The sequence below is a fragment of the Pogona vitticeps genome, chromosome 2 (assembly GCF_051106095.1).
Source record: "Pogona vitticeps strain Pit_001003342236 chromosome 2, PviZW2.1, whole genome shotgun sequence".
NCBI classification, from domain to species: domain Eukaryota; kingdom Metazoa; phylum Chordata; class Lepidosauria; order Squamata; family Agamidae; genus Pogona; species Pogona vitticeps.
The window spans coordinates 102,249,896-102,377,494 of record NC_135784.1 but is presented as its reverse complement, the minus strand read 5'-3'; the positions used below and the strand labels follow the sequence as shown (position 1 = coordinate 102,377,494).

The 127,599-nt window shown below is 40.7% G+C and overlaps 1 long non-coding RNA gene across 1 annotated transcript; it reads right to left on the bottom strand.

The window, feature by feature from the left end:
• Nucleotides 1-9,389: 9,389 nt before the first annotated feature.
• Nucleotides 9,390-67,630, bottom strand: LOC144586828 (uncharacterized). The gene is made up of 2 exons (XR_013541882.1): nucleotides 57,105-67,630; nucleotides 9,390-15,909 (listed from the first exon to the last, which is right to left on the bottom strand). It is a non-coding gene; the product is annotated as an uncharacterized LOC144586828 (long non-coding RNA).
• Between the last annotated feature and the right edge of the window lie 59,969 nt (nucleotides 67,631-127,599).

Below are 127,599 nucleotides of genomic sequence, written 5' to 3'. Positions count from 1 at the left end.
CAACAGTACTTTACTAATGGTGTAGATTTTCAGTAAATAAAGACTCTTCCCACATTTCCACAGTCCCCTTATTTAGAAGAGAGGGGAGGGTTTAAAATATTATGCCTCATCTGGTGCTGGGTTTTTTAAAGAACACAACTTGCTCCTGTGCTATGAAGACATGTTTAAAACCTCAGAATCTTATTTATTTCAGATCATCACCTGTTTCGGGCATCATTTCTCTCACAGAATTGGATCTAAATGGCTCAGGGAATAAAACTGCTGAGTCACATGTGTTTCAAAAGAATGCTAATGACCCCCCAGTGCCACAGCAATGGAAGAACAGCCCAGCACTCTTGATGACTTTCTCTTCTTTGTGAAGGTAAAAAGTGCCAACAAGACTCTGTTGCCACACAAGCATGGCAGAAAGTGGGTGGGTGGGCGGGCTAAATGCTGGAAACATTTTTCAGATAAAAGGGAGCCAGAACAATAAAATGGGACACCAGCCTCCAGAGAGACACACATTTCTCTGGTTTTTATTAAACACAAGGAAAATGGTTATTATTATTATTCCAGCGAGTGTTTTATAAGGTAAAGGTAAAGGTAAAGGTTCCCCTTGACAATTTTTGTCCAGTCGTGTCCGACTCTAGGGGGCGGCGCTCATCCCGCTCTTCAAGCCATAGAGCCAGCGTTTGTCCGAAGACAATCTTTCCGTGGTCACATGGCCAGTGTGATTTAGACACGGAACGCTGTTTACCTTCCCACCGAGATGGTACCTATTTATCTACTCGCATTTGCATGCTTTCGAACCGCTAGGTTGGCGGGAGCTGGGACAAGCAACGGGCGCTCACTCCGTCGCGTGGATTCGATCTTACGACTGCTTGGTCTTCTGACCCTGCAGCACAGGCTTCTGCGGTTTAGCCCACAGCGCCACCACGTCCCTCCTTTATAAGGAGCAAAGGCCTTTATAGTTCAAATCTCTGATGGTCACAACCCGGCAGGAGATTCCTGTCAAGAAAGACTAGGTCGTGTGTGTGTTTAGTCGTTTAGTCGTGTCCGACTCTTCGTGACCCCATGGACCAGAGCATGCCAGGCCCTCCTGTCTTCTACTGCCTCCTGGAGTTGTGTCAGGTTCATGTTGGTTGCTTCGCAGACACTGTCCAGCCATCTCATCCTCGGTCGTCCCCTTCTCCTCTTGCCGTCACACCTTCCTAACATCAGGGTTTTTTCCAAGGACTCTTTTCTTCTCATGAGATGGCCAAAGTACTGGAGCCTCAGCTTCAGGATCTGTCCTTCCAGTGAGCACTCAGGGTTGATTTCCTTTAGAACTGATAGGTTTGTTCTCCTTGCAGTCCAGGGGATTCTCAAGAGCCTCCTCCAGCACCACAATTCAAAGGCATCAATTCTTCGGCGGTCTGCTTTCTTTATGGTCCAGCTCTCACTTCCATACATCATGACAGGAAAAACCATAGCTTTGACTATTCGGACTTTTGTTGGCAAGGTGATGTCTCTGCTTTTCAAGATGCTGTCAAGATTTGTCATCGCTTTCCTCCCAAGAAGAAGGCGTCTTTTAATTTCAGGGCTGCTGTCTCCATCTGCAGTGATCATGGAGCCCAGGAAGACTAGGTCACCTACTTTCAAAGAAAAAGACAAAGGCTGTGATTCTGTTCTATTCTAATTTTTTTTGCCCCCGCAATACCATCTGTCTCCTAGGGTTGCCAGGCCACTGTCTCCCATTCCCCAATAATTCAGAGCTAAAAACTGAAGTGGTGAGTCCTTATGATGTCACAAAGGTTTGGGACCTGGCAAGCTTATTTGTTAAAAATATAGCAGAAGAAAGTTGGAGTGTATCTTCAGATGGAAAGTGCAGGTTATTGGAAAGTATGAATAGGAGGGTGTTATTATCCTCACATTCTATTTGTGGGTTTTCCAAGGATATCTGAATGACCACTGTTGGAACAGGATGCTACATAAGACAAATGTTTGATTTGATTTGAGCATTATTTTTCTTTTATGTTCAGCATAAAAAGGGAGGCTCTTTATGCTGCATTTGCCCCAACTTTTCCATCCCTGTTAGCTCTGCCCACCCAAGTTGGAAAGGTGAGCCTACTCATGTTCAGACAAAATGAAGAATATGCAATAAAGCTGAAGGTTTAGGGGGCCAAGGAGGCCTGCACTGCCTTCCTGGATCAGCCAAATGGTAGCTGCATCAGCCCATGGGGTTTTCCAGGTAGTGTACCAATGGGGGGGGGGGGAATCTGGCCTATGGCATCTCCTTTGGCAGATACAATACCAAGGTGGCAAAGAAACTCTTTGGATCCAGGAGGATCCAGAAATGAAATAGAAAAAAGAAATTAGATAATAAGCGAAAACACAAAGTAAGTAATTCCTGAATCAGTACCACTCCCACCAAGATACCATTTAAAAAAATAATGTTTGTAGCAAGGGGTACAAAATGCAGGCAAGCACACATTTGCACTGCATACTTTCGTCACCTGCAGTAAATTTTTACACACTAGCAGGAGTGCTCCACTTCCTTTTTCCTTCCCTTTCCTCCTTCCAACCCATGTTCAACAATAGAGATGGGCATGAACCAGCAAAATGGCTGTTTTCTTATGGTTTGTGGTTCATTGAAGTCTACAAACCACGAACTTCCTGAACCTTTGAAAAAATGAATCATGAATCATTTCATTTTGGTTTGGAAGTTCAGGAGCCCTAGAACAGCCCGCCTCCCCTGCCCGCCCCCCGGCCACCTAGAGACACCAAAATCACCAAGAAGCTAACCTTGACTCTCATCTACACCTTCTCCAACCATGGGGTATCGTGACCACAAACAAAGGGACCGAAAACGATTGCGGCATGGAAGAGGAGAAAAGCGGTGCAGAGGAAGGTGGACTTGCGTGTGCGCCCATGTGCAGCTGCACGTTTTATAGGGAACCTTAGTTTTGACAAACCCAAACCAACCTGAACCAACAGACCAACCTGACAAACTTGTTCCTGGTTTGGTTTTTTTTTTGGTTCGTGCCCATCTCTACTCCACAGTGCCTGGGAGGCAGAATTGCTCCATTTCTTTCACCTTTTAAAAAAAATTGCTTTAAAGCGGAAAGTGGCAGTTGAAGCTGCATCCCAAAATATAAGGACATTTGTAACATACATCAAATGCCCATACGCTAATCCAGACTTCCCTTCAGTACCTTAACTTCTACCTCAAAACACAAAAGCATTATCCCACTATTTTCCTTCCTCCCCGTACAGCACCATCACAGTAGAAGTGTAATGGAGCCGAAGTGATACACACCCTTGACATGGGTTCCTCTGTGCTCACTGCTTGCTTTCAGTGTGTTCTTATTCTCCGTGGCCCCATTTTGGCTGTGTAATCATTGGCACTCACCCTCTGAACTCACTACTGGAGGGAATTATGTGTGACAAGGGTAATATTAGGGACAATACACCTGGGCAGAAATGTAAAATGCAACCTCTACAAATGACAAGTGAGGTTATATGGATGGATGCTAATGTGAAAGCTTTGAATAATTCATACATAGTTCAAGGTAAAAAGAATTTAACAACATACTATTGCACTTGTCCGAAGGAATGTTAGCTCACAGAACAAGAGCTCAACATAAACGTAACATATTAACACTAAGGAAGGAGACCAGAGAGGTAGTGTTACTCAGTTCAAATTACCATCTCCGATTCACAGCAAAATAATATGGGACACTTTGTAATGAAGAGAAGTGCCCTCTTCTTCAGCTTATTTCAACAATATTGACCTTTGGTAACACAAGTTATCATGATAAATTGATCTATAATACAGGTCAGTATAGCCTGTCTATACCTCATCTTGCATGAAAAGTTCGCTATTCCTTATCCTATACTCCATATCCTTTTCTTTTCTTTATTCAAACTGGGATATAATCTACCCTCTTGGGATATTAATGTGAATACATTAGAGCTGGAGTCTTCTGGTATAATCTGTTTCCCAAATAATGCCGCTATCATAAATACTTGCAGGCACTGTTTGTATTTCTAGGCACAAGGAGATACAAATATAAGGAGATGTGTGTGTGTTTAGTCGTTTAGTCGTGTCCGACTCTTCGTGACCCCATGGACCAGAGCACGCCAGGCCCTCCTGTCTTCTACTGCCTCCTGGAGTTGTGTCAGGTTCATGTTGGTTGCTTCGCAGACACTGTCCAGCCATCTCATCCTCGGTCGTCCCCTTCTCCTCTTGCCATCACACCTTCCTAACATCAAGGTTTTTTCCAAGGACTCTTTTCTTCTCATGAGATGGCCAAAGTACTGGAGCCTCAGCTTCAGGATCTGTCCTTCCAGTGAGCACTGAGGGTTGATTTCCTTTAGAACTGATAGGTTTGTTCTCCTTGCAGTCCAGGGGATTCTCAAGAGCCTCCTCCAGCACCACAATTCAAAGGCATCAATTCTTCGGCGGTCTGCTTTCTTTATGGTCCAGCTCTCACTTCCATACATCACGACAGGAAAAACCATAGCTTTGACTATTCGGACTTTTGTTGGCAAGGTGATGTCTCTGCTTTTCAAGATGCTGTCAAGATTTGTCATCGCTTTCATCCCAAGAAGAAGGCGCCTTTTAATTTCAGGGCTGCTGTCTCCATCTGCAGTGATCATGGAGCCCAGGAAGATAAAATTTGACACTGCCTCCATATCTTCCCCTTCTATTTCCCAGGAGGTGATGGGACCAGTGGCCATGATCTTAGTTTTTTTGATGTTGAGTTTCAGACCGTTTTTTGCACTCTCCTCTTTCACTCTCATTACAAGGTTCTTTAATTCCTCCTCACTTTCTGCCATCAGAGTGGTATCATCTGCATATCGGAGGTTGTTGATATTTCTTCCGGCAATCTTAATTCCGGCTTGGGTTTCTTCCAGTCCAGCCTTCCGCATGATGTATTCTGCATATAAATTAAATAAGCTGGGGGACAATATACAGCCTTGCCGTACTCCTTTCCCAATTTTGAACCACTCAGTTGTTCCATGACCAGTTCTAACTGTTGCTTCCTGTCCCACGTATAGGTTTCTCAGGAGACAGATAAAGTGGTCAGGCACTCCCATTTCTTTAAGAACTTGCCACAGTTTGCTGTGGTCCACACAGTCAAAGGCTTTCGCATAGTCAATGAAGCAGAAGTAGATATTTTTCTGGAACTCTCTGGCTTTCTCCATAATCCAGCGCAAGTTAGCAATTTGGTCTCGAGTTCCTCTGCCTCTTCGGAATCCAGCTTGTACTTCTGGGAGTTCTCGGTCCACATACTGCTGAAGCCTACCTTGTAGGATTTTGAGCATAACCTTGCTAGCGTGTGAAATGAGTGCAATTGTACGGTAGTTGGAGCATTCTTTGGCACTGCCTTTCTTTGGGATTGGGATGTAGACTGATCTTTTCCAATCCTCTGGCCACTGTTGAGTTTTCCAAACTTGCTGGCATATTGAATGTAGCACCTTAACAGCATCATCTTTCAAGATTTTAAATAGTTCAACTGGAATGCCATCACCTCCACTGGCCTTGTTGTTAGCCAGGCTTTCTAAGGCCCACTTGACTTCACTCTCCAGGATGTCTGGCTCAAGGTCAGCAACCACACTCTCTGGGTTGTCCGGGATATCCAAATCTTTCCGATATAATTCCTCTGTGTATTCTTGCCACCTCTTCTTGACGTCTTCTGCTTCTGTTAGGTCCCTCCCATTTTTGTCTTTTATCATGTTCATCTTTGCGCAAAATGTTCCTCTAATATCTCCAATGTTCCTGAACAGATCTCTGGTCTTTCCTTTTCTGTTATCTTCCTCTATTTCTTTGCATTGTTCATTTAAGAAGGCCCTCTTGTCTCTCCTTGCTATTCTTTGGAAGTCTGCATTCAATTTTCTGTAGCTTTCCCTATCTCCCTTGCATTTTGCTTCCCTTCTCCTCTCTGCTATTTCTAAGGCCTCGTTGGACAGCCACTTTGCTTTCTTGCATTTCCTTTTCTTTGGGATGGTTTTCGTTGCTGCCTCCTGGACAATGTTACGAGCCTCTATCCAAAGTTCTTCAGGCACTCTGTCCACCAAATCTAGTTCCTTAAATCTGTTCTTTACTTCCACTGTGTATTCATAAGGGATTTGGTTTAGATTATACCTGAGTGGCCCAGTGGTTTTTCCTACTCTCTTCAGTCTAAGCTTGAATTTTGCTATGAGAAGCTGATGATCAGAACCACAGTCAGCTCCAGGTCTTGTTTTTGCTGACTGTATAGAGCTTCTCCATCTTTGGCTGCAGAGAATATAATCAATCTGATTTCGATATTGCCCATCTGGTGATTTCCATGTATACAGTCGCCTCTTGTGTTGTTGGAAAAGAGTGTTTGTGATGACCAGCTTATTCTCTTGACAAAACTCTATTAGCCTTTGTCCTGCTTCGTTCTGAACTCCAAGGCCAAACTTCCCTGTTGTTCCTTTTATCTCTTGGCTCCCTACTTTAGCATTCCAGTCCCCTAGAATGAGAAGAACATCTTTCTTTGGTGTCAGTTCTAGAAGGTGTTGTAAATCTTCATAGAATTGTTCAATTTCAGTCTCCTCAGCAATGCTGGTTGGTGCATAAACTTGGATTATTGTGATGTTGAATGGTCTGCCTTGGATTCGTATTGACATCATTCTATCATTTTTGAGATTGTATCCCATTACAGCTTTTCCCACTCTTTTGTTGACTATGAGGGCTACTCCATTCCTTCTACGGGATTCTTGCCCACAGTAGTAGATATGATAATCATCTGAGCTGAATTCGCCCATTCCTGTCCATTTTAGTTCACTGATGCCCAGGATGTCAATGTTTATTCTTGCCATCTCCTGTTTGACCACCTCCAGCTTCCCAAGGTTCATAGATCTTACATTCCAGGTTCCTATGCAGCATTTTTCTTTACAGCATTGGACTTTCCTTTCACTTCCAGGCACGTCCACAGCTGAGCGTCCTTTCGGCTTTGGCCCAACCACTTCATTAGCTCTGGAGCTACTTGTACTTGTCCTCCACTCTTCCTCAGTAGCATGTTGGACGCCTTCCGACCTGAGGGGCCCATCTTCCAGCGTCATATCTTTTAGCCTTTTGTTTCTGATCATGGGGCGTTCTTGGCAAAGATACTGGAGTGGCTTGCCATTTCCTACTCCAGGTGGATTGCGTTTAGTCGGAACTCTCCACTATGTCCTGTCCGTCTTGGGTGTCCCTGCACGGCATAGCCCATAGCTTCTCTGAGTTACTGAAGCCCCTTCGCCACGACAAGGCAGCAATCCATGAAGGAGATACACACACACATATCCTTCACATATCCTTTCTTATATATATATATCTCCTTCATGTGAACAAGACGTGTGTGTGTGTGTGTGTGTGTGTGTGTGTGTGTGTGTGTGTGTGTGTGTGTGTGTGTGTGTGTGTGTGTGTGTGTGTGTGTGTGTGTGTGTGTGTGTGTGTGTGTGTGTGTGTGTGTTTCACATGAAGGCTAACAGTGGGGAGGGGATTAGATACCCTTGTAGTTTCTGTACTACATGCCTCCATATCCCTGGTCCTCACCCTTCTATACTGAAGGGGGATATCTGAATGGAGCTTATGCTAGTATTCAAGAGGAAGCATGTTGAAGCCTCCTTGCTTTCTAATCAGAGTTTGGAAAACTTAGTTTGATAGAATAGCCTCCACAATCTCCAGCAAGGTAAGGGTGTCAGAGAGTCTTTCCTCTGTCATGGTCTCCATACATCAAAAAGTGGAATTCTGAAAGAATATCTATCCACCCCACCCACACCTCATACACTGAGATGTTGTGAGTAGCAACCCTGAGGGAGGCCCAAAAATCTGCCACTTGAAATCGGGCCTTTTCGGTGGTCACACCATCAACTGAGGTACAATTAGTCCCATCCTTCCTTGGTTTCAGGAGGCAAGTGAACACCTGGCTTTTCGTACAAGCCTTTCATGGCCTTACCCCAGAGTAACCTTGCTGATTGATGGGGCTTCCCAAAACCCCTTGTTTTTGTACCTGCCCTGTTTTTAATATTTTTACTATATTTAATATTTTTAACATTTTATAGTATCTATTTTTATTAGGTATTTTATCTTCGGTTATTATCTTTCAGGTTTATTGAGCATGATTTGTCTGCCACCCTGAGTAATGACTCTACCATTAATTGGGTGGGGAAAATAAATAAATAAATAAATAAATAAATAAATAAATAAATAAATAAATAAATAAATAAATAAATAAATAAATAAATAAATAAATAAATAAATAAATAAATAAATAAATAAATAAATAAATAAATAATGTGGGCTATAGAAAAAGCAGCCATGGAAATATAAATTGTATTTTAAAATGAGGTTTGAACAGCACTTTACTAAAAGAAACTGCAAAGAATCAACCAGGGAATATTGTTAAAAGGAAAATCAATTAAAGCATTGTTAAATAAAGATAAAGCAGATATTAAATTTTTGCAGGAAATGGGTCAACAAAGAGAAGGTGCTAATGAATCAATTTATCTTGGGCACAGATTATGAGAAAGTATATAGCAGAAGATTTTAATATAGTGATGGATAATAAAGTGGATAAATCTAATCCCTCTAAAGAAGAAAGAATGTGGATGTTTTCAACATCTTTGTACAGATTTAGCTAAGGAAATAAATGCTGCCATGTTGATTATTACATGGAAAAAAGAATTTTAAAATCCATGTCTGAGTATAAAAGAAAATGTTTATAAGCTAATTTGGAGATGGCATTTGACACCTGTGAAATTAAATATTATGGATTCGAAATGCTCCAAATTATGTTGGAGATGTAGGTACTTACTTCCATATGTAGTGAGAGTATAAATTATTATTGAAATTTTGGAAATTCACCTTTAAAGAATTGGGAAAAATTGAAAAAATAACATTAGAAGTCTCCCCTAAAATTGTATATATATATATATCTTTGATGAATTTTTTTTTATTTATTGTATGTATTTATTAGAACTCTATCCCGCCCTTTTAGACAAGTCTGCTCCAGCAATGGCACTGTGCTTAAAAAGAGTTAATTATGAATATAGTAATGGCAACCTATATTAGTCTATATGAAAAACTGGAAACTTAAATGCTTCAGTTAAGTGAATGGTAAAATGAAGTCTGGGATATAGCAATCAATGAAAAGTTGACATGTGATAGAAGATTTAAAAAGGAATATAAGTTTGTTGATATAGGGATAAAATTTCTTAAATTTTGCATTTTTACATACATACATACATACATACATACATACATACATACATACATACATACATACATACATACATACATACATACATACATACATACATACATACATACATACATACATACATACATACATACATACATACATACATACATACATACATACATACATACATACATACATACATACATATGTGGATTTTTCTGCTTAGATTCAAACTATCTTGGTTGGATGGTCACTTAGAATAATTTTCCACATGTCATTTGTAACATGGTGGGAGTTGCAGATGGAGATGTTGATGGTCTAAAGATCCGTGCTCTGCTGCCATGTCTTCTTCCTTTGGCCATGGAGACCTTTACCCAAACCTTGGTCTAAGAGTTCAGTACCAGGGAGTATTCCACAACCCCAGAGGCACAGAAGATAGTGTCCAGATCCTCCTCTGCTTCTCCCTACTCTTCTCCCTCCAACTCTGTCATGTTGGAGCTGGTCTAGCTGGCGATAGCAGCCCCTCTTCCTCCTCCTCCCAAGTCCTAATGAGGAGGCATAGGTTGGGCCCATCCCTCCTTCTCCAAGTGGAACCTATCATTCCCCATTTCCCATCTCTCACTCAGAGCCTATCTCTGTCTGTACCTCTCTGGAGCTTGGACACATCAGACTCTCCAAGGCACATAGAGTGAGGGTGGAAGGCCTGCTTGGGGTACCAAGAGCAAACCCCTTACAGGCAGCATGGGGATAATAATTGCCCCCCCCAAAAAACTTTTCCAAGTTGAGTTTCAAGTTTTTACCTTCAACATGGAAACTGGGGCTGTAGGGGTGGAGACAGAGAATGTATATGCATGCCTGCCTTCCATTCTCACTTGTTGGCCTCATGCGAACAAGCAGAATGTCAAGCAGTGAGGTAATATACATATTCATTTGTTACACAGATGAATTTGTTACTTTTTTCAAATATACTGCTACTATAAGGGGCTTGTGACTAGGAGAGAGGGTGAGGAACTCCCCTTGATCAGTCCAAAGAGCAGCAGCTACTTTGTATATCCCTATATCAGGAAATTTAGGACTATTTAAATATTATTATCTCTTCTCTTCATACTATTGTTTGATCAGTGTGCTTTGTAACACTTCTCTGTCTCCCAAAAAGAATGACTAGATTCATTTGGCCATTACAATATTTTATATAACACACTACCCCATTCAGTCATGTAGAAGGCAGTTTTTCCCCATTCATCAAATATCCAAAGGATTCAGCCTATTTCTCTATAAGAAAATTTTCAGAATTCTAAATTTGTGCTAAAAATTTAGGATCAAGAGATTTTAGACAACAAAAAATTGTGCACTTTTACTATGCAGGTAGAACTATTTCTCTGCATTACCTACATGCTAACAGAAAATTATCTTTCATCACCACTTTCTTTCCAAATAGTATTTAAAATTAAGAAAGGCATCTCTTTGTTCAAAATAATGATAATCTTGAGCATGGCTGGGATGAAATGTAGTATTGTACTTTAATACCCGAGTGAAAAATCACCAGTGCAACTGTGCTGGGTAACACAATTGCACAAGAGATTGTGTAGCCTACTATGTCACTTCCTACATAGGTGTGTTTGCAACAAAACCAATATAGGTAACACCTTTTTTCTGTCTCTAAAAATGAATACCCACTAGTGCAGCAGGCCTAGTGCTAGAATGGCATCTATTGAAGCTATGTTCTTAAGTCTGTTTATAGATATTTGTAAATACCTATTGTATCCTATTGTATTTTTTGCAACCACAGAAGGGCGATCATGTAAGCCTCCCCTGCACTCTGGCAGATTCCCTGTTTTGTGCTTAGTCTCACACTGGCTGTGAGACTGGTTCTACATCAGTTGCATGATTGCTCATGCGATATGGGTTCTGATGGAACAGGAGAAAGACCATGGCATTTTCTTTGTGCTTCTCTCACGATTCTAGCCATACCATAAGCTCTCCATGTGACTTACAGCCCTGGTAGTGCAAAGTTCTATACCGCACAGGAAGCCTACAGAAACATTGTTGGGTCCCAAGTTTTACAATGTTTGGAGGGAGGCAATGGAACAGGCAAAGCCAGCTAGTCCATCTGCAATGTGTTCTCATGCAGTTGTAGTCATGTCTGAATTTTATTTGCCTGCATAGGGCTTTTGTTCATTATTCAACTGATTCTTTTTTAAAAAAACACAACTGAATAAATAAAGGCATAACAGCATCAAATAAACCAGTTTTGCCAAATGGGAAGAGGATAACTAACTAACCCAGGGAAACCCTTTTTTGGCAAAGTCTACGTTTTTATGAGGCTGCTGAACAACAGTAGGAATGGCAGTTCTATCCTTATGATCAAAGGCCAGGCATGCTCTTGTTACAGTTCCAGAGGGACATGTGTGCCAGTTTCATCTTCCAGGACAGTGAATGGTTTAAAATTATATTCCTAAAAAATATTAACGATATGCTATCCATTAGGGTTCTTGATGGTGGCTGAAACAGCTCTGCCTTAAGCTTCCTCCCTCGCTCAAAGAAAGAAATAATTTTCCTAAGTGGAATATCGTGCTGCAGTCTAAATTATAAAATCCCATTTTATGCAATACTGCAGAAAAAAGTGGACACTGAAAAATTATCTGACTGGGAGCTCAGCAATAGAAAGCCATAAATCTTCCTGGCAGTTATACAGTTTTATTGTGAGGTGGTGCTTATGGGAACTGCTGTTAACTAACAGATGCAAGCGTCTGGCATGCCAGCTTTGAGATTCTTAAGTCCGTAGGTGTCCTATGATTCTGCAGTATTCCAGACTTCTGTTTACAGTCTCTGGTGTAGTGAAAAGACACAGATTTAAACAACAGCTCTCCCGCTGTCAATCCTGGACTCAATCGATTTAAAAGATGTGGCCCATGTGCTTAAAAAGAAAAAGCAGTAGGAAGCAAGGACACAGTTTTTTAAAAAACTGCTAATTAAAATATGCACTGCAAACCAGTGAGAAGAGTGTAAGAAATTAATTCACCGACATTCAGAAATCTAATGGGTGATCTCTCTCTCTCTCTCTCTCTCTCTCTTTCCCTCTCCTCTCCCTCTCTCTCCCAATTTTATGAAGCAGGAAATGAGAACACATTTCGAGATCCTTTTAAACCCCATTAGGCCACACAATTAAAAATTTTATGTTAAAAGAAATAAAGCAAGTTTTTCTCTACTATGACAGTAAAACTGAGGCATACATCTAAATATTTAATATGAACTATTTATGAATACAGCTTTACAAAAACTCCTGAATCAGAGGCAGAAGATGACAAAACTGAGATACAGTTAGAGTAGCAAGTATGATCTTCTGCTAAACAAATATTCATCTAGTTTGGCCTTATATTCACACAGTGGCTAACCAGCTAGAAGGCCCCAAGCAGAATATGAGTGCAACAACATGTTCAAATTCCCCAGCAAATGTGGGAAATGTGGAAAATTGCCTCTAATATTGGAGCTGATATATGTTGCCATTGTGACTAATTGCCAGAGATGGCCCTTACCTCCATAAATATGTCCAAACCCCCTTTAATGCTATCCACATTAGCTCCATCACTACACCTTAGGTACGGTTACTCTACCCATCACGACATAGTTGAAGTCTGCACTGCAGGAAGAACTGCTTCCTTTCATCTGTTCAGAATTGCCCATTATTAAATTTCAGGGCATGATCATAGATTTTAGCATTATGAGCAAAGGGGGGGACCCAATTTACTCTCTCTCCACCCCATGAAAGCTAAGGTTGTGACACAAATGTAGTGGTGGAAAATGCAGTAATGATGGGACCTCCCTTTCTCTCCCCCCCCCCCCCCATCCTCACATTAGTTTGGTACACCCAACTGTAAAATAGTACCAGGGAATCAGAAATTGTACATCCCCATCAGAGTTAAAAGCCTGTGAGCAAAAGCTAAAAAGGAGACATCTTTAGAATATAAGCATATGCGTTTTGTATTAATAAAATATAGTTCATAGCTGAAGATGATGAAATCTTGGTGTACTCAGTTTTTCTGCTGAGTTTTCATTCTTTGAGTTACAGTGTTTTCTGCCATACATGATTCAAAATATGTATACAGCAAACAAACAACTTAATGATTCCATTCCCTTTCAGATCAAATGCTTCTAGAAGGGAAATTATGGCCCTTTGATCTCTCTCCTATTTTACAAACCCTTAGGCTTTGATTTTTGTGGCATGCCTGACAAGATCCACCCTCATTACTAACAGTGGGTGTAGGCAAAGACAGCAAATTACAGACCACTCATGTTACCTTTGACAAAAGAACAGTGCATTGCTGCAGATAAATGTAGGGCAAACAGATATTCCGTGACCTCTCAAAGAATATGATTAGAATGATGTCTCTCCAAAATGTTCCAACAGATGTATTTGTTCCGAAACAAGGACTTCAACATTTCCTTTTATTTCTTCCAGGTGAAGAATAATGTTTGACACCATATACATTTCACCTTTGTCAATTTTTCCTTCCATTGCACATAGACAAATTCATGCTGGTTTCTTATTCCAAACACATTTGCTCAGTATGGCATATTGCACTGGATGGGTGGGAGGGAATCTTTAAGGAATGTAATTATTAAGACCATCACAAATAAGAAGATAATTTCCAAAGCTTCAGTCATGAAACACTAGTAACATTTAGAGCTAAATTCATGGTCTTCCAACATAGGTAAATGTAAAGGTTCCCCTTGACATTTAGTCCAGTCATGTCCGACTCTAGGGTGCGGTGCTCATCCCCGTCTCCAAGCTGTAGAGCCAGCGTTTGCACATAGACAGTTTCCATTGTCACGTGGCCAGCGTGATTAGGGAACACTGTTTTGCCTTCCCACCGAGGTGGTACCTATTTATCTACTCGTATTTACATGCTTTCGAACTGCTAAGTTGGCAGGAGCTGGGATAAGCGATGGGAGCTTACTCCGTCATGTGGATTCGATCTTGCAACGGCTGGTCTTCTGACCTTGCAGCACAGAGGATTCTGCATTTTAACTCACAGCACCACCATGTCTTCCAACATAGTTGCTTTCTATTTCTTGTAACTCTCATATCTTCTCAAGCTATTGGTGACATTTTCAGGAGCACACACTCTCTTCCTATTAAATATGTCATATTTTCTTTCCATACTCTTTTCACCTCAGTGTTATGAGCCTTCATAAGTTCTAAGCCTGAAGGGAACAATTGGAAAGCACAGCTAGAGAGGCATTACTTACCTCAAACAATTCTAAAAGCTTGAAGTAAATCGTATAAGCTGATCTTTAAATATATATTTAAAGCTTCTGCTGCTGCTGCTTCTGTTAACTCACGAATAAGACTGGAGAGCAATTCCATACTCAAGATGGCCACTGAAGAGGCCCAGTCACAGGAAATGGTGGAAGTGCCACTGCATAGGTGGTCCTGATGTTGTAGATCCAGATGAACCTAAAAGCTGACAGATAACCTGAATTCCTATTTCAAACATAGGAGAGCAGTATAGAAGACTAATCTATATTTTAAAATGATAAACAGCTCTAAATCCAAACATTTGCCATTGGTTGTCAATAGCTGAAGGAAAAGCATAGCTAATATTAAACACATTGAGACACCCAACTGAAAAAAAAAATCCGTTGCTCCAGAACGTATTGCTCCTGTAGCACCATATCTTCCATCAGCAGAATAAGCTGCCTCCACCAAAAGCAAACAAAAAAAAAAAAAATCCCCAAGGTTTTGTGCCCCCCAAAAAGTATGTTTCACAATAACTTGCTGTAACGTTCAGCCCTGCCCTCACCTGTCCGTCACAGCTGGGTAGTGGAACAGCAGCCAATGAGGGGAGGGAAGGTGGTGCAAAAGGGGGAGGAGCCGGGGTATAAAGGGGTGTGTATGGAGTTTGAGAGATTAGAGATGAGAGTTTGTTAGTTATAGTGAGTGAGAGAGCCTGTCAGTGTGAAATGGTCTGTGAGAGCCAGTGATTTATTTACAGTGATTTACTTATTGATTCTTTACCAGTGATTTATCATTTATTTTTCTGTAATCAATAAACCAGTTTTTGTTTTCAAAGTTACACTTGTCCTTTTATGATTTTTTAAGGATAAGTTGGTGGCAGCAGAGTTTTGAAGTAAAGTAGCAACCACTCTGTGAAGTGTGAGAGTGGCTGTTACACTTGCATTTTGCACAAAATATAAAATCTTTGGCTTTTACAAAAAAATCTTTGGTTTTACCAAATTACAAGATTTAATGCAAAATACACTTCTGTGAATTTTTTTTTACCCAAAGGACCCAACATGTAAAAATGGGAGGTGACACAAAACCGTCTTTTAATTTAATTTGCCATGAGTTCTCATTAATGATAAATTTTGAGGTCAGCATCAAGAGGTTAAGGTTTCTCCACATTTTCCATGTCCTATAGTGACCATCTTTCTCTTCAAGGTAAGTTTTGACAAAAGAAAAAAGAAAAAAGAGTGGTTATACAGTCCTGTCTCAGAATAAGAAAGGAAAAAATAATCATGAATCATGAATCTGAGTGGAATTCTTTTCTCCCGACCAGTGTCTGTCAAATCATGAGACCTCATCTTCAGGTGTTCCACACTATGGGACAGAAGGTCTTCTTGAGCAAGTTGAAAGTGTACCAAGCAAGTCTTTCCTATTCATCATGTTCTGGCATGAAGTCTCCTGATAGTTTCTGTTCATTTATCTGTTGCCTCTGAAGATGTGGAGAGTCTGAAAGGCAGAGTGAGAAAGGTTAATTGGTTTTGCTGACCATCTGTTTGTGCTGGGAACGAATGCTGAGAATAATGTGTAATAAATGGCATCTACAAGAATTAAATAAATCAGTTTCACAGACTAGAGAAGCAACCTATGGATTGTTAATGGAGAAAGAGTCTGTGTAACAAAAATCAGTCTTCCTTAGTTGTAAAGGCTTTGACCCTAGGGAGGGATATTGAATCAGACTTCTCTGGGAGCACTGAGGTGAAATGCAATCTTTTCCATTCCTTTTTCTAAAATATGCCTGTCATTTTATATATATTTTATTAATGAGAGAGATGGCATGCCCAGGTAGATGACTAAGGGCAACAGTCTACAGACATGAGCTAGGTCTGCATGTGAAAAGCTTTTTGCACAAATATAGGCACCTGCTTTTCTCTGTCACCCACCATTTGCTGCAACAGGCCACTTCTGTAATTTCAGGCAGCTTCAAAGCAGATTGCTGTGTGTCAAATCAAAGCAGGCTCAAAAAAAAAAGGCAAAAAACAACAACCCATATTTCCCCTACTCTGAGTGCACAAGGTCTTCTATTCACATAAAGTGTGTGTCTACGTATGCATACATGTTTGTAAGCAGCTGCTACATCAAACATTTAAATGCAATGTATTTACTTACTGACTAACTTACTTAGAGGGTGACTGCATTGGCCATTAACCCACAACATAAAGCCCATTGCAGGGAAATCCACTGTGGAATTGCCTTTTTGAGCCTGGAGGGTTTTGTTTGTTTGTTTGTTTGTTTGTTTGTTTTTTTGTTCAGCCAGTAGGATGATTTAAATTTGTTCCAATTGGTTTGACATTGATTTTGTCCATTTTCTTCCAGTGTGATTGCCTGATCTAGTGCAAAGGGACGCACACAGTGATGTCAACTCCACTAAACCAAGCAGCACTTGTCTCCAAACCATGTCTTCAAAAAAAGCTAAAGGTTCTAACTCAGCATGTGAACAGATGTTCAACTTAAAAGAACAATTTGGGGGGGGGTGTTTGTAGAAATTGCTAATTAGCTCTTGTCAGCACCTTAAGGCAGCTTCTTCTGTTTTCAACGAGCTCTTAGTTTCTTCTACTGTCATTTGGATGGTTAAGTTGGGGAAAACCAATTTTCATGGGTGCAAATCGCAGCATATTAAATTGCATTTCCCCCACTGTGTAGTTGAATCCTTACTTTAAAAAGGGGTTAGAGATCAGGTTATTTTCAATATATGTGAATTCTGTATGTCTTCATTTACAAGTCCAGTCCAATTCATTTCAATATTAACCTGCAGGATTGTCCTTTGTTTTGTAATCCTCATGAAAAAAAATATGTGCACCAAATTAACCATTCTATCATAAAATACACTTGTAGTGCAAAATTTGGATATATGCAAATAAGGCATGCTCTGATCTAGTGATACTGAAGGATTGTTTAGGACTAAAAAGACTAAGCTGTGGAACCAGGAGGTGTATTACTTGAAAACTTACTTAACTACAAGCTTCCTAGGCATCCTTGTTCAAGGAACTATTTAGCTTCAGCCACACTTCTAAAACAGGAAGATAATAATATTAGCCCACTGTTTAGAAACAGGAGGAAAACAAGCATTTGCATAAACCAGCAAGGGTAGACGAACTGGGCCATACATGTTCCCTCTGTCCACCCCATTGCAGTGCTCCCTGGCTTTCCTGCTTTGATTGCCGAGCTGTGAAGAGGCATTCTGTTCATATTCACTGGACTGCAGGTAAAACTATTCAGGAGAAACCCCACCTTATTGGAGTCCCTACTACATGGAGCACTGAACACTGCTAATAATAATAATTGTATGCCATCACGTTGACCCCAGCTTATGGAGACACTTTCCAGTGTTTTTCAGATAGAGAACACACAAAAGCGGTTTATCATTTCCTTCTTCTGCAGTGCTCTTGAACTATGCAGCTTGCCCATGACTACACAGGCTAAATATTTTCTCAGGCGGCACAGTGGAGAATTGAATACACAGCATCTGGCTCTTCATCCAGATAACTAAACCACTGAGCTACCCAGTCAGTTACTGAGCACTGCTGCTTCTGAGTCAATATACAGTATATTACCCAAAATCTGTTTGGGTGTGGTCCATCTGCTCAACAGGATTGATATTGACAGCAGCAGTGGGCTGCTGATTAAAGGCTCCCTTTTAAAGGCTTCCTATGATTTTGAAGTGCACACAACCATGTCACATTATGTGCAAGCCATGCAGCCCTAAGAGAAAAGGAAAGGAAAGGAAAGGAAAGGAAAGGAAAGGAAAGAAAAGAAAAGAAAAGAAAAGAAAAGAAAAGAAAAGAAGAAGGAAGGAAGGAAGGAAGGAAGGAAGGAAGGAAGGAAGGAAGGAAGGAAGGAAGGAAGGAAGGAAGGAAGGAAGGAAGGAAGGAAGGAAGGAAGGAAGGAAGGAAGGAAGGAAGGAAGGAGCAGATCCCCCCTCTCCACGTTGCCGAAATGGTCCAATGGAAAGGCAAGAGCCAATACAACTGGTTCCAGCAATGTCGCAGGAGTTGGGAGAACGACATGAACTGCCTTCGGGACTCCAGCTCCAGATTTTGCCTCCTGAAGCCAATCTGCGGCTGCTGATAATGTCATTACTGTTGTGCAGGTGAAGCTGTGCAACAGGATTTGACCCACAGGGTTGTTTTGTCAAGATGATTATAGCACAAACCATGGCAGAGAATTGTTCTCAATTAAAGCCATACCAGGTTCATCAGAAAATACACACAGTTCTTAATTGTATAGATTTGAGGCAATCTTGGCCATTAATGGTGGCAACTTCTAACTAGCAAAACAAATGGCCTCATCTACTCCTGTGACTTTTACAGAAGCTGATATGCAAGAAACATAAGGTGAAGATAAGCCTGCTAATGTTTACACATCAGATGTGGAAACTACATAGAAGCCATTAAAAAACAAACACAGAGAAGCAAAATCTCTTCCCATTTTACAAGTTGGACTCTGAAACTAAACACTAATAGTTTGCGAACTATTTTGTTTACAGCTGGGAGAGCACTGTAGAGCCAGGGCAAATGAAACAGGATTACTGAGGGCATCTTTAAGGACCCCGAGCCAAACCAGTATAAAGACGTTCAGTGCAACCATCATGTATAGTCACTAATAGTATTTGCTTTAGGATTTATCTTCTTGTGAGCAACGGAATACCCCAGATGTAATGGTGGTGGAAATATGCATTTTACACAAGCAGTTCCAACTGTTCTGTTCAAAGCTGGAGAGCCCAGAGTGTATTCCTGTCATGTCCCTAGGATTCTTTTTATAGTGTGTAGAGAAAGAGAGAGCATTTCATAGTGCTTCACTAGTGACCTTTTTCAAGCATCAGTAATAGGTCAGCACTCAAACAATGCTTGAACATCTTCAGAGCACTTCACATCTCAATTGTGCTACCATGAGTTACACAGGTCAATTAAATATAATGAACACACCAGAAGAAAGCAGAAATTGTGAAATCATGTCAGAGAATTAGTATTTACCATCTGCTCCCAACTGTTCCGATAAAAGCACAAGAACTCAGATCTTCCTATTAAATACAGAAATGGGCCACACCCAGCCCCTCACCCCTTTCTGTCACTCTTAGAATCCAGATCCAACTGCAACCCAAACTAGGTACATAAAAATGGAGAATTCTGCTCACTGAGATCTCTTAGAAATGTGATATAGCTCCAAATGAAAACATCTGACCACCACACAAATTTTTCTTCAGTTGGAAAAAAGAGAGTTGAAATCACAGGTGGATTTCTGACCACTTTAATTTTTGGCAAGTGGGCGTGGTGCTATTTTTGGTAGGTCTCAGATGTTCAAAATTGGCACCCAAACCCTCTGAAGCTACTAATTCCAATGTAGAGTGAAGTATGTGTGATTAACAGAGTCATTTTTCATCTGCATGTGGAAATACCTTGCACTGTGAGACACACTACCTTGAGCTGTTTCAAATATTTACGCCAAAGAAATAAAAACACAGATCACATTACACATTTCTTAAAAAGGAAAGATTGTTTGTTTAGTCAGTTAGCATGGTTTGCCATCTTTAATGTCCCTGTTATAGCAAACTTAATCCCCAAGCAGGTGGTGAGTTTTCCAATGATTTTCATGCTAGCAGAAAACAGCTACTCTCTGGCACCTTTTAACACCTTAAACTTAGCCATTATTTCTTAATGTTATTAGGGAAGATATTAGCCTGAAAGGTGAAGCATCCACAAAAAAACTCAGTTGAGTATTTTGGGCTTGCCTCTTCTATTTTGTCCTAGCCAGAACCTTCCTGTCCCAAACTGGTGTCTTTTTATATTCAGGTCTCAGTGAAAGAGTTTTTGTAATTTTTTAAAAATAAGTTTGTTAGTACTGGCAACAAGTAGCTTCACATGATATGGGTGTATTGTTGTCTGCTTAACATCTCCTTAATTACACATAAAATAAATAAAGATAAGAATTTGATTTAAACAAACAAAAATGGGCCAGATATAATTAGTATGAAGGGAAATCAAAAGAACAGTGAAATATAAATGCATTCTGCAATTCAAAATCAAAACAACTTCTTCACAGACTTTGTAACTTTCCGACACACAAACTCTCTATGCTCTTATTTCTTTTAATAAATTCTAATATACACTATGTCTCCTGATTGACTCTAAAACAAAATCTCAGCTTTAATTCCCTCTCCTCTAAAATCTGCCTACGCTAACCAGACTCCTCCATTACATTCCAGTCATGCCAATCAATCAAAATATAAACATTCTACTGTGAGGGCATTCAATTCATTTCGCTTTCAAGACAGGTCACCTGTTGAGTGAAGCAACTTATAAACGGTTCTTCAACAAATTCTTTAGAACTGAAATACACTGTACAGGAAACTAAAAGCCTTCATGTTCCCTGAAGGATCAACATGGCTTCTCATTTGTGAAGGTGAATTATCAACAGAAGGGCAATAATAATTTGTAGGGTGCTCATGTGTCCTGCTTTGCAGTGTCAGGTTTGTCAGAGCATCATTGTATGTTTGATTATATCTTCTCCAGGAAGGGATGTCAAGTCCCAAGACTATTTAAAGAGAAAGAACTGTACAAAAGGACAATGAGGCTATTCACGTTGCCCACACAGGATACAGCCAAGAGATTCTGGAACTTCTATGTTTTTTTAGAGTTCTGAAAACATGGCAGGCTGGCTGGATAGCTCAGAGAGTTGAGGTGCGTCTCAGGAGTTCAGTACTCCCACTGTTCCTCCTGGGAGAAGAACCAAGCTATGTAGGTTCGATGAAGTTGAACTGCATTTCCAGAGCACCCCCAGAAAAAGGAATTGCAAATCACTTCTGATAACTTTATACTAAGGACTCTTTGGAAAAATTGCCACCAGTTGTTGGCATTAACTTGGCAACACATAGTTATTATTATTAAAACCTCAGGGGAAACTCTAAGAATAATGGAGGCTCTTGGCAGCCTTCTCAGTGTGGAGAGTATCAAAAATGGCAAAGGAATATTACCTACATCTCCACTCCTACTCCTCACATATAGAGTATACAGGTGAATGATATATAGAATTTCTAACTCCCCAAGTCTCTAACTTCCATTCTGGTCACTCCTGTCAACAATTCTTCTGTTCTTTCTTTTGCTATACCCAGTTTGTTCATTAGCCTTTGATAACAGTTTGATGGACGGAAATTGGGAGAGGAAGCTTTCCAGGGTATGAAGGTAAGTATGATCCGCTCCTTTTCCTTGCATACACTAGTCTTGTTAAAACACAAGAGCAGAGACTGCCTTTGGAAAGTGTTGATAACAGAAACACTTGGAATTTTCCAATATTGCTTTTCAGCCTTCAGTGCACACTTACACTTTAAGGAATGGTGTTTCCCCCGCTTTAAAAAAATGTCTTAGAGTTGCTGGCATCTTTGGGTTGTTGCCAAGTATTTAACATGAAATCCCACATACCAAATATTCTCAGACATTGTCAAATACTCAGTGTTCTCAGATACTAAATAAGAGCCCATGCTATTAAATAAGGTTAGGTTAAAAATGACTGTACAAAGCACAGACTCAGGGGACTGTTGGGTGTGTTCTAGGATGCATTCTCGATTTATAATGGGGAATGATGAAGATTCAGATCACACCTGATGGGTCCAACTCAAGTCCAAAACAGAACTGGTTCAGTCTGAATTGCTCTGGACAAATGCTGCAATTTAATTCTAAAAGAGAGACTCTTGGTGTATCTCCGAAATGTAGTAAAAGAATATGGAATAAACAAAATGTCAGGGTGATATAACAGAGAGGTGAGAGAAAGAGACGGCCTTTGTGAAATGTATTATGTCAAGTTATTTACTCGCTTTTCTCATGCAGCTCTTCATTTCCGTTTTCTTTAGCTGTAAGTAACAGATCATTGAAAATGCAGCAGAGGGTGGTAGTTGTTTGTCATGATTAGTTGAGTTTCTTTCACCCCACTTCCAAACTTTCGTCATGTCAATTAGAATAGCCTGGTCTAGCTCTCTCTTTGTTTCTCATGTTAATTCATATATTCCAGTAATCTGTCCAATGTTTGTGAACTCTAATGTGTTGGATAGCGACTCTTATTCTTTGCCACCCGACCCCTTGCTTCCTTCCCATCAAGGCTGGAAAAAATAGACTGTGTTGGCTAAGAAACTTACCAGCACTCTCTGATCACAGTTTTTTGAAATAATTCTATTAAGGTTTGGCAGCAGTTTATTTTTCGCTGTAACTAGTATTTCTCCTTTCTTCATCCTATCGGTAGCCAATAAGAGTATCCAACCTTCAGGTTTTTTTCCCTCTGTTTCTTTTCAAATCCATTTCCATCCTTCTTTTTTATATTTTATATTTATTGTTTATTTCATTGAGTCTTTGTGTTGGACTCCGTGGTAGGTGGTCAGGACTTTTATTAGGCATGGGGACTTCCGGTGTCCCCTGGCACCCTCCCTCACAAGAATTTGACCCTGGTTGTTTGTGTCAGTCTGTGCTGCTTCATGTGTTTGTTCTGTCTTTACAGAAATCATTATTTATTTATTTATTTATTTATTTATTTATTTATTTATTTATTTATTTATTTATTTATTTATTCAACTTATATGTCGCCCACTCTACCCAAAGGTCTCTGGGTGGCTTAAAACAATTAAAATACTGAAAGGACTGTAACCACCATAAAGTTAGATACTTAATCCCCAAACCTGATAGCCTGTCCAGAAGTATACCATGGTCAATGGTATCAAAAGCCAGTGAGAGATCCAGGAAGACCAACAAGGTTAAACTCCCCTATTCAAGCTCCATTAACAAGTCATCGAACAGGTTGACCCAAATTGTCTCAGCCCCATGACAAAGCCTAGTATTTTTTTTAAAAAAATCTAGAATATATTTGTACGAAACTTGCTATGAATCATCAGCTTAGAAGAGACTACAGTGCCTCCAATGTTCATATATTTATGTGAAAAACAAAAAGGTTATAGCCATTTAAAGGGAAATTTTGCAACTGGATAGCACAAGAAACTTTGGACCTCTTTGTCTGGAATTTGCCATGATACACTTCTCTGAGGATGCTAACATGCTTCCAAATGCCTCTAAAATCCATGAACACAGAAAAGGAGTTATAGTCATCTTAATTTCTGACGACAAATCAAAGGAAGGTGTGACGTTTTGGATTTCCAATTTTTTATTCAGATTTGGATCCAAACTGGATCAGATCAGATCTGAATCAGTGCAAATCATATCAGACCCAAATCAAAATCACTGAAACAGTTCCCAAATGAAATCAGGGAATACTTGCACAGTCCTAAGTATAGCAATTCCCAGCAAATAAGAAGCATCTCAGAAAAGAAGTGTGGCACCCTAATTTAGCATAAATATGGATAAATACCCAAATATTCAGGACAGATTTTAAGAATGAAGTATTCTATGTCCTGACAATGTCATTTTTCTCCCCAATTTCAGTTTTTAAACTCTCAAATGTCTTCTACTCTCAATGTGAAGAATTTTGCATATACAGTATTGGTAAATTCTAATAAAAATAAATTTTCACTGCATTTTTCAGAGTTAAAAATGAGCATTGCAGTGTGATAAATCCTCAAAGAAATGTTGTTCTAATAACAGGGAAGAGACCCAGTGAGGTTATTAGCATTATACACATTGATTGCACTTGAATTAAAAATATAAATTTCCTTTCTGACCTGGCAGACATCTGACAGCTGTTCATCCAAAGGTTCTCTCGAAGCAAGCTAACAACATAATCATGTTAGTAATCTTTGTTGCTTCCCAATGGAGAGATGCAGCACACTCTAGAAGGTACTGCCTGCCAACTGTGCCCCTAAAACCCAACTGTGCTTCCCTACTTCTAAATGACCTTTGAAATCAGAGCCTGGACAATGTATTGTTTCCTGGAATCCCTCAGCCAGCATGGTAACTACTGGCCCTGTTGGCTGGGAATTACTGGGAAATCTCCATTCAAAAACATTTTCCAAGCATTGTTTGAAAGACTCTGAAGACTTCCAGCGGCCCAGCAGAATTATTGATTGCATTATGCTGAAAATCTTTTTGCAATCCATGGGTGTCTGATTGTACCATTCGCAATAGAAAATTCACAATAACAAATAAAATAGCCAAGTGGTATGTAAGTGAAAAAATAACTACAGAGTTGTGTATTAACCAATTTTGTGTTTTGTTTTGACTGGCTGAATTATGTTATTGTTATACTTGGAGTAGGCTTCTGGATGAACTGATTGGTTAAGGCTTGTTTCAGAAAAGCCCTTTCATCTTGTTTGAAGGTGGGTTGCCATCATCATGTTTGAAACCTCCCCATCTTTTCCTGAAAGGTGAAGAGCTTCCCTGCCCACACCAATTAAACAGGCATAAAGGAAGCTTCCGTTTGTAAAACACTGAGAGCTTTCAGGGTTAACATTCCTTGACAAGTTTAATCCAAAAACAGATGCAACACACTCCAAATACAGTACACATACTCCTCATTTATCTGTACCAGGAGCCTTTGAAAAGTAAAACATCTGTTTAAGAATCTCAGACTGTACATGATGAAAAGTAGGTGGGTTGTTTTTTAAAAAAAATTCTGCACCCCACTAAATTAATTGGATTGCCAACTACACTAGCAAACACATTAACTGTACATGACATTGTAGGCAGGCCTATTGAAAAGAGTTGTCAGGTTAAATCCTGTTGCAGTGAAATAATGAAAGAAAAGTGCATAATCAGAGTTGATGGGATTTTTCGAGTGGCTGACAAAAACAAAAAATTATAGGAAACACCGACCAGCTGTATATGTGGCAAAGCTCATTTTACAAATTAATGTGGTTATTATTCAGAGCAGAAGTAATTTTTGATTTAAAAGCTTCACTAGTTGATTTAAAGTTAACCCAGAATGTTTCTGTTCTTTTTCCCTAGCCCATTTGCTCTTTAGAGTATATGCATGATAATTTCAGCCCTGAAAACTGAGCACTTAGTGATGACACACTTCCATGAATGTAGACATTTGACACTTACTATGTCCAATAATTGGAGGTTTCTTGTTTAGCTAATCCTCATGAAATGCAACAATACCTTCTGACATGATTTGCTAAAGACAATGTCTTACTCAGCATCCTAGGCTCAGTCTCTGGTTTAGGCTGAGATTCAATTTAGGCAACATTTGTTTCTTTCACACGTCTCTGGAGTCCAGCAACTATATGCCTGGCAAGGTTATCTAGCTCTAGCATTAATATATATTTAAAATATTTTTATCCCGAAAAGGACCCAAAGTGGCTCACAACAATGAAAGAACAATATTTAAAGTTGAAAACAATGAGTATACAACAGTGTTTAACATCATTAAAAGACAATATTTAAAACTCCGAACCTCTTACAACATTAACAGGCAATGTTAAGGCAAAATTGCTTACTGAAGGAAGGCTTGCCTGAAGAGAAAGGTCATTGCCTGCTTGCGAAAGGATAACAAAAGAAGTTGTAGGTTGTCTAATCCAAACAACTTTAGAGCAGAAAATGCAAAAAAAAAAAAAAGTGTATTCCTTTCAAATGGTTGTGTTTTTTTTTCTCTGCTTGAAGTATTCCAGTGAGGGAGTCTTGTTTTTCTTTTGATAATGAAGCCCTTGTTTTCCCTCTCTCCAAAAAAACATCTCTCTGGTATATTACTAGTTTCTTAGAAAATGTTAAGTCTTTAGTGTAGTGTATTCTTGATTGGATAATATAATAAGGATCAGGTTATTATAGATCATTCGTTTCAATACATCAGTGAAATCTTTGCTTTTATACAAAGCATAGGAACTTCAGATCCTACCAAATCTCTCTCTGGTTGCTGAGTCATACATCTGTCACAGTGACCCAACTGAATTCTGAAGCCGCCTAGAGTGGTCACAATGACCAGATAGCCAGGATATAAATAAATAAATAAATAAATAAATATGAATCGGCCAATCCACTGTCCTCATGTGGAAAATGATCTGCAACTATTATTAACAGTTGTTAAAAGCAAGAACCTCCCAACTGTCATGGAGTCAATGGATGGCCTCAGATGATCCATTGGGCTGTTTTGGACAGGTTTAGGAAGTCCAGAATAAGCAAACATTCTTTTCCCTTGTTACTTCACTCACCTCTTTCCTTGCACACAAAATTTAGGTACTACAGTCAGGAGTAAATTAAACTACAGCTTCTTACTATGTCAGAAATAAGAAACGATAAGTATTTAATCCAGGATCAAACATAGTTTAAGATGGTGGTTAGTGCTAACTAATATTGGCTACAACATTAAGCCAGTTCTTCATTTTGGTCATAACATGGAACTGTGGTTTAGAGAGATTACAGTGCCAAATAAAATGTGTGAAAGGAGAGAACAGTTTTGGAGCATGAGAATGAACTGTTCATTCCAAAAAATGTTGCATACAGACTGATATGTTCTTGCAACATTACTCCATATTAGCATTAAGGCTTGTTTCAGTGTTTGGATTTTTCTATTAGAGTTGTGAGTGCTATCAGGTATTTTGCATTTTTTCATTTTACAATCTAATCAATGTTCCACATACTAATTTTTATGCCTGTGCATTCATCTATTACAACTTGTGGCTACAACAATAAATTTGCTTAGTTACTAGTCCATATATATAAGGCATGGATAAAAGGATACATCTACTTATAGAGTTGTTTCCCTGTGGGATTAATCTGAAGGGCACATTTCTTCTAGGCATGTTGACTACTTTGTGACAACAAATAATAGATATCTAGAGAACTTGTTGAAAAACAGCCCTGACAATTGCTTTGTATTTGAGTGAGAAGTGTTTAACTGACCAGTTGGGTTTTGGGCTTTTATTCATTTGTTTCTTTGTTCATTTGTTTCTTTGTTTATCACTTGTTATCTTTTGTGAATGGTAGTAAGCAAAAGAGGGTATCCTGTAGACCATCTTGACTGCTGCCATTGGTGTCATCAACACTCAGGCTGCCCTTTGCTATGTAAAAGTATGGCATCCTTTTTTCCTGTTGGTAACATGAACATGATATTGTGCAGCAATAAAGGAAAATTTCATGGCATTTTGAATCATGGGTACAGAAACACGATATCCCACATTCATAAACAAGAGATTTTTTTTTGGAAGAACTTAATTTTAAAAAAATATTTGTTCACTGCCTTTCTTCTCAAGAGGACCAAGGTGGCTAATGACATTAAAAACAATATAAAATTGGAAGGGAAAGAGGAAAACAAAACAAGCAGAAAACAAAATTTAAAAAAAGAAGCAGCCCAATTGTTAGGCAGCCTGTCAACCTTCATTTTCATTTTTTCCCAACCAAGAATCTACTACTCTGAAAGTGTGGTTCAGATGCTAAAATGCTGTAGACATCATACAGAAGAGAGGTTCAACTGTGTGCAAGTCAAAATACATTCAAAACAGAGAGTTACTAAAGTCTGTGGTTTTTTCTAATATTTGCAGCACATTCATAAGACAGAAAGAGCTTTGCTATGGTAATAAGAACTGTAGGTTCTAAAACCCTGTGACAACGATGATGTATTTGCACAGCTCTGAAAATCATAAAACTCAAGAAGTAGTACAATGTGACAGCCATGAGTGGTACATACAGTATGTGGTCAAAGCCTCTAAGTATGAGCAGTCACACAAACCACGATAGAATGTGATGAAAATGAAAACACATGTGTTGAAATATCTGTGTTGAATTTGAAAGCATGTTGGTATAGCTCAGTGGGCTGGAGTGCTCGGCTTCAGATACAGAGGCCAAAAATTCAACTGCCCACTGTGCCTTCTAGAAAAGGAATCAGACAAAATCACCCAGTGTCTGTGTAGCTGATACCTTAGGCATCTGCACAGTCCCAGAGTATCAACAGATCAAGGGATTAGTAAACTTCTTCAGAGTGCTTTACACTAAGAAAATGTTGGGAAAGATTGCCATGAATGGGATTTTTTGTGTAGACATCCTCCAGTCTCGAGAGACTATGGTAACGTGCTCTGTATGGAGGACTTGGAACAGCGTCTAGTGTGGCTGAGAAGGCCAATTCAAGAGTGACAATCCCTTCCACACTGAAGACAAATCCAGTCTGTCCCCTGTCCAGCTCCCTGATTTCGGGACTGCCTCTTTGCCTTGGCCTTGGGAGAGGCTGTGATGCACTGCCTGTCTCCAGGCTAAACTAATTCTCCATACAGGAGATATTTTGGAATCCGACCATCAGCCATTCTCACGACATGCCCAAGCCAACGTAGACGTCACTGTTTCAGTAATGTATACATGATAAAAATTCCAGCTCATTCTAGGACTACTCTATTTGGAACTTTGTCCTGCCAGATGATACCAAAAATGCATAGGAGACAATGCATATGGAAGGTGTTCAGCTTCCTCTCCTGCCGTGCACAGAGGGTCCAGGACTCACTGCAGTACAGGAGTGTACTCAGGACTCAGACTCTATAGACCTGGATCTTGGTATATGCCATCAGCTTCTTATTAGGCCATACTCTCTTTGTGAGTCTAGAGAACATGGCAGCTGCTTTGCCAATGCATTTATCCAGCTCGACATCTCGGGAGTGAGTGTCAGAGATTGTTGAGCCAAGGTACACAAAGTCATGAACAACCTCCAATTCTTGGAGATACTAATAGAGGGAGTCCACACCCTGGCCCATGACTTGTGTTTTCTTCAGGCTGATTGTTAATTCAAAGTCTTGGCAGGTCTTGCTTAAACAATTCATGTATTGTTGGAGGTCTTCAGCAGAGTGGGCAACAATGGCTGCATCATCTGCGAAGAGGAAGTCCCGCATGCATTTCAGTTGGACTCTGGTCTTCTCTCTCAATCTAGAACTGGTCTAGTTATTTATTTATTAAACTTATATACCACTCATCTAGAATGTGTCTATTCTTGGCAGTTTATATAATGCATGAAAAATAAACTACAATCTCAGCTTCAGACTACCTCCAGCATCCCACACCTACATGTCTCCTTACCGGGGCAGCAGGCCTCAGATTGTGCTTATGTGTGGGTGGGATGTTTGCTTGCTTGCCTGCCTACCTGCCTAAATAGGTCTGACAGGAAGGGGCATCCTTCTCTTGCTCCTCAGTTTTGCCTTGCAATTCTCCATAAAATAACCATCTCCGTTTTTCTTAGACAAGGTTCTAGATATACAACAGGGATTGAAAGCATAAGGCTTTTATGTGTAACCCACAGCAGGATCTAGTGGATTTGAAATTGGGCCCCAAACTCACCAAAATTGCCCAGGACCTGTTGTACATCCATATTTTTAAACACAGGTCTATGCTAGAGAAAAAGCAGCTGAGCAACATAGAAAATAGCATTTGCAATGCAATATAGCATGAAGATTCCTTTTCTGATTGCAACCACTTGCCATAATAAAATGGAGGGGGTTCCTCCAAGTTTTGTCCTTCTCTCTGAGAATGCTAACAGCCCTTGATTGTTCCTGGTGGCTGAAAACAATTCATCATCATGGTGGCTAGTGTACTTCAACTCTTTCCCCAGGCTCAGTCCTGAGACACAAAAGCATTGCCATTTTATGAAAATGATTGTGCTGCTCTAGATCTTTTACACCAAATATATCTGAGCTGAAATGCTAAGTGGAGGCCAATCACTGATCACTGTGGCCAATTCCAGATAGATCATGTACTATATGAAAAAGTTCTGCTTATCCGGACTGCTTCGCTTATCCAGACCGCGAAGTAAGCTGTCCTGGCAGCTGTCCTGTTAGACGCAATCTTGGCAAATTTTAAATTATTATCTGCATGAAAGAGGACCATAGCAAACTACTAATCCCAGGATATCATAGGATGGCATTATAAACATTAAAACATTGACATGCTGCTGCAACTCTTTCATGCAGACACACCCATGCACATGTTTATTAAACACACCATTTCTGATTGGGTTTTAAAATGGAGATGAATTGACTTTCACCACCAAAATGAGGGGCAGTAGATGGGAAGAAGAGCATCCCTTATATCTTACCTCCCCATAGTCTGCTGTAAGATTTTTCGCTTTCTTCGCTGTCTCAGCTCTGATAACAGAATTGATTTGGGAAAATAATATGAAAGCAGAGGGATGCTGGGAAGTAAGACAGGGAAGGGGGTGAATTTCACTTCTGTCTCCCACTGACTCCTTTATTGTGGGAATAGAGAGAGAAGGGCAGGAGCCCTGGGCCGTGCCTTGAGCTAATGGGAAGAAAGTTGGGATATTCTTCCCATAAGCACACAAAGCAAGCAAACAAATCTAAAGTCCATTGTTTGTTTATAGCCAAATTGGGGAGCATTATTTAATGCATGCCCTTACATGCATATCCAACTTAAACCAAAGCTACGGTAGCATTGATAGCTTCTAGCATCTTTATTTTCATCTAACTGGCATGGAACTGGCATGGATCTTTTAAACCTGAATGACTCAAATGATAGAACAAAAATATGCTTATGCTCAGGCCCAACCACTAGAAGGTGCAACATTTATGCAACATCTCTGATCCCTGGGTGATGTTGTTGAGCTAGGCAGTTTGGGATAACAATTGTGTTGAGGCAGCTTGTGCCAGCCCCATTTTTTTTAATTAACCCCTGCTGCTCTGCCAAAGGGAGAAGGATGGAGTTCTTTCACTGTTCCCACTTGTGCCTGAAGACTGATTAGTTTTGCTGCTTGACCTCAAGACTACAGCTTTTGCTGCTTGCAATTTGCCACTCACACTTGAGCTCAAGATAGCAGTTTTCGCCACTTGATCTCAAGACTGCAGCTCCTCAGGTAGCTGCAAATGAAAACAAAACAAGTAAGACCAATCTTGGGTCAGTTGAGCTTGTATGAGTGGCAGCCACTTGACCAGAATCACTTGTAGCACCAGGAAAAGACAGGATGTGTTCATACATGGCTTGATCAAACAATCGTTTTTTACAGCAGTAGCTTTGGTAGGAAATGCTTTAATATTACCCACCCTGCCAACTCAGTGGGAGAGGTTTTACCCGTTCAATTCAATTTTGCCATTGTGAGCAGTCAAATGACACACAGGGAGAGATCCTGTCTGCAATTGGTCCCATGAAACCTGGTTCCACAGGAGATACATCTGCCTTAACGGACCCATGTTCAGCATCATTGGCCTTTCAGTGGGCCCTTATAATTATTAATTTTGTTGTTGTTGTTGTTTAGTCGTTTGGTCGTGTCCCCCATGGACCAGAATACACCAGGCCCTCCTGTCTCCCACTGCCTCCCGGAGTTGAGTTAAATTCATGTTGGTTGCTTCGATGATACTGTCCAACCATCTCGTCCTCTGTCGTCCCCTTCTCCTCTTGCCTTCACACTTTCCCAACATCAGGATCTTTTCCAGGGAGTCTTCTCTTTTTGCATTTGACCTGACTCCAGACCGAAAATGTGGGGATCATTATTTCTTGATTAAAACATGGAATCTGAGGATGAAACTGCATTTTGCTAGACCACTATGAACTATTGCAAACATGATTGTGTGAGATATTTTGATAATATGATTGAGATAAATTAAAGGAGAAGTCCTGTTTGACTGTATGTAACATGTACAGATTGCAGATAACCCACATCTTGCCTTCAAAGCTCCATAACTGAAGGATGGTCTGTGGTGTCCATCCCTGTGACATGATACTCAAGGCGTTACTACAAAGACCTATGGGCTTGGTCAACTACATCCACACAAAGTATTGGAGCCACAGCTTCAGGATCTGTCCTTCCAGTGAGCACTCAGGGTTGATTTCCTTTAGAATTGATAGGTTTGTTCTCCTTGCAGTCCAGGGGACTCTCAAGAGCCTCCTCCAGCACCACAATTCAAAGGCATCAATTCTTCGGCGGTCAGCTTTCTTTATGGTCCAGCTCTCATTTCCGTACATCACTACAGGGGAAACCATAGCTTTGACTATTCGGACTTTTGTTGGCAAGGTGATGTCTCTGCTTTTTAAGATGCTTTCTCGGTTTGTCATTTATCACTGCCTTTTTCTAAATAAGGATTTTATAGGTGTGCTGTATATATGATGAGGGGCTTGGCTGTTAATTATTGATATGATTTTACAGTTTCTATTTGGTCTGTGTCTTTTTATTTGGGCTTAAGTTCACTGCAGGCTTTTATTCATTCAAATATTATTACTACCCCATATTATGGTTTTAAAAATTGTTTTTAAGTATTGCAAAGCTGTATATTGGCAGCAATCATACCTTTTCAGTTTTTTCTATAAAAGGAAGACAACAAATATTAGACATAAATACAGGAGAGCAAATAAACCTGATTCAATTGCAGAAATGTATCCTATTACTTGTTTTTCTTAGTTATGATTTCTCCAGTAAAATATATAATAGCTGCAGGGGTAATGCATGATCTACAATATGTTCAAAAATAACTTTTCTCTTTTGCCTTTTTTCTTTGTTGTCTCCTCTCTTGCTCCAGCTACACACACACACAAACACACACACTCAACAGTTGCTGACAAGCTTTCCTTGAGATGTCACATATGATTTAGGTTATCCTAATCAGGACAAGGACTGTTTTAGGACATCAGTAGAGTATCCGGTCCACCTATGGCATTGCATAGATGTAATACATAATTAAAATACAAATGTCATCCTTCATGAGTAGAAACTCTGGATAGAAGCTTTCCATTTATTTGTACAATCATTGTCCATTATGCTCAGTGGATTTTAATCTTCCACAAGTACTCCCTGCTATAATGTACTGAGACAGTAAAATTCCATTTATACATTAGTGGCTCATCCTGAAACATTCACATCCATTAGTCAGTGTAATCCACTGCAAGAATTTTAGAGGTTTAAGTTTCCTTTACTGTTTGATAGTCTTGTATCATCTTGCATTAACAGCATTCCCAGCCACCATTAAGCCAATGTTATCTTTAAAATATATATAGCATTTCTTTTTATGAGAAGGAGAAGAGAAACAGAGTCTTGAACGAGCTGCAGGATTGAAGGTTTATGTTCTGGATGATATTCTATTCTTGGTGACATTAACACAAAATCCAAGATAAAGCTGTTGAAGTTAGGAAATCTGCTGGGTAAACAGAGTAATGAGTTATAAACTATAATCAGAGCAACTGCATCCGAGATCAATCTATTGGGGCATCTTCTTTTGATGAATGGCAGCCAAAGTATACTTTTTAAAAGGGAATCACACTGATAATGCAAGCTAGCATGTCATTTGACTAATTAGATAGGCATAAAGGTGCAACAGGGGAAGTGGGGAGTTTTAAAACAACTGGAAAAATCTGTCCAAATACATGTGATGGCATGTTGTGCATTCCCACATGACTTTTCTGAATGCACAAACAGCTGTTTAAATCCCCCTTACAGGCAATCCATCCTATATTTGTTTTTATTTTTACAAGTTGTCCAGTGACACACACACACCCAGTGTCTCTGCCAAGTTTTTTTTTTTTTCTTATCTATTTCTGACTCTCCAGCCTATCAATAGTTGGGAAGAAGCCGTTAGAAAACTGACTACTTTATTGTCTGTTATTGCTTGGCTGCTTGAATTGGGTGTTGAGCCAAGATGATGAGTCTGTTTCCTGAGCTTTTTCAGTGTGAATGGCCTCTCCCCCTTTGGAGTGATTCTCCCCATGCATTGCAAAGGTGGCATTTCACATGGAAAAGAATATGTGTGATTCTCTTGTTAAAGAAACAGTAATGTGTGGAGGAATGTGCTCTGGGTCACGGCTTCAAAACAGTTCTTATTTGAACTCCAATGTCTGAAATCCCATAGCCAGCTGGGATTTTAGAAGTTGTGCTCCAAAACCTAATTTTTATTCTCCCTGATACAGATTCACTCTCTAATGTGAACGTTCTGTGCATTTAGATGCAAAACTGAATATGCATATTTTATTTCAGCTGGGTATGCATAACTACCCACCACTTGAAATGAGCTGGAATGAACCCTCCTACACAGTGTGGATAGGGAAGGAGATTACTTTGTGAGCAAAGAAGGAAGGATTGCACTGTGATGTGGACAATAGGAATTCTTATTTTATACTTTGCCTTCCTCAAGGGCAATGGGAGAGCTTTGTACACAATGATGTCATCCTGCTTTATGTAATGCTTTAATGTAATCACAATTGCTGTTGAAATTTTTAAAAGGGGAGCCATGTGGTCAATACAAAATACAAATGCAAGAGTAGGCGATAGACGATACATTTATAGACCACTAATTTTTTAAAAAATCATGCCATATGCAAGCTTTCATGGATAAATTCCACCTCTTCAAGGCACTTTACTCCATAATTGAGATGTGACTGGCTAGGATAACGCAGTGGCGTAAGCTCTGTTCAGGTGCTATATCACCCAATGGTGTAAACACACCAAGAAGGGAGTGCCTTGTCTTGTCTCTTTCTGTCATCCAATGGCAAGGGAGGGTGGTAGCTTTCAAAGCAGCTACCATGTTCTCAAGACTCATAAAGAGAGTATGGCTCAATAAGAAGCTGATGGCATATACCAAGATCCAGGTCTATAGAGCCTGTGTTCTGAGCACACTCCTTTACTGCAGTGAGTCCTGGACCCTTTATGCATGGCAGGAGAGGAAGCTGAACACGTTCCATATGCGTTGTCTCCGATGCATTTTTGGTATCACCTGGCAAGACAAAGTTCCAAATAGAGTAGTCCTAGGTCAAGCTGGAATTTTTTAGCATGTATACATTACTGAAACAGCAACGTCTACGTTGGCTTGGGCATGTCATGAGAATGGCTGATGGTCGGATTCCAAAAGATCTCCTGTATGGAGAATTAGTGCATGGAAATTGTCCCAGAGGGAGACCACAGCTGCCATACAAGGATATCTGCAAGCAGGATCTGCAGGTCTTAGGAATGGACAACAGATGGGAAACCTTGACATCTGAGCATTCAGCCTGGAGGCAGGTGGTGCATCATGAGCTCTCCCAATTTGAAGAGACCCTTGTCCAGCAGACTGAGGCAAAGAGGCAGTCCCAAAAGCAGCAAAATCAGGAAGCTGGACAGGGGACAGACTGTATTTGTCTTCAGTGTGGAAGGGATTGTCACTCTCGAATTGGCCTTCTCAGCCACACTAGACGCTGTTCCAAGTCCTGCATAGAGCACATTACCATAGTCTCTCGAGACTGAAGGATGCCTAACCTAACCTAAAAAACAAAAAACAAAAAACCCACAAGCATAAGATAGTTTTCACTTCCATACAGGTCTTCATCTGGTTGAGCACCACAGAGCTATGGATGGTGCCCAAAAAAACCCATAAAAATTCCTAAAACTACAGCCAGATTTACATTCCAGAACTGAAACTGAATAATATAATAATGGAACTGGATGCTACACCTTAAGTGCACTCACCATACCTGGTAGTATAATGCCTTGATGGAGTTATAGGGCTTTCAAGTTTAAAAGAAAACACACCAGGGCAGCAGTAACATCAAAGAAGTACATAAACTATGGAAAATTGGAATGCTGGGGTGCAACAATTGTGGGGATACAGTCTTAGCTAATTGTTCCACTTCACTGGAAACACCCAGGTCCTTGCCTGTTCAAATCACTACCATCACCACCTCCACCATTTCCTTTATCATCAGATCCAAGGCATTGCATTCACCCTTTCTCCGGACCTAATAGGTATGCTTTGGGGCAGTTTTTATGAAATTTAATAAGAGACACACACTTTTGAATTCAACAACCATATAAATGGCTTGGTTTGTTGTCGCCATCAGTGCATTACAAAACCTGTCAAAGACAATATATATACAAAATTGGAGAAATGCATATTTTCATATATTAATGCACCTCAGGATTGTTTGTCAAAGCTCTCATAGAACTGAGGCAAAAAAGGGGGAAAACTTAAATCTTTTTATGATAATGCCAATAAATCTTTGGAATATAAAATTAAGCTGCAGTCTGTGCTCTTTCCAAATAAATCCCACCACATCATTTTAGTTTATTTCAAATCAGATTGAGGAGAGAAATGAGTTGTTTAGAGAAGTAGTAAATAAAGACCTCTTTCTTTTTTTGCCCATCTTTATCCTTAATTCATGCTGCATTTATATTTTGCTTCAGTATGAAAATTAAGGTCCATCCAGCCCTCCTGTTCTGCTTCTGTTACTTTTTCAGTTTCCACTCACTTATGCCACCATTTATCTACCATTTCCATTTTCATTTAAATTCAGCTTATCCTATTATCAGTTATTTATTTAGGGCCTTCAGTAAATTGATTTCTCCCCTTATGTGTACAGTGCCCCAGATAAATAGATTAATAAGAGTGAGCTTCGTACCTCCATTTGTGTGATTTCCTGTTTTTGGTTTAGTTCACCAAACTCTCCTTTCGATAGCGAGCAACTTTTCAAAGAAGGCCTCACTGTATGCAGTAATAGGTTAGATTGGACCTATTAAGCCATGTTATTGAATGTCTGAATCAAAGACCCCAACAAATACAAAGCAATGAATATAACCCTTTTATATTTGTCCCTTCCTTCCCTATCAGATTATATCCCCGTGGGTCAGCTGTTCCTTGGGGGCATGAGCAGAAAGGGATTTTCCGTTCAAGCAGCTTGCTAAAGTCTACCCAAAGGGAATCCCACCACTGAGGCTGGGGGGATGGATTGGTTCCCCTTTCCTTCTCTTCCTATGTCTGCACAGCATAAGAAGAGGAAAGGGATCAAAAGGTTTCCCCAGCCTGTGGCTGCGGGATCACCTTGATCCCTGCTTTCCCTCCTCTTCCTAAGCCCTGTGGGTTGTAGGAAAGCTGAGGGCGCTGGGACTTTTTTTTTCTTGATAGCCCCATGGGATGCCTCTTAAAAAAAAAAAAAGACCAATGAATGGTGAATTGATTCATTGTTCATCAGGTCACGGGGGGGGGCAATTCGTGGTTTGTGGGTTACGTTTGACCACAAACCAAGACAAAGAGCCATTTTGGCACCTCGTCCCCATCTTTAATTAGGATAAATAAGTGAGTGCAAATGAGGGAAGCATAACCCTGTCCACATCCATTGCCTTATCATGCTGCACAGAGTTGTTTCAGACTCAGCCAACTCTATTCTGTAACTGCCAGCCTGGGTCCCTATTCAGCTTTCAGCATGGTCACTTTTATAGATACAGTAGAAGGAAGTGCCCAGCCCTGCTCACTAACACAATAATGGAAGAGTCTGCAGAAGAAGCTCCTGGTCATGCAAAAGCTCTTCATGTGAGCAAGACCCCTGGGAAGGCTGAGTTTTGCTCATGTGTAAAGCTTACATATAAACAGGAACGTCTCCTCTATAAACACAGAATCATTGCAGGATGAAATGAATGACCAAGAGAAGCAAGGTAGGTGTTCTATTCTAATTGTGTTGATGAAATCAGGAATTCTGATGAGTGTGTAGGGCTTAAGAGAGAACTATTCATGGAAGGGGGGAAGATTCAGTAAAGGAGGGGCTAAGTGTCTCTCATTTGTATTGCTTAAAATAAGAAATGAGACCCTACTCCAACTCCACACTTCATATGAGAACAGGACACACCAGTGAAGAACAAATGGGAGTATCTACAATATACAAATTAAACCTAAAATAACAAAGACTGCAGAAGAAAGTATGATGTGTTATTATTGTTTTGAATGTATGCATTTATTTATTGTTTGTTTATTCAATTTCTATCTGCATTTCAACCAAAATTGGCATTCATGATGGCTCATAACAAGATTGGAAAAAACGGATTGGGAAAAACTTCAAGCAAAACCAAAAATTTAGAATATTAAAAGACAAACAAAATATAATATTAAAACAGCATTTGATGGGAAAGAGTTTAAAAGCAAAGCAAGAAAAAAGTAGACCACCCACAAATTTTTTCCACACTGAGTGTCCAACCCACAATAAAACATGACAGAATTGCACAAGGCAACAGTAGCATGACTAGGTAATGCACAATTATATCAAGTACAGATGGACACTGGAAAAATACTTTAACATAATAGAAGGCACTTAAGAACAGAAGATGTGCTATCTGATAACATTCAGTATGAAATGCTGGGTTACACTGGAGGAGGTGCTGCCAGAAGGGGCCAGCAGAGAAACATCATGTATTCCTCAGGGTAGAGACACACCTGAAGATAGTCCAGGAAGAAACAATGCAAGAGAAGAGGCTACATTCTTACAAGGTCAGAATCTGAGTCCAGATTGAAAACAGAAGAAAGGATGCCATCAGATTCCAGACATATCAGAACTGGGAAACTCAGTACAAGACCAGCATGCCAAAAAGAGTGTGTGTAACCTTCCAATCCATCTCCATTCCTTTTAAAGAGGAGGGGTGTGTGTAACAATATGAATAAAGACAATAGATATCTCCTGAATGGGCTGTGCTTGGTGGGAGGAAAGAGGACCTAGGTGGGAGCACAGTGCTGCAATGATGATGGAGCAACAGGGAATTTACCCCAGGGTCATCAACATATAGAGAGTGTTCCCCTTACCCAATGACTGTCTTGGGGCACTGGTTTACACTGGAAAAGATAGGTTAGATGTAGTCTCTGAGCAGGCAGACCATCACAGGTGCAGAAAAATGATTAGGAGACCAGGACTCTGAAGTACCAGGATTACCCAAAGCTTGGTAGACCTAGCTCCTGGCCGAGATGAGAGCAAGGCATCCAGAAGGATTTGTCTACCTGAATCATGGGCAGCCATCCTTGTCAAAGGACTAGTCCAACCAGAGAATAGTAGGCTGGGACCCTTCCCAGTAGGAGGTGGTTAGACACAGGGCTGGTCTACCCGGACTTGAGGTAGGCTGGGTCTCAAGGCAAGTCTTGTTAGAGCAGGCCTTTAGGCTTGATGTATAAGGTACGCTATTTAATACATCATCTACTAACCAATATTTGTGTGTGTGAGAGAGAGGGTGTATGTGTTTTGCTTTTGCTTTTATTGCTCTGACAGTGCCTCTGATCCCCTGTTGAGGAAGGGAGATGCCAGCAAGGAGTTCAGTGCTGTAATTATTTTTTATATTATTTTCACATCACAAATTACAATGATGATTTGAGGGTGCATTTTGTGCTGCTTCCTTGCCCCAGGTGCCAAAATTACTAGTTATGACTCTGTGGGAGTATCATCCATTGCTTCTGGCCTAGGAAATAGGTGCCACATCATGAGAGAGCTCTGTTAAACCTTTCCTTGAAATAACCGCAGCTTGTTTGAAAACAGAGCTTGTGTGATTTTGTAAGGAGGAAGCCAACAATCTTGCAACACAAAGGATTCATATTTTTGCAATAGTCCAAGGATCCAACTAGATTCCCAGTGTGGTGTGAGTGATGGGCTAGGACTCTGAGGAACAGAGTTCGAATCCCCACTTGGCCATGGAAACTCACTGGTGTGTGTGGAACTAGTAAAACTACTCCTTAAATATCTCACTTTAAAAGCCCTATTAGGATCACTCCCACAGAGTGCAGTTCTTCTACATATGTGATTTTAGCGTTTAAAACAATGACAAACTCTTCAGCTCAGTTATGCTGTGACTGAGAGAAACAGGTTATTTTCAGACTATGCTTCTGAGAATCGAATCCCAAACAACACATACTGCCCATTACTAATAAAATTTACCCCCCCCCTCTAATTTTTAAACTTTTGTGTGCACTTATTTATTCAGAGATTTGTGCAGCTCGCCCTCTGGCACACAAAGTGAAATGTTATGGCTGAAAGTCACCAGGGTATAATTCAACCAGTTTTAAATGATCTGTCTTTGGAGATGAGCTTGGAGAACCAATATCCAAAGCTCATTAAATAAATGTACCAGATGATATGATAGATTTCCCAAAGCCATCACTCACCGGACAATCTCTACATGAGTAGAGTAGCCTCCCACTACCACTGTGAAGGTCAACAGAAGATGACCTTAAAAAGGAGAGGGGAAGCAAATATCAGAGCCATTAGGCCCGCACAAAGAATGCCAGTCTTCTGTCACTAGATTCTTTGAAAGTGGAAGGAAAATTCAGATTTTAATTCCTACCAAGGATTTTAAGATCTGCAATGGCAGAGAGAGATAAAGAGGCTCAGAAACATCTGAACTTATATTGAAACTGCTTTAAAGTGTGCCTGTTTGCCCAAAGTTTCCACATGGCTTCTCCCAAAGAATAACGGGAATTCTAGACACACAGAACTAGGAATGTTTTAGCAGGAAATCTGAAGTCCTTTAAGAGTAAAAGGTGAGGTGCACAGAGTGACAGTGCCCTGAAACTGTTTAAGCAGTTTTTCTTTCCCAAGAAAATATTGTCTGTAAAATACACAAAATGTCAATGTATTGCTATTTGACAGTTATACAGTGGTGCCTCGCATAACGATCGCTCCGTTTAGCAATGAAATTGCTTTGCGATGGACTTTTGGCATCGCAAGAGCGATCGCTTTGCGATGGCCCCTATGGGGAAAATTCGCTTTGCGTTGATCGCATGGGAGTGCTCCCCCATGATCATCGCAAAGGCCCCACCGGTCAGCTGTTCCAAAAAACGGGCTTTTTCTGGGATGGATTCCTCGTTTAACAGGCAAGCCAAAATGGCCGTGCTATGGAGGATCTTCACTGAACGGTGAGTTTTTTCCCCATAGGAACGCATTAAATGGGGTTCGATGCATTCCTATGGGGTTTTTTGCCCCACATAGTGAGGAATCCGAATAGCAACGGGTTTTTTTTTTAGAACGGATTAACATCGCTATGCGGGGCACCACTGTATGAGGCTGCTGGGGGAGGTCATTAGGGGTTTTGGAGTCTCTTGTCATCAGTATTCTGATGGCATTCAACTCTATCTCTCCTTCCACCCTTCTGCAGTAGGTGCTGTCCTGTCCTTTGAGTGCTACCTGGATGCTGTGCTGGAGTGGACGAGAGATAAAAGACTGCGACTAAATCTGGACAAGACAGAGGTCCTGTGGGTTGGTGTCCCCAGTATCTGAGGTTTGGGAGCCTCTCCCCATTAAATGAGGTGCACAATTTGGGCATATTACTAGACCCAGCACAATCAGTGGACACCCAGATATCACCTGTGGTCCATTCCACCTATTTCCATCTTAAGCAGATCAACCAGATGATCAACCAGAAGAGCTCAGTCCTTCATTGTGGTGGTTCAAGAGTTGGTAGTCTCAAGAATAGACTACTGCAATGCTCTCTACATGGGGCTACCCATGAAGCTGATACAGAAACTTCAGCAGGTCCTGAACATAGCAGCCAGACTTTTGAGCATTTTCCCCACTCTAGCCGCCTTACATTGGTTACCTGTTTATTTCCATGCCAGTTTCAAGGTGATGACACTAACATACAAGGCTCTAAGCAAAGTAGGTCCAAATAATGTCTGTTGGGGTGTGCGTGTGTTTTTAAAGGAAAACTGTAATATTTTCCTTCTTTCACACATGTGTATATGTATATACACATATACAACTATACAGAGACAGATTAGATTCTTTCTCTTCTTTACAACTTCAAATAGGTATGACTCAGTATTGAATAGCAAGATAATGCAGGGGGGAAAGGAAGATCAGTATGATTGAATCATGGGGAAAGTGGAATTGAATCCACAGCTCTCTTCAGACATTCAAAAAAAGGAAGGATGGATTCTTACTCCAATCTATGTTGCTGGTAAGGGAGGTCTGCAGTGAAATTGTAACCCCATTTGGTTGAACACACTTGCAGTGCTGTGATCAGGAAGCAGGGCCCCATGGCAGAAAGCAGTGCACAAACTCCCCATCTCCACAATGGAAGTCAGCAGTGGAGGCACTAGGACTGCAATGTGCTTTTTGTGTCTCCACGCTGCCATCCTGAATGCATGCAGAAGGCTCAAAATTGCTATTATTTTTTGTTGCTCAAATGCTTGTCCATGACAAGTGCTGCTTTAGAACATTTCCTTTGCAGCATTGCATAGACTCTGCTAGCACTTACATAAACGGTTAAGGATCAACCGTAGTTTCTGTTTTTACTCCCTATTTCCTTGGATGTCCAGTTATGTGGGCTATATATAAGCCAGTAATGTAAGCTAGAGAATGCAAGGCAGCAGAGCCACTCAGCTGCAAGTAATATAGATGGAAGGAAGCACTAATGTAAACAAAGGGCCATCAATTTGTGTGCAGTTAATTACTGGCATGTCAGCCAATCTTCAAAGATGTGTGATTTGTCCCAAGTGAAACCTCATCCACATTTTGCAAGTGTGTGCACTTTTCACATAGAGAAGGCTCTCAACCTGTGTTTAACTTTCAGGTCTAGAACACATTTGGCGCGGCCATGCTGAATGGTCTGCAAATCTGTTACACACACTATGACATTTCAACAGCAATTTTTTCTTTCTTTATGCCAATCGTGGAACAAATGTGCACTTTGCCATTCCAATGAATTCCAGCAGCAATTACAAGAAAGCATTCCGAGAAGTTGTTTTGTCAGATCTTGGATTCCCAAAAACTATTCCAGTTATGACTGCCCCTCTCCATTCAACTCGGGTCCTCAAAAAGAAATCTGCTTAAAATGCCTAAAAGAAAGGTATGAGGAAGACTTCCATATACCTCTTGTCAGGATGCATTGCTTCCATTACGAGGGGGGAAAGCCACAAACTATGTCCCTGTCGAAAGACAAATATTGCATTGTACAGCAGCTGTCAAATGCAGCAAATGGATAACATCGCATCAAAGTATTCCACTAGAGACTATAACTTCTTCCTATATGCAGAGCACAGCAGAACATCAAATTCTACAAAAGTGTCCATATAACTGATGCTCTGCTGTTGTTGCAAGGCAGGGAAAGCTATTAGCCAAATGTTCAGCCGTTCTTCTGTGGAAAAACGCACTTCTCTTCACATTCTCCTGGGGAGGCAGAACTCAATTAGCATTTTTTGTTTGCATCTCTGTTGCCATATGTCTAGAAATACAGGGTGTCAGTGTTCAGGTCAGGGATTCTGACACCTGTGCATCCTCCCAAGAGCCGTATAGAACTTTATAGACCTCTAAGGGAAAAATCATAAACTTAGATTAGACTAGAACTAGTGTGCAAAGAGAAGACTCCCTGGAAAAGACCTTGATGTTAGGAAAGTGTGACGGCAAGAGGAGAAGGGGACGACAGAGGATGAGATGGTTGTACAGTGTCACTGAAGCTACCAACATGAATTTGACCCAATTCCAGGAGGCAGTGGAAGACAGGAGGGCCTGGTGTGCTCTGGTCCATGGGGTCACGAAGAGCCGGACACGACTTAACAAAGTGTGCAAAGGCAACAGAATTAGATGCAGGTTCTCAACCTGTGCATAAAATGACATTTCCTTCTGGGAATGATAGCAAAAAATTGACCTTTCCTTCTGGGAATCATTTGTCATATAGCAAAGAAAAATATGAAATCCCAAGTTCTGGATGAGCAGAGCCATCCCATGGTGCAGTCTGAAAGCCAAAACACACAATCAGAGGATGACACATGCTGTTTTATACCAGTTGGTGTCCTCTTCCTTTGCAATGTGAAAGAGGTCACTCAATGCGTTTCCCCTACCTTACTTCATCTCTTCTATTCCATCAAGTATTTGACTGCCAGCTTGTATCTGGGGTGGCATGAGGGCCAGCCAAGGCTGCCAACAAGGAGGCATGCTGCCCTAGTAAGGTGTGGAGCCTCAAGCAGCAAGTATTTCTCTACACATAGAATCCAGGATGAAGAGCATTTTAATATTGGTGCATGGGCTCTCTAGTTGGTTTTTCTTTGTTTCCTGAAGATAAAACTGTAAGTTGGCTGTTTCCTTGGGACAGAACTGGAGGGCTAGGATAACACTATCTTTACCGTAAGTGTGAGTTTGCATTTCTGTGCTTCAGCTAAAGACTGAGCCATAGACGATTCTGTTAAGAAACATCAGTGTGCCTGCCACACCTTTCATTACAATAGGAATGAGGCCTGGTGGTAACTGATAGATCCTGTCCTTGACAAAGAAAGTTTTCTTACTTTTCCATGTGTTAAACTGAGAACTTTCATAACAATAGGAATTACAATTGAGTCTTTAAAAAAAGAGTCTAGTTTATGAATGTGAGCTATTATGCTTCTGTATCCACAATTCTAAACACCAACAACTGACGTAAAATTGTTGCACAATATTGTGCTTGCATTGCCAGCAGGAAACAAGATGCCAAACTTTACATAACAAAGGGAAGTTCGAATGCTGATGTTTTAGAAGAAGTAGCCATGTTACTCCGTGCAAGCATACCGAGCAAAAACAAAATAAAAATAAAATTAAAAAGACAAAAATGTTGTGGCAGTGCACGAGAATTCTAATAATTTCAGATGAAACATCCAAGAAATCTTGCAATGTTTCTCAATGACAAAAAAAAAATCTTTTGTAAAGAAATCTTTTTTTTCAAGGAGAAAAGGGTTCAATTTCTTACTTAGATCGAGGAACTTTGAGATCCATATCCATAGTGCAAAGTAGATGAAAAGACCTAATACCAAACTGAGTCTGTTGTCAGGTCAAGCATTCCTCCTCAGCCCATCTACTTGGAGAAGAATTAACTTCAGCCTCTTTATTCAGTGTTCTTAAGAGACAAAGTTTAATAGTAGCATAGCAAAAACTACACTTTTCATCTATTCAATTATTGATGTACCTTATTTGCACACACATCCCATACACAAGTGCATTAAGTAATTTCAACACAATAAACTCAGTGTATATAAAATAAAATCAGGAACAGAATAAAACAGCCACCACTTGGTCAATGGGGGAAACCAAAATTTCAGACTTTGATATGTGACACACTAGTAGTAGGCATCCTTCAGTCTCGAGAGACTATGGTATCGTGCCCTGTATGGAGGACTTGGAACAGCGTCTAGTGTGGCTGAGAAGGCCAATTCGAGAGTGACAATCTCTTCCACACTGAAGACAAATCCAATCTGTCCCCTGTCCAGCTCCCTGGTTTTGCTGCTTTTGTGACTTCCTCTTTGCCTCAGCCTGCTGGACCTCTTCAAATTGGAAGAGGCCATGATGCAATGCCTGCCTCCAGGCTGAACACTCAGATGTCAGGGTTTCCCATCTGTTGAGGTCTATTCCTAAGGCCTTCAGATCTCGCTTGCAGACGTCCTTGTATCGCAGCTGTGGTCTCCCTCTGGGGCGATTTCCCTGCACTAATTCTCCATACAGGAGATCCTTTGGAATCCGACCATCAGCCATTCTCACGATGTGCCCAAGCCAACGTAGACATCGCTGTTTCAGTTTAATATCTGTTTAAAAAATGTGACACACTACTGTGGCAAAAATAATGAAGTTGATAAGTGAAAAGCTGCCATCCAATGTGCCATGATAATAAAATATATTTTGTGTCTATATTTTCACTGGGAGCGGCACTACTCATTCTGATTTTTTTTACCTACTAAAGAGTTATTGGCCTACAGTTTGAAAAAAAAACTTTCTCATTGACGCAAATATCTAATTCGGGGAATAGAAAAGTGACTTAATGTTTGACTTGTCTACTTCTAAAATAGTGTCCCCTCAGCATATATCCACAGAGAATTCGTATTTTATACAGGAACGATCACTTTGAGCCTTGCTATATTTGTTAATAAACACATTTTCTTAAATTCTTATGTCTTTTAAAAAGCATCTGCATGACCATCTGTAAAATATGCAAACACATGTGATTAATCTTCTCTATAACCTTACTGCAGCCATTTTTCTTCAAGAAAGTATTCGTTTTCTAGAGACATAGTTTATACTGAAAGCACATTTACATTTTATTATCTCTAAATGCTTAACTACCATAACTAATGCTTGATTAATAAATAGCTATCTTGTGCTCTACTTTAAACTTCACGATTTATATGCAATTCTTACTTGATGTTGACTGTGGCTCTTTCTAAAACAGTTGTATGGAATGACAAAAGGTCAAAATAAGTAAAACAGATTTAATTCACAGTGTCCCATAAGCTACAATTTATTGTTCTCCGAAACCTAATTAAATCCTAGGCAAGTCATAAAGTTTATAGACCTTATTAAAAATTGGAATTGGAGGACAAGATCTTAATGTGTTGTGGACAATCATCAGACTTGCAAATCTCTGCCCGGACATGCTTATTTTGTGGACGTCTAACAAAGAAGCAGTAAATTGTTAACATAAAAAGCATGTCTTCAGCCTACTTATGCAACAGGACATCAACAATCACTTAGACAAAATGGTGGCCTTTGGAAGATGCAATCAATTGCAAAATGGCAGCTTTATGTTAAAATGGAAAAAATGCAGATGCAACATTTCACCCTTTTTGTTATGTGATTTTCATCTTGACAAGCTTCTCGTTTCCACATTAAAGTTACTGAGGCATTACATATTTTAAGTTACTCAATGTTAAGAGAAAAAACTTTCATGACAATAGGTAAAGGTTCCCCTTGACATTTAGACCAGTTGTGTCCGACTCTAGGGCACAGTGCTTAACCCCGTTTCCAAGCCATAGACTCAGCATTTGTCTGAAGACAGTTTATGTGGTCACATGGCCAGTGTGACTAGACATGAAATGCCGTTACCTTCCCACCAAGGTGGTAGAGTACCTATTTATCTATTTGTATTTGCATGCTTTCGAACTGCTAGGTTGTCAGGATTCATGACAATAACCACTACCTAAACTTCATAATACAGAGAGAAATGGAAAACTAACAGGCCTTCATAGCTGTTAAAGAACATACTGTTCTACTCTGTTGGTGATGGCAATCACATATTATCACTCTAACAACCTGCATATTTCTAACATGGTAGCTTTGTACCGTAAGGCAGCTGAACTGGTCTGCACATTTGCGGTCGTCCTTATGAAAGCACAATATCTCTAAGACAGAGGGATCTGAATAAGGAAGGGCACAATTGGTATCTGTTTGATCTTTTTGCTTGTGCTCCAGATACCAAAGTTCTATACTGTTCCAGATACAAACCTTTTGTACAAACCCAAGGGAAATAACCAAGGAACTCTTGGGCAATGACTCAAAGGCATTGGCATCACTGGGCTGAGGATATTTTGCTGGTTTCCCTTGCTCTTTTGGCCTCTCCCAATCTTCAACAGCTGTTAATTATGTCTATGAAGAAGCACCGTTTCCACTGCCCAGAAGTCACCAGTCTAGAATGGATGGTTTGCTAGAACAGCTTCAAGAATATATAACTGAATCTGGTCATACATCAAACAGATATAGCTGTTTAAGAGCTGACAATCATCACCAAAGATCAACTACAAGGGTAACAGACAAGCAACATCTTCATGAGGTAAAACAAAGGCAGACCTGCGTTGTGCAATTGCTAAAATGGTGAAAGCAGTTTATTAAAGGTTAGATGTCATGTAGACTTGTCTAGACTCTCTCATAAAAATGTTTTGGTAGAAAGGCAAAAATTCTCTAATATGCATAGTAATTACCCCACAACTGCGTGGCTGTGAAAGCATGTACAATTGGATCAGGTAACAGAACTTCAGTCAGCTGTGTCCCTTTGGTAAACAAAGAGTATTAAATTGTAAGAAACAGGGAGTGAACTGGTTCTACAACCTAATCATTGGCTTACATTATGGGAGGATACCTTTCAGAGATCTCTTCGTACTGAACAAAATCATTTAAGTGTTACTGATTTCATATCAACAGAATACTTAAATCTTAGAACTGCAGAACTGGAAGGCTCCCTATACAGATTTTTACAGTAAACATTAGTTGTGGTTGTTCTAGTAGGCAAATAATTCCCTTCATGATTTTGGGAAATAAATTCTATACCAGGATAATGGCACTGTAAGAGACATGATAAAAAATTTTACTGAAACCCCCAAATGTTAGCAATAACAGAACCAATTTAGAGGGTCTTACCCAATTATGTAACATAGCGCAAGAAAGAGTTAATCTTATGGAGCATCCCTTGGAATGAATGCAGGCTCAGTGGCTTATTCTACCAAAGACACCTTCTTTAGATAAAGTTTATAAATGTGTGCAAAGCATGAATTAAATATATCAAATCATTGAAGGGATGAACAACTGAAGAAAAATTAATTAATTCTAACTCTCTCAAAGACTATATTGAAGATGCCCTATCCGCTGAATGGAAAATTCTCTCTCTCTGTATGTGTGTGTGTGTGTGTGTGTGTGTGTGTGTGTGTGTGTGTGTGTGTGTGTGTGTGCGTGCGTGCGTGCGTGCGTGCGTGCGTGCGTGTGCATGTGCGTGTGCGTGCATAGATGATACCAAGAATAAAACTAACACCTGACAAAAGCAGCTCAATGAAACCACAAGCACCAAAGACCAGGCAGATCATTTGGTAAAATGTATACTGTATTACAGTGTCCCTGAAGAGAAAGAAGAGAAATCACCACAGAAAACTTACCTCGATGGTAAAATAAGCATTAAAATTCCAAATTTGGAATCAAATCATAGGCTGAACAACTTAACATGGGGAAAATAATCTATGACCAGTGTGGCAAAGTTCCCCCTCTACTACTATATCCCCATCCCCAACTAGCTACATGTTTCACAGGTCATGAGGAGGTTTTTCATCCCCTGCCATAACAATGGCAATGGAGGGGCACTGGGTACTCTAGGACAAAAATGGGGAGGGAGAGCAGAAGAAAATGGCTCACTTAAAAGAATAGACAAGTGTAAGTTTTGACGACAGTAGCAAGTGACAAGCAAGTGATTAGTCACAGTGATAGAATATGAAGTCCTATATAGCTTGGTTCCAGGCTATCTGAAGGACCATATCTTCCCATATGAGCCTTCTCACCTCCTAAATTCTTAATGGGAAGACTACCTTCTCAGGCATGTTTTATGGGAATGTGAGAAGGGGCCTCCTCTGTGGATGCTCCCATGTTGTAGAATGCCCTCCTTCAGGAGACTAGGTTAGCCCCCCCCTCTCTTGTTCTTCCAGCAACATGCAAAGGAATTACTTTTCAAACATGCTTTTAATAACTACTCTGGGCGTTAAAGCTAGACTCTCCGTGAAGTCTTGGTTATTTTCTAAGTGTGTTTTTACTGGCTCTTTTAGTGTTTCTTAGATGATTAATTTTTATTCTATTGCGTGCTGAATTGTTTTTAATTGAATAATTTATTGCATTTTTAATCTTACTTATATTTTAATTATAGTCAGCAATCTTGAGTCCCTTTATGGGAGAAATGCAGCATAGAAATTAAATTAAATAAGTAAGCAAGCAAGTAAGTAAATGAATATATAACTATGATGAGGTAGATTCATACCGGGCCTTATGAAACTGCCAAAAGGGGATGAAGTTACAGGAAACCTGTTTAAGTTCTCTGTGATGCAACATTGTCGGTTGAGTCAAGAAACTGCAGAGTAGCTTAGTTTCTCTTTTTAGAAAATGTTAGCAGGGTTGATGTTTTATTATTATGGAGAACACAGAAGTGTAAGAAATGGGAGTCGAATACTCTTGAAGTTTATCTTCCTCTTTTGAATATATTGAAGCTGTGTGATAACTGTTTCTGAAAATATCATTAAATGGTTATGAATCTGACCTCCCTAAGGAATGGGAATATCAAATGTGCAGTCATGAAGCTCTGCTTTCTTCCCCCGCCCCCAATTATATTTCATTTATTCTCCATCAAATTTGGCTTTTCCAGATGAACAGAATCTAACAATAAGACAAAGAGAAACACTGAATTAGGCTTTACGTTCCTGTCACATAGCAGTGAAGAAAAGGCAGCCGCTCACACAGAGTTGGCTGTGATGCTACCATTTACCAACAAAGAACAGAGAGATGTTTTTAAAAGTTAAACATGCCTCATTAAAGTAATTCCCTTTATATTTAAAGGCACCTTTCCAAGGTTAAAGTGGCACCTTGTACCAGCATATGCATCCCACGCAATTTCAATCATCATTGTTGTAGTAATAGGGACCATTCATTTTACACAGACAGGTGTCCAATGCCAAGGTGTCTAGCCACATAATGGAAATTATAGCAGGAATTAATTATATGATTAACAGTTCCGTAAAATGACATGACAGAGCAGTGTCCACAACTGAAGCAGAGGTCCAGTGGCGGAACATAGAGGTCAAAAGGATTGATTAAAATGTGAATTTGGACCAAAAGAATGTAACGGAGGTGTCCTGAATTCAAAAGAAATAAAAGTACATGCGTATACTCGAGGTGAAGAAAAACTGCCCGGGGGGGGGGAATGATAATAGACCCTAGAAGTGGGAGAGGAATGAATAAAATGCGGAAGTGTTAGTATCTTGGAAGTATTTTTATCAGCACATGGTGTTAATCGACCATATTTTTCATCATTTAAGCAGATTGACTAGTCTTATTTGGGGTGAATTATACGGCAGAAACTCCACAAGAATAATTTCTAGCTCTTCTCTGTGCACTCCCTAAAGAATTATCTCACTTCTCTCTCCTCCTCAAGTATATTTTATCTACAGTATTTGCCTAGTGATTTTAATACATTTCTCTAATGCGTACTCCAGGAAAAGAGATTTTCAAATTGTAATCAAGATCATGCCAGTTTCCTTTTTTTTCTTTTCTGCTGCTGCTATGTAAGTGCAAGAGGCACCACTTGGGGCAAGACAATGAACCTATTGGCTTTATAAAACTAATTCAACTTCTTCCTTACAAGAACAATATAAAGTTCTTTTAAGTATGGTCTCATAAAAAAAAAAACAGCTGTGTGAACTTTGGTGGAACTGCTTTGGCTTTTAAAATCAAAATTAGAAAATTATTTTTAATTTTTTAAAAAAATTAGATAAAAATACGAGTACAATTTATTTGTTCCAATCTGCAAATAAAAGCCATGTGTGATGTTCAATAACCAAACAAAGCAAGCTAATTTTCATCCCAGAGGTGGCAGAATCTTGAGCTGTGATATTCAGATGCTCACATTAGTTAAGCACCTGCTGAACATAACCACATTGTTATACTACCAGCTAGGGATAGACCGGAGAGAGAGCAGGAGACACACTCACACCGACGTAGCTAATACTACAAGACAAACTGAGGTGACATAAAGGTGATGTGAAGACTGTTTAATGGAATGGTGAGGTCTGCCTTACCAGCCATGCAGTTCTAGGGTATTCATTGACTCTCAGAGCATCTTCAGAATATAGTGGCGAGGGCACAGTTCCTTGCATTGAAGTTAGAAATGGGACTTATTAAAGATAGCCCATAATTAGAGCTAAATGGTCATTGATGTAACAGAGAGTTAACTGAGGGTGACTTTCCATGATTGTGAAATCAGACCTCAAAGGTAGAGCCATAATCAGGGTGTGGTAACTGGGGTTCTGCTGCAGGACACAAAAATTTAGAGCATAGTGAAAATCAGAAGTGAATCTAGTGATGACTGTTGGGAAAATGAACAGCAACACCTTTTGGGCCAGCTCACTTTCAAAAAATAGAAACTCATTTTTAGAGTGGGGGAAACCACATTCTCATCCTCTTTTTTCATGTCCATACCTCAGGACAGAGTGGATGAGATACAGCGCCAATTGCTCCAGGTATTGAAATTGCTGGTTGTGGTTCTGTTCAAGGAAATCCCGTGTTTAGGTCATGAACTGTGACATTCAGATGCTCACATTAGTTAAGAATTTCCTTCTTCAGTCATAGGCTATCTCTACCATCTGTTTCTGGCCCAAAGACCCACTATTTCAAAGATATCCCTCAGCATTTAAACTAAAGCTGAACTTTTATACCAACATTAAAACTGCTTTGCTCTTCTATGCAGGGACCACCTTTTTGAGCAATGTATCCCTTGGGCAGCAGGGATGGGTCGTTAGCCAATTACAAGAGGGAGAAAATATTTTGATGAATGGGCAGTTTTTGGTGCACTCTGCACTTTTAACTCATAAATTCTACAGAAAACCAGGTAAATGGTGCATGGCTTATTAATGAACAGAGCTCGAAATATCAAATTATCTCATCAGCCGGAAATGCAAAAGACTCGCAACTTATAGTTTTACTTTAATGAGGCAATTTAGGAATAGACAAACTCTTCTGTGCCATGCTGTGTCTCCAGAGATGGACCCATACAATAATATCCTTCTTTTCTTTAAAGGATGGGACAGCTGCAATGAAAAGTTTTCCAGACGTTCCAACTCCGCCCTCCAGTAAGGGTGAACTTACAGACCTCACCTTGCATTGTATGACTGAAAGCACCATTAAGCTCATGATGAATTGCAAGCCGTAAGACAGATATAGGCTAATGAATGAAGAAAAGCCTTAAATCTCACTAAAGCCAGCAGAAATGCAAAAGCTCTTCCTAGCAAAGAATCAAATGGAACCATTAAACTGTGAAAGACTCTTCAAATATGATTCCACTAGTGTACTAAAACTGCAGTGAACCATCTCTCTTTCTCTCTCTCTCTCTCTCTCTCTCTCTCTCACACACACACACACACACACACACACACACACACACACACACATTTCCTACAAAATTCTAGTTCAATCTCTCTTACTTCCTTGTTTTTCTCTCACTTCCTCGTCTTCCCTTATACTCTGAATTGTTTCATTGCATCCTTCCTTGTAGAACTTGTTTAATATCTTCAGCAGTGCAGTTCAATTACACCAGTATTAGGACTAGAAGATCTGTCACAAGATCCCAAAGAACATAAATGAAAAGCAGATTTTAAAAACTGAGTGTGCTGGGATTAAGAGAGGTTGTTGTTGTTGTTTAGTCATTTAGTCGTGTCCGACTCTTTGTGACCCCATGGACCAGAGCATGCCAGGCCCTCCTGTCTTCCACTCCCCCCCGGAGTTGGGTTAAATTCATGTTGGTTGCTTCGATGACACTGTCCAACCATCTCATCCTCTGTCGTCCCCTTCTCCTCCTGCCTTCACACTTTCCCAACATCAGCGTCTTTTCCAGGGAATCTTCTCTTTTTGCATTTGACCGGACTCCAGACCAAAAATGTGGGATCATTATTTCTTGATTAAAACATGGAATCTGAGGATGAAACTGCATTTTGCTAGACCACTACGAACTATTGCAAACATGATTGTGTGAGTTTTTTTGACAACATGATTGAGATAAATCAAAGGAGAAGTCCTGTTTGACTGTATGTAACATGTACAGAGTGCAGATAACCCACATCTTGCCTTCAAAGCTCTATAACTGAAGGATGGTCTATGGTGTCCTTCCCTGTGACATGACACTCAAGGCATTACTACAAAGACCTATGGGCTTGGTCCACAACATCCACATAATGTATGAGGAGAACATTGGTTAGCAATCTATTTGCCAGAGGAAAACACTGGAGAGTTATTTAATTCATTCCAACACTATCCAGACAGTTTCAAATACAAAGTACATCCTTGACACTGTCGTTGCCAAGCCACAGGGACCCTTGGGATCTAAAACTTCTACCCATAGGTCCATTGTGACCTCACAAGCTCTTAGAAAATGGTATATGTTCCCTGCTCACACACGTTTTCCCTTGGGCTGGGACTTCCCCACAGGACCCATGATTCAGGCCACAAATCATCTTTGACAGGAGCTATATGATCCTACTACTTTTACTCTAATTGTTTCATTAGTATTTACAGTCATGGCTAAAAACATTGGCACCTTTGCAATTCTGTCAGAAAATGCAACCCTTCTCTCAGAAAATTGTTGCAGTTGCAAATGTTTTGGTACTCACATGTTCGTTTCTTTGGTTTGCGTTGGAACAACACAAAAACACAGAGAAAAAAAGTCAAATCTGATACAACCTCACACAGAAACCCAAAAATGAACTGGTCAAAATTATTGGCACCCTGTCTAAATTGTAAGAAATCATTGCTATTCAAGCATGTGATGCTCCTTTAATTTGTATTTAAAGACACACATGTCACAAGTAAGAGGTGTGGGCAATATAGTAACCACACTTGCAACCAGTTAAGATGGAGAAGAGTTGACTCAACCTCTGTGCTGTGTGTGACACTGAGCATGGAGAAAAGAATAAAATGTAAAGAGTTGTCTGTGGATTTGAGAGAAAAAAAATGTGGAAAAACATCCACAATCTCAAGGCTACAAGTCCATCTTCAGATATCTTAATGTTCCTGTGGCCACTGTGCACAATATCATCAAGAGGTTTACAGCCCATGGTACTGTAGCTAACCTCCCTGGATGTGGACGGAAGAGCAAAATTACTGAAAAATTACAATGAAGGGTTGTTCGAATCGTGGATACAGAACCCAGATTAACTTCCAAAAAAATTCAAGCTGATCTGCAGACACAGGGTGCAACAGTGTCAGCTCACACTATCCATCACCATCTGAGTGGCAGGAGACTCAAGAGGACACCACTGCTGACACAAAGTCATAAAAAAGCAAGACTGGAATACAGTGGTGCCTTGACTTACGACCATAATCTGTTCCAGAAGATGGATGTAACTCGAAATGGTTGTAAATCATAGCACCATTTCCCATGGGAATGCATTGAAATGCATTTAATCTGTTCTGGCAAAAAAAAATCCCAAAAAGCAAACAAACCCCCCAAGACCCATCACAGCACAGAAACATAACACCCCCCAGGCTCAAAACCATGCTGCAAAAACACCCAGAACAGTTTTTAAAAAGCAGAAAACAGCACCTTACCTTACGAGGCAGCCCAAAGCCTCCTTGCAAACACACAAACACGCTCACTCAGAAACAGAAGGAAACAGTCTCAAGCCTCCAACGACAACACACACTCTCTAACTGCTAGGGTGAAAGAGCTACAAAGAAGCAGCCTTGTCTCCACCTACAGTTAGAAATTTGAATTTCCTGCCTTTTCCCCCTGCCTTTTCCTGTTTGTAAGTGGAAGCTCCAGTCGCAAGTAGAAGCAAAATTTTGCGGCTGGAGCTGGTCGTAACTCGAAATGGTCATAAGTAGGGACGTTTGTAAGTTGAGGCACCACTATATGCCAAAACTTATGTGACAAAACCACAGTCCTTCTGGGAGAATGTACTGTGGACAGATGAGACAAAAGTAGAGCTTTTTGCTCAAGGATATCATGGCACTGTTTACAGAAAAAGAAATGAGGCATTCAAAGAAAAGAACACAGTCTCTACAGTCAAACATGGTGGAACTTCAAAGATGTTTGGGGTTGCTTTTCTGCTTCTGGCACTGGATGCCTTGACATTGTGAACAGTATCATGAAATCTGATGATTACCAAAGAATTTTGGGGCGCAGCATAGTGGCCAGTGTCAGAAAGCTGCCTCTCCACCAGAGGTCATACGTCTTCCAGCAGGACAATGACCCAAAACACACTTCAAAAAGCACTCAGAAATTGTTACAAACAAAGTGCTTGAGAGTTCTGAAATGAACAGCAATGTGTACAGATCTGAGTCCCATAGAACTCAGAGAGAGTTCTATGATACCATTGAACTGAGATTGAACTGAGATCTCTCCCTGTGGAGAGATCTCAAAACAGCAGTTGGGAGAAGGCATCCTTCAAATCTGAAGGCCCTGGAGCAGTTTGCAAAAGAAGAGTGGTCCAAAATTCCAGCAGAGAGGTGCAAGAAGCTCATTCATGATTACAGCAAGTGATGGATTTCAGTTATTTTTCCAAAGGGGGTGCTGCTAAATTTTAAGTTAAGGGCGTCAATAATTTTGGCCACAGCATTTTTGTGTTTTTGTGTGGGATTGTATCAGATGTGACTTTTCTTCTCTTTTTTTTTTTCTGTTGTTCCAATGCAAACCAAAGAAATGAACATGTGAATACCAAAACATTTGCAACTGCAACAATTTTCTGAGGAGGGTTACATTTTCTGACACAACTGCAAGGGTGCCAATATTTTTGACCATGACTGTACTTAATTCATGCCATGAAATTCGTTTTAAGAGATTTGCACCCAGACTGATCCTCTGCCAGTTTCTTGTGGGGTGGGGAATCTACTGGATTAATTTTTTTTTTAGAAAAAGAATTTTGTGTGTATAATTTGGTTACAATCCCGCAAAATACACTAGAACACTATAACTAAATGATGGATATGAATACATATGTGGGTGCATGGCTGTTCATGGCTACACAGAGATATAAAAAATTCACACAGGCATGTGTCTTCAAAATACATGGAAATAGTTTTTTTAATAAAAAGAGGAAGGAAGGAAGGAAGGAAGGAAGGAAGGAAGGAAGGAAGGAAGGAAGGAAGGAAGGAAGGAAGGAACGAACGAACGAACGAACGAACGAACGAAGGAAGGAAGGAAGGAACGAAGGAACGAACGAAGGAACGAAGGAACGAAGGAATGAAGGAACGAAGGAACGAAGGCAGGCAGGCATAGTATTTTGTAAAATCTTATTTACAAAAACATGCATTACAGGCCATCTAAAGACATGCTTTTGACAAATAGGCAAACACTCCAACCACTCCCTTTGGTTCCTTTTCAATAGCTTGTGACCTTTGCCAAGCTCCACATTACTTTCAAAATTAATGCACTGGATAAGTGCAATGAATAAACTTCTTAGAAGGCAAACCAATTTCTTCAGCATCACCCATCAACATGAATATATTTTGTCTTTGTGCTTAGAATAATGACTTTTTTCAAAGCCAAATGGAAAACAGTGTTAATGTAGTTTCATGGGCAAAACCTGGGAACCCTGTAAATTATCCTACTTAATGGACTTTAGAATTTATTTAGGGTAAAATAAATTCTGAAGCTTCAAAGCTCCAAGAGAACAGGCTCAAATTGTTTATTCCTGAGGTAGTCAAAGCACATGCGCTCAATTTTACAGTGGCATACTCACCATTTTGTGAGTGTACTGTAATGAATTTCTGAAGAAAATATATTTCAGAATAAGGTACACATTTTTCAGTGCTTTTGGACTCCTTACTCAATAAGAAAGTTTAAGGACTCACATGAGCACTGGAACTTGCTTTCTCTTCAGATCTCAGTTCACATCTGACTCAGATCCTTAAGGCTGAGAAGAACTGTGAATGTAATTCAACTGTTGTTTTTCACTGCAACATTTCCCACTGCTGAACAAACAAATAGTTGCAACAAAAACACTGAGCATCAGTCAGCCACTTAGGCAAATACCATCTGTTGCTCTGTTGTGCAACTTAGGTAAAAAAAATTGCACGTTTCCTCAAAACAAAATATTGGGAATTGAGTAGAAAGAAAATATACCTCTCCTGTAACAGCAAATATAGTCTCCTGGGAAGAACATCTGGATTTCCCCAACAAGAAATAACCGTTACACAGTTTTGAATTTCAGCTGAAGTTTCTCTAGCTGCACAGCAGAAGTGTAGGGATTTACAGAGCATAATTAGTTTCAAGTTTCCCATTGTAGTCTACCCCTTTTTCTAATCAACTGATACTTACAATCTCAGTAACTCTCTCTGAGACGTTAGTAAGAGAAAGAATAAAAAAGTTTCCATTATTTACAGATCAACTAAAAAGTTTCCATTATTTACAGATCAACAGCAAACTAAGAACCTGACTTGACTGCTTTCAGCAAAAGCCTCAGCAGACTTACTGCAATCCACAGACTACTGAGAGGGAAAAAAGTCAGAGCTCTCCTTGAATTCAGGGGGAGAAAAAGAACGATTAGCTAGAACTAGATAGATGGACAGTCACCCCAGCTCAGAAAGGTCCCTCCCCGCCAAACCCATTAGATCTGGTATGCAAGTTTGCAAAAACTCCAACAAAAAGGAGCAACTGCTTCTTTTGTGAAAAAGGAAAATGAGTTTCTGGAAAGGCCCTTCTGATTAAGAGTTTATATATCTAGTAAAACTCCTTAGCAAGAGGAAGCTGCAAAATTCTGTCCTGTGTACTCTCCTTCATATTTTCTAAGATTTTTTTCAAAGACATACAAATGAAGTTTTTCAACTTCCTGACATAGCAGTTCCATGGATAAGTAGGTCCTTCTGGAAAGGCAAAGTCATACAGACCTGACAGGATCTCACCCAAGCTGCTGAGGCAATTTGCAAAAGATTTAGATTCAAAACAAGCAGGGCCTGTTGTTTATAAAAGTATAGAAGCATTAAAGTATAGCGTACTTTCAGAGGTGCACAGTATTTTTTTTTCTCACAATAATATTTACTATGAACACCTAATTGCCCTATTTAAAAAATGAATGTGTTAAGAATAAAAGGCCACTCCCGTACACAATACATTTTAGGCAGGCTAGTTTTTGCAAACTAATGATCCATTACCCATTTTTTATGAACCATCAAGTCTCTTCTGACCTATGAAGCAGTGACCTCCGAAAGCTCTTACCATAAACAGTTGTGTTCAAGTCTGGCAAAGTAAAGGCCATGACTTCCTTTACTGAGCTCACTTATCCTACTTCAAACCTGTTTTTCCACTGCCTTCCACTTCACCTACCAACATCTGAATGAACCAATTTTCCCTGTCAGCTTCTTTCATTGCCCAGCTTTCACATCCGTTCATAGATATCAGAATACCCCCATCTCAGTAATCTTAATCTTAGTCTCCAGCAACACATCTTTACTCTTAAGTATACTTTCCAACTTTCTGTCCTTTTCCTTTATTTTATTCTTATACTTTTATTAGTTTGGGTTGATGATTGAACTAGGATATAGAAAGACTTTAACAATTGTGATTTCTTCATTGCCAAGATTAAAATGATGTATTTTTCTACAGTCATTATTTTTGTCTTATTAATGTTTAACTGTACACTTCTGCATTTTTCTTTCTTTAACCATCATCAGTAGTCAGTTTTAATCATTCCTGTTTTTCCGCCCAGCTTTCCATGTGATATGTACAGCATATAAATTGGGCAGATAGGGAGATAAAATACACCCCGTCTGACATCTTAACCTATTGGAAACCATTTGGTTTCTCCCTGTTCTAGCCTAACAATAGCCTCTTGTCCAAAATATAGTGATCTAACAATAAAATGTTGCGATGCATTCATTTATTTGACGAAGACCCATAGTTCCATGCAGCCAAATGCTTTACTGCAATGTGCAAAGCACAGACTGATTTTTCTTCTGATATTTTTGATGCACTACAGTGGCCAATGTATATTTTCAATATGGTATTCTGCAACTGGCAAGAGTCCTTCCAGTTGTGGGGGTGGACTTTCCATCTCTTAGATAGCAAGGATTAGATTCCCCACCCACAGTTCACTAGGAAAAGATGGATGATGTTCTCAAGACCACAGGTGTAGCCATGGCAGGACTTCAATTTAAGGAGGAGAGAGAATCAGGGGAGGAGGATTGCTGGAGGCATGGAAGGCCTAGGAGGTATTGTCACTGCTGAAGAGGTCAACAGCTGGATGGGAGACATTCTGCCTCTGTGATTCTGAGACCAGGTGCTGGGTAGAGTTGTTGGTACTGCTGGAGAAGCCGCTAGGCTCCATCAGAATTAGGCCAAGCATTGAGAAGCTTGGAGGCTCGAGAACCAGTGGCAAGCCCACCCCACCACTAGCAAAGGAAGAGCAAGGGCAAGCAGCAGCATCTCAGACACCTCCTGGTCAGCCTGCCTTCAGGTATCTGGAAGGACAGCCTCCACCCCACTCTGTGAGAGAGTGCTGCCAGGTCCAGGTAGAGTTTGGCTGTGCCTCTCAGGAGGATCACTGCACCCCATGGAATGGCAGCTTCAATGGGAGCATAGCAGGAGGAGAAACCTTTGCCACTCACCTCCAGGGACAGTGGATCACCTCATACGTCACCCTTGTTGCATCATCCTGTGCCTGATACATCTGTGAGGTGTCCTAGAACTGGTAGAAGAGGCAGCACTACAGCCTTCCTCGTTAAAAGACCTTTGTGGGGCAGAGCCCCAAAGACTGTAGGAATGAAGCTACAGTGGGGTCTTGACTTAAGAACGGCTTGAGTTAAGAACATTTTGACTTAAGAACCACTCTCATAGGAAAATATTGACTTGACTTACATACTTAGATTTGAGTTAAGAACTGAAAAAACCACGTGGGAGGCAGGGAAAGTGCAAAATGTGAACTTTCAGTTAACTGTTGGCCAGTGAAAAGGGTGCCTGTCTGCTTCCTCACTCCTCCCAGCGTTTAGAGAGTGGATTGGGAGACAGTCTTCAGACTGCCTGGTACTGTACTGCCTGGACTGTATTTTCCCTGCCTTCCCTGAACCTTTCTTGACCTAAGAAAAAAAGAAACAAAATATCCCCTTCTAGTGGTCGAAGGCGGAATAGCAGCTTCCCATTAGTTTCTATGGACGGAAAAGAGCAGATACGGATCAAATGGTTTTCAATGCATTCCTATGGGAAATGCAGATTTGACTTGAGAACTGCCTTCCAATACAGATTAAGTTCTCAAGTCAAGACCCCACTGTAACTCCCTGACAACCTGAGTTGTTAATTTTTAAATTTTTTAACCCTTTAAGAGTTCTATTGCTCAAATAAGGCGCCAGCAACTACTCTCTACATTGCTATGGACAGTACGCTCACAGGTATATACACCATCTTCTTTTCATGATTGCTGCTCAGTCTGCCTGCCTGTCCGCTCACCTGTAGTTCACTTGTCACCTTGCAGCCAGGTCAGAATTTTCAGCCCAGGCTCCCTGATTGGCATATTAATCAAAAGGGGCCGAGGAATTATTTGCCTACCCTCTACCGATTGCCCATGGGACTTATGGGCAGGTCAGCGCTGTATCCAAGCTTAAAGAGGACACAGTCAAGGCAGGTATTGCAGAAGAAAGGATAGATAGTTGGGACTTCCACAAGGCACCAGCTGGTTCTAGGAGGGTCCTTTCTGGATGCTTTTGGATCATGGGATTCAGAGGAGAATCAGCCTTTGAAAATAATCCAGGCCGCAACTGACTTCCAATTGTGGGATTTAGGTCTGAAATGGACCTAGGAAGCCCTCCAAAATCTGAGCTGGCAAATGTTCATTTGTAGCCTACAAAATGACTTGTGGACTTATATACCAGAAGAAAGGAATAAGGAGGTCTCCTGCCTCTCAGCCTAGGACCCTCTGCAGGCTAGGTTTTAATTTTAATAAAATTGTGGTACAGTTTTATATCCCGTCACTGGTATCTTGCCTGTTTATTTCCTGAGTGGGGGTCAATAGAGCCACACTAGTGCTTCTCAGTCTGCCGTTTCCAGTCTGCTTCATTTCATTGATTCCAAGTGTAACAATATGTAAATGTTCCATTTCTTGCTGTATGAGACCCTGTTTTATTTGTGTGGCATTCACCCCTGGTGCCCCTTGCTTGACCATCAAGCCTCAGAGCATACGAAGGCAAACAATCCCCTCTTTTACATTGCTGCCACCAGGTGATCACTAAATCACCGTTACTTCAGAAAGATTCAGGTCCACACTTCAAGGTCTTTTAAATAGAACTTTTGTTTATTGATTAGAGTTATTGACAGTGATTCATGGATGTCTTCTTTAAGTCAATTTATGATTAACAGCAATCCTCTATCTGATAATACACACCTAACTCTAATCATACCTCAGAATTCCCCAAACTCCACACTCTATCCCCTTCCCTCTCTCCCACTCCACTCTTACTGACTCTGTTCCTCTTCCTCTCACTCTGACTCAGGCTCCGCCTCTTATAAGATCTCGCTCGGCTCTGCCTCTCAGCAACATGAATATGCATGACCAATTACATAACAAAACATGAACCATTGACCTAATCAATGGGGAACACTACAATTTGATTCATATATCTCACATTCCATGTTCAAAGTATATGTCATACACATAAAATATTCAGAATTGGCTTGAGAATCACTTCTGTGGTCTCTGGAAAAGGCTCCACCAGTGCCAGTACCAGCTGCCCATCAGGAGTTTCTTTGCCCTGAAACTATAAATTCTGTGTGTTAATTCCTAAAGATGGTGGGTGAGCCTTCATCTAATGTCTCAACTTTGACCTTTCTACCTCCATAATAGAATCTAGCCTCCCACTGTTATTGATGTCAGCTTCCATAACACACTCTGTTCCCCTAACTATGTTAACGTCTTCATCCAAGACAGGAATACGAAAAGAAATTTGTCTATCCTAAAACTTGAAATAAAACTACATTATGGACTAATCTACATTTGTTTATAGCAAATGTATACAGTATTTGATAAATCTGAGATGAAGAGATCCTATTTATTTTCTTATGTGTTGCTCATCAGAGGAAAGATAACGCTCTTGGTCGGTATATGAAAGTGCCCAGCAAGGTCATGGAGGGAAACGACATAGATCCACAGAACACAGGAACCAACTGGGTCCCCACCCCACGCCCTTTGTCCAATTGTAACTTTAAAACTATTTGCTCAGATGAGATCCTTTTTGAATATTTTTTCATTCAAGACTAAATACCTGATGATTCTGAGCCATGTTTTATATGTAAAAGCAAAGATACATTTGTACCTATGGCATCGTCAGACATTTAATTACACTGCAGCAAGACGCTAATTGCAAGTCACATAACAAGGTATTAGATTTGCCACGAGTGACAGTAAATGCACTTCAAGCTGGCTCTTTTTTTTAAAGTGTGCTCTCTCTCTCTCCCTCTCTCTCTCTTCCTTTGAGCAGTGGTGTTTGTTTGTGGACCGGGCTGGGATTAGCTCTATTAATCTCCCTCATGCTTTTGTCTTCCCTGAATGTGCACTTTATTACCCTGTATTTGGTTTGCTGAATCTCAGGAACAATATTTGCTCTGCTTCACTGATCCAGAAAGATCTCTGTGTTGTAATGGTTTGTGCCACAAAAACATGAGCAGGTGTCTTCACACACTCTTATGTGGTCCTTTGTTACCAGCCAGCCAGTAGCAAAGGAATTGCCTGCCTGGTTCCAAATATATAGAAACATGGGGGTTTATGATTTTCACCAGCTGGCACTCGTATACCCCAGCATAAGAGCTCCTCTATTGTTTATTTGGCTTGTTTACTTTATTTGTTCTGTTTGTCCAAGTAAACATGCAATTTGAATGGGAGAGGGATCAAGCAACAAGCCAGAGGCAGCTCCCTATTTTATGTCCACTCTCTGTACATATAGTTTCTTATACTTGTAAATAAACAAGTACTTGCTCCAGAAAGTTGAATTTTTATATCTCATGTTTTAATATTTTAATATTCTGAACATGTTTTAAAACTATTTTTAAAAAAACTTACGTAAAAAATGCAAAAATACAATTTTGCCTTTTTTAAAATGTATGTAATTTTTAAAAAATCTGATATATGGCTTGAGAGGCATTCCCCCCCCCCCAGGTAATATATTAAGTATTCAGACTGTATCACCTACCTATAAGAATCCTACAGGTCTTTGTGTAAAGTTTGCATAACTTGCTGCAGCTAATTGTGGCTAATTGGTGAGGTGCTGATGCCTATTTCAATCATGTGCTTCATAATGGGATTTATTGCAGATGTAAAATGTGCCCTGAAATCTCATGAGTTGGCTACAATTAGCCTTGACAATAAATTTAACATAAAAATCCATTGCATTCGGACCAAAACTTTATTTGAAGTTTATTAATGTGCATATTAATATTTCCTGTCCCACACACCATCACTGCAGAGGGGATTGTGCAGACATTTCAAACTGGTGACACATTAGTGCAGGAATTATAGAGAGCCTAAAACCTCATGGTGGCCTGAGCCAGTACGTTGATTTCTAGCTTCTAACCATGCTGTAGCATTTTTGCTTGCCCACAGTATGACATTAACATAACAGAGGTGAGTAGAGAGGTTGCAGCATACAGTCCCCAGATTCTGAAAAAGCACCAGAGAGTTCATTGAGATTGTGTAGCATACCACAATTTATTTCCAATACAGAATATGGTGATTCATTTTTCTTCCACCTTTTCTCTAAACTTCCAGCTTTGGCAGGGGGAATCACTCCTGGGATTCAAATAGCTCAGGAGGAGCCCAAGAACAGGAGGAAACTATCTGTTCATCCACTCGAGCACAAGTGGGCAAAGCGTAACTCAGGGGCCAGAAGCAACCTACAAGTCTCCAGAGGCCCTTTAGAAAGACTGTTTTGCGATAAAGTAAATAAAGCCAGTTTGCAGTCAACTGGAACCCCAAACTCTTCTCCCAAAACCCATAACAAGCAGGCAATGGCTTCCAGAACATTTGTTTTGATTTTCTGATTTTCACTAATTGATTCATTCAATTTCCAGTGAGTCCTGGGATGGAGAAAACAGCCCCTGAGCCATCTAAAGTTGCCCTGCTGGAAATAGTATGAGGGGTGAGCTGGGGATGCTTCTGGTTCATTTTGGTTCGCAGATAAACCATGGAGCTCCTTGGTCTTTGATAAAGATTTGAAAAAGGCTTCATACAATGAGTGATTATTATGTTTTGAAAGAAAAAGAAACATAGCTTCTTGATAATTGCTAATGAAGAGATGGAGATTTATCTATAGCTAGCTTCCCTCCATGGGAGCTGTGCCAGAGCAGGCTGACAGTCTCTCAGTGGCTGAAAAAGGAGGGAGAAGCAGCTTAAAATATCGCACTCCTTATCTGATTTGCAAGAACCAACTAGGAATTTAGTTCAACTTAGCCAAAGTTAAAGCTGACAAAAAGCAGCTGAAGGTTTTAGAACTGGCTTGGAGATCTGAGTTAAGATGAGACGAAAAAAAGGCAGCGGAAGTGAAACCTTTTGAACCTTTGTTGATTTGGCAACAGAAAACTGTAGTGCTTGTTCTGAAAAGCAACTTCAAGAAAATCTAGGAGCTATTTGTAAGCATAAGATTGTTAAGCAACAAATTGTGTGTGTTTTTTTTTTTAAAAAAAAAAAAAGATAGAGTATGTGTGCTCTTCTCTTGGGAGATTAGTTTGTTGTATAGTATTTTGATGCGTAGATGCCAGACAAAGTGAAGTGAGGATTTCAAATAGATGTGTGAAAGATCACATCCCTCAGACAGAAGCTTATCTAGACTTCAAACAGTGGATTCTTCCGAGAGAAAAAAAGAACTAATAAAACAGACGGGTCTCACGAAACTCATACCAAGAGAAGCAGTATGGTGGAGGATGATAAATTTCTAACTGAGTTTTTTAAAAATTGGAAAAATTCTATGGAGCTTTTAAAATAGAGTTGAATATGCAGAAGATAGCGACACAGCTAAAGGCAGAGCTGGATAATTCAATATCAGGAGTTAAGGAGTAGCTGAAGACATTGGGATCAAAAGTTGAGGAAGTTCATAAAACAATTAAAACTAGTGCTGTAAAATTATACAGGCATGAAGCCAAACTGAGTGATATTGATAAGAAGCTAATTGATTTGGAGAACAGAAGATGGAGGAAAAATGTAAATGCATGATTTTCTAGAAGGAGGTGCAGAGGATGGGATAAAACTAGAAGATAAAGTGTTCAAATGGATCAAGACAGTGGCACCAGACTTGATTTGGGTTCAAGAAGAGCTGGAGAGACTGCAATAAATGCGTTTCAAGGATGGAGTCAGAATGCTGCCTAGAGTTGTTGTTGTTGTGAGATTTATATATATATTTTATAAGAAGTTGTTTATGAGAGCAGCTAGAGAAAGATCTGGACAGTTGTCATAGAGCCACTCATGTACATATATCAAAGAAGAATATGGATTTAAAAATGTTAGTGGTAATACAGTCTTAGTAGAAATACAAGCAAAAAGGAAAGAGTTGGAATTATTCTCAGAAATTATGTACTGGGTGAAGTGTTATTTGAGGAGAATTAGTGAATATATTGAGGAAAATTGGGAGAATAAATTTTATTTATTTATTTATTTATTTATTGGATTTTTACCCCTCCCTTCTAGACCATGTCTACTCGGGGCGGCTTACAAAATAAAACGGATCACTATCAAAATATATATACAGTAATCATAAAAATTACAATTGCAGTTTCAATTAGAACAATTAATTTAAGGAAGGATTACCAGGATGGAATAACATAAGAAAGGAAAAATAAGAGAGACTTAGTTGACTGGAGGGAAGGCCTGCTTGAATAACCAAGTTTTTAACTGGCTTTTAAAAACACCCAGCGAGGGTGCCAGCCGAATTTCAGTTGGAAGGGTGTTCCACAGCCGAGGGGCCACCGCCGAGAAGGCCCTGGATAGATATCTGATGGAAGAATCTATTAGAGAAGAAGAAATAGAGCAAATCAGTAATAAATAAAAAGTAGAAAATACTCCAGGAATTGATAGAAGGTATAAAATTTATAAAATTGTGAGAAAAGTGTTGGTACCTAAATTAAAGTCCCTTTTTAACAAAATAACAGAAGGAGAGGATGTTCTGTTATCTTACAAACATTCTTTATTAACTCTGAAAGCAAATAAAGACCCAATCAATCCTGGTGCTTATAAACCAATCTTTTCAGTAAATTAAGATGCTAAGATACTGAAATATTAACAAAGAGACAAAATACTTTTATTACTTAACACATTAAAGAAGCTCAAAGAAGAAAACAGGAGGACAAATGGCAGATTTTACCTGGAGAATATTAAATGTAATAAATGTTATTTAAAAAAGAAAATATTAAGGTACAAATAATGTCATCAGATATCTTCAAGGCATTTGATTGTGTGGAATTGCCAACATTAGAAATTATAACAAAACAATTAGGTTTGGGGGAGTATTTTAAAGGTATGAAAAATCTATTATATTCAAAAAAACATTGCAAGGGTGTTAGTAAATGATGGTATAACAGAACATATATTCCTAGGCTGTGGTACTTGACAAGGATGTCCACTTTCATCAGTATTTTTGCTTTAGTTATAGAGTTGTTGGTGAATGTTATTAAAGAAGATAGATTAATTTGTGGTGTGGGCTTTAAGGATAAAGAGTAGTTTATTTGCTGGTGATACCTTATCAACAATATAAAATCAATTAATGGTTATAGATCATGTACAATTATGTTTGAAAATATTTTGAGAGATAACAGGTTTACATATGAATGGTATGAATGGGAAATGCTGTTGTTTAATTATGATAAAGATAAAAAAGACAATTACAAAAATGATGTTAATATTCAATCATTTATTAATATGTGGATATAAATGTTTCAAAGAATTTAGAATGTTTGAAAGAGGAAAACTAATAAATTGAAGTAAACAGTTTAGATGATTTTAAGAAGATTGTGTCAAGTATTTCTTTTTGAGGTGTGCTGAGCAAAGCAGAGTTACAACGAGCCTTCAAGGTCCTCGCAGAGAAGAAAAACAAGAGACAACAGCTTTTTCATTAAGGGTTATATTACATATGTCCAGTCTTGACAAAATACTCCAGCAGCACGTCCTCTAGCAAATCTCCAAACTCTCCACACAACATGTGTGTTCCTATGTACAATGTATAGTACATATGACCAATCAGGTAACATTGCCTCATCTTAGGTGATCTCATAATAATTAAATCAGCTTTCTGCCTAGTCAGCATGACTCAGCTCTATACACAGCTGTACAATATGGCTGATTAACAACTTCCTTTATACATTTAGTTTAAGATGTTAATTTCTTCTATTATAATCCTTGTAATTTCCTGGCAGATTGGACTTCCATAGTTCGGTAGAATAGAAGTATATAAAACAAAGATTTTAATCCAAGATTTTAAAAAGCATTCATGTTGTTACTGATGAAGAAGAGTTGAAGATAATTGACGAAGTGCTGAAAGATTTACAAAATATTATTGATAAATTTTGCAATGGAGATTTTTAAAAAGTAAGGATTAATAAGAAGAAATCTTTAAAACAAGAAAGTTTAGGTCTTCCTAATTTAATGTTATTTATTTATTTATATTTATTTATTTATTGGACTTATATACCGCCCCATAGCGCTACAAGCACTCTCCGGGCGGTTTACAATTTTTAATTATACAGGCTTATATTATATAGCAAACCAAATTAGTTGAATGAGTAAAATGAGTCTATGCTTTATAGACTACAACAAAGCCTTTGACTGTAGGTCATGAGAAAGTTGTTTGTTCTGAAAGAAGGTGATGTGCTTCAGCACTTGTTTGTCACGATGCACAACTCAGATTGTGGACAAGAAGCTACCACTAGGCCAAAATACAGAGAGAGAGAGAATGATTTCCTACAGGCAAAGGTGTCAGACAAGGGTGTGTTTTGACCCTTTAACTGGTCAGTCTGTATGCAGAACATATCATACAGAAAGCCAAACTAGTTTTGGATGAAGGAGGAGTAAAAAGTGGTGGCGGATATGCAGATGACACCATCTTACTAGCAGAAAGCAGCAATGACTTGAAACACCTTTTAGTGAGAGTGAAAGAAGAAAGTGACAAAGTAGGACAGCAGCGCAACAATAAGAAGACCAAAATTATGATGACAGAACTATACAACATTAACATTGACAAGGAAGAAATTGAAATAAAGTAGGATCCCTTTATCCACAAGATCAATATTCATGGTTTCACTTATCCACAGTCTGAAAAAGTTAAAAATATTAAATAAAAAGGCTAGAAATATGGATTTTCACAATGTCAGTCCCAGAACCAGCCACTAGAGGGAACCAGAGACTATGCTATATAGCAGTGGTTCTTAACCTGGGCGATAATGCCCCCAGGGGGCGATTTCATTTTTCAGGGGGGCGGTAGAACGAAAAGGGGTGGCGTGGGGGCGCTGGAGCAGAAGGGGGGCGGTAGGGGGCCCTGGAGCAAGCCAAACCTGTGAAGATGGCTGCAGCCTTTTTACAATGTGCATGAATATATATTTTCCTCCTATCTTAATTTAGTTTCAGAGTTTTTGTCTTGAAATTTTTAGTTCCTGCATTTTATGCCCTTTTTATATTTCTTTTTGAGTCTTAAAATTCGCTTGCAACTAAATCATTAAATGTTACTTTTGGGGGGCATTTCATTTTCTTGGAATTGAATTTTGTTTTCAGGGGTCATTGGATTTAAGTGTCTTAAATAAATAAATAAATAAATAAATAAATAAATAAATAAATAAATAAATAAATAAATAAATAAATAAATAAATAAATAAATAAATAAATAAGAAAGATATCATCACCGCGGGGAGGGGGCGATGATAACTTCCTCAATGGCTCAAGGGGGCGTTTCTTTCAAAAAAGTTAAGAACCACTGCTATATAGGTAACCTGATGCCATTTTGCCTAGTCTCCCACTGCTTGAAGAAACTCCCTCTACCTTCAAAAGCATCATCATGGTAAAATCCGAATCTCCTCAAGAGGTGGGGTGGCTGGGGTGGCCAAAGGAGGGGTGCTAACCTAATCCAAGCTGCCACCTGAGAGGCGGGGGGTGGCCCTAAGGTAGGGAAATGAAGGGAGCAAGGATAAGCTGTGGGAGTGAGTGGCTGCCTATCAGCTGATCGGTGGGCCAGTAGGCAGAATGAGAAAGCCATATGAAGAGAGGGAGGGCTAGCTTTCCCTCCCTTCCTATGGGGGACAAATAAAATTGGGGAAATATTCATCCCTTCGTATTTGTCAGGGTCTCCAGAACCCATGAATATGAAGGGATGACTATTTCACGAATCAGCGATTTCTGACGAATATCACAATCCGGTTTTTTATTCATCCTCATGTCTAAATAAGAGTATAGTAAAAAAAAAAAAAAGAGTGAAAACCTTTTTCAAAAAAATATGTTGTTAATTTGGAACACATATAGAGAAATATTTATTTCATTAATTTCTCCAATTCTTCCGGTGGAAGAATTGGAGAAATTTCCAGGAAATTTGAAATGAAATATGAAATATATATTCAGAAATATACAAGGTATTAGAATAAAAGATTGGTTGGAAAAGATGGGGAATAAAGAACACATATGGCAAGAATGGAAAAAAATATCTCACTTTAATCTTATTTAGTTAGAGCAGTGGGCTAAAGATTGGGTAAAAAGAAATAGTAAATGTAGGAATCTTACAAGATTTGAAGAAATAGTACTTCAGAAGGGAAAGGTAGATGAAAATAAGATAATCAAAAGGATAATAAGGAGAATTCATAAGATATTAATAGAAGCAGAAGACGAACAACATTTTCTTAAAATATTATTTTGGGAGAGGAAATAAGTACCTGGGACCAGAATAATATAAGAGATAAAAGAAAGTCTATGTTTGTAAGGATAAAGGAAAACTTTTTATAAATTAATTTGGAGATAGTATTTAATTTCAGTGAAATTATATCAAATAAATACTAATTACTCTAAGTTGTGCTGAAGAGGATAACAGAATAGCTGGATAGCTCAGTGGTTTAGGCCACTGGTTCTTAACCTTTGTTACTCGGATGCTTTTGAACTGCAACTCCCAGAAACCCCAGCCAGCACAGTTGGTGGTGAAGGCTTCTGGGAGCTGCAGTCCAAAACTCCTGAGCAACCCAAGGTTAAGAACCAGTGGTTTAGGCGTCTGGGAGTTCGATTCCCCACTGTGTTTCCTTAACAGGGGCTGGATTTGACAATCCATAGGGTCCCTTCCAGCTCTGCAGTTGTAAGGCTATTAAAATAGGTACTTATTTTTATATGTGGTGGGAATGGGAGAATTTTTTGAAATTTTGGCAGTTGGTTTTCAAGGGAAAAAGGGTTTTCATTTCAACTACTAGTATAAAGAAGTTTGGAATATAGCTACTAATGATAGGTTAATGTGTAATATCAAATTAAGGAAGGGTGTGATAGATTTCAATATTTTTTTGATATCTGGAGTAAATTTATCAATTTTGTGTTAATACGAGGAAGGTTGTGCATCTCTACAAGCATCAATGCATTTTGGAAGGGAGGGAAAATTGGTTGTCACCAAATTGTCCCTGTGGGGTGGAAGGAAACAATTATGCATAATTGCATTTTTGTTTGTGATTTTGTGTTATTAAGGGCTTTTTTATTTTGTTTTTTTTGTATTTGTTTCTTTTTGTACAAATACAAATTTTAAAATTGTGCAAAAAAGTGTATGAGGGGCATTATAAGCAGAAATAAAACAAAATAATTGGGAGGTGGGAGAAAATGAGGATGATAGCACTAACCAAGCTCCAGACATGGGCATATGCAGGCTGAAACCACTGGATGTGGTTCACCTCGCTGTCCTAGACCAACTAGAGTTCTTGGACCAATAAGGGCTTTGGCAGGCCTTCTTAAGCTGAAAATTGCATGTACAATTGACTTATTTTAGGCAGGTAAATTCTTGAGTGAATAAAAACAAACCATCTGGGAATTGCTAGAAAAGACACTAAATTATACATCAGTCTTCTTGGCAAATCAAAACTCTTCAAATACATACAAACAAAAAATAGGAGTGGGTAAAAAAATTCTTTGTTCACACTACAGTTTTACTCTCCATTCACTGACCAGGACTAGCGTACTTTTAGACCATGGACCCTAATTGAGCTAAGTTTTTTTAGGAGTATTTTACCCAGCAATCCAATTTGTCTTATTTCAACAGATACAGAGAAGAAATTGTCAGTACAGTGGGGTCTCTACTTAAGAACTTAATCCGTATTGGAAGGTGGTTCTCAAGTGGAAAAATTCTTATGTAGAATCTGCATTTCCCATAGGAATGCATTGAAAACCATTTAATCCGTATCTGCTCTTTTCCGTCCATAGAAACTAATGGGAAGCTGCTATTCCGCCTTCTACCACTAGAGGGGGATTTTTCTCTTTTTTTCCCCCTTAGGTCAGGGAACAGTGTTAAAAGCACTTCTGACGAAGCTAATTTTGAAGCAATGGACTGAAAACCAATTAATCCGTTCTGGCTGTTTTTTTTATGTAGAGGTGCGTTCATACATTGAAGCATTAGTTCCCATAGGAACTAATGCAAAGCTGGTTAATATGTACTCTACCACTAGGGGGAGAACTTTTTTTTAACCTAAGATGACCTAAGGTTAAAAAAAGAGCAGGAAAGTTTTTTTTCCTGTTCTTATCTGGATTTTTGTTCTCAAGTAGAAGCAAAATTTAGCAAATGGAGCTGTTCTTAAGTTGGATTGTTCTTAAGTAGGGACGTTCTTAAGTAGAGACCCCACTGTACATCAGTCTGGTGTCCCTCACTATGAAGTGACACACTTTGGATCCTTCCAGACATGGGTCTTAGTTTGGGATAGCCATGGTTTTCCTCACATGTTGTAGAAGGTACTCACAGGATGCAATTGTTCACCTGGTGTTCTCTTGCAATTTCCATACATTTCTTCCATCTCTTTTGAAACTACAAGAAAGCTGAGGCATTTTTTCAAAGCAATCAACATTAGTGCATTGATTTCCGCAGGAATGGACCAACAATCAAATCCTAGAAGTTGAGTAAGGTAAAGCTTCCCCTTAACATTTAGTCCAGCCGTGTCCGACTCTAGGGGGCGGTGCTCATCCCCGTTTCCAAGCTGTAGAGCCAGCATTTGTCTGTAGACAGTTTCCGTGGTCATGTGGCCAGCGCAACTAGACATGGAATGCCCTTACCTTCCTTACCTATTTCTCTACTCGCATTTTAACATGCTTTTGAACTGCTAGGTTGGCAGGAGCTGGGACAAGTGATGGGAGCTCACTCCGTTGCGTGGATTTGAACTGCTGATCTTTCAACCTTGCAGCCCAGAGGCTTTTGCGGTTTAAACAATTTCATGTGTTAACAGACAGCTCCTTACTAGGAATTAAGTCCCATTAAGTAGAGTGGCAATAAGAAGACTCAATTACACAAAAGGCATAATTTTTGGAGTGAATTGCTATTGCAATGGAGATTTCTTAATTTATGGAGGTTTGATCCCGAAAGTTACACTTTTTGCATAATTGTGCAAGAGGATTTCAGTCAGAAGGAAGTCCCACTGTGTGACTCTCACTAGCAGCTCATCTAAGAGCAAAGTGGGATCTTGGGATATAGTCCAGTTTCATGCAGTGCAGGAAAGCTTGAAAGCATTAGCATTCAGGATGGTGGAAAATCAGCAGGAGCAGCTGAAGTAGTTTGAAAATATAAATTGATACAACCATGCCAAAATATATTTAAAAGGTATGGCTCTTTCTAACTCACTTCAGTTTCTCCTGCTGCACTGTTAGGAAGTTGGCCTCTCCCCCCTTCTAAAGCAGAGATAAGGAACAATTTTTGGAGATTATATATTTGATAGCACCTCAGCTTGCAGAGCATTCTGGGAAGTCTGATCAAATGTTCCATCTCTGCTCTAGGGGATATTTGGACCCAGTGTCCTGAGCATATGTATGTACTGTGTGCAGTCAAGTCAATTCTGACTTATGGTGATACTTTCCAAGGTTTTCAAGGTAGAGAAGACATAGAAGAAATTTACCAATCCCTTCTTCTGGGGGTGCCCTGAGACTGTACCCATGGCTACACAGGCTTGCTCTACTTGTAAGAGACACAGCAGGGAATCAAATTCCCAGCCTCTGCAGCCAAACACCTAAACCACTGATCATATATAGAAACATTATCTCCAGGACCCTATGTCATCAGAATAGCGTTCTTCCTAGGCCTGCGTTATAGCTGTAGTAGCAACAGTGCCTGTGGACTTACCAGCCCTGCCTGAGAATCAGCGGGTATGAAGGAAGGAAGGGCTTGATATAGCATCCTAGCCTTGCTCCTTCTTTCCAGTGCAGCTACATCTTGGCAGACAAACTATGCAGAGAGGCAGTGACAAGGCTCCCTGGAGAACCATCCCGAAACCACTCATCATTTTGACTGGCAATACACTACAACATGATAAATACTGAGCAGCATATGGTCTTTTATCTGTTAGCTCTGCAGAAATACAAACCACATGATGTGACAGTAAAAATAATACTGATACACCACTGTTTTGTAAGAAATACACCATGCAATAATTATTCCATTCTCAATTAAGTTTCTGGGACAAATTTCATTTTGAAGATGGGGGAGGGATGCAATTAGAACTCTAACACAAACCATTTGTTCCGAACATGATCGGTGCTTCTTCTTCTCCATTTAATGCCTACAAATTATTTATCTCATTATTTATCTACATGTTTGTTTTGGAAGGACATCTTTTTGTGCCTTGGAGCCACTTTATTCATTAGTTCTTCAGAATATATGTCCTATTTCATTATGTTTTAATCTTCAGAGTTGTTCATTTGCATTTCATTTCCTGCAACCGTAAAAACATTAACAGTAGAAAAAGTGTTATTGTAAATATTAATATGAAAATGATGATCATGCAAAGAAGTGGGCTTTCCAACAGTAATTACCTTTATCCAAGGCAGAAGATTTAGCAGATAATTGCAAACAGGAAATAGTCTAAAGAGAGAATCTGTATTCCTTCAGAATAAGCTCTTTGTTGACAATGGCATAGGCAGAGAAGAGTGGCTCCCAGTGATAGAACTCTTTCCATTCGTGAATTCGCAAGGGGTCTATCTCCCCTCCCCTCCCCATCTTCCTGCCCCCTCTATAAAACAAACAACCAAACAAAAGCTAGCTCCAGAGGCCTAGGAAATCTTCCAGAGCTAGTTAGAAGAGATATGGCACCCACCATTCTTCAGTTGCTGCTTCCTGAATGCTTATTCAACTAAAATTCTCCCCAATTTACAGACTGCTAAAAATCTCAAAGTGCCAGCTGAAGAACTGTTATGCTTCCCCTCAGTTCTCTAAGCAAGTTGAGTAGTATTAGAAGAGGTAAGAGTTTGATGTTTCTGTTTTGGGTGGGCTACAAGCACTAGTAAAGCGGGTTTCCTGCTGCTGCAGACTACCTGCTCATCTAGGAGAAGTTTGTTTGTTTTCTCCCAGCTGGGGTTACCTAGATATTATCTGGTTAGCCCAGTGCTACTAGAGCTCTAAGCTCATTTACATGGATCTCTTTTGGGGCCATTTCCACAATTATCTGGCTCAGAGACAATTCCCCCCCAAAAAAACTTCCGAATCTTATTTCCTTTCAAGAGAAACCCCCAAGAATTTAGTGTTGCTGGCATAGCAACTCTGAGGATAATATTTGGCTTAACCAATGAATTCTGGGAATGTTGCTTAGTGAAGAAAGAGATTTATCTGAGTGACTTTCCTGGTACCCCTACAATTTAGTAGTCAGCTACTAAAGAGCACTTTCCTGGGGGGGGGACCTGCTTTGTGGGGGCTATAACTCAGATGTCCCAAGTCCAATCTTTACCAGACTTGGAAGGGGTGGGAAGATTTGCTGCTGGTTCCGCATCTCTGATTCATGTAGGGGCCATTCTATTGCTCCCAGAAGTCCTGAATTGCATGAACCACAAAAAAGATTATTTTGTCAGAAAGTTCATGAATAGAGTAGGGTGTATTCGTATTCATATATGAATACACCCTCACAGGTGGTGTTAACACATTTCCACCATTGCCACCAGCTCCACAATCCTTCCTATCACTCCGGAGCTCATGATAGGCTCTCCACTTCTGACAGGAGGCAGGACGACAAGCCTGCCTGCCAGGTTGAAGAGTGGCTCGCTGATCATGAGCTCTGGAGTGATAGGAAGGATCGCAGCGGCGGAATTGTAAGTGGATGGTCTGGCCCCAGTGGGCTGGACCCTTATGTCAGGTTTCAGTAGAAAAGGCACCAGGACCCAGTCCAGAGCCAGACCACAGGAACAAGTTAGAAAGAACCTCACAGCCCAAGCAGAGACCAACCAGCTAGGGTTTTGAGCCTGAGTCTGGGAGTCGAATCCAGGAGGAACAGTACCAGGCAGCAGGATCCAGGGATGCAAGGAGAGGCAAGGCAGGAACAAGGGGCTGGGCTGGGCTGGGCTGGCCTGGCAGGAGACCTTTGTTGCTCAGGCAAGTTCTGGGAGGGCTTTTCCCACTCTTTTGGTGACTATCTTCTACTGGATTCTTGCCCACAATAGTAGATATGATGATCATCTGAATTGAATTTGCCCATTCCTGTCCATTTTAGTTCACTGATGCCCAGGATGTTGATGTTTATTCTTGCCATCTCCTGTTTGCCCACATCCAGCTTACCAAGGTTCATAGATCTTACATTCCAACTTCCTATGCAGTATTTTTCTTTGCAGCATCAAACTTTCCTTTCACTTCCAGGCGCATCCGCAGCTGAGCATCCTTTCGGCTTTGGAATAACCACTTCATTAGCTCTGGAGCTACTCGTCCTTGTCCTCCGCTCTTCCTCAGTAATATGTTGGATGCCTTCCGACCTGAGGGGCCCATCTTCCAGAGTCATATCTTTTAGCCTTTTGCTTCTGTCCATGCAGTTTTGTTGGCAAAGATACTGGAGTGGCTTGCCAGTTCCGGCTCCAGGTGGATCGTGTTTAGTTGGAATGACTTGTCCATCTTGGGTGGTCCTGCACGGCATAGCCCACAGCTTCTCTGAATTATTCAAGCCCCTTTGCCACAACAAGGCAGCAATCTGTGAAGGGGGCTCATCTGTACATGTACACAATATTTCAATCTGAAGACTTTTTGACCATCGTACAGTTGAAAAACAAGCATAATCGCATGAATAGTTTTAAAAGCATGTCCTCAGTGAAAGCAAAGCAAAGATTCCGGCATAAAGACATGATGCTGAAAGGCAAGATATTAAGCTGAGCAAGCATCTCTGGGAGGATGTTGTATAACTGGGCCATCACAAGACCAACTGCCCTCTCTTTAGCGACCAACCATTTCAGTTGCTGCCTTGGGGTCAGTGGTGGGATTCAGCAGGTTCGCACCAGTTCTACAGAACCGATAGCTAATGTATTATTGGTTCTGCAGAACCATTTGTTGGCCTGCTGAATCCCACCACTGATCCTGGCCAGTGGTGGGATTCAGCAGGTTCGCACCAGTTCTACAGAACCGGTAGCTAATGTATTATTGATTCTGCAGAACTGTTTGTTGGCCTGCTGAATCCCACCACTGCTTGGGGTCCTTTTAAGGAGAAAGGCAAAGTAAAAATATTTTAAATAAATAAATTATAAAATATTAAATAATTAATTTCACTAAATAATTAATTTCACTAATTTCACCCCACAAGTGAGGAGGACTTCCAAGAAGAACCTCCGAGAATTAACATCAAGTCCAGGTAGATTACTGGGAGAATTTTCAGTAGTTGTATCACATGCTACCCCTGGCTTTACCTTGATGTGTTCTCCTATGTTTTCATGGAAATATATGCGGGATGTGCACATTAGCAATTCCATGTGGATAGGTCTGTATGTAGTTATTGCATGGTCATACTAGCAATGGCATATATATATCATCTGAAATCTTCCTGTTATATTACTACTGTTACACTGCAGTGAAAAGATTTTCCCCAGGTCTCTAGTGGGAGTTCTGGCATGTCATGTGGGCTCGTTCAAAAGAAATCAAACAAAACTATGTGGAAATAGAAGCTTGACAAAATAAAAGGAGACACTCTTCCCAGGAAACATTTCATAAAGTAGTACACATTTCAAAATCTCAAGCTTGCTGTCCCAGGTCCCTGCAACTGTGCTAACTGAGCAATGCTGGGAGTCCTGAGACATAGTTTTCCAACATCTGTCTACTGAAAAAAAATTGTCAGGCAAATACAGCATAACTATATTTCATTTATTCAGGGAAAGGTGTGTTTTGTGTGCTATCAAGTCGTATCTGACTTATAGTAACTCTAATATTTCAAGGTAAGTAAGTTATTTAAGGAATGGTTTTACGATTTCCACCACCATCGCGTGAGTTCCCGTGGCAGAACAGGGATTTGACTCCTGTCTCTTGAGTCTTAGTCCAGAACTCTACCCACTACACCATAATGGGTACCTACTCAGGGAGATACCCAGCAATATTTATTAAACAGTTTCCTCATATTATGAAAATGAAACTAAACTTGGCAGACACCATCTGGTACTGGGGAAAGGTTCTCCAGAGCTTGGTTAGATCTGGCAAGATGGTTTTGGTTTGAGCTGTCCATACCTAAGACGCTCAAAAAGAAACTCACGTTTCTTTGGAAGGTTTGAGCCATTCGTGAAATTGTTACTCTTGATCCGCTAACTATGGTGGAGGATGAATTCCTGCCCCTTGGAGACATGCAATAAAAATACAAATTGCCCTCCAGTGTTAGGTGCCAATGCTTGCAGCTGGAACATGGAGTAGTGGCAGCTTGATAATGTGAGGCACAAGGCAGCCCAAGACACTTCCTGAGTGACGACCAGTCCCATCTAGAAAAGCCAACAGGCTAGCAGTTGAATCTTTCTCTAAAAGTGATGAAGGGACAGCCATATCTGAAGGATACAGACCTGATCACAGTAGGCATAGGGTAAGATTGCTTAGCCTACAGCTCTTCCCTCCCCCCCCCCGCATCATTTAATGGCTGCCTCCCAGCATTTGGCATTCGAAGTGACTACCGCACTCTGCCTAATGATGTATCACCCAGGCTAACATAAGCCTCGGATCTGAAAGACCCCAGGCACTGATCTGCTATTTTAGATTACTCTTTCTAAACATTCTCACCCAAGCCTGTCTGCACTCATTATATGATAAGCTGATGCAACAATAAGGTGTAATCCTTGCTAACAAATCTGTGACAAGGACTTGACAAAAAAGAAGCAAGCATTCAATAAGTGCAATTTATCACAAAGAATCTGTAAGTACTATCACATTAACTGATTATATGAATCTCCATTATCAACAATGATTCCCCTACAGAGGAAATGAGACACTGTACAGGGTGTCTGGTTTCCTAAAGTGGTTCTCTTGAGTTCTGCTGCATTTTAAATTTGGCTGCTGGTTTTAATGGGGTGCTGCTGAAGTAAATCAGAGTGTGCTCTTATTAATGTTTAGCATTTATCCATTTTAACTCACAAAGAGTTTCACAATCTTTTCTGTGCTTTCTTCCAGATAAGTTATTGCATTCTCTGAGAGATCTCTTCTCCTGCCAAGGGAATGGAAATGCCTCTTGAGCCTTGGTCTCTCTTATAATCTGTTGACATTGCTATCTACTATGGCTGTACCTACCTAATTCCTGTCTCCCACCCACCTTCAAAAGTACCAGTAAGCTGTTCTGCAGGTGGATGTAGAGACAGAATCTTGCTCAGTGGAGGTACATTCAGTCTACAAGCACCGAGTGTAGATCTGTGGGTTTTATGTACAGATCCCATAAGCACTAGGAGATTACATGATTGCCACTGTTACGTATCTGCAGATCACCAATAAGACTCTAGCCAATATATGTTGGAGTAATAGGAAGCTACGTGGTATGTTTATTTGGTGTTACAAACAGTAGTATTTATAATCTGTTCGGTCATAGGCAACCATGGGGTATATTTGTCCTTATTTGGATACACAATTTGTATTACAGAGAACCAAAAATAATCAGAGAGGCTTTTTGATATATATTCTTGTATGTTGCTAAATAAAGATGGATCAGTGGTTTACTGAGTATATTAGAAATGTGGTCAAACTACAGGAGCAACTACCAGCTACAGTTCTACACTGGCCCTTCTCCTGCATGGATCAAAATTGTTCCCTGAGTGAAATGTCAAAGATGTTCAAGAAATCCTACATTAAAGCTTTTAACAAGTTGCTGTGCCAGTCTAGAACACTCTTTCCTTCCTTTCTTTACCATGTTTCTCTTTATATAGTAAACTATACAAAGGTAACTAAACTTTATATACGTAAACTATTAAACTACTATACCTATTAAACTAGTGGTCTTTGACTAGTGGTCTTTGACTCCTTTTTTCATGACTACATGAGAAGTCTTCTGCTACTTTAATTCAGAAAATTGGTAAAAATAAAGAGGAAAATAGGTGGAAACAGAGAACAAAAGGCAAAATGTTGTAGCATTTCAAAGACTGACAGATTTATTTCAGTGTGAACTTCTGTGGATCAAATCCATTCATTTCAAATCAAGGAGTGCAAATACTGTGTTTTCTACCCCTTTCCCCCCAAAATAAGACCTAACCTGAAAATAAGCCCTAGTATGATTTTTCAGAATGCTCATAATATAAGCCCCACCCCCAAAAATATGCCCCAGTGAAGTGAAAACCCACCCTCCACCCTTGTGCAGCAACCAGAAGAAGATGACATGACTGTATTTCAAAAAATTTATTTTATATCTGCAAGATATTGTAGAAACTTGGGTTGCTAATAGAGATGGATGTGAACAGCCAGTTAAGTGGTTCATGCTGGTTTATTTTTTGGCCGAATAGATGTTTGGCAGTTCCCAGCCAACTCAGAGGCAGCACCCTGGCTTCCCTGACCCACCTCACCAGGCACTGTCTCTGAATGGGTGCTCATTGGAGGAGCCAGGGCTGGGAACCACCCAACACCCATTTAGCTGGATAAAAAATAACCCACACAAACTGCTGAACCAGCAGTTCATGCCCATCTCTAATTGTATATATAGTCCTCTGTGTGTTTAGTCATTTAGTTGTGTCCGACTCTTCGTGACCCCATGGACCAGAGCACGCCAGGCCCTCCTATCTTCCACTGCTTCCCATAGTTGTGTCAATTTCATGTTGGTGGCTTCGCAGACACTGTCCAGCCATCTCATCCTCGGTCGTCCCCTTCTCCTCTTGCCATCACACCTTCCTAACATCAGGGTTTTTTCCAAGGACTCTTTTCTTCTCATGAGATGGCCAAAGTACTGGAGCCTCAGCTTCAGGATCTGTCCTTCCAGTGAGCCGTCAGGGTTGATTTCCTTTAGAACTGATAGGTTTGTTCTCCTTGCAGTCCAGGGGATTCTCAAGAGCCTCCTCCAGCACCACAATTCAAAGGCATCAATTCTTCGGCGGTCTGCTTTCTTTATGGTCCAGCTCTCACTTCCATACATCACGACAGGAAAAACCATAGCTTTGACTATTCGGACTTTTGTTGGCAAGGTGATGTCTCTGCTTTTCAAGATGCTGTCAAGATTTGTCATCGCTTTCCTCCCAAGAAGAAGGCGCCTTTTAATTTCAGGGCTGCTGTCTCCATCTGCAGTGATCATGGAGCCCAGGAAGATAAAATTTGACACTGCCTCCATATCTTCCCCTTCTATTTCCCAGGAGGTGATGGGACCAGTGGCCATGATCTTAGTTTTTTTGATGTTGAGTTTCAGACCGTTTTTTGCACTCTCCTCTTTCACTCTCATTACAAGGTTCTTTAATTCCTCCTCACTTTCTGCCATCAGAGTGGTATCATCTGCATATCGGAGGTTGTTGATATTTCTTCCGGCAATCTTAATTCCGGCTTGGGTTTCTTCCAGTCCAGCCTTCCGCATGATGTATTCTGCATATAAGTTAAATAAGCTGGGGGACAATATACAGCCTTGCCGTACTCCTTTCCCAATTTTGAACCACTCAGTTGTTCCATGACCAGTTCTAACTGTTGCTTCCTGTCCCACATATAGGTTTCTCAGGAGAAGATAAAGTGGTCAGGCACTCCCATTTCTTTAAGAACTTGCCATAGTTTGCTGTGGTCCACACAGTCAAAGGCTTTCGCATAGTCAATGAAGCAGAAGTAGATATTTTTCTGGAACTCTCTGGCTTTTTCCATAATCCAGCGCAGGTTAGCAATTTGGTCTCGAGTTCCTCTGCCTCTTCGGAATCCAGCTTGTACTTCTGGGAGTTCTCGGTCCACATACTGCTGAAGCCTACCTTGCAGGATTTTGAGCATAACCTTGCTAGCGTGCGAAATGAGTGCAATTGTACGGTAGTTGGAGCATTCTTTGGCACTGCCTTTCTTTGGGATTGGGATGTAGACTGATCTTTTCCAATCCTCTGGCCACTGTTGAGTTTTCCAAACTTGCTGGCATATTGAATATAGCACCTTAACAGCATCATCTTTCAAGATTTTAAATAGTTCAACTGGAATGCCATCACCTCCACTGGCCTTGTTGTTAGCCAGGCTTTCTAAGGCCCACTTGACTTCGCTCTCCAGGATGTCTGGCTCAAGGTCAGCAACTACATTGTCTGGGTTGTCCGGGATATCCAAATCTTTCTGATATAATTCCTCTGTGTATTCTTGCCACCTCTTCTTGACGTCTTCTGCTTCTGTGAAGTCCCTTCCATTTTTGTCTTTTATCATGTTCATCTTTGCGCAAAATGTTCCTCTAATATCTCCAATTTTCCTGAACAGATCTCTGGTCTTTCCTTTTCTGTTATCTTCCTCTATTTCTTTGCATTGTTCATTTAAGAAGGCCCTCTTGTCTCTCCTTGCTATTCTTTGGAAGTCTGCATTCAATTTTCTGTAACTTTCCCTATCTCCCTTGCATTTTGCTTCCCTTCTCCTCTCTGCTATTTCTAAGGCCTCGTTGGACAGCCACTTTGCTTTCTTGCATTTCCTTTTCTTTGGGATGGTTTTCGTTGCTGCCTCCTGGACAATGTTATGAGCCTCTATCCAAAGTTCTTCAGGCACTCTGTCCACCAAATCTAGTTCCTTAAATCTGTTCTTTACTTCCACTGTGTATTCATAAGGGATTTGGTTTAGATTATACCTGAGTGGCCCAGTGGTTTTTCCTAATCTCTTCAGTCTAAGCTTGAATTTTGCTATGAGAAGCTGATGATCAGAACCGCAGTCAGCTCCAGGTCTTGTTTTTGCTGACTGTATAGAGCTTCTCCATCTTTGGCTGCAGAGGATATAATCAATCTGATTTCGATATTGCCCATCTGGTGATTTCCATGTATAGAGTCGCCTCTTGTGTTGTTGGAAAAGAGTGTTTGTGATGACCAGCTTATTCTCTTGACAAAACTCTATTAGCCTTTGTCCTGCTTCGTTCTGAACTCCAAGGCCAAACTTCCCTGTTGTTCCTTTTATCTCTTGGCTCCCTACTTTAGCATTCCAGTCCCCTAGAATGAGAAGAACATCTTTCTTTGGTGTCAGTTCTAGAAGGTGTTGTAAATCTTCATAGAATTGTTCAGTTTCAGTCTCCTCAGCAATGCTGGTTGGTGCATAAACTTGGATTATTGTGATGTTGAATGGTCTGCCTTGGATTCGTATTGACATCATTCTATCATTTTTGAGATTGTATCCCATTACAGCTTTTCCCACTCTTTTGTTGACTATGAGGGCTACTCCATTCCTTCTACGGGATTCTTGCCCACAATAGTAGATATGATAATCATCTGAGCAGAATTCGCCCATTCCTGTCCATTTTAGTTCACTGATGCCCAGGATGTCGATGTTTATTCTTGCCATCTCCTGTTTGACCACCTCCAGCTTCCCAGCGTTCATAGATCTTACATTCCAGGTTCCTATGCAGTATTTTTCTTTGCAGCATTGGATTTTCCTTTCACTTCCAGGCACGTCCACAGCTGAGCGTCCTTTCGGCTTTGGCCCAACCACTTCATTAGCTCTGGAGCTACTTGTACTTTTCCTCCACTCTTCCTCAGTAGCATGTTGGACGCCTTCCGACCTGAGGGGCCCATCTTCCAGCGTCATATCTTTTAGCCTTTTGTTTCTGATCATGGGGCGTTCTTGGCAAAGATACTGGAGTGGCTTGCCATTTCCTACTCCAGGTGGATTGCATTTAGTCGGAACTCTCCACTATGTCCTGTCCGTCTTGGGTGTCCCTGCACGGCATAGCCCATAGCTTCTCTGAGTTACTCAAGCCCCTTCGCCACGACAAGGCAGCAATCCATGAAGGAGATATAGTCCTCTAGGAAGACTAATCCACAGCTCACACTGGTGAAATTTGATCCACAGCTCACACTGGTGAAAGAAATCTGTTGGTCTTTAACATTCCACAATATTTTTCCCTTTTCTCTCCTTGTCCTCTATATAGTCCTCTAGGAAGACTAATCTCTATTTAGGCCCTATGGATATATAGGGCATAGCATTTGTACTCCATGTGTCCAAAGAAATGGATTTGATCCACAGCTCACACTGGTGAAAGAAATCTGTTGGTCTTTAACATTCCACAATATTTTTCCCTTTTCTCTCCTTGTCCCTCCATTTTTCTCTTTAACTTTGCCAACATGCTGAGACATGTGTAACTATTTCTTTGGAAATTTAATTCTACAAGGATTTCCAAAGGCTAGTCATAAAGTCATTTTTCTAACTCCCCAGCAGTGTTTTCACTGAAGACGGTCTATAGTGAACAAGTTTCTGACCAACAGCCAAAGAGCATATCCATGAATCTTCTGCAAAGCAATGATGTAAGACCAAGTGCAAATGAATGAGAGGCATTCCAGTGACACAAGGGTAAATCTCTCCTGGACAAGTGTGCAGTCAATCATAATTATAACAACCCACCAGTAGTAATCGTGTATTTTATATATATAGCTCCCCTGGTACATTTCACGCTTGTGTGGCTGGAATCTTGGAATATGATTAAATCAAGTTTTTTTAAAAGGCAAAACTTTATTCTGAGATCATCTGGAACCCTTAGCAGAATCAAGAATATACACCAAGGCACATTGGGCTGTAGAATTTCAATATATGGCTGAGTGTTTAGGTTGTATAAACAAACCGCTTTTCTGAGTGCTAGATGTTTCTCATCCAGAAAGTGATTAGTTATTTTTTGCAGCACTTAACATATGCCTCCGCCTATGTTTAGCCTGTTTCTTTGCAAATAAATTCCCCGTTATAGAATGCCACAAACCTTCCATGACCTCCTTCCAATGGAAATCAAATTCAAGTAAGCACTGTGCTCCAAGAAGCTCTCATCAGCTAGAATAATGGGATGAACAAAATTATATTTTTGCTGAAGATGAGAGCAGAGGTTAATACAGTGAATCACAATATGATTTTCTGTATAATACAAGGAAACAGTATTTGTTGCAAAGTTGCTGTTAATCAAAACTGAACAGAATACATGATACAGAAAACTGGTTTAAGAGTCAGATAGTATAGAAGAAGGTTAAAGGAGAAGGAGAAGCAGGATTAGAGTTGAACATTGAGAAAATAAAAATAATGACTACCACAGAATTAATCATGAAGGAACTGATATTGTTGAAGATTTTTCTATACTTTGGTTCAGTCATCAATCAAAATGTTGACTGCACCCAAGAAGTCAGTTGAATACTGAGATTTGGAAGAGCTGGAATGAAAGAAACAGCCCTGTAAGGATTTGTCACCCAGGACCAAGACCATTCAAGGCTATGACATTTCATAATACTTACGTGTAGACATGAAAGTGGACTATGAAGAAAAGTCACAGGGAAAAAAGTCATTTCAGTTGGCATGCGGTGTGGGAGGAGAGCGTTAAGGGGACTGTGGAGCACCAGAAAAAAAGTAAATGGTTTCTAAACCAAGCTTTTCATTAAAACAAATAATGACTGAACTGAGACTCTAATAACTTGGACATAGTATGAGAAAACACTCACCGAAAAAGACAATAAAGCTAGAAAAAGTGAGGGGCCATAAGGAAAGAGAAGATGAAACATGAGATAGTTTGACAAAATAAAGGAAGCTTTTGGAGGTCATTAATTCGTATTGCCACAAATCAGAAATAACTTCACGGCAGACAACAACAAAGCCCAAGGCTACTACCAGGATTAGCACAGATAACCACCCTAACACAGTAGTTCAAGTTCTGACCCCCCCCCCCAATGAGGAGCACTTTTTAAACAAACAGTACACTTTCTCTTTGACAATGACTGTGTCTTGTGGTAAAGATGTACAGAAGTGCTCCTCACTCCCCCCCCAGAAATCAAGACCCTGGACACAGAAATGCTGTGTGTCTCCTCCTTGCTCCTCCTTAATAATTATTAATTATTATTATTTGCTTTTATACTTCAGGCAAAAAATGAGACCCTCCCACCCCAGAGCAGTAAGCAAGGAATGACACAGAAGAAAGAAAGGGTGTGGATGGAGCGGGTAGAAGAAATCAATTCAGTGCTTCCTTGCTGGAGGAGGAGCCATGACAGACATGTGCCTGGATGTTGTTCTTCTTTCTCTTCCTCCCTCTGTGCCCAGAGCAGTGGCAGCTGGAAACTGGAGGGAGGAGTGCAATGGAGGATGCCCTGGCATATTATCACATGGGCCAGGAAAGTGAGATCCATGGATGCCAAAGAAGCTCACTACCCAAACAGGTGAGAAAATGTATCAAAGTGTTCTGGAAGTAATATTATTAACTGTCTAAGTGGGGCAGGGAAGTGTGATCCTGGGTGAATATATATATCTATATACACACACACACACAACTTATGTAAGTCATAAGCTTAAAAGCTTTGCTGGATGCTTAAAGTATGTGGTTAAATGCTTTGCTGGTTTAGCGCCAGATTTCTCAGCAGCACTTTTTTTTTAAGGATCAAGCTCTTCATTCAGAATTCAATGCAAAGATCAGCATTTTAAAGGCTTGTGCTTGACTGATCAAAAGCCTGAGACAGCTGAGTTTAATCATTTACTTACAAAAGCTTTGCAGCTCATCCTTTAAAAGCAAGCACTGGCTCACTTATCCAGTGCAAAAAACGTTATCACCCAAGAGGATTTCAAACCCCGGTCTTTGCTGGCTCTACCCACAAAAGATTCTTAGCCCTGCTTTGTCTAGAAGCAGAGCCACTTTTAAAGGAAGTGTTTGAAATGAATCATTTGTTTTAAGAGAAACAGAGGCGTGTGTACCAAGCCTGGCACGATAGTACAAAATAAAAAGGTGTATTATTAATTATATTCAGAATTGCAAGAAAGATGGCAGTATGAGGGGGGTTCTTGAGCTTAGAAAGAAAAAATTAAGAAACAAAGGTGGAAAATGGTCAAACAATACATTTGTCTGTACCAGAACCCATAGCCCTCCAAATGTTTCTGAACTATAACTCCCATATTCAACAAACATTTCCTATACTTTGTGGGGAGTTAGATCCAATAGCAATTTCTGAATGTCATAGCTTTGTCACTAAAATATGATGTGGCCTCTGTCAGGAATGCACTTCCTGAGAGGGGTCATTCCACTAGAGTGTCCTGACTCTAGTTCACAGCATCCTCCACCCTTCATCCCTTGGTTGGGTGAGACCTAAAAAGTGCATAAGTAGGCAACTATGGGCAAGCTTCTAGCCCTAAATTTCCAATTCCTCTTTTATTTGGGATTAAAATACTCTTTGGCTGTGTACTTCAAACCTTGCACACCAGCCTTACCAGGTAGGACACCCAAAGAATATAAATAGCAAACAGTCCTCATGGCTAAGGCACTTTCTCTAGGCACTCACTCTCTTGCCCCCAAGAATCACATTTGGGTAAAATATAAAAGATTTAAAAAGGGTAAAAAGTTATAAAACAAAAGAAATATAAAAAGATACAAATTGTACTGTTAAATGCTAAGCATCTAAGTGTCAGGACCAAATCTCCCCAAGGAGCATGGATCCTTCGGTCAGGGAATCTGTCAGCCACAAACCTACCACCTTTACGCTGGGGCAAGTCCTCAGCCTCCAGCAGTGCGTAGCCTTTGCGCCTAGAATAAGTCTGACCTTAAAAGAACACTTAACTTTTGCTCAGTACTTTGCAAGTACAGGCACATGGGCTTTGTAGTTCCTTAGAACTCACAACAGATCACTTAATTAGGACTTCTCTGGGAGCTAGTCAATGGCCATCACCACATCTGGATTTAGCCAAACCCTGCTGAGTCCAAGAGACAATCCTTGTTGAAGAGTTTTACGATTAATTTTTATTAAGAAAATATATAGTTTCACAGAAACAGTTTGTTTTTGCTCAAGCATAGCATAAAGAACAAGAATACACAGTTAAATACAACAACTAATTCCCAGTAAAAATAACAAACACTAAACTGGGCTAAGGTGGGCTAGCCCCACCTCCTTCTTTCTCTTTACTTACATTCTTTCTCCTTCAAGCCACATACTTAAATCATCACATTCTCTCTCTCTCTCTCTCTCTCTCTCTGTCCCCATCATCATGGAATCAAGCTTCTCCTACATAACCCATCGTCCATTTTCTACATTACTTGGACCTCCTTCTTCTTGCCCATAAACCCATCAACTCAAAGAGGTGTAACTGTTCATTCCACTCATAATTCTCATGAAGATGCAGGTGTTTTATCTCTATACCAATTAGGAAGGAATTCATTGGGTCTGTGCGCTCTGGGACTCTCCATCCTTGCACCCTTATCAGGTTCACACTGTACCAGGCTGGTTGTAAATTAAGAAAAACAACTTCCCTGCCTTTCTCACATTCCCACGTCTTCCTTTCACTTTTAAAACCTAACACACTCCATTTCCTCTCTTTTTCATCAACTACGATTCCCATTTTCCTTTAATCTCGTATCACAAGTCCCATTCTCCTTCACTCTCATGACACGACACCCCTTAAAAATACAAAAATCTTACAAACAAGCCTGCATTTTTGTCCACATACACAAAAGCTAGATTACATGATTTGGCTTAGTAATCTTACTAACTCTTCGTTAATGTTCTACAATGAAATAATAATCAATGGCATTTTAATTATGCAATCTAACTAGCAAAGCATAAGGTAGAATAACTTCTAACAGCATCATTTCAATATAGAACTTTGGTGTTAAGCAATTCTAGGAGTCTGAAAAATAGAAAACAGTCAGGTTATTATCAAAACAGTAATATACTCTGATTATGCTCAGGAACCAGGAAATCAGAAAACACTTATTCAACCATCTTCTGTGCCACAATGCATCCTAGACAGACTTTCTGCCACAACACTCAGCTTGCCTGGAATGTGCTGAACCTGGAAGTCAAAATCTTGCAAAGTTAAACTCCAGCACAACAATTTTTTGTTATGAGATTTCATGTTTTGCAACCAGACTAATGCATGATGGTCAATCTGCAGGATAAACCTGCACCCCCTTAGGTAAGGGTGTAGATGCTCCATACAACAGAATAGGCCTCTTTTTCACTAAGTATTAAGTAAGCTCTTGCAAGTCTTTCCCATAAAACAATAAAATGATTAACTAACTAATGATTTTACTACTTAATTACCATGCTATTCTAAGTAACCATTTCTAAATCTCCTAATCAATCAAGGAAGGTTTTTAAACATGTTAGCTCCTCCTCCTCCTCCTCCTCATTCAACCTACACAAGCACCTAACCCCTAACTTAAATCAAAATCTCTGCTTCTTGGTGATATCCAATCAGCATACAGTCCTTTGTTCACAACAAGTTCACATCATTGTAACTTTCCACCATCCAGTCTCTCATTCCCAGGCTGGTAAGCACTTAGAGTGGGATTCAATGTTTATCAGTCTTGAGATGTGACCTCGGCTCTTCTCCTTTGAATTGACACAAGAACTGATTCCCAGGTCAAGATGGAAACACCTATGGAACTCTGAAAAACATGTACTACAAAACCCATATCCTCAAAGCCTCAGTGGCACCTTCCACTGGCTGATATTGGTGTGGCAACTAAAACAGTATCATCACCACCACCATCACTCTGTACTGCTTCCCATTTGCAAAAATTCCAAAGCAATTTCCAGTGCCAAATTGTTGTGATGTACTGTCAGTTTGCATCCAGTCTGTGGCAACCCTGATAGGCCTTTCAAGATTAATGAGATATTTGAGAGGTAGTTTACCTCTCAGTGAGTTTCCATGCTTGAGTCCAGGTCTCCTGAGTCGAAGTCCATCACTCCATCCACTACACCACACTGGCTTGTATGTTCAATACCATAGAGAGACACAATAAAAACACAACATCAGTTATATAGGAGAGCACTCCGAACAGTTTGTGAGAAACCCAAGAGTGAACAGCCGTGTTTCCAATGAGCACATCAAACATGCCACCAGTGAAGCTTGATGTACTGTCTGCATGTCACCATCAGATGAAAGTCTAAAGGTCTCAGCAGGAATTGGGTCCTTCTGGAAGAATGTTGTGGCCTTTCTGTATAGGAGGAGACTTTCTTTGAGGCACTCTTGTCCAAGGTTGTACGAGTTTTTGTGTGCCAGTATCAACAGTAGAATTGCCAAGTCTCAAAGTGACAGCTGAAATCTCAAGGAATTGCTTTAGAATAGGTATGGATCTCCAAGAAGAGAAGCAAATTGCAGGGCAAAAGTTGCTGGACAAAGATAAAGTCTGAAACTTGTACAGGTGTGGCTTTAAAGGTTGGTCATCCATCCCTAACCATTCCCACATTGCACCAAGAAGCCCGAGGCATGGAGTATGTAGAAAAAGGTAAATATTCTGATTTGACAGTGCTCGACGTGTTTTGGCACACAGTCGTCTTCAGGAGCTATCTATAAAAAACACAAATAAATCAGAATAAAGACTATTTACATTTTTCTATATACTGAGACTTAGTCTCCCTTTCTGATTTCTTAGCAAAATCCCCCATCTCTCAGCCAGATTTCCCCCATCTCACCCATGAAGGCCACATAATATTTAGCCTTGCCCCTTGCCCTTACTTAAAGATAATATGAAAACAATGTCTCTATTGGAAGCCATTGTTTATACTGTATTTATTTCATTCTGTGCAATGTTCAGGCAGATTATGGACATATTACACACAAACAAACCAAATGGACTCTGGCACGTGGAAAACCTTACGACTTGTAACCCTGATTTGCTTCTGAAGGTCATACTGCTTTAAGCAATGGGATTGCTGCACAAATGGACTGTCCTTTCAGTTTATTATCTGGTGCCAGACATTCGAAGGACAAAAAAAAGTATACCAATAACAAATCTCTCACTGGATCAGCATGGTGTTTGTATGTGTGTTACATCTGCACAATGCTGGAAGCTCAGAAATCCATGAGAAACATAATGGGACAGGAGATAGCCAGTGGCTCTGTATATGGGGCTCATCCTGCCATTCCAGATGATCCTCTCATTAACAGCCTAGCAAATTCAAGGCAATGGCTTCTGTTCCTGAGTCAGTCTATCTGAAGGTTGGTGCTCCTTTTTTTCCTAGGAGTCTCATGGCACAGTGGTTAAACTGCAGTACTGCAATCAAACCTCTGCTCTTGCCCTGAGTTCAATCATGATGGATTCAGGTAGCCGGCTCAAGGGTAAGTGCAACAGCCTCCATTTAGTCATTTTATCAGCAATGCAAATGTGGGTTTGTTTAATTGGGAGGGAATTTTCTGGGCTGGGGTGATTATCTTTCCAGCAGTAACCTATCATTCCTTCCAGCTTTTGAATTCAAAGAGAACCCCGCTGTGACAAACCCAGACCTACTGGGATATGCCACAGTTTACACTAAGCTGCCACCAACCATTCCCTATAAGAAGTCACACAGACCAGGGATGGATTTTCAACAAATAAAAGAATAAGGTTTATTTAAAACAACACACAGGAAAATAAAATGATCAGGTGAATAAGATATAGTAACGTGGCTTAGTTTCACTCATACATACACACAGGTTGGTTCACACAGAACCCTTAACTTGAAGCACAGACCCTGAACCTATCAGTTCTGGCTAACCATTCAGACACCTGAACCTATCAGGTTGGTACTGACACACAGTAGTACCCTGTCTGACACACAGACTCCCACACCAGCTTCTTCTTCCCAGCTGCTGCTTCGTCACATCCCAGCGTCTCCTGAACTTCACCACACACGCTTCACATATATATACAGTACAGCCCCTCCTCCTGATGTCCCGCCTTCCACTCCCCATAGGATGGAACTTTCCCTCCAAACCCATGACAGACAGGTAACATCAGTGCTGTATCTTTCCAGCAGTAACCTATCATTCCTTCCAGCTTTTGAATTCAAAGAGAACCCCGCGTCTCTGCTGAGTGTTCTTTCCCCCGCTCTTTCCTGGGCTGGTGACAGTTGCTTGTTTGCTGACGCCCTGTTCAACTCATTGCTAAGTATGCAGTAAAGAAAGTAGTATACGCAAGTTATTAACATTAAGCAACTGTAAGTAAAGAAATGTTTTTATTGCTTTTTCCTACAAATGTCTCAAAGTGAGTTATTGAGATATTTAACGAATACTGGGGAACTTGACCCTATTCTCCTCTGTAAAAGGTATTTTACCAGAATTTCAAAACTCTGCAACAGAAACTTCTCATGCCTGTTTCCATAGTCGGTTAGCTCAGAAGCAGTTTTGCCTCTTTCCAGCCATTCCCAGCCCTGCCCCTGTGCACACTACCATGAGTGCACACTACCATGAGTGCACACTACCATGAGTGCACACTATCATGAGTGCACACTACCATGATATCACAAGGATCCACTCCCTGGGTTTAGGATTTTGCCTAAAATATCGGAATTGTAGCAAACCTAATTTCAGCAGAGCTTTTTCTCATGGAATGTTTTTGCTCAACACCTACACGGGGCCAAATAGCAGGGCCGGACGATAAAGGTGTCATTAGCAGGCATGGCTGTTATTGTGTGCTTTTGGGCAAACAATAAGCCTGGTAACAATTTTCTCTGGGAATAAAGAAGCAAGGAGGTTCAAGCCTGATTCCTAACTGCAATGTTAACAAGAAAACAAAAACCCACCACCCTCACCAGCAGCTATTAGCCCTGGAAAGAAAGATTCCACTGCAGTGTGAAGTAGAGTTTTCATTGGGACATCGGCAGAAAAAAAGAGAGAAAGATTTAAACTTTCCCAACTTGTAATCTGTGGTGCTAATTAAAATTGGCCTCTCTATACCTGTCATTTATATTTTTAACGAAGTAGTCAGCAAATGACATGTTTAACATCAATGCTGACTGGATCCTTAGTTGAAGTTAAGTTCCACCGAATCAATACAGCTGTTAGAATTGTAATGTAAAGGTGAATTGTGAACTGGCACAGCTCCTGCATTTCCACCGGGAGCAAACTGACCCTCCCTCAGAAATTAATTTGCTCCAGTCTCCCATTCATCAGCAATACTCTACCGATGTATTTGGACCATTAAATGATTGTAAGCAATAAGGCATCAGGAGTGTTTTGATGAGTGAACTATAAAAACAATCATGACATAATAATAATTAGGATTTATTTATCACCAAGATAAAACACTGGTGTCCTATTTACAAAGTCACTTTGAAAGAACTTTTCAAAGAGGATATTGAGAACACTTTCTTTTTGCTTACAACAACCACAGCCATTATTGATAGCACTTTTTAAATGGCAGGTACACAGAAACAGGCTGTTGTTTCATGCCAAATTTGTTTTATGGTGTCATCTATTTCTGATATTTAAGAGGGCACTGCTCATTTGCAACATTAACCAACGTGATTTATGTATCTTAAAGAAGCTTACTACATTTAAATGTGGTAGGCAGTTCATTTTTACTATGTACTTGGTTCCAAAATAATCAATGTAGTTTTCTTTTTCTCCAGTTCGGCCTGCAATACAAATGCAGTTTGCATTTTATAGCAAAATCAATGGTAAGAATTAATGGATGTCAAAGAAAGCAAACTGTAAGGAGGAGAGAAAGGTCATGTGCTTTCTTTCCCCATATTGATTCCATTAGCATTTGTTTGCCTGGTTCTACATACTGTTTCTTACTGATAAGTGAGTGGGGAGCCCTCATGTTCTGCTCAGTGAGAGTCATTATGTGATTATTGCCTCAATCTGAAACATATTAGGGCCTGATCACACCTGGCGAAAGAACCCCAGGTATACTGATATGGCAATCTTTTTAGATCATTTTGTAAATTTCTGACCGCACGACGCATGGCCAAGATCGACTCATTTTTCCAGCCAGTGGTTTTTCCCCGATTTATTTCACCCCTCACTGGGAGGGTTGTTTTTTTTTTTTGTACTGATGATGAATTGCTCAATTCCTTATCGTTTCAACCTATGTGAATGTTGCTGTTGATTTATTTCTTTTGCAAAGGGGTCAGGTTTCTGGGTGCTGTGGCCACTTCATGGCCACTGCACTTGTTTCTTTTTTTACTATTATTATTTTAATAGGTACATTGACAAATTGGTATTAGGATCTGTTGCAGTTGCCATTGCCACAATGAATTCATTGTTGAGAAGGAGTCAGCCTTCCCCCTCCTTTGCAAGTGAAAGAGGGCTTCAGATTTCCTGCTCTGAATTGTAAAGAAAGGCACATTCCATTTATTTAACCCTGTCCTTCACAGTACCTTGCAAGTCTTTCAAAACTCACTTCCTCCTCTTGATGCTAAAGGGAAAAGATATGCAGGGAGGAGGGAAGAGAAAAGGGGAGGGGGAAAGAAGCCTCATACTGAAGCCTTTCTGTGTTGATACAACACAGAACCCTTTCTGTGTTGATATAACAGCTTTGGTAATTTAGAATCAAATATGGACAGGGGAGGCTGATTGCCCCAAGAAACAGCAGAGAAAATGAATCAATACAAAATTAAAGAGCAGTATAACCTGCTATAATGCTTCAAATAGGAAGAAATGATTTGGTACAGTTAAAAACAATAAGAATGCTCCCACCAGCATATATACCATGTGACCAAGAAAAATAAATGTATCAGTACAACAACGGTATGGAAAGAATTTGTATAACTGGGGTTCTTTTGGCAGGTGTAATTAGGCCCTTAGCTGGCACCTCAAAAACCATGCAACAAATTATATCCACGCACACATACACACAAGAAGATTGCAAGAAGATGGCAAACCTACACCTATCTGTTGTGATGTGCCATCAAGTCGCTTCCAATGTATGGTAATCCTAATGGAGTTTTTAAGGTAGATATGACGCTGAACAATCAGTTTAGCTTGTTTGTTTGTTTGTTCATTTATATACTGCCCCATTAATGCAAAGCACTATTCTGGGTGGTGAACATTTGAAAACAACTAAGTGACACATATAACCCTTTTATATTCTTGGGTACTCCCTTGCTCTTCTTCCTATGCCCCAGTGGGGATAGGAAGAGGAGTGTAGCCTGATCTAAGCGATCTCCCAGTCCCACTAACTTTGCAAAGGCAGCGGGGCTGGGGGATGGTTTTGATCCCTTCCCTCCTCTTCCCCTGCTACGCGGGCATAGGAAGAGGAGGAAAGCGGAACCAAGCCATCCCCCAGCCCCGGTGGTGGGATTCCCTTCAGGCAGGCTTTAGCAAGCCGCCCGAAAGAAAAAATCCTTCTCTGCTTATGCCCCTGAGGAACAGCCAATCTCCAGGGGCAGAAGCAGATAGGGAATGAAGGGATAAATATAAAAGGGTTATATTTGTTGCTTTGTATTTGTCAGGGGTCTCTGGACCCCAAGAATACAAAGCAACGAATATCTGACGAATCAGGGATATTCAACGAATATCCCAGTTCGCTTGTATATTCATCCCCATATCTAGTCCTGACCATTAGGTCTAACTTCAGGAGAGGTTAAAAGCAGAAACAAACCTTCGAAGTAACCCAGAGTGAGAGCTACGTGCGCAACGCTAGAGAGACAAAGACTCAGACAGACATCCTTGTTTGGCAAATCGGACACGAAAGGAAGCCAGTGCGTAAGTCCTGAAGACTGATGGCAAAACAAAACAATCTATTTATTTATTTATTATGTGTTTGTTCAAAACAAATGTCACCCCACCTTTGTCCTTAAGAAGAACCCAAGGCAGTTTACATCATTTTAAAGACAACATTTAAAAGCTAAAAACAGTAAGTATACAGATATTTTTAAAGCATTCGATAAATATTATGTTAAAAGCAGTAAATACAATCAATATGAAAAATACATTTAAAAGCAACAAAGCACAATAATCCATTTTTAAAAACCCCCACTAATCTGCAAATTATGCCAGGTGAGAAAACTTCCTGCTGCAGCATTCAGACATTTAATGAATTTCTTCTTCTAATGATAGATTGTCTTAATATCTGTTTCTGCTTCTTAGGGGCACAGCAGCAGCAGCAGCAGCAACAACAACAACAATATGCTGCCAAGTCCATTCTGACTTATGGTGACCTCTTCCAGGATTTTCTAGGCGCCAAGAATACTCTGTTATCCTCGTTTACCATTTCTTCTGGGGTTGCTTTGGGACTGTGCATCTTCCGTAATGCTATATAGGCTGGCACAGGAGCCACAGTGGGGAATCAAACTCCCAACCTCTGGCTCCACAGCCAGGTATCTGACTTATCAGTCTATCCTGAGAGCATGCATGACAGTAAAAAGCCAATTAAAAATGTGGTTGTTTAAACAGGCCTACCCCCCAGTCAATTAAGTCATTTTCCTTTTCTCTTTCTCTATCTTTTTTTTTGTATACCACCATCTTGGAAACCTTTTGTTTAGTACTAATTTAGTATAAATGCATTTTATATATTTTTTAACTTGTTTTAACTGATGTAACCCGCCCCGAGTAGACGTTGTCTAGAGGGGCGGGGTAAAAATTGAATAAATAAATAAATAAAATAAATAAATAAATAAATGCAGACCTTAGTATTGCATGTGTCGTTTTTTAAAACTGTACATAGCAGACATTGTGGGGCAATCAAAATCAGGATTGCAATACAGGCAGGAGGGAATAAATCCTTTTTTTTACCTCACTGAGTTGCTAGAAAAAAGTGCTGAATGGTTGCTATTTTAGATAGCAGGGAAGCTGCCATGTATGACTACCGCATGTAAAACCTTACAGGCTTCTAGTAATTTCTCCTCCAAAGAAAAGTTACCCCTGCAACGCTATCCCTGAACTTTCTCTCAATTGGACATGGTGGCTGAAATCCTGTAGTAAATTGCACTAGAGTAGATCCATTGGCACTGTGGGTTAAATCACAGAAGCCTCTGTGCTGCAGGGTCAGAAGACCAGCAGTCATAAGATCAAATCCATGCAATGGAGTGAGCTCCCGTCACTTGTCCCAGCTCCTGCCAATCTAGCAGTTCGAAAGCATGTAAATGCCAGTAGATAAATAGGTACCACCCCGGTGTCTAAGTCATGCTGGCCACGTGACCACAGAAACTGTCTACGGGCAAACACTGGCTCTATGGCTTGGAAACGGGGATGAGCATCATGCCCTAGACTTGGACACGACAGGACTAAATGTCAAAGGGATCCCCACTGGATCAGTGGAGATTTGGTGAGTTGACATCTAAATAAGTTCCACTGATTCAACAGGCCTAATCTAGTTGTAATTTACTGCTGATTTTAGCCACTGGATTTTTTCTTCTTGGAGAAAGGATCCTAGATGATCAGAAACAATTTTACAAGGGGTCTTCAGAATACTCTAAATCATTTACATTCATGTCTTGTCATGCAACAAAATAATTTAATTATGTTTTATCTCAAAGCAAGATTGATATGGAGTCTGAGCATCCATAATTAGATAACAACTTCACAGCACACATTCTATTATTATTGCAATACTCCGTGGTTGCTTATTCCAAGAGCTTCTCAAGCTCATTAATTGCTTCAACTGTAAATAATCATGATGACAAGCTGTGACTGGTCTAACTGACTCTGGATAAAAAGGCATTGCTTGAAATAATACTTAAGAAAAGCTTTTAAAAGGGGGAGGAGGTGTAATTTATATGGTATTGGAGTCTGAGGTGATAATAGCCGAGAGTGATCACACAGGGAAAGAGATCACAATGTGGACTGCCTGTGGGGTGTAATCTATTTCCTGGTGATCACATGACTCATAGGGAAATGTATCCCAGCCTGACCCTAATCCATGCCCTTTTCGGTATAGCTGTAGGTCAGCTTGTTGGGGCTGCGCTGGAGCAATTCCCCAACAACGGAAGAGGTGCTTTAAGGGAGATTTCTCCTGTTAAAAAGACCCTTTCTGGGGCAATCAGGTACACAGCTTTGCAGTCCGGGACCTCCACCGTATTTCCACATTGAAGAAGATCCCACACCACCTGAAACAGCTCTGCTGGATGACATTCTGAGGAAGCAATACAGCTGGAGAAATACTGCCATTTCGCCAGCTGTATTGGCACGAAATAGGCCTGATAATGGGCTCTAAGTTGTGTTAGATCAGACTCCCAGGGGGATTTCCTCCACCTGCACTCCAGCCATCTCCCCTCTCACTTCATTGCCCACAGTTCGGAAGTATACCAAGGAGCTGTCTGGGCTCTGCGTGCAGGGAGAGGGTGATTAGGCGCAATCATATTAACCACCCGGTTCATCTCCCTATTCCACTGGGTGACCTGAGCTTTGACAGGAGCGCCGACCATATCAGACAGATAATCCCCCAGAGCATTCAGGAAACCATCAGGATCCATTAGTCTCTGAGGGTGGATCACCTTAATAGATTCCCCCACCCTTGCAGAGGGGAGAAGAAGCTAATAGACTAAACTTGACCAGGAAGTGGCCTGACCATGACAATGGGGTCACAACCAGCCCCTCCACACCCAGACCACCATCTTCCAGTTCCGTTGAGAAATCCAGGTCCAAGGTACGGTCCTTCTCATGTGTCAGGCCAATGACACATTCAGACAGCCCCATGGTTGTCATGATGGCCATGAAGTCCTAAGCTGCCCCAGTCAAGGCAGCCTCGGCATGGATTTTGAGGTCCCCCAGCATCAACAGCCTGGGAGTCCTCAACACAACGTCAGAAACTACCCACATCAGCTCAGGCATGGAGACTGTTGGTATGCAGCAGGGTGGGCGGTACACCAACAGAATCCCCAGTCTGTCTCGTAAGCCCAACACACAATACAGGCTCTCAAGAATTCCTCTCAAAGGGATAGGAAGCCTTGTCAAAGAGATAGAACTCCTATAGACTATAGCAACTCCCCCTCTTCGATCCTCCGAGCGTCATTGGTGCTGGACTGAGTAACTAGGCGGATACAGCTGGGAGAGGGGAACACCATCCTCCTCTCCCACCCAGGTCTCAGTAATGCATGCCAGGTCAGCACCCTCATCCAGAATTACATCATGGATGAAGGGAGTCTTATTTTGTACTGACTTGGCATTCATCAACAGCACCGTGTGGCTCTAGGGTTTGCTGATATGGTCACCTGATACCATCTGGTTGGGATTAGGACTAGAAGAGGGGACAGATGTAAGATAACTAACCTCTCTTCTTCTACGTGGGCAAGTTCTACCCCCACCACCATTCCTTCCCCTACCCAGCACCACCTCAATGGTGCCCCCTCCAATGCTGTCCCCGCTTCCTGTTCCCTCAGATCTACTGTGGGTCTCTACGATTCTCTCTTGATAACCACAATAAACACCTCTTATAAAGCCCCTTCTCCCTCCCCGAGCCAGGTGGCCGACGTTGAGGAGGGGGTGGGGCAGCCAGAGGCAATGAAGGCCCAGTCCTGCAAGTGCGAGGGAGTCCAAGCCAAACTCCCCCAGGAAGCATGGCAACCGGCAGCAGCACAGCCACACTGTCTCTCACTCAGTGCCTGAGTAATGGCAGATGATGAAGACTCCCCCGAAGGCAGGAATGTTGGTCCAGCAGGGCCTTGGCACAGGCTCTGGTTTATAAAGCCCTTCCTCCCCTCCGAGCTATATCATGCCCATGTTGCTAGCAAGAAAAGGAAGCCAAGCTTTACCTAGCAAAGGGCAGCCTGAATGTTGGCAACAGCAATGGCAGCAGTCAAGATGGTCTTGTGCTCACTACCATTCACAAAGTGACACCAAGCAAGGGAAAGTCCCACAAGCTGACTTCTTTTTTTCATCTGTTAACCACTTCTCACTCAAACACAAAGCAATTGTCAGGGCTGTTTTTCAACAAATTTCAACAGGAAGTGATTAGCTGATGAAAAAAAGGAGTCATCTTCTGGGATGTTCACTTCCTTGCTGTTTCTTTGTGAGCACAGGAGGGTTTCCTGTAGACCATCTTGACTGCTGACTTTGGTGTAATCAACATTCAGGCTACCTTTTGCTATGTAAAGTTTGGCCTCTTTTTCCTGCTACTAATGCAGGCACAATATTGCAACAACATCAGGGCATTTCCTGGCATTCTGAATCATGGATACAGAAGCACATTCATAAAATAGAGATTTTTTTGAAGGATTAAGTTTCCTGTTTTTTTAAAAAAAAAAAACAGAGGTTTAAGTATACATAAGCTACAGTACATAATAACAACAGAATCTTCCCTCATGTAGGTGCTAGTGGATCCCAGAAGATGAATCTGTAATATGATTGCTGGGAGAGGACAGAAGCAAGAACAGCTGGGATATTTCTGCAGTTCCTCTGCGCCAAAATATTTTGAAATGTTGTATTAAACTTAATGAAATGATGAAGCAAAAGCCTGAGTGAGTGCAACACATACAAGAGAGAAACATATACACCCATTAACCTCTCGGGCAAACTAATGTTGTCAGGTCCGCTCTGCAGAATGCAGACTAAGCTATCCTCTAATTTCCAAACCTTTGCTCTACAAACATGTTGCCTGCATGTTTCCCAAAAGATGTTCCCTTGTGTTTTTAAATAAAAAGGGAAGGTTGAGATTTAGCAGAGATTGTCAGTTGAAACCAAGATCAAATTGGCCGTGCTATGTAAAAATTAGACAACGAAGAAGAGCGTGTGTGTGTGTGTGTGTGTGTGTGTGTGTGTGGAATCAGCTTATTTGTGATGTTGGAGGAGAGCCTTACATGTATCACAGACCACCAGAAAGGCGAGTAAGTGGATGTCCAGTCACGTCATGCCTGAACTCTCACTAGAGCAAAACTGAATAAATTGATGCTATCGTACCTTGCACATATAAGGAGAATACAGAACAAAGGAGAAAAAACAATATTACTGCAGAAAGGGGGGGGGGGAGAGATCTAACATGAGATGTGTTGACTCAGTAAAGGAATCCGTAGCTATTAGTTTGCAAGACCTGAGCAGAACTACTGGAAAATACAACATTGCTAGGAATGGGGGGGCAATAGGAAGACATAACAACATAGCACAAGATGCTATTGGTTTGCAAGATCTGAGCAGAGCTGTTAATGATGGGACATTTGGGAGATCATTAACTCATATAGCCACCACACATCAGAAGTGACTTGATGGGACATAACATCTTTGGAATTTTATTAAATTACAAAGGAATTGTACAGTGACAATATGGGTGGAATGACTGAGGTCCTATGATAGGATATAAGCACCAAAGCTCTGCTGACTTCGGCTAAGACCATACTCAGCCACAAAGCAAAGAAGAGTAATTTCACAGCTTAGATGAGTTAGCTTCTGAATGTTTGTTCTATATTCTTTTTTAAATATATGTATTCTTTTTAAATGTAATATCTGTATTTTTTAAGGATAAAAACAATATTCTTTTTGTGTCTGCATTTTTACAACAAGGCAGAGAATCCCCTCACAAGCATGAATCCCATAAGCCTGTTTGGTTTTGTAAAAATTAGGTAAGTCAGCTAATTGGGTCCTGATTGATAGGGTCAAAACTTCAGATTTCCCCAGATATGCAGTTGAGTTTCCCTTTGAAAATCTATGTGAGGAAACTGTTTGGTCTTAAAAATTCTGAGAGAATGTTTAGTGAAAGGGCTAGAACATAACACAACTGCTATCTGTTTTTCCCTTTTGTAAGGTGAGAGGAAATACTTTAAATATGCCTAACAAAACTGTATGCCAATTCCCTAAAGATAATGGTAAAATGCCCTCCTTTCTAGAGGATTGTCACTCTTTACTTTCTTTAAAGCAAAACTGTGTGGGTTTTTTTTTAATGTTTAAAGCAACCTAACTTTTCACTCTGTTTCTGTGACCTTTAGTTCCCCTTCAGCTCTCCAATATCTCCCTCCACACAAACACATATGCATGTATATAATGTATGATTTCACAAAGCTATTGCTGACAAGCCTATACCATGCATGCTCAGTGTTATAAGAAAACCTCTGTTTTTCCTATTTCAAAGGCCTTTTTTTTTAGGATCAATGTTCCAGACCCTGCATATTCTCTTTCAAAATAAGCAAGGTTGGTATTTTCAGTTTATGCCATCTATTTTAAACAGATGGGCTTGTTTACAGTCTCCTATTTCTAAAGGGAGAGGGGGAACCAGATTTACTTCTAAAAGATCAAAACTCAAAAAACCCTTTGCCTAAACCTCCCCAAATTAGACATAGTGAAAAAATTAGACACTGCTACAGCTATGCCAAATTTAGCACTGATCCAAAGTCCATTTTCAAAGTTGCAATTTTTTTGTTTGGGCTTTCCCTGTTTTTAGAATTGCCTTGTAGAATGCTGATTTGCTGTGCTGCACAATAATCAATCCCTGAGTAGGATGACATGACTTTAACACCATTACAACTGTGTACAGCCAATCGGATTGAGCTATATGATGGCGTCACTGAGAGCAGACCAAATCAGTTGAGAAGGAAACAGTGACAATGTAAATGAATGGGTGACCATTGCTGGTGAAATCACTGAAAGAGTTGTGTATTTTTTTTTAACAATACCCAAAAATGTTCCTGAGAAACAAAAAATACTTTTGGTACAACGCTACCTTAATCTTCCCTTGTGAAAGCAGTCTGAACACGTTATTCCCCCTGGCCTTCCTAATCCTTGTGCAGGAAATCTCTAGCTATTATCAATTTGCTCACATAATCAGTCACATTGTAACTTGCTCTGTTCAGAAACTTCTATGCAGCCAAATGTCTGATTATCCATATTGAAGAAATTGAGCTTCTTGTATTCCGAGCAAGATAACATTAACCATTGATTGATGAACATCTCAACAACAAGCTTTCTGGGCTTCTCTTGTACATCTTCAGAATATATATATATATATATTTTAATGTCACGAGACTTCTGTATTCTTCGAATTACAAACACAAGTGCTTTTAAGTAGCAAAAAGAACACGAAGAAAACCTGGAGGCACTAGTTCATTTTTCTAAGAAATACTTAGTTGCTGGTCATATGTCCTGAAAAATAATGAACTGAAATGGCAAGAACTCTGGTTATCCTGGAAGAAAGTGTTGGTGCAAATTATTCCTGTAATGGATTGGCTGTGTTTCTTAGGCATGCACCAAGTGACCTCAGTGTAAGAGTCATCAGAATTCAACTCACTCCATGTAAAGCCACTGCTGGCTGACTACGTCCTTACAAACAAAGGCTAATATCATAGATTTTGACTATATGAGTTGTTTCAGACTTGCAGCCACCTGCTTGAACTAAATTTAAATTGACACCATGACCATGATGGTCTTTGAAAATGTGGAGTCTTCAGCACTGAATAATGTCCCTACATTGGGGTGTGTCAAACGCTACTGTGATTATACCTGGGAAATGTATCGGACAATATCCATTTCTAAACTGTATGTTGATTGTTGCCATTCATGTGTCGGTAACGCAGGGTCATTGATGGAAAGTAGTAGGATGATGGGTAGAGACGAAGGATATCTGTTGGCTTCCTACACAGAATTTGTTTCTCGAGCTAGCCCAATGTCGTATCTGCGTCTAAGACATAGGATCCCAATTACAGTACTGTGTTAGCTCTGAAATGTACTAGAGCTTTGTCGAGTCAGGCATTTAAGCCCCGAGACTCCCAAGAACTGTCTCTCATCAAAGTGGCCCTAAAAGAAAGTGTGTGGCACAAAATAAGCTGGTTCACAGTGGCCAGCAATGGGGACATAGATTATGTGGAAAGGGAGCTAACAAGAGACAGCAACATCACACTAGGGACAATTTACTCAGATTAAAAAGCTAGCTCTGATAGCAAGACTCTATACGGCCTGATATGCTGGGATGAGTACTTGAGGTCAGCTGACTGGATCAGACATTTGACGTTGCCATTAAAAGTATTTGCAGGTATAATTACAGTACTAAAAAAAGATAGTGACTAAAATCTTGTTCCATAAATTTTGCCTGCATTACAGGTGATGACAAGGTCCCTCCAGAATGGGGCACGACCTCCGGGACAGGGCTTCTTTGCCCGCCCGTCCGGAGGGACGCAGCAGGAAATCCTGGGAGGACAGCAGGCAGGGCTAAAGGCAAGCCTTTAAGAAGATTGTCTTTGCCTGCATAGTCCTCTTTCCCTGCCTTCAGCTGTTTGGGAAATGAACGCTGCCTTGGAGTCAAGCGGTGTCACTTTCGCCGCTCAACCCAACCAGCGTTTTCTGCTGCGGAGGATCGTTGGATTGGTTTTTCAGGGCTAACTTTATTGAGGAGACTTGGCAGTATTGCCAAGTCCGTTGTAATTTTTTTAAATAATAATAATAGAAATAAATTAATTAATTAATTAAAATAAAAAAAAATACTGATTGGGGTAGGGGGTAAGAGTGCCTGTTGGGGGGGAAGAGTCTTGGATCCCCCACCCCACCCCCACACCTTATCTAAGGTGTGTGTTGGGGAAGAAAAGAGCCCAACCCCCCTTTTTTCTTCTTCTTAGGTCTCAGTCTCGAGAGACTGTGGTAACGTGCTTTGCATGGAGGACTTGGAACAGCGTCTAGTGTGGCTGAGAAGGCCAATTCAAAAGTGACAATTCCTTACACACTGAGGACAAATACAAGCTGTCCCCTGTCCAGCTCCCCGATTTTGCTGCTTTCGAGACTGCCTCTTTGCCTTGGCCTGCTGGACAAGGGTCTCTTCAAATTGGGACAGGCCAGGCTGCACTGCCTGCCTCCAGGCTGAACACTCAGACGTCAAGATTTCCCATCTGTTGAGGTCCATTCCTAAGGCCTTTAGATCCTGCTTACAGATATCCATCAGCCATTCTCACAACATGCCCAAGCCAATGTAGACGTCGCTGTTTCAGTAATGTATACATGCTAAAAAATTCCAGCTCGATCTAGGACTACTCTATTTGGACCTTTGTCCTGCCAGGTGATACCAAAACTGTGTTGGAGGCAACACATATGGAAAGTGTTCAGCTTCCTCTCCTGCCGTGCACAAAGGGTCCAGGACTCACTGCAGTACAGGGGTGTTCTCAGGACACAAGCTCTATAGACCTGGATCTTGGTATATGCTGACACCTTTTTATTGAGCCATTCTCTCTTTGTGAGTCTAGAGAACATGGTAGCTGCTTTGCCAATGCTTATCCAACTAGACATCTAGGGAGAGAGTGTCAGAGGTCGTTGGGCCAAGGTACACAAAGTCATGATCAACCTCCAATTCTTGCATGGAGATGGTAATCGTTGTCGTCGTTTAGTTGTTTCCGGCTCTTTGTGACCCCATGGACCAGAGCACACCAGACGATGAGGAGTGGCCACACTACACAGCCATATGGGAGAAGCTGAGCACACTGGAGAGGGAAGGAGCAGAGGCCAGGGCAATCATGGGTCCAACTGAGGTGCATAGGTCACACAGAGAGTCTAAGGTGCACAGATTGGCTGAATGGGGGGCGGCATTCTCATCTTAAGAGAATGGGGGACATTATGCTCTCTCGCATTACTGTTCTAGAAGCAGAATGCCCTGGGCCATCAAATGCATCTGCTGCTTGGAATACGCTGGTGAGACAGCGAAAGGAACCCACAGCTACAGTGCAGTAAGCTGAGGAGACACTGGCTGAGATAGCAAGTGAGCAAGCATGAGAGGAGGGCAGTAATGCACCAGGTGGGGTAGTTCTGGTCGCACCACAAGCTGATGTGGCAGTTCCAGGTGAGTTAACCGTCACACCAGGCACAACACATGTAGCCTATTGGATGTGGGGTGCCTGGGGTCAGGCAATGCCATTCTCTCCACAGGGGCCTTTGAGTCAATTAGGTGCAGGGACCCCAGTGGCGGGAGATTTAGGCACAACACCATTGGGAAGGGTGGCCCCTCAGTCAGGCAAGAGACTGAATTCAGATGGGTCAGCCAACAGACATATTCCAAACACTGGTTACAATTTGGTGCCTTGTGAGGCACTTCCTGAGGGTGATCAGCTATTGCTGCTTGGTGACACCTCCTTCCTGCCATTATTGAAAAAAATTGGAAAGGGGAGCTGTTGCTGTCACTCTGTCATGCATATTCAGCAGTTTATTTGCATGAACCAATAGGGAGCAGTTGGTAGGTGGAGCCAGCTACATAGAAGGGGGGCTGAAGCAGAGAGTGGGAAAGATATTTATTTATTTATTTATTTATTTATTTATTTATTTATTTATTTATTTATTTATTTATTTATTTATTTATTTATTTATTTATTTATTTATTTATTTATTTATTTAGATTTATACCCCGCCCATCTAGACAGATAGTCTACTCTGGGTGGCAAAAAAATAGAGGGAAAAAAGGAGTGGAGAGTTTGAGGAGATAGAGAGTTAGTCTGGGAGTTTTGTGGCAGAGAGAGATTTTAGTGAGTGAACAGTCAGAGTGTTATCTGTATCAGTTAAATACAGAAGAGGTTAAAGGAATATACTGAATGCATTGTGTAACCTTAGGGAAGTGCTTAAGAATTATTAATCAAACAACTTGTAATCAATAAACCTGTACTTATTTCAAAGTTAAGTACTGAATGGACCTCAGTCTTTCACAGTGAACATAGTTGGTAAAGAAATCAACTGGTGGAAGCATAGTAAAGGATGTGGTGGGTGCCTGGGATTGGGTACATAATCTGGGTACAATCTATGACGTGCAAGAGGCATGTGAGAGATTGATGATGAGGGACCAGGTACTGAGACAAGTGGTGTTAGCTTGTAGGATGGTCGTGATAGAAGTATGTCAATATTTTTGAGTTACTGAATAGAAAGATGGAAGTAAAGAAGAAAGATAAAGAGGATGAGGGGGAAAGGAGAAGGTGCACAGGCCAGTCAGTTGCTGGGATTCTTTATTCATGCTGGAACCATAGTTAGAGCCCAGCCCGAAAGGGCCTTCTCTCTAATCCAGTGGTTGGGGAACAGAGATAAATTACCCCAAATGGGGTAAAAGTGAAAATCCTGGGGGTAATGAGCAGAGTGCTACCCCCTCCCTCCCACTTACCCCCACCCTCTGCAGTCAAACCTCAAATTGTAAGCCACCTCTCCCTGTTACTTCCTTGGTTGCAGCAGGGCACTTGTAAATCCTCCATTCTTTCAGAGATAGGAGATAAGCCTGCTTGATTGTTCACAGCTGTGGATTAGCCCCGGGCAGTCAATCAATCTGGGGCTTCTGAATGACTGCTTACTCCGGAAATGAGTGCAAGCAAGCAGGAGGAGGGAAAGGATCAAGTTAACAAGGGAAGGAGGGAAGGAAGATGCGAGAGACTTCATCAACCTTATTTAAAGTATGTAGAAAATGTATGGAGAAAATGGAGGGAGGAAGGGAGGGAGGGAGGGTGGATGGATGGATGGATGGATATGTGTGTGTGTGTGTGTGTGTGTGTGTGTGTGTGTGTGTGTGTGTGTGTGTGTGTGTGTGTGAGAGAGAGAGAGAGAGAGAGAGAGAGAGACTGACTTAAAACTGTGAAAAATAACAGGCAAGCAAAAGAGAAACCTTGAATTAAGGCGGGGGGAAGTGGCTTTTTTTAAGATGCTGTCTAGGTTTATCATTGCTTTCCTTCCAAGAAGCAGGCATCTTTGAATTTCATGGCTGCTTTTCCTCTCTGCAGTGATCATGAAGTCCAAGAAGTAAAATCTGTCATTGCCTCCATATCTTCCCCTTCTATTTGCCAGGAGATGATGGGACCAGTGGCCATGATCTTAGTTGTTTCGATGCTGAGCTTCAGACCATTTTTGCGCTCTCCTTTTTCACCCTCATTAAGAGGTTGTTTAAGTCCTCCTCACTTTCTGCCATGCTTTTGCGTAGTCAATGAATCAGAAGTAGATGTTTTTCTGGAACTCTCTGGCTTTCTCCATAATCCAGCGCATGTTAGCAATTTGGTCTCTAGTTCTTCTGCCCCTTCAACATCCCACTTGTACTTCTGGGAGTTCTTGGTCCACATACTGCTGAAGCCTACCTTGAGCATAACCTTGCTAGTGTGTGAAATGAGTGCAATTGTACAGTAGTTGGCACATTCTTTGGCACTTCCCTTCTTTTGGATTGGGATGCAGACTGATCTTTTCCAGTCCTCTGGCCACTGCTGAGTTTTCCATTGATGATGATTTAAAAAGCACACTGGTCCTGTGGCATCAGGGTGGGTGACATGACCTTTAGCCTGGTTTGTTCCTTTTTGCACACCACACATAGAATGATTAAAGCCCCCCCTCCCAATTCTGCATTGGCTGTCTCTAGCAAGCATGTCATTGCTAGGACCACTCTGGGAGTCACTGATGATGATTAAATCCTCTGCGAGCTAGCAAAAATTTAATGCAACTTGCTAGGCACGTTGGACATCGTACAACTCCCTATACCACACCATGGCTGGAGTGCAATGTGTTTCAGCAAAAATAGTGCAGATCTTTATCAAATTTGGTGCATCCTGCTAGTTCGGTACACGGCCTGTGTAGATTCAATAATATTTTTAATTCAAATAATGTATGATTTCCTTCCTTTTGAACCAAGGGGGTAATGTTGGCGTATATAATTTTTTTTGGGGGGGGGAGGTAAAAAAGTTCCCTGACCCCTGCTCTAATGCAATACCTGGATCTGATATATAGAGATTATGTGGTTTTCCTTGGGCATGCATGGCTTTCTTATGATGAACACTTCCATATGCGTGCAGCGCTGTGCCCTAACATGCACTGGGATGTGCCGTATGACGGGTTTTGGCTCCGATACATGACCCCTGCACCATCAATTCTTGGGGAAAGGTTTGATATCGGCCATCTAGTGCAGAAAGTGTCTCAGCATGGCTCTTCCCACTCTTGGGTGGGACAGACGGTTCAACCCCACTTGGTATGTTGGGATTTCAGTGCCTGCGGATCTTGTAACAGACATCCCTGATGTTTCACCACCAATGCACCACATGCGGAGGACCCCACGTGGCAGCCATGTGTTACAAAGGTAGAGCAGGGGGAGCAGGAGCAAGGGAGGGCAGAAGCACCAGGAAGCCGCCTCCAGGTTCCAGTAATCCTCCAAAAGGGCCCCAGCCCAATTAAGGTTCAAGTTTTAGAAAAGTGGCTGCAAGGTTACCCAGATAGGGCAGCAGCCAAGTATTTGCTGGAAGGGTTTAAGTGGGGATTTCAGATTCCGGCCATGGGGGATAAGGTGGCCACCTTGACCAAAAACTTGAGATCAGTAGTGGGTCAAGAAGCTGTTGTTGGGGGGGGGGGGTCAGCAAAGAAGTGGCAGAAGGCAGAGTGTTGGGTCCGTTTACTACCCCACCAGTTCCACATCTAAGGACATCCCCACTTGGGGTAGTGCCAAAGAAGGTTCCAGGCAAATTTAGATTGATCCACCACCTGTCCTTCCCAGAGGGGGTTCAGTTAATGACAGGATCCCTCAGGAGCTATGCAGTGTCTGTTATACATTGTTTGATGCTGCAGTTCGCATGGGACATTTTTGTGGGGTGGGGGCGGAGTTAGGAAAATCTGACATCAAATCAGTTTTTAGGCTTTTACCCATGCACCCTGAAGAATTCCCGCTATTGGGTTTTGCTTTTGAAGGAAAGTTTCATATGGATAGGGAGCTCCCAATGGAATGGCCTGTGTCAGGTTCAGTGTTTGAGACATTTTAGCTCCTTTTGGAGTGGGCCTTTAAGTGTAGGGCAGGGTCAGCACAGGTAGTTCATTATTTGGATGATTTTTTATTTTGTGGGAGACAGGGCACCACCCAATGCCAGCGCCTTATGAATGCCTTTCGGGAGCTCACTCGAGAGCTTGGTGTTCCTTTGGCGGAAGAAAAAAAAACAGAAGAAAAACCATGCCCAGTTTTGACTTTTTGGGGGATAAAGTTGGATACTGTTAGGCAGTCCAGCCAACAGATTTGACTCGCCCTTAAGGCCATGCTAGCACAACACAAGGTTACTTTAAGGGAGCTGCAGGTTCTGGTTGGACACTTGAACTTTACCTGTAAAGTTGTTGCTCCGGGCAGAGCCTTTTTGCATATGCTTTGTGGTGCTATGAAAGGCCTCAATAAGCCTCATCACAGATGTAGGATTTTGGCTGGTATGAGGCAGGATTTAGGAGTTTGGTTGAGGTTTTTGGAGGGGTTCAACAGTATCTCATTTTGGAGAATGGAGCTGAGGTTGGGAGCCGACTGGGATGCACCAGGATCCCTGGGGTTTGGCATATTTTTCCGAGGTTGGTGGTGTGCAGGGAATTGGCCATTGAGTTGGCAAACAGCAGGCATTACAAAGGACCTCACATTTTTAGAGCTTTTCCCAATAGTGGATGCAGAATGGTTAAGGGCTGAGTCTTGAGCTAACTCAGTTGTGACCTTCTGGTGTGACAACCAAGCAGTAGTGTATATAGTTAATTTGCTTACATCTAGATCATAGAGAGTAATGGCCCTTGTTAGAGCACTCACATTACGCTGCTTACAGTTCAATATAGTTTTTCACATTAAATATGTTCTGGGGATTGACAACACTCTGGCTGTCGCCCTGTCCCGTCAACAGATTGACTGTTTCAGGGTGTTGGCTGCAGGGGCACAACCATACCCGGAGGTCCTGCCAAACAAGGTATGGAGTCTTGGAGGGTAGAAGCGACTAGAGCCATGAGCTTGGCTGTAGCCCCCGGCACTCGTCGCAATTATGAGGTAGCATGCAGATTATTTTTCTTGCTCCGTCAGGCAGAGGAGCTGGATCAGGTTTGGCCCACCTCAGTTGATCATTTGGTGCAATTTGGTGTTTATTTGCATCAGAAAGGCTTGGCTCCCAGATCTATACAAGGGCAAATGTCTGCATTAGCTTTCTGTGCCAAAGCTCAAGGATATCAGGACACCACTGGAGCATTTCGCATTAGGAAAATGTTGGAAGGTTGCAGCCAAGAAAGAGTGGGTGTCAGAGACATGCCTATATCACCAGATATCTTAGCCCGGCTAGGGACAGTTTGGGATGCAGTGTGCTCTGATCAATTTGAGGTGAGCCTTTTTAGGGCAGCAACACTAATCACCTTTTAGAGGGCTCTTAGGATGAGCTAGTGGCAGCAGGAAAGAACGATACATCTCTACCCTCTTTGCAGAGGAAGGATGTGGTAATTTCAAATAGGCAAGTTGTGATTACTCTTAGGAGATCCAAGACTGATCAATTGGGAAAAGGCCAAGTGATCGTTTTGGGACAATGTTCCATTGAGGCAATTTGCCCTGTTAAGGTGGCAATAGGATATGTGGGGTTCAGAGGTGACGAGGAAGGTTTCTTGAGGCATAAGGACTTGTCTTTGCTCACAAAATATCAGTTTTGGAGGGTCACGTCTCAGGCCTTAAGAAAGGCCAGGATACAAGGTTGGCGATTTAGCACCCATTCATTTTGCATAGGCACAGCATCTATAGCGACTGATTTGGGGTACGGCATTGAGGACGTTAAGAAGGCTGGATGATGGTCCTCCATTGTTGTTCATGGGATTACACCTGACACCATTCATACCTTCGGGAACCTTATTGTAACCACAGATCAAAGGTGCACACTATCCCATATAGACAGTAAGCATTGTCTCACTTTTCTTTTTTCTTTTCCCCCTGAGCTCACAGGTTCACTTGTCCAGGTTCATTGAGCGAAAATGAAAACTGGCTTTCAGAGATGAGCTAAGACTGTGCATGTTCTCCCACAGTGAAGCAAGATGTCCACCTACACGGTATGCTAAAGCAATGAAAATGATATATTCTATCCAAGTTGAATGGCTCGTGATCCATCTGAAATCCCAGTTATATCCAAAATTATTCCATCTCAGCAGCAGGAGCAACGGCCACAATGAAAACGTATAACAGAAAAGTTGCAAAGCATTTGTGTTCCTCCATTCTGAGCAGGACCTACACAACTGCCTTTTGTTTTCTACACCCTGCATCGGGTAATGACATTTTCCCCCCATGGCTTCCTGGAACACCTCTGGACTGCAATTTCTCTGCTGCGTACTTCCACCTTGATTGTTACTTCTTTTCTTTTGTTAAGGTCTGCACTTCCATTTCAACGGAAACCTTGGAAACACCAATTGAAGGTGAAGACAACCTGTGACAGCACAATTTCAATACAGAAACTGTGCCCTTTTCAGGATTAGCACGCTAGAATTGAAATGGAAGAGGAAAAACAGAGATTAACTTGAGACAGGGGCATTAGTAAATGATGTGTAAAAACTAAATCACTATATCAAGGTCTTGATATTCAGTCCAGGCCTCAGAATTAGCAGCACTTACCCATCCAACAAGCCATTGACTTATAAATGGCAGGGCCATTAATGACTTTGCTGACAATAATAAATCTGTTCCACCACTATTTTGTGTCATTAATTAGGGAGAAAATGCAGGATTGTAGGCTCATGTAAGTGGCTCCTCAGCTTCATCCAGCTAACGTGAAACATTTCATTTAACTCAAGGGAGAAAAATCACCTTTTTAATTGTGTATCAAGGTCATAACACATGGGCAGCTTCCTGTCCATTAAGTCATTTTAATTCATTGCTATGAAGGTTCTGCATATAAACATTTAAAAAAAACCCTAAACTAAACCATTATAAGGCTATGCTTGAAATAAGCTGAAACTCAGTTTTCTGTAAGAAGGAGAATGTTTAGAAGTCCAGATGTAGGCTGTATGGATGCTATCCTGGAGAAATTGTATCCAAATTGTTCGTGGAAGTATCATGAATTTCTGATAAGCTACTATTGTAACATGATCAGTCATGAAATAGTAAATTTTGAAGCTTAAATGCCTATCAGTAATAGTACTCACAGCCATGCCCCCAAGAAGGGTCCAGAATTGCAGCCAGCAATGTTGATGCCCATCAGCAATTGAGTTCTAGATGTTTCCTCTCCAGCAGGAACAGAACCCCTTCACAAAGCCAATAGTTATTCACTGTCATCCAAGAGAAAGCCCAGCCAAAGTATTTTACATTGCAGCAACCATAACTCACAGCACTATATTGCTGCTCATAACTTGGAAAGCTGCTTCTTTGGGCTGAAGTTCCTAGAATACCAGCCATCAGTGATTCTGGGGATTGTAGTCCCTGAAAAAGTTATTTTCAGGATAACAACAACAAAACAAGTCTATTTAAGGATGAACAAGTTTATTAGGGCACAAGCTTTTATGGAGTGTGGTCTACTTTTTTCAGGTGTATCCAAGCTCTGTGTTCCCAGGTGAAAACTGGTGAAAACTGATCAAAAATGTCTCCTCACTCACTCCCTGCATCCATATTGTGAGGACTGTAATCAGCTGAGAAGTAACAGAGAATGGCCTGAAAGAATGGCAGATGGCATCATAATCAAAACATCTCAGTACTTCAGACTTGTGAATCCTGGCTCTGTTGCACCACTGGGCATGGTACAACACAACAACAACTCAATGTATTTTCCTTAAACATTTATTTGCAAATATTTGTATTGTGCTATCAACCTATGAAGTCCAGACTCCTTCATAGTTGCATGCTAATGGCTCCATGGCTTGCATGAATGTACAGTAGTGCTGTAGACCACATATTGTGGACAACTTTTATAGCACCACATATCGTGAACAACTTTTCTCTTAAGAATTTGTAAGGAGGCGTACTGCAGGTTTAGGAAAGCGTTTATTCATTATTGGCCAGTAGAGATATTTCTAGAGACTGTTGGCTGTTATTTTTCCTGACTGTTGCTATTTCACTATTTATTCTCAAAGCATACAAGTAAGTTAAAAAAGCGACCACGTAGAGTAGTAACACCCTCACTTGGGTTCCTCCCAGTTATGTAGATTGGGCCCACCAGAAAAGTAAATTAACAGCAGTCCCCATTGCAAAAAGGGAGGGTGATTAAGAAAATGGGGCACATTGAACATATCCTGCCCAAGCACCTGTAACATCAAAAACAATACTGAATGAATGTTTGCTAATTCATCTTTTGATTACACTGATTAAATTTCAGCCCCTGAAGACAAGATAAGAAGGAGAGGAGCAATTTAATATTGAGTTACCTTTTTACTGTCATTGAACTGTTATAAAATATTTCATTGGTTATCATCATCATCCCAAATTTGGCCACCAGGAAATGACTTAGATCTTTTGGCACTATGGGTCAAAGTCTGAAGAGGCTGCTCAAGTATCTGTGATCTAGAACACTGATATATCCTCATCTTAACTCACACTCAAAAACCAAAGGTCTCTAATACTGTTGGGTTCGTGGAAATGGTTGGAGCATGCTTTGTATGCATCTCCACATCTCCAACATAAATTTAGCCCCACATGCATTCAGGTGAGCATCTGAAAAAGGCTTAAGACAAGAAAAGAGACGTATGAGGACATAGTGGAAATGAAATGGCAACAGTGCTTGCCTTGGAAGCATAAGAGTCTCTGCAAGCATTCAGTCTAAGTGCTTACAAAAGGCTCACGGGTATTTAGAAAACAACTCTTTGTATGCCAGCCCTCCTTAGCACTTACAGCAGTTTTACTTACGTGGTGAATATTACATCCACAAATGGCCTCTAGAGCTCCTCTCTAGAATACACTGTGCTGACACAAAGCTATGTCTGGAATTTTTAGTAGCAAGGAGTAATAAGGACTTTACCATTGTTTTCTCAACCTGATCTGTTTCAGACGTCACTTTGTTAGAGCAGCATTAAACATCACTGCAGCTAGAGAGCCAATCAGTTTGACAGGGCTATTCATCAGTGATTTGTTCCCTATCAGCTGGATTAGTATCTTTTATAATTATTATATGTTATTGTGCAACAGTGCAAATCAACAGTCTACAAGGCAACTCTAAAAATTGGGACAGCCCAAAGAAAAAATTATAACTTTGAAACTGGAATGGGGAATGGCACCAAATTTGGCACAGATGTAGCAGACAGTCTGCTCTTGTTCTGTGGCAAATCTGGGGAGGTTTGGGGGAGGGTTTTTCTAGTTATGATTTTACAGAGTAAAACAGTTTTTTCCCGTGCAGAAAAGGTGACCCCAAATGTGCCCATATTTAAAATACCTCATTCAAATTGAAAAGACCATGCTGGTTTATCTTGAAAGAGACTGGGTGGCCCCACCAACTTTTTTTTTTAATTTGGAAAGAATCCAGTCCGCAGGGCCTGAAATATTGACCTCAAAAAAGTCTTTTCAAAATGGAAAAATACAAAATGTTGGTAACCCCAACACAGCAGTCAATATGGCCTACAGGATATCCTCTTGTTCTCACTACCATTCACAAAGTGACACCAAGCAAGGGAAATTCCCAGAAGCTGACTCTTTTTTTTTTAATCAGTTAACCCAGTTCTCACTCAAACACAAAGCAATTGTCAGGGCTTTTCTTTTTAAATATTAACATTTAGGCTGCCCTTTGCTTTTTAAAGCTTCTCATCCTTTTTCCTGCTGACAATGCAGGCACAATTGTTAGCATCCTTCAGTCTCAAAAGACTATGGTAACGTGCTCTGTATGGAGGACTTGGAACAGCATCTAGTGTGGCTGAGAAGGCCAATTCGAGAGTGAAAATCCTTTCCACGCTGAAGACAAATGCAATCTGTCCCCTGTCCAGCTCCCTGATTTTTGTGACTGCCTCTTTGCCTCAGCCTGCTGGACAAGGGTCTCTTCAAATTGGGAGAGGCCGTGATGCAACACCTGCCTCCAGGCTGAATGCTCATATGTTAGGGTTTCCCATCTGTTGAGGTCCATTCCTAAGGCCATCAGATCCTGCTTGCAGATGTCCTTGTATTGCAGCTGTGGTCTCCCTCTGGGGCGATTTCCCTGCACTAATTCTCCATACAGGAGATCTTTTGGAATCCGACCATCAGCCATACTCACAACATGCTCAAACGAATGTAGATGCCGCTGTTTCAGTAATGTGTGCATGCTGAAAATTCCAGCTCGTTCTAGGACTACTCTATTTGGAACTTTGACCTGCCAGGTGATACCAAAAATGTGTCAGAGATATGGAATATGTTCAGCTTCCTCTCCTGCCGTGCACAAAGGGTCCAGGACTCACTGCAGTACAGGAGCGTTCTCAGGACACAGGCTCTATAGACCTGGATCTTGGTATATATGATCAGCTTCTTATTGAGCCACATTCTCTTTGTGAGTCTAGAGAACATGGTAACTGCTTTGCCAATGCATTTATCCAGCTCGACATCTAGGGAGAGAGTGTCTGAGATCGTTGAGCCAAAGTACACAAAGTCATGAACAACCTCCAATTCTTGTGTGGCGATGTTAATAGAGGGAGGTGAGTCTGTGTCCTGGCCCATGACTTGTGTTTTCTTCAGGCTGATTGTTAGCCCAAAGTCTTGGCAGGCCTTACTAAAACGATTCATGAGTTGTTGGAGGTCTTCAGCAGAGTGGGCAACAATGGCTGCATCATCAGCGAAGAGGAAGTCCCACATGCATTTCAGTTGGACTTTGTTCCTCGCTCTCAATTTAGAGAGATTAAAGAGCTTTCTGTCTGATCTAGTCCGGAGATAGACACCTACTGTTGCAGTTCCAAAGGCATGCTTAAGCATGACAGCAAAAAAGATCCCCAAAAGGGTTGGTCCGAGGATACCGCCCTGTCTCACTTCACTTCAGATGTCAAAGGGATCTGATGTTGAACCATCAAAAACTACAGTGCCTTTCATTCCCTCATGAAAGGACCTGATGATGTTAAGAAGTCGAGGTGGACATCCGATCTTGGGAAGTATTTTAAAAAGGCCATCCCTGCTAACCAAATCAAAGGCCTTTGTGAGATCTATGAAGGCACAAAGAGTGGCTGTTGTTGTTCCCTGCATTTCTCCTGCAACTGTCTGAGGGAGAATACCATGTCAGTGGTGGATCTATTAGCTTGAAATCCACACTGTGATTCTGGATAGACTCAGTCTTGCTGATTTCAATACATGGTCTTCCTTCCTTTTTCGTGTGATACAATCTCTTTTTTCACAGTTTTACTCTACTACACACCAGAGAGTGATCAGTATTGCAATCAGCACTATGGTAACTGTGTGTGATCGTAATACTAAGAAGGCTAGAACATCTAGTGAGGATCAAATCAAGCTGGTGCCAATGTCTGGATCTTGGATGTCTCCAAGAAACTCTGTGTCGAAGTTTCGTATTACAGAACGTGTTGCTGACACAAAGTCCATAATAACAACAAAACTCCAGCAAGCATTGGACATTTTTATTTATTTTTCCAATGCCAAAACGGCCTAGACAAGTGGGCCAAGAATTGTTATCAGCACCAACTCTAGTGTTAAAGTCTCAGAGAATGAACAGTGGCTCTTTTTCAGGGACTTTTTTGATAGCAGCTCCCAGATGGCCGTAGAATTTCTCTTTCACTTCTGTTGTGGACAACAGTGTTGATGCATATGCACTAATGAGGGTGACCAGTCCCGCTGATGAGTGGAGCTGCAGAGACAGGATTCTTTCACTCCCCACAGTAGGTGGAACAATGGATCTCAGAAGAGTATTTCTGACTGCAAAACCAATATTGATATTGCTGCACAATATTGTGCAGCAATATCAGGCCATTTTCTGGTGTTTTGAATCATGGATACAGAAGCATAATATCTCACATTCATAAACAGAAGCATAATATCTCACATTCATAAACCAGAGAGAGGTTGTTGTTGTTGTTGTTGTTGTTGTTTGAAGAATTGAATTAATTGGCATACAATTGGTTTTCATCAGACAAACTCAAGAATTCTCTCAATAACAGTACATCTTACATTTATTTCATTTCCTGACTACTCTGAGAAAGATTGTCCTGTCAAATTGTAACACTCTTCTTCCAATGAGATCTTTAAGATAAATCTCACAATCAGTAAAATATAAATGATATAAAATGATAATTTTCTCTCTCTGCATGCTCGCACTATTATCTTAATCAGAGTAATCATGCCATTTACCATAGAGTCCATCATTATCCAATCCATGTCCTGTTCTATTATCTATATCACGAGCCAGATGAAGTGATCAGAGTGTTAGTTGATATATGTAGTTTTAAATGCAGTTGTTAAGTATTAAAATGCAACAGACTTAGGCTTTTATTATTTTCAGTGCTCAAAATAGACACTCATCTTTGCATGAAACTAACTTGGCACATGATTTCACAAATCTTTTTTAAAAAACAAAAGATCACTACAACAATCATTAGTCATTGCCCGTTATTAGTCATTGTGGGAAGGCAGATGGGGGCTTTACCATGCATTCACCTAGCACACAGAAACTGAATATATCGTTAGCCTTTGATTGTCTAAGTAGACAATCAAAGGCTAACAATATGGCCCATATGGCCCCCTTGGGGTCCCTGGCAAATTTGAAGGGGGCCACAGACTGAAAAGTGTGAGAAGCTTCTGAAAGGTGTCTGTTTGTGTTGTATCCTTATTTGACAGAGAATCCTGGAACCTGAGAAGAGCTCCTAAAAGGGTTGTGGCCAAAAAAAGTTGAGAACGGTCTATATGATGTACATTTCAACATGGCATAATATCTGCCATGTTCCAGGAAAAAATCAGAGGGTCTCTGCACCATAATGACATTTGCTCTGTCTTCCCATCTCTGGAAATTCTAGGAATGCAGGGATATGAAAAAATCTTACCATTGTCTGAGTTCTGGTCACTATAAGCCACCCTTGCAGTGGAACAGTCTATCAAGCGTTTTCCAACTACTGCAAGACTTCTCATCTGCAGAGGAAAAGAGAGAATGTGAAGCTATGGACAAACACAAAATCAACACAAAACGGCAGGCTGTTTTATTGGAACACGCGCGCGCACACACGCACACACAAATAGGTAAAGGTAAAGGTAAAGGTTCCCCTTGACAATTTTTGTCCAGTCGTGTTCGACTCTAGGGGGCGGTGCTCATCCCCGTTTCCAGGCCATAGAGCCAGCATTTTTGTCCGAAGACAATCTTCCATGGTCACATGGCCAGTGCGACTTAGACACGGAACGCTGTTACCTTCCCACCAAGGTGGTCCCTATTGATCTACTTCCATTTGCATGCTTTCGAACCGCTAGGTTGGCAGGAGCTGGGACAAGCGACGGGAGCTCACTCCGTTGCGTGGATTCGATCTTACGACTGCTTGGTCTTCTGACCCTGCAGCACAGGCTTCTGCGGTTTAGCCCGCAGCGCCACCACATCCCTAAACACACACACAAATAACGTGCCCAGTATCAGTATGTTCATAGAGATTATCAAATTTTCCAGGAATGTTATAGAAATGTGCAAAAGCTAGGTCTTGAAAATATACAAAATCTCTCTAATAGCAAAAAACTCACAATGAAGGGATTGTTGCCACTGTCGTTACCTGTCTTATTTCTCAACATTTATGGTGCTTGGGAGCACACCAAAGGATTGAGTCTAAAAATTAGGAATGGTCCTTAAAATTTGCCAGTGAGATGACATGTTTGCAAAATGATCGTCGTCAACATTGTTGCTGTTACTATGCATGTTATCATTTCCCATGTAATGATGAACCAAGTTAGGATTTCTGTCTCTAGGAGCAGAAGACAATGAATTCAGAAGTCATTAAAATTACCAATTTTAAAAAAACAGTGTAAATATGAATATGCAATTATTGTATAGGTATGAGAATTTCACTAGACAGATTTCTGGGAGATGCAGCCAAAAGCTTTAATAACTTACATTAAGCCTCTGTCTCCATTGCTCATTTTGAAATCAAAGAAAACTGCCCCAGTGCTGTCTGGGAATGGCAAGCCTCCATGGGAGCCACAAGGATTCATGGGATGGATAGTCTCATTGCCCATTGGCTTTATAAAGGACATTATCTCAAAGCACTATGAGAATGACTTTGCAACATAGAATATATTTGTCATCGATGTGATATTGGAAAAGGACAAAACTAGATGTGTGGTTGCTGTTTTCAATGGGAACACTACATTTGTAGCAATATAAATGTATTATATTACTATGTATTACAAATGTATTATATTACTCAGATGGTTGTGGTCAGTTTTTTGGGGATGTTTGGCTGTGTACATTTATAGTACACAGCCAAACAGCCCGAAAAACATACAACAACCATTGGATCCCAGCTGTGAAAGCCTTCGAGAATACAATATATAGTTTGTTCCTTAGTTTTACAATTCAGAGGCTGTCAAGATAATGCTCAGATTCACACCATTGGAATCAACAATTTATTTTGAATGCCCTAAGAACATACAGCAGGCACAGCAAAGCAAAAAACAATTTCACTGTACTGTAAACAGGTCTGGATCATAAATTACATTTAGTTTATCAGAAAATTGATTGATTGTTTGATTGTTTGATTGATTGTTTGATTGATTGTTTGATTGTTTGTTTGATTGATTGATTGATTGATTGATTGATTGATTGATTGATTGATTGATTGATTGATTGATGTGGCCACATATGGAAGAAGAATGACAAGGAAATGTATATATAATTTGGAGAAATACAAAAAAAAAGGTAACAACTCTACTCTCACAAATCGGGGGGTAGAAGTGTGTGGGTGTTTTATTTTTTGGATTAACACTCCCAACATCCTACAGTCCGGATGGTCATTGGCTAGGGGATTCTGGGAGTCTGAATCCAGAAAGTTAACTTTTTCTAAGTATCTGTCCTCGTCAACCACTAATCTGAGAACATTCAAAACTTTTCTGCACTTCAAAGCCTCTGATACAGAAGAGAGAATACACAAGCCTGAGGGGAAAATAAAACATGACTGGACACTACCAAAGCAACCAATTTGATCTGATTATCATCCAGCTATTATAATCCCCACAGGCCATCTTCGTCCAGGCATTGAGGCTGCTGCCTTTATTCTCCCCTATGGACTGGTGTCATCTGACAAATATTCATCAAATGGAAAATTCTGCATTTGTATGCCGAGAACCAAACCACCTGCTCCACCGGCACCCGTCCCAAATCGATGCATTATTAATAAGCAACATTAATTTTGAGTTTTCTGTTAGCTAATTTGTTCCCACAATCATAATTTCAAATACCATATGAATTATTCAGCAAGTTATTTTAACTGCAGTTAGATAAGTGTGTTAGCCTTCATATATTTCAATAAATTATTGTTTGGTTCCCATGTAAAGATGCTAACAGCTTTACAGGTAAGGATTTTCTGTTGCTCATCACATGTGACATCACAGAAAATCACCTGGAAACCCCTGAGAAAGATAATATAGAATTCTATCATACTCTCCCATTTTTCCAAATTATTTCTACTCCAATCAAGTGTGATTTTTGGCATACATACATACCCAACACACACACACACACACACACACACACACACACAAAATGTATACGGTAATTTAGAAGGTCAGCTCATTTACTATGTTGAGATAGTTGACCAGATAGCCATAGCTGCTCATTGTTCCCGATTACAGTTCTTTTGATTGGCGTGCAACATTATTGCACTAAGATTGTTATCCTGTGCACACTTAAAATTAATTATGTACTGTTGAGTCCATCCTCACTTATGGTGACTTTTTCCAGGGTTTTCTAGGTAGAGAACATTCAGAAATAGTTTAACAGGGATTTCTATCAGTAGCTCCTTGGGACTGCACTGCTTGCCTATGGCCAAATAAGCAGACTCTTCTCCTACGAGACACATTGGGGAATCAAACCCCCAGCCTCTGGCTGGGTAGCCAGGTACCCAAACTCCCTGAATTATACAGTTTGTGCACACATACCTAGAACCAAGTCCTAAATTTAACTCAACTCAAAAGGAATCTTGTTCTATTCTGTGTTTGTGTTTTTTCTCCTCAGGAAACATGAACAGAATCTTTGGCTTCAGTCCAGAATTATCTCACTCACACACTATCAAGAACCTAACCAGCAGTCAAATTAGAAATCTAAATGATGGTACTCCAGGGATTAACTTGAACAAACAGAGTTTTAATTCTGTTTTTCTTGCTCCCACTTTTGCATTTCTTTAGATTGATGCTGCAAGTGAAACCTGGATCAAGCACTTCATAATCTCAGTTTGTCTCTTAGCCATTCATTCCCTGCTTTGTTCTTGGAGTGCTCAGTTTTCAGTGAAGAGTAACAACTTGCAACAGGAGTAAAAGTGTGTCTGTTTGATGTTGGAGTCCAACTCCCGTCATCCTTCATCATTGGCTATACTGGCTAAGGCTGATGAGAGCTACAATCCAACAATGTGTAGAGGTCCACACATTCCCCACACCCAGGATTATACAACATAATAGACACAATATGAAAGAGGCAGAGCAGGGGGAAGTAAGCAAACACAGACAGCATGTATATATGAAAATGCTGTTTATCTGAATGTGCTTCTTCCCCCCCCCCCCCAATTTACGAAAATAAATGAATGGTATAAAAGAATGTTACATTTACCTTCTCAGGGCTCTCCAAGAGTTTTACTTACATATTGACCAAGGCCAGAATTCTACTACTGTACTTACCTACGCTGGTGTAAATCAAATGTTGTAAATTTCAGCAATGAAGCTAGGAAACTGGTTAACCATTTGACATATGGATTCCTTGTCAAGTACCCATCACATGACATGGAATATGGTGAAGAATGCAAACATTAACTTCTGAACTAGCAGACGTTTGCCACTGTGATCTATATGATTTTATGTACACTGACACACATAAGTAATGAGATTCAGGCTATACCTAAACAGTAACTGAAGGGGAGTTTCTGAGAAAGAAGAAATCAAATGACAACTGGGGGAATCATGGGAACAGAGAAGATTTTGTTGTCTCACATTTCTGGTGATGCAGTCAGGGTGCAAATGAGGGGAAAGCTGTGGCCCAAGAGATCCCTGTTCTCAGCCTGTGACCCACTGAATGTTTTGGTCTTCAACCTCCTGAATCATTAGTCTTATCACCCAGGGCTTTGGGGAACTGAAGTCTAAAACATAACGGAGGACCAAAGTTTAAGAATCACTATTCATGATATTTTTGGCCCACAACTCCCTAAGCTCTACATACCACAGCCACTGTTTAGGGTGCATAAAAGATCCCCAAAAGGGTTGGTCCAAGGATACCGCCCTGTTTCACTTCACTTCAGATGTCAAAGGGATCTGATGTTGAACCATCAAAAACTACAGTGCCTTTCATTCCCTCATGAAAGGACCTGATGATGCTAAGAAGTCGAGGTGGACATCCGATCTTGGGAAGTATTTTAAAAAGGCCATCCCTGCTAACCAAATCACACAACTCCCTAAGCTCTACATACCACAGCCACTGTTTAGGGTGCATATAGGAGCTGCACTCTAAAAACATCTGGAATCCCAAAGTTGCCCAGTCCCATATAAATGGTTGCAGTCTAAGTTTGTTTTGTTCTCTTGTGTATTAAATTCATGCTGCTTACTTTAAGTTGCTTAACAGTTCAATGAAGCTTTAAGTTGAGTTCCAGCAGCTCTTGCTGTTTTGCAGCTTTCCTTATCACCTCTCGAAGAGAAATGGCAGTGGACTAAAAGATTCAGGAAAAGTGCGCAATAACACAGTCTTCTTTGGCTTGCACTACATTGACATAAAAGTAAGGAATGACTTATACAAGAGATTTTAACATGGGGAGGAATCTTTTCTCTAATTATGGTCCAAGACAATCCAATAAGAATTAGTGTGCATGCCTTTCATTGAAATTTGAAATGGCTCCATGTAGGGGATGCTAAACCCATCATTCACAGTAGATGTCTCATCAGAAACATTTATCGCTTCATTACAAGATTTTTAATTACATGCAAGGCTGATTTTTGCTTTGGTTGCATTAATATTGCCTAAAAAGCCTAGGTAAAGACCTTGACCACTTGTTGAGTGTTTGATTACTTTGACACCAGCTGGTTAATTTCAAAATGACAATAGAGAAATGGATCATTCAAATCTAATGTTGGTATGTATGGGTACAGTTCTTAAAGCTATTTTAGGGAACCAGGCTCAATACGGAGACACCCACAAATGCTTAACAGATGATACTCCTTAGCAGTAGTGTTCACAGCAATCCTTCCAGCTGCACAGAAGTATTTTAGCATAATTTGCATTCACAGTGTGTGCCACTACAACATATTGCATCTGTCTGTGTGCATTATAACAGAGGCATTCAGGATTCCAGGGTGGGCAAGCACCTCCTTGCACCTGCCCTATGCTTCTTAGTTAAGACTGCATTCTAGCAATGACTCATAGCAGTAGCATCATTCTTTGAAGAATGTAAAAAGCATTACAGGATTTTCATAAACAAATGTATAAGCAGTGAATGGCATGGCTGATAAGACAAAGGGGGTGGGGGATACCACAGCAACCTCTTTCACAACGTATGTATACAGGGAAGGTTCCAGGTATAGGTGAGACAGCAGAACCATAAAACTGGTCTCAGCCCAATACTGCACAGCTAAGCAAGGAAACCTGAGTACATAGACTTTCCATATACAGTACCGTAATCTGGAACTTCAGTCTTAGATAGCGGTGGAGCACTTGGAAACCTGGGCTACTCAGATGCCCATGCTGCTTCTTTTACTGCAACATTCCAAAAAATAAATGTACCTATTCTAATATACAGTATAGGGAGGTGCAAATATAAGCATTATAGAGTAGGTAGAAATGTTCCCCAAGATTTTGACTAGGTGACTAGGAAATTTGTTCACCCATTCAGCTTGTTGTTGTGGTACAGTTAATGGAGAACTTTAACTCTCCTTTCTTGTGGTTCTTAGCTTTGGAATGAGGATGGCTCAGCTATTTAAATGAAAACCTTTCAAACAGTCCTGCAAAGCCAACAAATCTCCTCTGTCAAACAGCATATTTATTATTTGTTTGTTTGTTTGTTTGTTTGTTTGTTTGTTTGTTTGTTTGTTTGTTTATCCCGCCTATCTGGTCCTGCAACCACTCTAGGCGGCTTCCAAATACATACATAAAAACGACAAATAAATGTAACACAAAAATTACTACATTAAATGACAAATTCTACAAGATGGGAAAGAATAAAAAATAAATAAAGAAAAAATAAATAAAGAAAAATGTGACCATGCTACTGATTGCTTCATTCCAATGATAAGAAAATGGGGGATCATTCCTGAGAAAGGCAGGCAGAGTTGGTACAATGGATGTAGAAGGACCCAGTGACTTATTATTTAGTTATTTAAAATATTTATATGCATGGATCCCAAAGGTAAAAGCCAAATAATAAATTATTACAATATTTTAAAAGCATTTATGCTTCATTTACCAAGGAATTGAAGGGAATTGATTTAATTTATTTTTATTGAATTTTGCATTTTTTTCGGGTGCCTTTTTCCTGGCAAAGGAAAACAAGGTGCTCACAATATTAAAACAGGTAAAAACTATTGAACTACATCACTAATTAAAAATCCCTTAGGTAATTTTAAAACATTATAACTATAAAAGCAAACTTAAGAAAGCAAAAGATTTAGGGAGGATTGGAGTGGGAAGTTGACCATTAGCATTATGAAAAATGGAAATTAAAGGAAAGGTTTGATGGTTTCACCTGGGACAGGTAATTAGTGTAGCACTTTCTTCTAACCTTGAGCAGCTTAATGTCTCTAGAAAACCTACATGCGGAGCTGAACATCTTAGATGGAGGTGGTTCTCTATCTCTCCTTACTGATTAGGATCTCCCTCCTGACCCACCCAGCCCAGAAGGCTCCATCTCCGTCTTCAGATTGCCAAGTTGTTTCCCTCCTTCTATTCTCCTAAGCACTTCTTCCTGGTTCTCTAGATTCTGTCTCCTGACACAACAGACTGCTCTTGTGGGTGTGGGTTGGCAGGGTAGATGCATCTTTCCTGTTTAGATACATTAACTAACATTGCCTACTTACTACACCCCCCAATTCAGCTTGATTCCTTCCTTCAGTGTTTCTATCTTGCTTTCCTTTTCCTTTTCTACTTTCTGTAGCTGTATTGATTAGCTTCCTTCAGGTCACAAGAGGCCTTGGAACGTGGGTACCATTTGACCTTGTCATCTAGCAGAATTCCTCTATTGTTCTTTATATTTGACTTGAGTGTATGAATTCTCATGCCTGACTTGTGTGCAACCAGGAGCCAAGGAGAAGGTCCCATCCCTGAAAGAGGTGAGGGGAATGGCATACTGAAATACGGCCTTCTCAGGTGTTGCCCCCCAACTTTGGAATGCCCTCCCTATAGAGATCCACCTGGCTCCAACACTTTTGGCTTTTCGGCGCCAGGCAAAGACCTTTCTATTCAGCCAGCATTTTAATTAAACAGTATTCTCTAACTGGCCACATGAGCAGCAGGACTCATTAATATTAATGTTTTAAGAATTGTTTTAATATAGGATATTTTATATTGTCTGTTTTAATGTTTTTAACGTTTTTAAGTTTTAATATTGTTGTACGCCACCCAGAAGCCACTGGTAATGGTGGGGCTAATAAATAAATAAATAAATAAATAAATAAATAAATAAATAAATAAATAAATAAATAAATAAATAAATAAATAAGGAGAGTGATCTAAGTTGTCTTTTACTTGCAGCACTGTTCAGTGTACTGAAGCACTGAAAGACATACCAAATGAACTAATAACTTCAGCCAATTCCACTGTGAGCTAAACTAAAAAGTTGTGATGTCACCGCAGTGATAGAAGCAGCACAAATGGGAAGATTGTGGCAGAAATTTATTTTGAATTCTTATGGAAATCTGAGAAAGAGGTTTGTTTGCTTCTTAAAAATATATTGTATGGATGAAATCGTTATGCTATATGGTCCTTGTCAACAAGCAAAAACAAAACAAAACAAAACAGAGAGACTAAAATCCTGTTGCTTAGCATAGTAAATCACACTAGATTAGGCCCAAGGAGGGTTTCGTGAGCCATCTCCCCCATGCCATTAATTTAATTTTGTGAGCCATCTCCCCCATGCCATTAATTTAAGTGCACCTACTCTAACAGGGATTTACCATGCTAAATTAAGTTGTTGTTTGAGTAGGCCCATTTAAATCAATGGAATTTAGGAGGAGTTGATTCACAAAATTCTCATTGATTCAATGGACCTAATGCACAACGAATATATGGTTAAGCCAGTAAGAAGGAGTGACCACATTGCTTTCACCATGTGTGTAAATAACTGCAAAGGAGGCCAATATAGTAATATTTTACTTCAAAAAGGGAAGCTGTCTTTTTAAATAGCAAATTGGTAAAAAATGTTGAAATGGAAAGCCAAGAACACCAAATCAAGTGAGTTACTTCAACTCAGTATGCAACTGATAATGCTTACACTGTTTTCTTTCTTTTTAACTTGGGGGCAATTCACCTTCAAAAGTTATGCTGTTTGTGTTTTGCCATTGTAACTAAGGAACAGAATTTGAGAGTGTGTGAAGGAAGCTATTGGAGAATAAAAGGCTTCCTATAGAAACTGGAAGTCTTCACCATGAAAGCACATGAAATGTAATGAACCAATTAAGGGTACACACAAAAGTGTATAGTGGAATGGCATCTTCATCCTGAGAGTGGCTAAAGAAAGGTGATGTCTGAAGCTCTAATTACATCTTGCCCTCTGCTGCAGCCTGATGGCATGGATTGTCTCCACACTTCTGGATGATGAGTAATCAACTTTCCTCTTCAGCTGGAAGAAAGCAGATAATACTTACCTGGCAGACTTCAGCTACATTCAGTCTTACGGTAATAAACAATTTGCACTGAGAAACAATTTCCTTGCATGTGTGTCATCTCCTGATGACACCCAACTCTACATCTCCTTTTCACCTACTGCAGGTGATGCCATCCTGTCCCTTCAGCGCTGCCTGGGGACCGTACTGGGATGGATGCAGGAGAATGGGCTGAGGTTGAACCTGGACAAGACGGAAGTTTTGAGGGTGGGTGGCCCCGTGGTTGGCAGCTTGGGAGACTCTCACGTTTGGGGGGGGCAACCCCGGCCGCGAAGAGTGTGGTCCGCAGCTTGGGCATACATCTGGACCCGACGCTCAGCATGGAAACGCAGGTGGCGTCGGTAGTCCGTACTGCCTCTTTCCATCTCTGACGGATTGCCCGGCTGAGGCCCTATCTCTACACAGGGGCACTCACCACCTTGGTGCATGTGCTCGTAATCTCAAGATTAGACCACTGTAACGCGCTCTACGTGGGGCTGCCTCTGAAGCTGATGCGGAAACTTCAGGTGGTGCAGAATGCTGCGGCCAGACTCCTTACCGGAGTGAGAAAATACCAACACATTTCTCCAACTCTGGCCGCATTGCATTGGCTGCCCATCCGTTTCCACGTCGACTTCAAAGTTTTAATGCTTACTTATAAGGCCC